A 144,179-nucleotide genomic window follows, 5' to 3' on the forward strand; every position below is an offset into this window, starting at 1 on the left:
CTTCCAGCACCTTGTTGAATCTCTGCCACGAAGAATTGAGGCAGTTCTGAAGGCAAAAGGGGGTCCAACCCCTTACTAGCATGGTGTACCTAATAAAGTGGCCAGTGAGTGTATATGTATTCCATGTGTCTATATCTATTCTTTCATTTCTTTATTAAACCTGTCAGTGTGAGTTTACTGTATCGTGCACTGAATTGCCGGCTTTGCTAAAAGACACCGGGTGCGTATTTCTCGCAGGTCACATGTGTGTTCCGTGTGTAATCCGTATTTTTTGCGCACCCATAGACTTGCATTGGCGTATTACGGGCGTAGTACGCTGACAATCGCAGCATGCTGCGAGTGGCACGGAGCGTAGAATACGGATGAGAAATATACGGCTGGTGCGAGGGACCCCATAGAGAATCATTGGTCCGTGTCTAATGCGTGCTTTTTGCGCCTCTCATTCTCCCGTATTCCTCGCCAGTGTGACCCCGGCCTTATTCCAAAAACAATGTTACCCCCTTTCCATAATTCAACTGATTGCTGCTGGGGTCCATCGCTGGGATATCCATTCAGTGATGGAGGGAACAGGTGAGAGGGTTATTCATCAGCTATGACACTGCTGGACAAAGCCAGCGCTCAGCACAGTCCCATGGAAAAGTAATGGAGTGGAGGTTGAGCCTGCGCACCCCTGATCCATTCAAGATGGGGATCTTTCCAACAGACTAGACCTCAAAAGCGGTGGCTCTTATGAGAACCATACCCAAAAATGGGCATTACCAGGTAATTCCTGAGTATGCGGCGGTATTCTCAGCGTTCCTGAAGGTGGGTTTTACTTATCTTTGAATTTGAATTGTAAATCTTGCCTCCACACTCACCCCTCCACCACTATAGCAGGAGCACATATCACCATTACACTGTGATTAAGTATTATCCTCATAATGTTTCTGAACAAAACACATTATACAAGGAACAATTTTACCAAACAAGGCTCAAATAATCCGGCAACACCATGACCACTAAATAGTGATTTAATAGCCTAGTCACACTGTTACTGAGCAAACACCATTATCAATAATACCGCTATACAACTGCCACCACATAGTAACCAAATAATACCACAATACTGCTAGTAAAAAAATGCATTTTATTTAGAGCAATATCACCACCATACTGTGAAACTATAGAGGAAGATATCAGTTTTACATGTGTGCTATGTACACTGCAAAAGTAAAAGCCATACAGATAAATCCACTGAATCTTTTTTTTATTGCATTATACTATATGGAGGACTATGGGAGTGCATTATACTATATTGAGGACTATGGGGAGTGCATTATACTATATGGAGGACTGAGGAGTGCATTATACTGTACGGAGGACTTTGGGCTTCCTTATACTATATGGAAGACTTGGGTGCACAATACTATATGAAGAATATGGGATGCATTATAATATATTGAGGACTATGGGGAGTGCGTTATACTATATGGAGGACTATTGGGTGTACATTATACTGTATAGAGGACTATGGGGAGTGTACTATACTATATGGTGGTCTATGGGGAGTGTATTATACTATATGGAGTGACTATGAGGCACATTATACTATGTGGAGGACTATGGGGTGTGCATTATACTAGGTGGAGGATTATGAGGAGTACATTATACTATGTGGAAAACTCTAGGGAGTGCATTATGCTACGTGGAGGACTATGGGATGCATTATACTATATGGAGGACTATGGGGAGTACATTATACTATGTGGAAAACTCTAGGGAGTGCATTATACTATGTGGAAGACTATGAGGTACATTATACTATGTGGAGGACTATGGGTTGCATTATACTAAGTGGAGGACTATGGGGTGCATTATACTAAACAGGCAAAATGCTGCCAATTCATTGAGTGATTAGATTGGTTATGCCGAAGCAGAAATCATTCTTCTCAGCAGCATATCGCCTGGTGAAAAATGCAGATGTGCTGCTAATAAGATGATTCTGTATGAGGACAGATTGATCTATTAGCGATCATTCTGTGCCCATCATTCTTCATCAGCCTGTGTAAATATGAAGAGAAACAGGCGTCAAACAACTTCAATATTGTTGATCCCGCTCATCTAACGGCCTCAACTCAGCGCATGAAAATACAACCAAAATGTTTCGGTGTGATGGTGCAATATGTGAGCATTTAGGTCCCCACTTTTGCCCAGGGTCCCACGTTGAATAAAACCGACCCTGGTTATGGGAGCAGCGAGAATAAAATATGAGCAGATACTGTCTGAAGAAGATCACAGCAGAAAAGTCTATGGGGATCCATTAAAAATAAATGGATGCTGGATACATATTTAGCTCCCGAGTAATTTAGATGATTTGAGTTAAATAAGTTAAATTATTATTTTTTACTGATGGGCTATAATCCCCCCCCTTCTTCCTTCCCTTACCCTATATCCCCATACCTATTTTTTCCTTACTCTTACTACTATGTCTTCTCCCTCATGTCTTTCTCTTCTTTTCTCTACTTCCATACTTAAATAATGTTTAATTACTCACATAATGGTAGTTTATGGTCTATTGTATTGTACCCTTTCTTTGTTATTAAAAAAAAACAAAACTTTAATAAATATTTTCTGAAAAAAAAAAAATAAATGGATGAAAATTGGAGGACATGCTTTTTACTTTAGTTTCTCATCCGTATTCTATCATAGAATCATAGAATCGTAGAGTTGGAAGGAACCTCCTGGGTCATCTGGTCCAACCCCCTGCTCAAAGCAAGATTCGCTAAATCATCCCAGACAGATGTCTGTCCAGCCTCTGAAGACTTCCATTGAAGGAGAACTCACCACTTCTCGTGGCAGCCTGTTCCACTCATTGATCACTCTTTAACCGTCAAAAAGTTTTTTCTAATATCTAATCTGTGTCTCCTCCCATTCAGTTTCATCCCATTGCTTCTAGTCTTTCCTTGTGCAAATGAGAATAAAGATGATCCTTCTACAATGTGACAGCCCTTGAGATATTTGTAGACAGCTTTTAAGTCTCCTCTCAGTCTTCTCTTTTGCAAGCTAAATATTCCCAAATCATGCAACCTTTCCTCATAAGACAGGGTTTGCAGACCGGTCACCATTCTGGTCGCTCTTTTCTGAACTTGCTCCAGTTTGTTGATGTCTTTTTTAAAATGTGGCGCCCCAAACTGGGCACAGTATTCCAGATGAGGTCTGACCAATGAGGAGTAGAGGGCAATAATGACTTCACGTGATCTAGACTGTATGCTTCTGTTAATACATCCTAGAATTGCATTTGCCTTTTTTGCTGCTGCATCACACTGTTGACTCATATTCAGTCTGTGATCTATTAGTATACCCAAGTCTTTTTCTTCTGCTATCTCCTTCAGTACTCTGGGGTGTAATTCATCTGGACCTGGAGACTTGAATTAATTTAGGTTAGCTAAGTGTTTTCTATCTTTCTGCTTATAGATATCCTGGATTCTTCTATTCCCTTAATAGGACAGTGAAGAACAGTTGATGTTACATTTCCATTCTGAGAGAAAACAGTTACCGTATTTTTCGGACTATAAGACGCACCGGACCATAAGACGCACCCCTATTTTCAGAAGGAAAATAGGGAAAAAAATAATAATGTGTCAAATGGGGGTCCGTCTTACAGTCCGAATTCAGCTTACCTGGGAAGGGATCCGGCACAGGTGGAGAAGTAGTCACAGGGGTCATTCAGTGGTCCAGGCTCGTGCGGTGGCGGCGTCTCTGTGCTGGGGCAGCTGCACTGGGGCAGCTGTGGCAGGGGCTGCTGTGGCAGGGGCTGCTGTGCTGGGGCAGGGGCAGCTGTGGCAGGAGCAGGTGTGGCAGGGGCAGGTGGGCAGGGGCAGCTGTGCTGGGGCAGGGGCAGCTGTGGCAGGGGCAGCTGTGGCAGGGGCAGAGGCAGCTGTGGCTGGGGCAGGTGGGCAGGGGCAGCTGTGCTGGGGCAGCTGAGGCAGGGTCAGCTGAGGCAGGGTCAGCTGAGGCAGGGGCAGGTGGGCTCTGCGGTGGTGGCAGCGGGCGGCGCTCTGCGGTGCGGTGGTGGCAGCGGGCTGTGCTCCGGTGCAGGGGCGGCGGCTCCGCCGGCGTTTCTTCGCAGCCCGGAGGCCACCGCACACCCCTTGCTGGGCGCCGCCATGTTGCGGTGGCCTCCGGGAGCATGGACGCCGGCAAGATGGCCGCCGGTCCGGGGACGGCGCATGCGCAGCTTCAGATCTCGTGCCGAGATCTCGTTGCCGAGATTTGAATCTTGTCCCCCGAGATCTCGGCATGAGATCTGAAGCTGCGCATGCGCCGTCCCCGGACCGGCGGCCACCTTGCCGGCGTCCATGCTCCCGGAGGCCACCGCAACATGGCGGCGCCCAGCAAGGGGTGTGCGGTGGCCTCCGGGCTGAGAAGAAACGCCGGCGGAGCCGCCGCCCCTGCACCGGAGCACAGCCCGCTGCCACCACCGCACCGCAGAGCGCCGCAGAGCCTCGCCCGCTGCCACCAGCGCACCAGGTACCGTGCATTGCGACCATAAGACGCACCCCCCACTTTCCCCCAAAATCTTAGGGGAAAAAAGTGCGTCTTATGGTCCGAAAAATACGGTAGTTAAAAAAATCAGTTTTTAACTAATCCATTGTTAAAAGTCAATGGATAAAAAAAACTTAAGTTTACCTCCTTCAGATTTTCAAAAGCCGGATGAGGGAAAAAAACTAATGCAACACGGATGTAAAGAAAATTGGATGACACGTGTGAGAAGTACGGTCCTCAAAAATGGAAACGGGTGTGTGAATGTAGCCATATAAGCAGTGCTGCTTAAAGTATATGTCCCAGACTGTTCTTGGCTCCAATCCTTACACTTTCTTGACAAGTTTTTGTGATGTACAATGTCGGCAAGATATGTTTTCTGTTGCAATGTGCTAACAAATCCTCCATCCTAGGACATTGTAAACTGTCAGTAATAGGAATTCCTTCCCCCAGGTTTTATCAACCCTGCCACTTCCTCTGGAAGAGCAGGAATGTTAATTAGCTAGACCATCTTCCTCACACCATTTGGCTTCTCTCAGCTGAAAGAGAAAAAAAGTGCGGGAACTAAACTCTTTGTTTGAAACCAGGAGTTTGAATAAAACAATAAGGGATTGTCCCGCGAAAACCATACCCAGCAGAAATATAAAAATCATATTTCTGCGATCCGAGCAGACCCAGCTTCGCTGTGGTGCCTGTTGCAAAACTCTCGGATGTCCAGAACCTGAGATATGATTTGCGCCCAAAATGGACGGTCATATCGCATAGATGTTTGATGTTTTCTTGATGGGCTCATTACGCTGGGAAACATGATACCACTGATGAGTCCATACCAGCTTCTCCCATAAAGTTATAGCTAATCTAAGTTTTGTAGCCAAAACATAACTTGGATAAGAGAGGTGGGATCAACCCAGAATGCACCTCTCTGTGATGTCACATAGGAAAGTCTATAAGGCATTTCCTGGGCAAACCAGCTCAGAACAGCTCAAGTCGTCGTGCTAGAAAGATCCAGATGAGCGGAGAAGTGCAGCTCCGCCTCCACCCACCATAGCCGCATGGTCTGCCTAAGGAACAATATGGAACTGTGAGTGTAATCTCTTTGTTTTCTCCACTTTTATTTTATACCTGTACTGTACATATTTTATGTCTCAATTTTATAGCAACTTTTATCTGTAATCACTGTCCTCTTTCGGAAAATAAATGAAATAATTATTTAGATCTGTCTCCATGCTCTAAGAATCGAACTATACGCCTTTGATAGATAATCGCTACTAATTCAAGGGGTTTGCCACGGACCCTCTTAATTTAACACTGTGAATTAAGTAACCGTGACTGGTGGCAGCGCGTTGTATACGGCTATAGAGGCTTGCTGGCAGTCTAGAAGGGTCTTATATTGCTGAGTAAGGGGCTTCAGCCACAGCATTGATAATTCCCTTACTGCAGAAGCCTAATTGCCGGTTCACAACAGGCAGCCCGTCCGGCGACTAATTATCCTAGGTGCAGTTCCCTGACTGACCTGAGGGTAAGGGGGGCGCCGGAGAGCTGCGAGTTCCAAAGTGGAACTGAGAAAGTGGGATATACATAAATCCCCGCAGTACTTGGAAGATTGATAGCAGTGGTGGGGCATCCAAATTAAACTCCCCCTGCGGCAAATTGTAGAGCGAGATTAGCTTGCTGGATATTTTTGTCACATGGTGCCGGTGGTGGGATAACTAAGATAAGCCCCAACGGTGCCTGTGATAGCCGTGTGCCGGCATTGTGTCACGTCCCTCCGTCCGCTGATACACCCGGGTCAGTGGTGGGATTGTGACATAGTGGTGACACAGGGTCCGCTGTCCGTCGCGTTTTGGTGGCAGCGGGACCCCCCGTTAGTGTCGCCCGTAAGTAGACGAACGGCGGTGGGCTGTTCGTCACATATTGGTGGCAGCGCGGTGGGATAATCCTAGAGCATTAGTGATTTGGTTTGAGCAATCATTCCTCTCACTAAAAACCTGCACGGTTCCTGCGGGAATCCTGCATCATAGGTTTTGGAGAACAGACTCAGTGGTTACTAGTCCTGAGACATTAGTGTGTACTTGCAAGTATCCCCCTCCCGTTTCTTCGTTTTTCTTTTTCTATCTTTTATTTGGCAACCATGGCGGCAAAAGGAGAACCTTGGTACACCCGGCAGACAAAGGAAGTTCTTGCTGCGTTATGCACGTACCAAGGCCTTGACGCCACGAACAAAAACAGAGCTCAAATGATCGCGGCTCTAGTGCAGCTGGACAACGACCAGAATCCAGCGAGCGCAGAAGTTGGCCCAAGTTGCAATGGGGCTGCAGCAGAGGCTCCACTCCTGAGCGCTGGCCCCACATTCAACCAGAACGGGGTGGACCCCTATCTGCAAATGGCCTTGGACGAACTCCCCGCCGAAGACAGTGATGGGCGGGTGAGGCTGATCCAGCAAGCTCGAGAGAGAGCAGAGCAGCGAGCCGAGCGCCAGGCGGAGAGAGCTGAGCGCCAAGCTGAGGCTGAGAGAGCCGAGCGCCAGGCGCAGAGGGCCCATGAACTGGAGGTACTCCAGCGGGGTGGGAATGCCCTCACAGCCCGAAGCCGTGAGCCCAGCAGCGTCCAGACTCCTAAACCCCGGCCAGAGCATTTTCCCGTGATGGAAAAGGACGGGGACTTGGACACATTTCTGCGAGCCTTTGAGAAAGCCTGCAGACAGTACCAGCTGCCTAGAGACCAATGGGCAAGGTACTTGACCCCAGGGCTAAAAGGCAAAGCCCTGGAGGCATTTGCTTCTCTTCCGCCAGAAGCCGATGATGACTATGACGCCATAAAGCAGGCGCTGATCGCCAAATACCGGCTGAAACCTGAGGTATACCGAAAGAAGTTCCGACACCTCCAACGTGGCCCACACGATAGCTACAGTGATGTGGTGCAAGGACTCAGGACCCACTTTGACCAGTGGATCCATGGACTGTCCGTTGAAACCTTTGAGCAGCTACGGGACCTGATGATCAAAGACCAGTTCCTGCATCTCTGCCCAGCTGAGGTCCGACAGTTCATCCTGGACCGCGAACCAACGAACGCGGACAAAGCGGCGCAGATCGCCGACAACCACGAGGCCAACCGGAAGCCCGAGACGCGGAGGCCAGTCGCCACCAGCTGGAAAGGGGGTAAGCCAGCAACCAACCCCAATGCCCCAGCTAGCCGTCCCTCCGGAGGCCCTGTCCCTGTTGCCAACAACAGGCCGGCTACTGACAGTCGCCTGTGTCACCACTGCCAGCGGCCTGGTCACTTCTTTTACACCTGTCCGAACAGGCCGAAGAACCCCCCAGCCAAGGCCCCCGGGCCCAATGCCTCTGTTCTTTTGGTGGGAGGTGTGGTTGGGAGGGCTGACGACAACGTTCAACCTGTTCAGGTGGGGGCCCGTCTTGCTACAGGCCTCAAGGACACCGGGGCTGAACGAACCCTCATCCGTCCTGGACTGGCGGCCCCTGAAGAGTTTGTTGAGGGGAAAACCCTGACTGTCACCGGGATTGGAGGCACCCGTTGTCCCTTGCCAGTGGCACGAGTTTTTCTTGACTGGGGTGCCGGGAGCGGGTTGAGGGAGGTGGGAGTGTCTGAAAATTTGCCCACTGATGTTTTATTGGGGACTGACTTGGGGAGGATGGTTGCATACTATGTCCCTGACACCCTTCCCCAAACTGATAATAAGGGTAACGTTAACCCTGATGATGTTGATGATGGGAAACTGAATGTGTTACCTGCTAATGCCTTGATGAGTAATGATGCAACTAACAACCATTCTTTCCCCAGGTACGATGCTGATGCTGATGTGAATGTACCAAAGCAAACTGATAACCATTCTTCTCCTAGGAAGGATGATGATGATGTTGATGTATCTGTGCCGACTGAACCCGTTAACCCTTTCTTTGAAGCGGTAGATGTGTCCACAGGTACCGAAGTGCTCAGCCCCGTCACTCTGCGGAGTGAGACGGCTGAGGAACCCCTGGCAGGAGTAAGCAACGGTGCTCAAGGAAATGGGGAGGTGCATGGGGACCATGAGGAAGGTAATGCCATGCAGCTGACCAGTGCCACCGAGGAAGGTAACTGGCCCATAAGTAGCACTGCTCCTGAAGTGTTGGGGGTGGATGGGGAGGTAGAGCCCAGGGCAGCACCAGCTGGTGGGTCTGCAGAAATCCCCAGGGAGACAGCATACATAGCAGCTGTCACACGCAGTCAGAGTGCCCAGATCGCAGGTAACGCACTGTCTTCTGGACCCTCTGCTGCTACAGGAGAGACTGAACCAGAGGTGAACCCAGAGCCGGTTCCAGAGGGTCCCAGTAAAGAGGGGACCCTGACGTCACTTCTGGCAGCCTCCAGCATGGAGTTCCAGGCTGCTCTGCACTCAGATGCCAGCCTGGAGAAATTGAGAGGTCTCGCCGAGACACCCACCTCCAAGTCTGATAAGGAGAGGGTGTTCTGGGAACGAGGAAGGTTGTACCAGGAGACAGTACCCGGAGATCCTAAAAAGGAGTGGTTGAGGGAAAGACAGCTGGTCGTCCCCTATCAGTTCAGAACTGAGTTGTTGCGGATTGCCCATGAGATTCCACTCGCTGGACACTTGGGGATCAGCAAAACAAAGGCACGGCTGTCTCAACACTTCTATTGGCCCAAGATGGGGACAGATGTAACACACTACTGCCGCTCCTGTGCCACCTGTCAAAAAGTGGGTAAGGCGGGGCCTGCTCTTAAGGCTCCCCTTATTCCTTTGCCGGTGATAGAGGAGCCTTTCCAGAGAATCGCGGTGGACATTGTAGGACCGCTGTCCGTCCCCAGCAGCTCCGGAAAGCGATACATTCTCACCGTGGTAGACTACGCTACCCGGTACCCAGAGGCAGTAGCTCTGTCTTCAACCAGGGCAGATAAGGTGGCTGACGCACTGGTGACCATCTTTTCAAGAGTAGGATTTCCCAGGGAGATGCTTACCGATCAAGGGCCCCAATTCATGTCTCGCCTAATGGAGGCTCTCTGTGAGAAAATGCAGGTGACGCAGCTGGTATCGAGTCCGTATCACCCACAGACTAATGGTTTGTGTGAACGTTTCAACGGTACCCTCAAACAGATGCTCCGCATACTGGTTGAGACCCAAGGGCGCGACTGGGAGCGGTACCTCCCACACCTGCTGTTCGCTTACAGAGAAGTTCCGCAGGCCTCGACCGGGTTCTCCCCCTTCGAGCTCCTGTATGGCAGGCGAGTCCGGGGACCCCTTGGGTTGATAAGAGAATCCTGGGAAGATGAGCCAAACCCCACAGAAGTGTCCATCGTGGATTATGTCATGCGCTTCCGTGACAAGATGCAGACCTTGACGCAGTTGGTGCATGACAACATGACGCAGGCTCAGGCTGACCAGAAGCACTGGTACGACCAGAACGCCCGGGAGCGGACCTACCAGGTGGGTCAAAAGGTGTGGGCGCTGGTCCCTGTACCAACGGATAAGCTTCAGGCAGCCTGGGAAGGCCCGTACGTCGTCCACCAACAGCTCAACCCGGTCACCTACGTGGTCACGCTTGACCATGCTCGGGGTAGGCGCAAGGCCTTTCACGTCAACATGCTGAAGGCGCACTACGAACGTGAAGCTTGCATCCTACCGGTCTGCAATCTGCCAGAGGATGGGGAGGAAGATTCCCTCCTGGACATGCTGGCCCAGGCCAAGGCCAATGGGTCCATTGAGGACATGGAGATAAGTGGTTCGCTCACCGTGTCCCAGCGGTTGCAGTTGATGGCCACCCTGGAACTCTTCCGGCCCGTGTTCACCAACCGTCCTGGGAGGACGGAGTTAGCGGTTCATGAGGTGGACACCGGGAATCATGCCCCATTACGGCGAACACCTTATCGGATCTCTGAAACGGTGCAACAAGTCATGCGCCAAGAGGTCGATGAGATGTTAAGGCTGGGAGTGATTCGACGGTCAAAAGGTGCGTGGGCTTCACCTGTAGTCCTCGTTCCTAAAAAGGATCGAACCACCCGGTTCTGCGTGGACTACAGGGGGCTCAACGCCATCACAACCTCTGATGCCCACCCAATGCCGCGCATCGAGGATCTGCTCGAGCGGTTGACAAACGCCAACTACATATCCATCATGGATTTGAGTCGGGGATACTGGCAGATTCCCCTGAGCCCTGAGGCGCAGGAGAAATCCGCCTTTATCACCCCCTTTGGACTGTACGAGTCCACGGTCATGCCCTTCGGCATGAAGAATGCCCCTGCCACTTTCCAGCGGATGGTCAACCACCTGCTTCGGGGACTGGAGGAGTACGCCGTGGCGTACTTAGACGATATTGCCGTCTTCAGTTCCACCTGGGAGGAACACCTTCAGCACCTCCAGGAGGTGCTCAAGCGTCTTCACCAGGCAGGCCTGACCATCAAGCCGGGGAAGTGCCAGATAGGCATGCGCAAGGTTCACTACCTGGGGCACCGGGTAGGCGGGGGTTCCATGAGTCCGGAGCCAGAAAAAGTGGACGCAATCATGTCCTGGCCCACCCCCAGGACCAAGAAACAGGTGAAGTCCTTCTTGGGCACTGCAGGGTACTATAGGCGGTTCGTACAGGACTATAGCGCCCTTGCCAAACCCTTGACTGACCTCACCAAGCAGAGGCTACCCCAAACAGTCAACTGGACAGATGACTGTGAGGCGGCTTTCCAAGCTTTGAAAGCAGCCCTGTGCAACTCTCCAGTGTTGAGAGCAGTCGACAGCAGTCGCCCGTTTCTGGTACAGACCGACGCCAGCGAGTTTGGCCTCGGTGCTGTGCTTAGCCAGGTCGACTCGGGGAACCAAGAGCACCCCGTGTTGTACCTGAGCCGGAAACTTCTGCCGAGGGAAGTGGCATACTCGACCATCGAGAAGGAGTGTCTGGCCATGGTGTGGGCACTGCAACGTTTGCAGCCCTACCTGTACGGGCGCGCCTTCACGGTGGTAACCGACCACAACCCACTGAGCTGGTTGCACACCGTGTCGGGAACCAATGGAAGATTGCTCGGCTGGAGCCTTGCCCTTCAACAGTACGATTTTACTGTAAAACACAGGAAGGGCAGTGAAAACGGCAATGCCGATGGGTTGTCCCGCCGGGGCGAACCCGCTGAGGTGCGCATGGCAGATTACCGAGAGGTAATGCCTCCTTAGCGCCCTCTTAAGGGGGGAGGTGTGATGTACAATGTCGGCAAGAAATGTTTTCTGTTGCAATGTGCTAACAAATCCTCCATCCTAGGACATTGTAAACTGTCAGTAATAGGAATTCCTTCCCCCAGGTTTTATCAACCCTGCCACTTCCTCTGGAAGAGCAGGAATGTTAATTAGCTAGACCATCTTCCTCACACCATTTGGCTTCTCTCAGCTGAAAGAGAAAAAAAGTGCGGGAACTAAACTCTTTGTTTGAAACCAGGAGTTTGAATAAAACAATAAGGGATTGTCCCGCGAAAACCATACCCAGCAGAAATATAAAAATCATATTTCTGCGATCCGAGCAGACCCAGCTTCGCTGTGGTGCCTGTTGCAAAACTCTCGGATGTCCAGAACCTGAGATATGATTTGCGCCCAAAATGGACGGTCATATCGCATAGATGTTTGATGTTTTCTTGATGGGCTCATTACGCTGGGAAACATGATACCACTGATGAGTCCATACCAGCTTCTCCCATAAAGTTATAGCTAATCTAAGTTTTGTAGCCAAAACATAACTTGGATAAGAGAGGTGGGATCAACCCAGAATGCACCTCTCTGTGATGTCACATAGGAAAGTCTATAAGGCATTTCCTGGGCAAACCAGCTCAGAACAGCTCAAGTCGTCGTGCTAGAAAGATCCAGATGAGCGGAGAAGTGCAGCTCCGCCTCCACCCACCATAGCCGCATGGTCTGCCTAAGGAACAATATGGAACTGTGAGTGTAATCTCTTTGTTTTTTCCACTTTTATTTTATACCTGTACTGTACATATTTTATGTCTCAATTTTATAGCAACTTTTATCTGTAATCACTGTCCTCTTTCGGAAAATAAATGAAATAATTATTTAGATCTGTCTCCATGCTCTAAGAATCGAACTATACGCCTTTGATAGATAATCGCTACTAATTCAAGGGGTTTGCCACGGACCCTCTTAATTTAACACTGTGAATTAAGTAACCGTGACTGGTGGCAGCGCGTTGTATACGGCTATAGAGGCTTGCTGGCAGTCTAGAAGGGTCTTATATTGCTGAGTAAGGGGCTTCAGCCACAGCATTGATAATTCCCTTACTGCAGAAGCCTAATTGCCGGTTCACAACAGGCAGCCCGTCTGGCGACTAATTATCCTAGGTGCAGTTCCCTGACTGACCTGAGGGTAAGGGGGGCGCCGGAGAGCTGCGAGTTCCAAAGTGGAACTGAGAAAGTGGGATATACATAAATCCCCGCAGTACTTGGAAGATTGATAGCAGTGGTGGGGCATCCAAATTAAACTCCCCCTGCGGCAAATTGTAGAGCGAGATTAGCTTGCTGGATATTTTTGTCACATGGTGCCGGTGGTGGGATAACTAAGATAAGCCCCAACGGTGCCTGTGATAGCCGTGTGCCGGCATTGTGTCACGTCCCTCCGTCCGCTGATACACCCGGGTCAGTGGTGGGATTGTGACATAGTGGTGACACAGGGTCCGCTGTCCGTCGCGTTTTGGTGGCAGCGGGACCCCCCGTTAGTGTCGCCCGTAAGTAGACGAACGGCGGTGGGCTGTTCGTCACAGTTTTCATGAAAGCTGTAGATATTTTCTTTTTAGGTTTATCAGTACTGACACAACTTTACTTGTCAGGATAGCGGAAGGACCTCCACCTAAGCTCAGTAGAATACACTTAGGGCATGCAGAAACATATCCATACTTTCAGGGGTGAAAATAATTGCGATAGCAATCATGCCTTAAAGGATTAGGATGTGTATCCGTTCTTACCAAATCGATCCACCTGGATAAAGCTAGGACTACAACTACCTGCGTGTCGGGTTCGAAGACCAGGTCATGATCTGTATCAGGTGTCAGGTTATCCTTGAGAACGTGATCTACTAATCGGCCATACTCCTCATCGCTGCATCAAACTATTCAATGCTTCCAGCAGATAAACTATACTCATTACGTAGAAAAAAAAGTTGAAAATATGTTGTCTGTATCAATTTATCTTCATTTTCAAGAACTTTTTTGTTTTCTTCTACAGGTTAAGTGGTCTGAAGCTAAGGGCTCTTTCACAGATGAGTGATTTTTCTTGTACACAAGAGACGATCCAAGGTTCATCAAGTTTCTGATCAGTGTCATTAGTTTGGTCAGCATCAGTTTTTTCACCAATTTTTCTAATGAAGGCCGGGGTCACACTTGCGAGAAACTCGCACGAGTCTCTCGTCTCAATACCCAGTACTGCCACCAGCAGTCGGACAGGAGCACTCAGCTGCATAGAAATACATGCAGCCGTACCCTCCGGTCCCGAGTGCCGGCGGCAGTGCCGGGCATTGAGACGCGAGACTCGTGCGAGTTTTTCGCAAGTGTGACCCCGGCCTAAGTGGGCAGTTTTTCTTTGTCAGTACGATAGTTGCTGAAACTTCCATTCTCTCACATCCTAGCATATATTGCACCTGCCATTGTCTAATAACCTGTCAACTTTGAGCCGTCAGCCCACCTCTCTCCTACATATGTATGTAGTTTGACAAAGCAGGGGAGCAGGTGCAAAGACACAAAGACTTTCCCCTCTTTGAGTAATCCTTTCGGCATCTCTGTTGCTATAGACAGATATCACTTGACAACAGGCAGTGGACAGATGGGTTATACAGAAGGGAGACATTTAGCGGCCAGCATTTTCTCTCATGTAATTTCTCAGGTGTAGAACAACATAACGTTTAAATAAAGTAAATGGCAAATTATTTATCACATTATCTGTGAAATGGGATCAAGTTGCCTTAACGTCCAGCGGCCATTGTGCTGTATATAGCTATGTTATGGATACTGGTATATCCTGTTTTGTAAACAATAGGAAGTATTGAGAGGTAAAGCAAAAGAAAAACATCAGAGATCCCACAAAGTGCAATCTGCTCACTTTATGTAACCCTTTACATACTTGTGACTGCAGTTACCCTAATATACCACTGACCGCCTATCGCACAATGTTCAAAAAATTGAGATTTGCGAAGGGTCTGAGCAGCCAATAAAAAACAAGACACATGGAATTTCCCAAGGGCCCACATTTGAAATAACAGTGAAATTCAGCCGGAACTGAGACTATGGCCGGGGTCACACTTGCAAGTGCAATGCGAGTCTCTCGCATCAATACCCAGCACTGCCACCAGCACTCGGGATCGGAGTGTGAGGCTGCATATCAGGGCATAGCAGGCCTGAGGATTTAACATCTACAGCTTGTCTGTATAGAGGCATTATGCGTGGTAGCCTGGCAGCGCTTAATAGGAATATTATGGACAGACTTAATGCTAGCTACTCTATCTACCACATCTCAGATGTTGCTCTTCTTTCTTTATCACCTGTACAGGGATTTGGACTCACACAGGGTAACCTTGGTTGGTTCCACCGAGTAGCTGCCGAATGGTGAAGCAAACTGTCAGAGAATGATCAGGAAAATATGTCAATACTACAAGATTAGGAGCAGAATAGCATGGCAGAATGATAGTGTAGGGCCGGGATCACACTATTTATTATTATTATTATGCATTTATATAGCGCCATTTATTCCATGGCGCTTTACATGTCAAAAGGGGAATTACCGTGTGTGATGCGAGAAACTCACACGAGTCTCTCGCATCAACACCCAGCACTGCCGCCGGCACTCAGGAACGGAGCTGTGGCTGCATATATTTCTTTGCAGCTGCAGCTCCGGTCCTGAGTGCCGGTGGCAGCGCCGGGTGTTGATGCGAGAGACTCGTGCGAGTTTCTCGCATCACACACGGTAGTGTGATCCTGGCCTAAGGCCGGGATCACACATGCGAGGAATACGGCCGAGTCTCGCAAGTTAATACCCGGCACTGCCGCCTGCACTCGGGAGCAGAGCCTGCAGCCGCATAGCAATATATGGAGCCACAGGCTCCACTCCTGAGTGCCGGCGGCAGTGCCGGGTATTAACATGCGAGACTTGGCCATATTCTTCGTATGTGTGATCCCGGCCTAAACATGAGTCAAGGTCAAAAAAGAAATCAAACAAGTTGGAGAAAAAAAACAACAACCAGAGCTAGTATAAACAATAACCGGCACCTCCCAGCAATAAGCTGGGAGTTTTAGTAGGGTGTGGAACTGTCCCATTGGCCACAGCAGGGATATGATTACTACTTCTGGACAGCACATACACCCATTATGTCAGGCTGAGCAATGCTAGCAGGCACAGCCATACAAGCATTGCTGCATGGACAGAGCCTGTGCTGCCTAGAGCTTCTAATTATCCTGGCCTCTACATCACAAGTGTAAGGGATTGAAGAAGAATATCCCTTTAATGCCCCCTCCTCTGTAAGAGTTCCCATATAGATATATGGTAAATATTGTATAGATATGATTATGCTCCGGTACTGCTACTCTATTGTGTATTACCGCCGTTCTCTCTGGTACTGCCATATTATATGTGTTACCATGCTGTATAGATTGTATTATATTGTACTGTAAGCCATATATTGATGCGTAGATTAGGGTAAGTCAGTGCATCCTTCGGGTTCAATAGTGGAGGGCACTGTTAGAATATAGTTCCACAGACTGGGTAAGCGTAGTTCTGTTGTGGGCCACTAGATGAGGGTCTACTAGTGGGCCTTGTTAGGTATAGTTGATAGGTAGTTCACATAAGGGTTTACTGTAGGAGGAGCTGCTATGGATTAAGCAAACGTAGGTTATAGGAATAGGTCAGAAGGGCGAGCACGCCCGACAAGTCCACAAGGGCTCTAAGCCCAGGACACCATAGCAGCTACGCAACATTTATGAAAAGCAGAAAAGCACGGGCACAGTCAGATGGGTGCTGGATAAGACCGGGGAAATTGCAGTTTATGACAGCAGTAGGAACGGAAAGGAAGAAGTGGTCCAAGAGTTGTGCAGGGAGCAGAGTGTTCACAATGTGGCAGATCTTAAATAGGGCTGAAGCCTGCAAATCTGAGGTGAAGCAGATGAACAGGATCCCCTATATCTTGAGGTCTTGCAGGAGTGATGCTGCGGTACCGCCTAGGGCACTACTACCCCGGAATGTGCATGAGGAATGCTGCGTGAACCGTAAGGTAACTGATGTGTCCGGGACCATTGAAGAAGAAAGTAAAATCGTTGATTTGGCATCAGAACCGGTATCTGTGTCCTTTATTTCAACCCTGAGCACTGAAACCAAGTGTGCAGGAGCTGGGTCGCACTGCTCTGGAATCCCTGATCGTGGACCAGCACCTCGAACAGGTACGCCGGTAGAAGCTGATGGTTTTTCTGGAGGAGGAGGTCAGGACACCAGAGCCCCGGTGTCCTCGGCTATGACTACCGTCCTGGCCCCCTCTTACACCAGTGCCACCCAATGAGTGATTACAGGGTCACTTAATGACTGAGGCAGATATTGCATGAACAGGTGCGGGTGTAGATGTCACACCATCAATTTAAGCTGTGATTTTATTGCCGAGGACGGTCACCTTTTGCAACATAAAGGATGATTTGGGTGGCACACGCACAGTATAATTAATGGCATTTGTGCAGATTTTACAGCTGTGAATTTGCTGCCGATTTTACGCCATAGAAAATATCGTATTTAGACGTACCGTTAGGCTACGCTCAAAGCATTGTATTTTCTGCCTATGAAAAAAAACTGACAGCACTCGTACCAATGTTAATCAAATGGACTGTTCAGATGTGTGGGGTGTTTTTATGAACTGAATGTCCACGTGAAAATAAATCGCAGCATGATGCACTCTTGGTATTTCAGATAAAAATCGCCTAATCATGTCTATAGGTGCAAGCAGTTTCCCCTGTGGTGCGTGTTTCAAATCTGCAACATGTCAATTTCTCTTGCTGGTATGCAGAGTTTTTTCACCGATTTTCCCCATAGACTTGCAATAGAGTAGAAAAAATCCGCAAGTAGAAAATGCATATAAGAAAACGCACAAAAAACATGTAATCCGCATAATAACCACTATCAATAAAGCTTTGTCAAAGCCAAATATCATTTATTTAAAACATGGCATGCCAAAAAAAGACAAAAAAAATGCAGTATCAAAAACGTGATAAGTACAGATATGAAAAAAAATGCAAGTAACCTGCAGAAAATCTGCAACTTCAAGAACTCTTCATGGGAACGTAACCTTAGGCTGCGGTCAGATGATTGTAGAGTCATTTGAGAAAATTATGCAAATGACACTCGGATCAAACTCTGATTAGTGTCCGCATAGTGTGATCCAGTTCTCTCGGATGAGAGTATTGGAGGACACTGGGAGAAGAAGATTGAGAACAAAATCTCCCCAGAAATCGGACTGCACTCAGATGTCATCCAAGCGTAGTACGAAGATTTCCACCCACCCAAAGACTTGAAAGGGCAAGGGGCATCCGATTTCAAAGTGAAGTTACAGCATGCTGCAATTGTTTTTCACTGACAGATTTTGTTGGTGAAAAAACTGATCAGCACTGCCTCATTGAATAACATTGGTCCGAGTGCTGGCCAATAAAACATCAGATTGTACTCATCCATTGTATACACAGCATAAAATAACAGGTTGCATATTCAGAATCCACAGCATAAGTCACTTTGCTTAATATTTTTCTTCCGCAGCATGTGGATGTGATTTCTTAGGGCATGTTTCCACGTGGTGTAGTACATCAGGATTAGCTGCTGGTTGAACGCTGCGTACAGCTGCAGCGTCCAGATGTTACAGCATAGTGGAGGGGATTTTGTGAAATCCCGTCTCCACTATGTGTCCTAATACGTGGGTTACACACCCGCGAAACTGGACATGCGGTGCATTTTTTTAGAACACAGCATGTCTGTTTACCTTGCGGAGACTCTGCAAGTGAAATAGCCTACTCTATGTATACGAAGCGGCGATTCCAGATGTGTTCAATGAGCATATCCGGAATCACCGAAGGGGGCGGCGCTTTGGGCGGAGCGAGATTTCCGCTCCGTCCAAAGCGCCGACAATACGGCCCGTGGAGACTCACCCTTAAAATTTCACATTGCCCCTACTGTAACATCCCACTGACAGAAAATCTGCAGCGTGTATGGTATGTGTCAATATACCCGCTACCCAGAAATTTGCCGTTCAGCACAACAGTCTGACACCTAATTGACCACACTTTTACCTTTTGGCTTAATAAGCCTAAAGCACCCGTCACACACAGTGATCTCACTAGCGAGATCGATGCTGAGTCACAAGTTTTGTGACGCAACAGTGATCTCACCAGCAAAATGGCTGTGTGTGACACTGACCAGCGACCGCCCCCCCTGCCTGGTATCACTGATCGTCCTGGAATGGCCAGGACTTTTTTTGATCATTGGTTTCCTGCTGGCCAGCACGCATTGCTGCATGTGGCAGGCGGGAGACCAGCGATCAGCGAGCTGCCGCTGGTAACTAAGGCAAACGCAGGGTTCTAAGCGGCGCGCCGCACTTAGAAACCCGATGTTTACCTTGGTTACCAGCTCCCTGCACCAGCGCGCTGGTATCTAAGGTACACAGCGACGCGAGCGCTCGGCGTCCCTGGTGCTGATCGCTGGTGAAGCTGCCTGTTTGACAACTCACCAGCGATCATGTAGCGACACACCAGCGATCCTGACAAGTTCATATATTTGTCGGGATCGTTGGTGAGTCGCTATGTGTGACGGGGCCCTAAAAAAAGAGGCAAATCACCTGAGGTGGAAAAGCAAGTTGTCACTTAACAAAGTCATTGAAAGTTTTGTCTTTGGAGACATCTCTAGAAATACTTTTCATTCCAACTGGAGGTTGGTTCTATGAAAAGTCATGTTTTTCTAAGTCGTATTCACACATACTGCGTTTTTTTAGCTGCTTTTTTATATACATATCCGCAAACTAATATGTAAAACCTTCTTATCTGATTATTGCATTTTTTTGTATTTTCCCTTTACGGAATGCTGTTTTTTTTCCTCATTTTTTGCATTTTTTTTTTTTTTTTTTTAACACAAAAGCTGTGATTTTGCAATAAAAACTGCATTTTTTTACATTTGCTTTCTCCGGTGTTACATAGAGAAGAAAAAGCAATTAAAAAAAATCAATGTCTTTAGACTCACAGTGGGTATAGGTTTTCATGGAATCACATCCACTTTGCTTGGACAGCAGAAGATTTTCTGCACAAATAAATGCAGCGTTTATACTACGTGGGAACAAGGCCCTAAAGAAGCAGAGGTGAGTGTATACTGAGATTGTAAGGCCACATTCACACTATATTGGAGCAGTCAATAGTCCTAGAACATAAAATACACCGCTGTGATGCCCATCTGCCATAGTCCATATTGCTCATGTGCCCACGTGTAGAGGGGGTTTATTGAATATTGATACTGCATGGGCCCTATAGTCTGTGTGCTTTCAATTTTATCATGGATTCTCAGACCATATTCTTTATCGGTAAAATGTGCTCCATGGAGACCCCACATACATTGACTGAAATATGTCTTCACATTGCAAACTTATATTGCACGCACCCTGTATGTCTCCATATGCCTCCATAGCTCCTACCTATTAGGCCCAACCTTTCATGGTCGTTTCCAAGGCCTCTCGGCAGAAGCCATGGTAACAAAATTCTGAAGGCTAAGGAGCCATATGAAAATTGATGTAATTAGGTCTCTGGACAATTATCTAGATGCTTAATTGGCCATGAAGGCTGAAAGAACCATTTACACATCTCTGTTACTCCAAAGTAAAGACTAAACCCCTTTATGGCAGACCCTCTTATGACCATTAACCCATAACGGCAGGTTCTTTCCTTGTTTCACAGGGTAAGATCTGTCATCTTTTTAGTTATTAAAATGCTTATTTAGTAGGACTGGCAACACCACCAGTAAGGCCATGTGCACACGCTGAGTATTTGGTGAGTTTTTTTTACCTGATCATTTGTAAGACAACTCCACGAGTGGGTGAAAAATGCAGAAGTGGTGACGTGTCTCTATTATACTTTTCCTCTGATTGTTCCACTGTGAAACACGAACCACAGCATAAAAAAAAAAAAAAAATCCCAGCCACTTTGGCAATGTAGGACATCATGCTCTATGCTTTATCAGGAGAGTCTGCATTTAGACCGGCCAACAATTGGGAATGAATGTTTGTAAGGGAAGAGTCATTGTGTGAACATACTCTTAGGGGCCCGTCACACATAGCGAGATCACTAGCAAGATCGCTGATTTTGTGACGCATCAGCGATCTCACTGTGTGTGACACGCATCAGCGACCGCCCCCCCGCCAGGTATCACTGATCGTGCAGGAATGTCCTGAGCCATGTTTTGATCATTGGTCCCCCGCTGGCCAGCACGCGTGTGGCAGCGGGAGACCAACGATCAGCGAGCTCCCAGCTCTGTAAACAGATGCTGGGAGCTCGTATCCAAGGTAAATATTGGGTAACTAAGCTCACGCTGGGAGCTGGTATCCAATTAAACAGCGGGTAACTAAGTGCCGCACGCATTTAGTTACCTGATATTTACCTTGGATACCAGCGTCCTTGCTGGTCCTGATCGCTGGTGTGTCTGCCTGTTTGGCAGCTCACCAGCGATCATGTAGCGATGCACCAGCGATCCTGACCAGGTCGGATCGTTGTCGGGATCGCTGGTGCATCGTTTGGTGTGACGGGACCCTTAGACAAGAAGCCCAAGATCACCTGGAGTGAGTTGGACCTGCAGGTAAGGGCTCATACTCACATGCGAGAAACTTGGACGAGTCTCGCACGTCAATACCCGGCACTGCCGCTGGCACTCAGGAGCAGAGCGTGTGGCTGAATGTATTTCTATGCAGCTGAACGCGCCGATCCGAGTGTCGGCGGCAGTGCCGGGTATTGACGTGCGAGACTTGTCCGAGTTTCTTGCATGTGAGTATGAGCACTCAGGGTATGTGCACACGCTGCGGATTCTGCTGTGGATCCGCAGCGGATTTGGCCCTGCGGAACTGCAGAAGTTCCGCAGGCAGTGTACAGCATAATGTTATCCTATGGGTTTTCAAATCCACAGTGCACATGCTGCGGATTTTTCTGCACGGAAAAACTGCGGTTTGAAATCTGCAGCATGTCAATTCTTTCTGTGGATTCCGCTGCGGTTTGACACCTATTCCATTGTCCAGGTGTCAAACCGCAGGGCAAAACCGCTGGCCAATCCGCAGGAAAACCGCAGGTCAAATTACCTGCAGTTTTACCTGCGCATCCACACGGAAAAATCCGCAGCTGAATCCACAGCATGTGCACGCAGCCTCATAAGGGATCACTGCAACAACAGAATGAATTTAGCTTTCCTCTGATTTTGGATATAAAGGTGCAGCAGGTTTTGTTAGTTTAGAGGAACTTTCCTGACCCCGCTTGACTAACCTGCCTGTTTAGTCTGCTCAGCAGATACAATGACATTAACTTTAACCTACTTGTGGTAAATATGTGTGCCAAAGTGTGCTGCAATCACAGGTCACCAGAGTTTTCTTAAAGTATGAAACACTGTGTAACTTTTCAATGTGAGGCCGGGGGCGAAGTGACATTAGCCTAAGGCATCTGGGTCGTCCTCCCAGGGCTGTGGGGTACTCGGTACCGGGCCGGTGTCAGGGGAATGTGTCACAGCAGCGATGACCCGGTCCGTGGCCCTGGGCGCCCACGTAATGGGGAGATGTAGTTATTGGTAGAATAGTTCGTGACGCCATCCGTGGTGTTTGGCAAATGTGGTGTTAGGCCAACGCTGCATACAGATCCACTGGGACTGATGGTATGTGCAGCTTAGATGGTAAAGCTCCCCACAGGTGGAGCTGTAGTCCCAGGGCAGTGTAGATGTAGCTGGCACAGGGATGTAGCAGTGCCAAAAGCGTAGGGAACAGACAAGACACAGCGGTTGTAGTTTCTGTACCTTTACTGACTATATGCAGTCCAGAATCCTGATTACAGATGGTATCGGAGCAGGTTAGCCTGGAAGCAGATCATGATTCTCTCTCAGCAGAAGGGCTGTGCAGTCTCCTTCCTAGCGCTTTGTAGTGTGAAGCACTCCAGTACTTAGTTACTCTGAAATACCTCTCTTCAGATGTTCCTAGAATTATACTTGTATGACAGAAAGCTGTAGCCTCTCTCGGGGACTCCTCTCCTGAGTCCTGGCTCTCTATTCAATTGCTGTTGTGTCCCAAGTCTTTGCTGGGAGCAGGGCATTTACAGCCTCCTACTCCTCTGGTATCTGTCGCAGGACCGTCAGTATCCGTACCACCGTGGAGACCAGGTTCCAGTTCTGTGCACTCTCAAGCTGAGGGAGCTCGCCTTCTGCAGCTCAACCTCTCAGCTTCGTTCCTCCCGTCTGCACACTTCACCCTCCGCAGACTATCTGACCCTTCTTCCTCCTGGCCCTCAGAGGACACTCCTCTCCAGAATCCTGGTTCAGAGTTCCCCCTGCTGGCCCCAAGTGGAACTGTGTTGCATGCATTAGGTTAACTGCTGGAGAGACCAATCACTGCTTCCAAGCCTGGCATTACCCTCCCCTGGAGGAATGCAAAGCCAGTGTGGCGACATACTCCTGGGGGGCACCACACATCTGAGGTGAGAGCATCGGATGTGATATGCTAACGACACTCGGCTCCTACTCTGCTGCGAGCGTGCGCCGTGTGTCAGTGCTCTGCCCTCCGATCTTCTCGCATTAGAGAATCTGAGCACAGGTGCGGAGGAGATGGAGAAATTAAAGTCTCCATCTCCCCTGTTGCCGGCATCTTTATCGCATATAAGCAGTCCCTTGCCAGCTTCAAGTCCACGCTCACTACCGCAAAACAAACCTACTTCTCATCTCTCATATCCTCCCTGTCTCACGACCCTAAACAACTCTTCAACACTTTCAACTCTCTTCTCCGTCCCCCAGCACCTCCTCCCTCTCCTCTCATTTCTGCTGAAGACTTTGCCTCCTTCTTCAAGCAGAAGATCGATAATAATAATAATAATAATAATAATAATAATTTTTATTTATATAGCGCCAACATATTCCGCAGCACTTTACAATTAAGCGGGGCCATGTACAGACAATAAATTCAATACAAGGTAAGACAATTCAAACAGTGACATTAGGAGTGAGGTCCCTGCTCGCAAGCTTACAATCTACAAGGAAATGGGGGGACACAGTAGGTGAGAAGTTCTTGTTAATTCAGGTCTGGCAATTATAATAAATAGGGATTTTCAGATAAAGCTGCATGATCCGGTCATCAGCCCGTGTGTTTAAGTGCAATAGACAAGTATCAAGTGCAGTTATCATGTGCATGGAGGGTGTGGAGACAGATGAATAGTAGGGTGCAGATTCAGAATAATATTTGGAAGGAGGGAACAGGGCAAAGTTAGTTTGCTGAGTAGTTGATGTGGTAGGCTTGTTTGAAGAGATGGGTTTTCAAAGCGCGCTTGAATAGGTCAGGGCTAGGTATCAGTCTGATCGTCTGGGGAAGTGCATTCCAGAGAGCTGGAGCAGCACGAGAGAAGTCTTGGAGACGGAGGTGCGAGGTTCGGATTACGGGGGATGTTAGTCTTAGGTCATTTGTAGAATGGAGGGCATGTGTAGGGCGATAGACAGAGATGAGAGAGGAGATATAAGGCGGTGCAGAACAGTGGAGAGCTTTGTGGGTGAGAGAGATGAGTTTATACTGGACCCTGTAACGAATAGGTAGCCAGTGTAATGACTGGCACAAGATGGAGGCATCGGTGAAGCGGCTGGACAGAAATATGACCCTGGCTGCCGCGTTCAAGATGGATTGGAGAGGAGAAAGTTTGGTAAGAGGGAGACCGATCAGAAGAGAGTTGCAGTAGTCCAGACGAGAATGAATAAGAGCGACAGTAAGAGTCTTAGCAGTTTCAAAGGTGAGAAAAGGTCGGATTCTGGAGATGTTTTTAAGATGCAGGTGACAAGAGCGACTGAGTGATCGGATGTAGGGAGTAAAGGAAAGTTCAGTGTCAAATATGCTGCTTGGGAGTTATGGTTGAACCCTCCAGGGTTATTTTGATGTTAGGTAGAGTGAGGTTAGTAGAGGGGAGAAACACAAGAAGTTCAGTTTTGGAGAGAATTAGTTTCAGATAGAGGGAGGACATGATGCTAGAGACAGCAGACAGACAGTCCTTGGTATTTTGAATTAGGGTAGGGGTGATGTCAGGGGAAGAAGTGTATAATTGGGTGTCATCGGCATAGAGATGATACTGGAACCCAAATCTGCTGATTGTTTGTCCAATAGGGGCAGTGTATAAAGAGAAGAGGAGGGGGCCTAGGACTGAGCCCTGCTTGACCCCGATAGTAAGGGGACGAGGAGAGGAAGAGGAGCCGGAAATTAGATACAGTGAAGGAGCGGTCAGAGAGGTAGGAGGAGAACCAGGAGAGGGCTGTGTCCTTGAGGCCTATAGAGCGGAGCATAGTGAGGAGGAGCTGGTGATCCACAGTGTCAAATGCGGCAGAGAGATCCAGGAGAACCAGCAGGGAGCAATGACCTTTCGATTTAGCTGTTATTAGATCATTAGAGACTTTAGTGAGGGTAGTTTCAGTAGAGTGTAAAGAGCGGAAACCAGATTGTAAGGGGTCGAGAAGAGAGTTATCCGAGAGATAGCGGATTAGACGGGAGTGGACCAAGCGTTCCAGGAGTTTAGAGATGAAGGAAAGGTTAGAGACAGGTCTGTAGTTAGCAGTGCAGTTCTGGTCCAGGGATGGCTTTTTAAGTAAAGGGGTTATGATGGCATGTTTAAATGAGGAGGGAAATATACCTGAAGAAAGAGAGAGGTTAAATATTTTAGTCAGGTGAGTGGTGACCACTGGTGAGAGAGACTGCAGGAGCTGTGAAGGAATGGGGTCACTGTTGCAGGTTGTAGGCCGAGCAGAAGCGAGGAGCTTGGAAACTTCTTCTTCTGAAACAGGCTCAAAGATGTCTAGTGAGCTTGAGGTGCGGCAGGGAAGGGGATCCAGGCACTGAGGAGATTGGGCTGAGATATCCTGATGGATGTGGTTGATTTTTTCTAGGAAATAAGTGGCCAGATCCTCACCGCTGAGGTTGGTGATGGGGGCCTGTACTTTAGGTTTCAGGAGGGAGTTTAAGGTTTCAAAAAGTCGTCTTGGGTTGTTGGTTAGTGAGGTGATGAGGGTGGTGAAGTAGGATTGTTTGGCCAGACGAAGGGCAGAGTTATAGGTTTTGAGCATGAACTTATAGTGGGTGAAGTCTTCTGCTAAGAGAGATTTTCTCCACTGCCGCTCTGCACACCTTGAGCAGCGCTGAAGAAAGCGTGTTTGCATTGTGTGCCAAGGCTGCCGTTGTCTGTGTCGGGTCTTTCTGCGTATAGAAGGTGCTGCTTCATCTAGGGCATTCTTCAGTGTATTATTGAAGTGTGACAATGCTATGTCTGGACAGGAGAGGGTGGAGATGGGGGCTAAAGATGTATGGAGATTGTCCATAAGCTGTTGGGTATTAATGGTACGTGTATTCCGATAAGTGTGGTAAGTGGGGGTGTCCCGGGTGAGGAGACAATTCTTGACTGAGAAGGAAAGAAGGTTGTGGTCCGAGAGCGGGAGAGGTGAGTTAGTAAAGTCGTGCAGTGAGCCGGGACGGGAGAAAACCAGGTCCAGAGTATTCCCGTCCTCATGTGTAGGAGAATTAGTAAACTGTGAGAGGCCGAATGAAGAAGTTAGAGAAAGAAGATGAGAGGCAGACTGGGAGAGCGGATCATTGATGGGGATGTTAAAGTCTCCCATGATGAGGGTGGGGATGGCACAGGATAGAAAGTGAGTAAGCCAGGTGGCGAAGTGGTCTAGAAACTGGTGGGAAGAGCCTGGAAGGCGATAAACAACCGCCACTCGTAAGGAGAAGGGCTTAAAGAGTCTGACGGCATGGACTTCAAAGGAAGGAAATGTAAGTGAGGGAACCGGGGGGATGACCTGGAAAGCACACTGTGATGAAAGGAGCAAACCAACACCTCCACCCTGTCTGTTCTCAGGTCTGGTGGTATGTGAAAATTTCAGCCCACCAAACGAGAGAGCGGCAGCAGCGGTGGTGTCTGAATGCTGGATCCAGGTTTCTGCAATAGCCAGAAGGTTAAGGGAATTAGAGAGAAAAAGATTGTGAATGTAAGTCAGTTTGTTACACACAGACCGTGCATTCCAGAGAGAACATTGGAAAGTGATAGGAGAAGGCATGCACTGAATGTTAATAAGATTAGCAGGGTTTCTATATGCAGCTGGAGGAGAGTAACGTATGCTGGTGGAGGGAGGCCCAGGGTTGGGGGAGATGTCACCTGCAACTAGTAAAAGAAGAAAAAAACAGAAAAAGCAGGTGGTGGGATGATTTGTATGAACATTTTGAGTGCTGCATGGAGGTTTTGGATGGTTTGGTGTGGGTAAGAAATGTCAATAGAGCCTCAGAGTTATACATGGGAGAGGGGAAAAGGGAGGGGTGGATATGCAGAGAGTGCACAGAATATGTAAAAGGGCAGGCGAGTTGTTAAAAAGCAGAAGTGAAGACAAATAAGCAGCAGGTTGATATGATCAATGCATATGTAGTATGACTGACCAAGAAGCATGGGTGCATGAAAAATTTATGCACCTTACCTGTCTCCTGCCCTGTCCAACTGCATTGTTTAACTGCAAAACACTTGATCCAGTTGCACTTAATATCTGTTGCACGCGTGAGCCTGCACGCGTGCTATCCCAGCCAGAGCTAAATATATATGAAATGAAATGTCTGCTAGCTTCAGCCACCAAAAGGCCACAATCAGTAATTAACCAATTAGCACAAGGCCAGAGCAGGCATTACTATGCAGGGTAAATAACTAACGCTGGACAAGGCCATCAAACAGAGAAAGGGAAAAAAAACCTTTCTACACTTCAAAGCAGAAACCAAAAATAAAAAATAAAAAAAAAGAAAGACCCACCACAGGAGTGATGGAATTAAATACCATGAAAATATCTTGCAACATATGATGCAGTTCACACTTGTCAGACAGCACACATGGATGATGGAATTAAATACCATGAAAATATCTTGCAACATATGATGCAGATAACATCAGAGAAAGCTTTGACCCACAGTCCCCAATGCCCCTCCTCTTGACTGCTCAGCTTTGTTCTTCCAAAACCAGCTTCTACACCATGACAGTTGATCAGCCCTCCACCTTTCTGTCAAGATCACATCTCACCACTTGCACACTTGACCCGCTTCCGTCCCACCTCATCCCTAACCTCTGTGTCTAGTTTTTGCCCAATATCCCTTCTCCCTTATGCCTCAAAACTACTGGAACATGTCCATCTTGAACTGTCCTCCCACCTCTCCTCCTGCTCCCTCTTTGACCGCTTACAACCTGGCTTCCGACCGCATCACTCAACTGAAACTGCCCTAACTAAAGTCACCAACATCCTACTAACCGCCAAGAGCAAGCGACACTACCCTGTCCTCCTTCTCCTGGACCTGTCTTCTGCCTTCGACACTGTGGACCATTCCCTCCTGTTACAGATTCTCTCATCTCTTGACATCACAGATTTGTCCCTATCCTGGATCTCGTCATACCTAACAGAACGGACATTCAGTGTCTCCCTCTCCCACACCACCTCCTCACCTCGCCCCCCGTCTGTCGGTGTTCCCCAAGACTCAGTTCTAGGACCCCTACTCTTCTCCATCTACACCTTCGGCCTGGGACAGCTCATAGAATCTCACAGTTTACAATGTCATCTATATGCTGATGACACGCAGATCTACCTATCTGGACCTGACCTCACTTCCTTACTGACCAAAATTCCACAATGTCTGTCTGCTATTTCATGTTTCTTTTCTGCTCACTTTCTAAAACTGAACATGGACGAAACAGAATTCATCATCTTTCCCCCACCTCTTTCTACTCCTCCACCCGACCTATCCATCAATGACAATGGCTGCTCACTTGTCCCAGTTCCTCACGCTCGATGCCTCGAGGTGATCCTTGACTCTGCCCTCTCTTTCAAGCCACATATCCAAGCCCTTGCCTCCTCCTGCCGATTCCAGCTTAAAACCATTTCCAGGATCCGTGCATTCCCTGACCATGAAACCACAAAAACACTAGTGCATGCCCTCATCATCTCCCACCTCAACTACTGCAACCTCCTACACTCTGGCCTCCCCTCTAGCACTCTGGCACCACTCCAATCCATCCTAAACTCTGCTGCCCGACTAATCCACCTATCTCCCTGTTATTTCCCAGCCTCTCCTCTCTGCCAGGCCCTTCATTGGCTTCCTATTGCCCAGAGGCTGCAGGTCAAAACCCTAACAATGACATACAAAGCCATTCATAACCTGTCTCCTCCATACATCAGTGACATGGTCTCCCGATACCTACCTACACACAACCTTCGATCCTCTTAAGATCTCCTTCTCTGCTCCCCTCTCATCTCTTCCTCCCACAACTGCATACAAGACTTCTCCCATGCTTCCCCTATACTCTGGAACTCTCTACCCCAACACATCAGGCTCTCTCCTACCATGGAAACCTTCAAAAGGAACCTGAAGACCCACCTCTTCCAACAAGCCTACAACCTGTAGCGATCCTCAGTCTGCTGAACCGCCGCACGACCAACTCTACCTTCTTCTAATGTATCCTCTCCCATCTCCTGTAGACTGTGAGCCCTTGCGGGCAGGGTCCTCTCTCCTTCTGTACTTGTTTGTGCCTTGTTTTGATCATGTTTATTGTACTTGGCTATATTTACACTGTTCACATGTAAAGCGCCATGGAATAAATGGCACTATAAAAATGTATAATAATAATAATCTGCGGGAATCACACTGCACTCGGGTGACACCCATTGACTTGTATGGGTGAGTGCGATCCGAATTTTGCATGCAAACACAGCATACTGCAGTTTTTTCAATCCGATCTCGATCTGATCGGAGTCGAAAAAAAAAAAACAGATGAGCGTAAAATCATAGAATAACATTGATCCAAATGCAATCCGATTTTTTTTTATTGGATTGCATTCGTCCTAGTTATTCGTAAGTGTGAGTGAGCCCTAAGTTCACATGAGGGTATAAATAAAAATCATCCAGGACTCATCTGGAAAAGTGGACGATTTTCTTCTCACTTAACATCCGTATGACATCGATTTTTATATATCAGCAGTTATTAAAATGTGGCTGCTATAAGGTTGCTCTGAATGGGATCTGATTTTTTTTTTGCGCACCCATGGACTTGATAAAGCAAGACTTATCTAACATATATAAGAAATTAGCGCATGTCGCAACTTTGTTTCACAATCAAATTCAGTAATTAGGAAAAAAAACCCTCTTATCTGAATTGCCCAATTGAATAACATTGGTCCAAGCGCTGTCAGGTTTTTCACTGACCTAAAATACGGTCGTGTGAACTTTGCCTTACGGTGCAGTCTGATAGATGAAATGGAAAACACATCGGAAAAGATTGAGCGTTTTATATAGGACAGGTAGAAATGTAAGGCTGGGGTCACACTTGCGAGAAACTCGCACGAGTCTCGTGTCTAAATACCCAGCACTGCCGCGGGGACTCCGGGTATTGAGACGCGAGAGTCGTGTCAGTTTCTCGCAAGTGTGACCCCAACTTAAAAGACAAGTCTGGAAAGACATCCCAGTAACAAAATCATTGCTTATACATCCTACTAAGGGCTCATTTAGACGTCAATGTAAATCGGTCCGAGAATAGACGGCAATGCTGGCCGTAGGGTTCCCAAACTGATTGTGACAGCCACATAAAGTACATGAAGCTGTAAAGCTCCGTTCGAGAGAGCTGAGGCTAGTCCATGAATTGTGGTTGGAGATCCAATTTACAAGGATGTCCATATGAGCCCTAACACTACATACCTAATGAAGACTATCGTAAACTGAACGTTTTTGATAATTTATTTTATCTCAAACATGCAATGAGAAGACTAATCTGGTGAACATATACTGTATGTTAGTTATATTGATTTGCAGTATGATTCCCAGGAACCTATAGAGTGCCGGTATAGATATAGTACTGCTTATTGATAAATAATCAGTAACGTTCTTTTTTTAGAAAGTTCCACGATGCATAGGTAAATTTACATCATGTTTTTAAGGGCCTCTTTTATGGTACAGACAGGTGTATGGAATTGTATGCTTCAGAAACACATTGGAGATTTACCAGGTTCTAAAAGCTACTACAACTTACTACCACCTTGATTCAAACTCGTAGCAGAACACTTCTTTTTATGCATACGAGCTTTCATGATCACCATGGCAGTTTCATTTTTCTCTATAAAGATTTTATCAGAACATAAAGGTTGGCCCAAAGGTAGGTATAATAGGGAACTTATCTGGTCATGTTTAAGCTCTTAAGAGTTTGAATTTTGGAAAAATGTAGACACACAGTACTAATCGGTTCATGTTTAGGCTCCTGGTGTTCAAAATGTCCTCCATAGATCTCGCAACATTACTGTGTGAGGTGAGTGTGATGCTGAGACACTTCTCATAGACAAAACATAAGAAAGGGTAGTCAAGAGGTCTGGGGTCAGATATCAAGAGAGCTAGTCATAAACAAAGGGGTAAAACAAAGGTATAGTCAGGTCTCAGTCCGAGGTCAAATACCGGAAAAGTAGCGGATCAAGACAAAGAAGCTAGGTAAATGGATAGTCAAAGGCAAGGTCCAAGGTCAGGGGGGTAAAGGATCAGAGATTGAGCACTGGATAACAAGGCACATAAACAACCAATCGACGACTGACAATAATCAGATGCTGCCAGCCAGCTAAATAGCTAATCACCCAAAACCAGAGACACCTGGAAGAAACCCAGCATGCCCCTGCCCTGATTGGTGGTTGGACTGTCACTCAGAATACTCACAACTCAGCACGACCCTGATACTATAGGGTGACAGAGCTTTCATTCACTAGTTCCAGGACGTATTGAGTGTTTTAATCATGACAAACTGGAACCTGTCCTGACATTATACAGTTATATAGTTATACAATGCCTGATAAAGAGACCTAAGGAGTCTGGAAATCTTGCTTTGCAACATCATTAATTTTATTTTTGTTAGTTATTAAAAGGTATCATAACTACAAGATTATTATTTCTTTTTTCCCACTGAGGGCAAACATTTTTCAACTGGCTAACACGGTACCAAAGCCGTTTTTTCTTTCAACTGTCCTGACATTGTGACACAAACTGCGGTGAGCACCAAAGTTGTCAAGATGAACTCCTTCAATTTGTCCATTATGTGAACTTTCCTCTGAAAACCCCCTTCCTTTACTACTCTACTCCTTTAACCCCTCCAAAAAAGTCCATAGACGTCAAGGGGGGGAGGTGCCCACCATTCAGTGCTTCCAAAAAGGTCTTGTCAAGGTTAGCTCTGAACCGTCAATGCAAAATGATGCTATTCTCAGTATGGCCGGGGTCAGACTTGCGAGAATCTCGCACGAGTCTTGCATCTTAATATCCAGCACTGCCACCGACACTCGGGACCGGAGTGTGCGGCTGCATGTATTTCTATGTGAGACTCGTGCAAGTTTCTCGCAAGTGTGATTCCTGCCTATGGCTAACTCTTGTACATGGCGTTTTTTTCAGAGTGGTCACAATTGTCAGTGCAGCTCCTATCTTATTCTCCTCTTGGACATCTGAAGATGTCCAGATTTCTGTGCATTAACCACTGAACCTGTTGTATCAAATTTATCACTGATATGATTGACAATAATGAAAATAACTTGGCACTCAACTTCTAGAATTCATGAGATTGGAGAAGAATTTTATTTAGGCAGTCTGCAAAAACGTTTCGGCCAACAACCTGGCCTTCGTCAGTCCGACTGCTTATGATAATTAGGTAAGGCGGTAGTGTAATAAAGGATATGTCAATTCCTTTTGTGAGGATTGTGATGGTGAGCCATCCAGCTCACTATTAAGGTGAGGTTCTATGTAATAGTCTCTTATGAAGAGATATCCAAATCACTGTTTAGGCAAAAAAATCTTTACTTATAATGGAGTTGCCTGTATGATATGCCCATGGAAAGCCAAAATCCTGTTATATGCAAGAGTGTAGAGAGTAGTACAGCTGGCTGTTATAGCGATGAGCACTTTCTTTTACATGGGTAAGTCAGAACAACAGGTCCTATTTAGGCGCTGGTGTGTAGGGATCCAGACGTGGTTTCCACCACTAGTCACGTTGCAATGTGACTAGTGGTGGAAACCACATCTGGATCCCTACACATCAGCGCCTAAATAGGACCTGTTGTACTGACTTACCCATGTAAAAGAAAATGCTCATCGCTATAACAGCCAGCTGTACTACTCTCTACACTCTTGCATATAACAGGATTTTGAAAAGGGTGAGACAGGGCGCTTCCAATGCTTAGGTCTGTATGGAAAGTAGATGAGTGCACAGCAAGTGTTAGGCTCACCTGATAAGGTTGTGAGAGTCACAACACCTATAATCACATAAAACAGCTGCAGCAGTCTGCACGAGGTCCAAGGACTTGGTACAAAGAGAAGGCTGGTAGTGCAATAAGAGACTGCGCTGCTGTGGTAGAATTCAAGATATCTTTATTGCCAACGCGTTTCCTGAGCCAGTCCCAGCTCACTGATGAAGCCCTGATGAAGTGAGCTGGGACTGGCTCAGGAAATGCGTTGGCAATAAAGATATCTTGAATTCTACCACAGCAGCGCAGTCTCTTATTGCACTACCAGCCTTCTATATAACAGGATTTTGGCTTTCCATGGGCATATCATACAGGCAACTCCATTATAAGTAAAGATTTTTTTGCTTAAACAGAGATTTGGATATCTCTTCATAAGAGACTATTACAAAGAACCTCACCTTAATAGTGAGCTGGATGGCTCACCATCACAATCCTCACAAAAGGAATTGACACATCCTTTACTACACTACCGCCTTACCTAATTATCATAAGCAGTCGGACTGACGAAGGCCAGGTTGTTGGCCGAAACGTTTTTGCAGACTGCCTAAATAAAATTCTTCTCCAATCTCATGAATACTAGAAGTTGAGTGCCAAGTTATTTTCATTATTACTTCTCGGTTTGGGTAACCTACTTGTGCACCCTGCAGCAGTGCCACGCTATACTTCACATGATATGATTGACAGACATATTGGTGGAGCAGAGACTTAGACGCCTTGCAATGTTCAGCACAACTTGGCATTTTCAGTTCCCTGTCTTCCAAATTCACTTTCTTTCTTCTTGTCTCCCTGCCATTGTTCTTAATATTTGCAAAATAAAAAGAAATTATAGTGAACAATTAAAATAAAAATATATTGACTCTTACAGTGCTCTATAATTAATTTGGGCACTCCCTGTATAATGTGGGCTGACTGATTCCCATCTGAAATTGCAGTGCAGTCACGATGGGCAGTTCCTCTACTTGGCAACTTTTAGTGATGCTCTCCTGGAAAGTTAGCGTCAGCGGTGAAGCATTTCTGCCACAGCCTCAATAGTTTTTAATCTACACCCCTCCCCACCTCTTTCACACCTTCACATCCCTTGATGGGTATCACCCACAACCATCCATCTGGAAGTGCTTCTTTATAGGAGATTTCAATGGTGCCCAGGAAAACTTAACTCTCTCGGGAGTCTGAGAATCGGCAAGTATAATACAGTATTAAAGGGTTATTTCCAACATTGAAAGCTATAAATTAAAGAACGGTGGGAGTGTCACCACTAGGACCCCCACTGATTCCAAGAATGGGGCGTTGAAGAGCACAATGTGTAAGGAGCGGTGGTTGATCATGTATACTGCTGATCCATTTATTCATATAGGAGTGCCGAAGACCAGTCAAGTTCAACACTCAGGGCTCCCTTTAAGAATAAATTGAGTTGACCATTTGCATGACCAACTATCAATTTATTCATAAGGGCCTGTTCAGTGCCCAAGTTCTCAAGATTAGTGGGGGTCCATGCGATTGAGAAGTTATCCCCTAACCAATAGATAAGGGATAACTTCCAAATGTGAAAAATGTCTTTAATAGAAAGTAATGGCTTCATAAGAAAGTTCAAATGGGATTATCTTTTGCTAGACATCACTGTATATAACTGTGTATCCATCAAAAGATCCTTTGATATTCTGGGGGACGGTCCAACCTGCTTATTGACCCGTTTCCTTGTTAAAGATGACGCCCTCAAAAATAAGAAAAAAAAATCACCTTCAAACATAAGTTTTACAAGTAATATATATTCTTCTTATTATTATTATTAAACGGCATTTAGCTGAATCTCGAGCCATGGCGACTTGATGGAAGAACGCTCTGTATAAAGATCAATCTTGTACAAGCCTAGATAGGTCCACCAGGGTCTTCTCCACTGTTATTTCTCCACTGTTATCTTGGTAATATCAAGTCATCGAGTTGCTGGTCTTCCTCTCCTCACCTTGTTCCTTCTACTTTTCTGACCATGATGTCCTTCTCCGGCGATGGCTCTCTTCTCTCTTCGTATGATGTGTCCAAAGTAGGCAAGGCGCAGCTTGGTGATCTTTGCTTCCAGTGACATGTCTGGCTTTATTTGTTCCCAAACTGATTTGTTTGTTCTTCTTGCCATTTATGGACATTCCATATATTACATTGGTGTCGAAATACTGTAGGTTAATGGGAACCTTTCAGCAAGGATTTTGCTGAATAGCCTACAGACGCTCACAGGTCGGCGTTATACTGATTAAAATGATACCTTGGTTGATGAAATCCATCTTGTGGCTGTTGTTTAATCCTTATTTTCAGTTTTCAATTAATGTGATTTTCATGCTTGGGGGCGGGTCTATGGGCGGCCTGTGGGAGGGTCTTTATGAGGTGCTCTGCTTACATATTCATCTGTATGGCTTAAGACGGGTCCCTGATCTCTCACTGACATGCCCTCTATTTTACATACTTAATATAATATGGTTTAAAAAAAAATCACATTCTGCAGGCAGGCATCGACGGCGGTGCCTGAGCTGTGGCATGATACGGCGGATAACATGCATATTTTCGTTTTATTTACACATATCGTTTTGTTTAAGAAATTATTTGTCAACAAAATGGTGCCAGCGGCCAGCATCCATTTCTTTCCGATAAATTCTACAGTGCAGGCGCCAGTGCCATTTTGGCAGAGAATAAAATTAGGCTTCATCAGGATGGAGCCGGCAGCGCCTGCGCAGTAGCATCTATCGGAACGGGCGCTATCTTGATGGAGCCTAATTTATTTTTCAGTAGCAAATTGGCACCGGCAGCGTGGCCCGTGCATTATATTTGCATGGACACACAGTCTGCAAAAAAACATGGACATGAACAGCCTCTCAGACTATATTGGGTATGCGCTCTACCCATGAAAATCACAGACAGAACACATAATGAAAGTCTGAATAAAGCCTAAAAGATTTGCAGTATAAAGCTTTAGATTTAAAATGCAGACTACAGGTCAATTTCAATAGGGATTTTGCACAATTCTTTATGCAAAGTGTGTATTGGGCATGGTAAAAACTTCTACTATAATGCGCTGCCAATTTTTCACTTGGAGAATCTGGAGAGAAATATTCCAGCATAAACACCCCATGATGACGTATCCTTATCTGCATGTCCCAATACACAAGAATGCTCATCTTGACCAAGCGATACAGTCTTCTCTATCAGAGAGCCGGTACAGACTCCTGTAATGACGAATTATCTCCTGGAGAAGAAAAAAATGGCTGGAAATCAAACGTGCTAGACCCTTCCCCTCGCCAACATCATCTGTGGGGGCCAATCGGGAGAGTCCCATACACATTAGACTGTTGGCAATCTCGCTGATATTTGTGCGTTTGCCTGGTTTTAGTCTAATGTGTATGGGGGCCATAAGAGTGTAGACTTGTTGTCGTTGGATTCTTTTTTTTTTTTAGTTAGCGATATTCTTTTTTTCTTTTTTTTTTCCCCCAAAGGGAAGGGCCACCTAGCTTATCTGATAGCCTCCATCATCATATGGTTCTCTGACACATAAATGACAAACCACAATGCTAATGTGTCAATAATTAGGTGCAGAAATGGCGGCATTAGTAAGGCTGTAAAACTATTAGCAGGGATGACAGATGGTGTGGCAATAGTCAAGCAGGGATAGGGAGGTGCAGAAATACAAGACAGTGGGATAAGAGAGGGGAAAGCCAACTACAAAAGCACCCCGGTCTGTGCAAAGTGCACTGGCACAACATGTAATGCTGGATAAAGGAACTGAGAAATGCAATCACTTACGGCAAAACAAAATCAGGAAACTACATAAATATTGCTTCATAACTAACGTTCATACATCACTATAAACTTCCCCTAAGAAAACACATACGATGTGAGCTAAAAATCTATATACAATGTGACACGACCAAACACATGTTTCAATAAAATCCTGTCTGTCTCGCCAAGCTTACAAACGTCCTTTATATTTTACCTCTGCTTTAAGATCATTACATTCTGAGCTGTGATTTCGGCAGTATATCACTAAAGACTTGAAACTTTTCAACATCCTCTCACCCACCCAAATCGTAGGCAGACCTCTCGTTCTAAAGCTGGCTAGATCGGTGGATGTGGCCAGATTCAGTGGCTTCTCCCATGCTGCAGAGACAAAGCTGTCTGTGCTAGGCTCATGGGAGAGCGTTTAGTTCAGACCAGCGCTGTCACCATTCCGCTGGCCTGAACTGTCAATCTTTAGGAGCGCACCGTTCCCTCCTCCCCCCCCACGACAACCAGTAAGGCCTGTTTCACACATCTGTTTTTGTCCATCAGTCAAAATCCGCCGTTTTGCAAAAAAAAACGGATCTGCCATTTTTTGGGGCCGATCCGTTTTTTTCCAATTGAGCTGCATTACCGGCGGATCTTGACGGATGGCCATCCGTTGGATCCGTTTTTTTGGGGATCCGCCAAAATTTTGACGTCCGCCGACATGCCCGAACAGAGCATGTAAATTTTTTTGGGCGGCAGGATACGCACTTTTCACTGCGCATGCCCGAAAGACTTCACTCCCCCGGAAATTTAACCCTAAACTCTTTTCTGGCGGCTGAAAAGTTCTCTCTCTCTCTTCCTTTAAAATTATTCCTTTCACAGATCCGTTAAAATAACGGTCCGGTGTCAAACGTTGTGGTCAGTTCACCAACGGATCCGCTATCTGCCATTTTAGCGGATTTTGACTGAACACAAAAACTGATGTGTGAAACAGGCCTAAGCCGAGAGGCAGATGAGACAACCCCTTTAAGAAACGTTTGACAATATGCTTAGTTACTTGTAAAATAAGCATAAACTGAGCTCTATTCGCCATCCTCAGGTCCAGCGATGTGTCTCCACTGCTGCCCCTGGTCTCTGTTGCTTGGCTGCAGAAGTGACATCATGTTGACAATGCTGCTATAAATCACTTAAAGGGGTTTTCCCCACAAATAAAAGTACATTTTAATCAATTGATCTTGGAATAATAATTTCCACAATTGGATGTGTTTAAAAATGTTTCTGTGCTGAGATAATCTATAAATGTGCCCCTGCTGTGTACCGTGTAATGGCTGTGTCTGACCGTGCAGGAACATGGTCTGATCATAGCAAATCAGTTGTAAGAGCTGCTCTCAGACATATCGCGGACTGATTGACCTTTGGTGAAGCTACACTTAGATGGTCCACGTACTTTGATAAGACCTGATCTATAACAGCTAATGTACTAGCTAATCTGCAAATCACCTTATTTTTTGCTAAGTATTTCTCTTCTGGCTGCCTGTTGTTAAGTGTAATCCGTCTCTCCCAATAGAAAGACTGAAACAGATTACATGAGAGAAGGAACATCTTTCTCTCTCTTCTCCGGTCTGTCAAACTGAACACTTATATAACAGAGAGTTGTGCTTTCAGTTTGGGACAGACAACCTATTAGTCTGCGACAGGCGCAATGCATTCTGGAAAGAGAGAGAAAAGAAGTTCCTGCACATATAGTCCTGGCAGAATACTTGTTTGGAGTATCTGCTCACTTAAAGGGGAGTGGATGGCAAAGTATGAGATTAAGGACATTTCCTGGGCATATTAGTTTAGCATGTGCATTAAAAGCATTTTTAATGAACAGTATAAGGAGGCAAGCTCATGCGTTTCTACAGGTATTGTATGAAGGGTCAGAAATGCCTTTAAAAAGTTTTCTATAAAAAAAACCAAAACACTTGAACAGCCCAAAATGAATGTATATTTGTAGCGGTGTAGCATGTCTCAATTTTTTTTCTGTGGGATTTGCTGGGGAAAAAATGGGATTTTTAGGGCCCCTTAAGCGCCAGGGCCCAGGTATGACTGCAACACCTACACCTATTATAGTTATACCCCTGAGTGTGAACACTGCAGCCCATTATTACCCACTGACTGGCTGCAGTACATAACAATGTCACGCAAGCCCTGGGAGATCCACCGCCAACATTACTGGAACGGTGCCAGTGTGGGAAGTGAGTATCTGTTATTTTTTCATTATACGCTGTGAAATATAGTATTTAAAGAAGGGTTGTCTGAGTAGTGGACAACCCCTTTAATTAAAGGGTTAGGAAACATTTGGGGTTCAATTGAATTTTCGGGATACTGAGTAATTATAGACTTTTGCTGGAATTGTCTTATATATAAATAGGAAAACTATGCCAGTCTCTACTCTACAAGTCGCACGTTTCAATCTACAGATCATATAAGGGTCACATGGGCTATTGTGTAATACCGTACCCATATACAAGTCTGAGCTAGAATCTGTATCTGAGCTCGTACCATACACTGTAAGTCAAATATTTACTAAGTTCTTACAAGTGTCTGGTTTAGGGTGTGTAGAGGATAAAGCACTGGCAGCTATACAGCTACGGTATGTCAGCTCAGGTTTATGAGAGGCAAGAATGAAAGGATTATTAATGGAGCAAAACAGTTTATGGTGACTGTGATCTCCATGAGGATAAATACTCACACAAAGTTACATATATTGGTATATTCTCTTGGGGGAGATTGTGGATCAAATCAGATTGTAAGGGTAGGTTCACAGGACCGATGTCTCCACATTCCAGAAAAACGGTCAGATTAGTCTGATCAGACTTTCATCAGGGAGGTATCAGTTTTTATCAGACACGGAGAGAAAGAAAAAAGTTTCTCCAACTTCTTCATTCTGTCGATCCATGAAAATCAGACCCATAGCCTTTGCATTGCAGATTTTGATCTGACGTTTGGATCAAATTCAAACATGCCTCTGACGTTTTCTGTGGAAAAAAATCGGACGTGTGTACAGCCCCATAAAATATCATATGTATGAGTGCTAGCCATGGAAACCACGGATTGTACTCGTGTGCACGAGCCCTAATCTGAAATAAACTGAAGACAAGTTAGAAATTAACTTCATGTTATAAATATGTTTAGTGATTGACCGGGTTCACACTAATGCTCAGCGTTCTGTTTTCCTGTTCCAATGTAGGGAAAATGAAAACGCAGGGGCCAAATGCATTTTATTCATTATAATGAAGTCCATTTGGTTTCCATTCAGGGGTCAATCATTTAAACGAAAACATTTAAAAAAAAGCAGATGTAACATACTCATCTCTATTATACGCAGAATTTTTGGAAGTGAGGGTATTCTAAATGGCAAATGTACTTGTGCCAATTCTGGATTATGCCCGGTTCAGATGTTTTCCTCCTTGTTCCTGTATTGCAGGCTGTCTCTGTCCATGCCGAGTTGGTCATTCATGTGTATGGGGTAGTCAGTGTACGGGTTAGTTGGGGGGAGATAGCAGATTATGGTGGCAAGGGAAGTGGCTTTATTATGGAAGCATTGTGGCACCAGATTGAAATCCTTGAAAACTTTACTGGTCCAAAAGGAGATGTTCTTCAGCACCAAAGAAAGGAGTTAAAACTTAGCCTTTAAACATGTAGGATATAATAATAATTTTATGTCCAATGTAGAAGAAAAAATTAGGCACTGCTGCAACCACTTTCCTACAGCACCATAGTTTGGTGCAAATTCACAAACCTGGACTACACGCCAGCTACCCACAGAACGGGTGCTCAATCCAGAAAAAATGACTGTATCATTGAAAAAGAACAAAAAGGACCCGTTGAAGCGCAGGTGCGTGAAACGGCCATTGTCCACAGTCTTTACATCGCTCCCGAGCCTATGCTTTTTATCCCACAATAAAGTACACTACTTCTGAACGGTGAGTGCCATCCTTTTTGTTCTTTTTCTATGATATAATAATAATTTTATGCTCAATCTATTTTATTAAATATTTTACGAACAAAAAAGAACAATAAACATATGGTGAACGCCAGCAAGGTATTCAAGAAAGGAAGTATCCTCTATATTATGCAGAAGAAAGGCATAGGATAAGAAAAAGAGGGAAAGAAAGAAAAAAAAGGGTTATGGATAAAGGGGTCCTTAAGATCATAAATATATTAATGCGCAAATTCTTATGTAACTGTAAAAGTCAGAGGAACAAATTATGGCAATCAGGTGAGTCCTGAAACAAAATCCATCCACTCCAAATCCTTCTAAGGCTGGTTTCACATTTGCGGACGAAGGGCTGCGGACTTCCTCCGTTAAGCCCAGCCCCCATCGTGCCTCCTCCGGTTAGCTCTGCCTATTTCTGAATGCGGCTTCATGCGGCCTGCGTGCTCTATCTTTAACATTGGGTATGCAGGCCATACCGCAGTATGCAGATGCCGCCGCATGCGTTATTTTGACGGTGCGGCAACCCGCATAGAAAGCATCATGTTGGAATTTTATGCAGGCGCCACATCGTCAAAACGACGTGTGCGGCGGTATCCGCATACTGCAGCACGGCCTGCGTACCCAATGTTAAAGATAGGGTATGCAGGCCGCATGAAGCCGCATGCAGAAATAGGCAGAGCTAACCAGAGGAGGCGCAGTGGGGGGCGGAGCTTCAAGGAGGACATCCGCAGCCCTCCGTCCACAAATGTAAAACTAGCCTTAATTTATCATTTGTTCCATTGCAGTCTGTCACCCCTTTTTTGAGATATCATATAATGATATCATTCAATTGTGTGTCACATAAGGATTCTCTTAGTACTTTTGCTTCCCCCTCACCCCGCACCTTTCATGCATAAATACCTTTTTTTATATAGGTTCAGATGTATGTAAACTGCCACGGTCCGATCCGATGGGCGGGGCTTATTCACCTGCTCCCCCCTCCCTGTCTTGCTCTATACAAGAAGAAATGCATAGAGCAAGACAGGGAGGGGGGGAGCAGTTGAATAAGCCCCGCCCAGCAGACCGGACATGGGTAGAAGTCACTAGCATCACATCATCATATTATATAGCACTGTGTACTTACAATTGCTCATTTTGCCTTTCCACCCAGTTAATTCCTCTCTTTTCCATTAGGTCTATGACATCACGTGATTAAAAGCTGACGAGCTGAATCCTTCTAAGCTCTATGTAGAAAGAGGAGGTCAATTTTCCTTGTACGAGTCATAAGTCACTGTAAAAGTCACTGGCAGGGAGGAGGAGAGAGAAGCTGGGTCAGAAGTTGAAGAGGCGGATGATTCATGCAGAGAAAAGAGACTTCTTATTTCTATATAGAGCAATGAAAAGTGAAGAATTATTTGGGTAGAAAGGCAAAATGAGCAATTGTAATTACACAGTACTATATAATATGATGATTGCAATATAATAATAGAATAAAAACTTTGATAGGAGGAGGGCTCTTTAATCCTAGTCCCCATGATTCCATGTGACCTCTGGAAGCTGCAATAAAGCCTGGGGTCTGTGTGCCCACCTGGACTAGAGGCTTAGCGGATCTACCTCAACTAGTGAGCCCTTACATACAGAGCTCAGAAAAAATGCAAAACTACAACAAGTACACCGGCAAGTAATACATTGCTGGAATCAGTGTATCTGCCCTTACACCATGCTGCTCTTAGATGGGGAAGCAAAAACATTTTGAGAGATTCCCTTTAAGGACAGAATTATCTTCATCATGGTGTATGAACGTATTGATGCAGCTAAATAAGACATCTTGTTGATTTGGGATCCAAAAATCACATTTATCATCCAAGTTGCATTACAGAGAACACTCAATTTATCTCAATGACTCTGAAATACTCTTAGATTACCAATTAAACCCTCCTATGCCCCTTATTGCTGCGGTTTTGACGCCGCATATTTATGCAGCGTCAAAACGGTAGCGGCCAGATGTTTCGGCATAGCGGACGGGATTTCTTGAGGGCACATAGCCTATAGGTTTCAAGCCCAGGTGCCTAGCAAACATCTAGATTTGACCCATAGCTTCCCCAATTGAGCAAGTCCAGCACGAACACAAAGCACTTCCATTAAAATGCCCTGTGAATGGAGGCACCGTGTGATATGGAGAATGGTAATCACAAGCAAGTTGAAGTCCAGTACGGCAATAGAAGTACGCAAAAGATAGGAGCTGTGAGATAAGCAAAGTTGGAAGTGAGAATAATCAGAGCCAAGTCCAAAGTCAAGGTCAAAACTAAGGAAAATGTGTTTACTACATATGTAAGTACTACTATAGCGCAAACACTTTACGAGGAATTTGGAACTGAAGACAGGAGCGGGCGGACCGTCATGTCTTGTCTGGAGTCACCCTTTAATCTCGCCTCCTGTGCTGCTTCTGCAGTTGTCTGATAGTCTTATCAACAAGGTAAAGCTAAAAGCATGTAGTATCACCTCTGTTACACTCCAGGACCTCCTAATGACACATAAACAGCTAGAATTGGGAAATATGTCTGTGTGGGGACGAATTTAAAAATGTGTTTTCTCCTTTTTTTTATAAAGTTTACTTGTTTTTTTTTAAAGAACATAGATGGTATTTTACTGCTCCAAGAACGCTGCTGTAAGTTAACACAAAAGCCAAAATGTTTTGCAGTTTCTGTCTATTTGATACAGGCTGTCCTTAGATCCTCAATATTTAAGCCTTCAAGCTCCAATGTGACACCTGGCCATTATTCAGAATAACTGCGACAATTCTGAGTTTTGACTTACGACATCAAGCCGACTCTGCCGGCCAATTCCTATCAACAAAACCATGTCCAGATGTAATAATTGTTCGACTGTGCTGCTAATCTTTTGTTTTTATATATATTGTATTTTTATCGTATTTTACCGTATTTTTTATATTGTATTTGTATTTTTTATTGAAATTTTTTTTTCATTTTTAACAAGATGTAAACATCAGAAGTTGTAACTTAACGATAAAACGTTAAGCCAGTCATACGAGATAATTATATCTGAGAATTAGGCCACTAATCTTTTTGAGAAAAATAGACAAAGTATAGACAGAGTATAAACCCATAGAAAAAAAAAATTAGAGAAATAATAATCCAATGAATCAAAGATGGCAAATTTTATTGAAAACCTATTAAAAGTCCAAGATAATTAAAACTACAACAAGAAATCCAGATGTATGTATGAAAGCAGCCGGGTAAATCATATCTATTTACATACGGAATTAGACTGAGTTAATATGTTCCATTCAATACATATAAAAATACAAAAGAAAAAACGTCTCACGTTTCGAACCTCTAAGTGTTCTTAGTCGTAGTCTGTTTCAAAGTCATAGACAACTGGTTTTATTCCTTTTTCATTATCAAGAAAAGGGAGAAGGACTGAGACGGTCAAAGGAAGTCGAAGAACATGGGAACATTTCGAATAAAGGGAGATGAATGGTGAATTAATAAATCATACATTTCACAATATGATTATACCTAATGTGTCCTCATTAATATAAATTTATTAAATCAATTCTAAAACTTAAATCCGCTGGTGAAAGCAATTCTTTATCAAAGACACGGCGTGCCTCCCTCATTAGTAAGGTACGCTGACAATCACCAACCCTTTATGGCCAATTAACTCTTAGCCTATTAATGGTTCTGCATCCAATTAGTGGCACTGATCTAGGGGAGGACACACCATGGGTGCCGCCTGGGGAGTGGTGCAGGGACCTAAGAAGTGAAGGGGGCCACTTCTACTTCTAAAGCAGGTGGAATTTTGCATTATGATGAACTATTGGACTGCAAAGGGCCCATATAATGTTCTTGCACAGGGGCCCTTTTCTTTCTGTGTCCGACTGAATGTACACTGCACTGGTCAGAGAGAATAGTGGCATCACAGGACTCGGATGGACAAGAAGCAGTAGGTAGCAGTCAGTCTGCGCTATATGCGAGCACATCACTACACTTCTTCCACTGCACTAAGTGTGAGCGCTGCTCACCACATGGGACCGGACAGTTATGGTGCTAATGGTCTGGTAGACGGGATAGGTGGTGACCACAGGCGTCCGGCGGTAACCACAAGCGCTCAATCGTGACCACAGGTGCCCGGCGGTGACCACAAGCAGCTGATGGTGACCGCAGATTATTATTATTATTATTATTATTATTATTATTATTAATATTTATTTATATAGCGCCATTGATTCCATGGTGTTGTACATGAGAAGGGGTTACATACAAATTACAGATATCACTTACAGTAAACAAACTAACAATCACAGACTGATATAAAGGGGAGAGAGGACCCTGCCCTTTCGGGCTTATGTGGCGCCCCTGAGGCTCAGTCGCCACAGAGGTACTGCACCTTCTCCTAAGGTGTAGTGCCCCACCAACTAGGTAAGTTGGGAACTCCTTTCCACACTCCAACACCTGCATCCCACACACAGGATAGTTCAGTAGGTCCGCCTAGCAGCTTCAGGCTGAGGGTAGCAGAGCACCCTTCGTGGAACCCTGCTTCGTAACACGAGATGTGCTGGGAGGTGGGTGGAGTTAGTATAAAAGAAGGGGAAAGTAGAGAATAGGAGGTCTGTTGTGAGTTCATTTTCCCCTTCACCATTGAGGTCTGATGAACTCCCTCTTCTGGTGAAGGAAGGTAGTGAGGCTGATTACCAAGCACCTGAGCTAGATGATGATGACTGGGTGACGGGAATTGCTGACTGGATATAAGGCAGCCGACGCCCTTCTGCCTTGCTGGTGATCTTCTCTGAGGGATTCTAGGAGACCAGTCTGATTCCTTCTCCTCAAAAGCTAAGTTTTCTGCTCTGCTTTTTGCATTTGTGTTTTGGTTTTGTTTTGCCTTGTTTTTCTGGATTTCTGCCATTCCCTGCTGGGGTGAGCTGAATTCCTTTTTGCTCTGTCTTCGGAAAATACCTGAGTACTGATATAGTCTTTTTGAAGCCTAGCGTCTTCAGGGCTTTTTTCCTTATCAGTCTGTTGGCTCTTGTTTTGATAGGGTTTTGGCGGATTGCAGACAGCAGCTTTTCTATCCTGTCCTATTTAGTTAGCTTGGGCCCCATCATTTGCTCAGCCTATCTTTCTATCTGTGTGAGTGTTTTTTCATCTTGCTTCATCATCATTATATGTTGTGGGCTGCCTATTGCTTTGGGGTCTGCTCTGGGGCAGTTTAGATTTCCCTTTCTGTCTATAGGCTATTTAGTTCTCCGGCTGTGATCGAGGGGTCTAGGGCATCGTAGGAACCCCCCACGGCTACTGCTAGTTGTTGTTGATAGGTTCAGGGGTCTGCAAGCTGCCAACTTCTCTTGTTTTCTGGACTTAGCTAGTATTTCTGTTTTTGCCTCCTATGGTGACTCATTCATAACAGAGGTCAGTCTGACAGAAGGTCAATCTGGGGTGGGTCCCAGAGAAGTTCAGTTTGAAGTTCAGTTTTGAGTTCAGTTTGAGTTCAGTTTAGAAAGAGAGTTCTGCAGCTGCCTCAGTGATCTGAGCCAGCTGGCACGGGAAAGAGAAGAGAAAGAGAAGGACGTAGACCTGCAACCTCAGCTTCCATAAGAGAGAGAAGGAACAGCGCGGAACAAAGGAGTCAGAGAACAGAGAGGAGTTGTGGTTTGAGAGAGTACCCTGCCTATAGGTTGTCAGCGCAAGGCCGGGGCCTGGTCCCCGAGGTTGTATGGACACTTATGGTTCTGCAGCAGACACCGGTGGAGTAGTTGGCTGTAAATGCACTACTCCCATCCAAGACTTGGGACACAACAGCAACCGATTTGCGAGCCAGGACTCCGAGAGGAGTCCCCGATAGAGGCTACAGCTATCTGTCATACAAGTAGAGTTGTTAGGAACATCTGACAGGAGGAACTTCAGAGTAACCACGGTACTGGAGCTCTTCACATTAAAAGGCGCAATAGAGGAGTCATTCAGGAAAGGCACATGTTGGCGGAGTGTTGGAGAGGAGAACCCTGACTTGCCCGGGAGGTTGATTGAGTCTCTACCCCGGAGGACACGGCACGGAGGCAGGCACCAGTGGGTACCACGAACTGTGAGTAAAGCTTTGAAACTGCAAGCCCTGGTGTCCTCCATTCATTCGTCGCTAACACCTTCAGCACCGCTACATCTGGGTACCAGCATCTATCCCATTCTGCGCCTCTCCTCATCATTGCGCCCACACTGCCCTGGGACTACAGCTCAACCTGTGGGGAGCTACACCATCTTTGCTGCTCCACACCATCAGTCCCAGTGGATCTGCATGCAGCGTTGGCTCAACATCTTACTTGCCAAACACCACGGGTGGTGTCACAAACTATCCATATAAACTATACTATTAACATCACCGCAATTGATATTGGGTGCCCAGGGCCAGGTGGGGGGGCAAGAGGGAAGGAGAGATTATTACTTGGTTAGAGGGTGCTGGGGTAGCGAAGGAAAGTCAGGAGTAATGGAGGCAAAACCATTAGAGCATATTTCAGCATGGTAAGAGTAAGTGTGGAGCTGGCAGAAAGAAATTTGGTGTATTTAAACAGAGTTTTGGAGTACCTTCTGGTCACTTCTGGCATATTTCAATTATTATCCTTATAATGGCATCCTTGCAATGGCAGACCAGGGTCTAGGCAGACCAATCTCTAAGAATTTATAACAGCTCAAATGCACATCAAACAGGCACAGGTGTGATCAGGAGGGAGGAGCAGCAGGACACTGCTTGCACACACAGGAGGGGATTAACTAAAAGTCAGGAAGGAAGAGAGAAAGAAAAAAAAAACCAAAAGGACAGAGACTATTGATAGCAGACAGATACAGGAGTGATTGGGGGTTCAGGAAAGATGGGTGCTGAAGGTATTGCAGCCACGGGACATACCATTGATAGCAGACAGATACAGGAGTGATTGGGGGTTCAGGAAAGATGGGTGCTGAAGGTATTGCAGCCACGGGACATACCTGAGGATGAAGCAGATAGATTGTCAGATTGATACCAATAGTGAAGAATAGTGACCACAGATGCCCGGCGGTGACCACAGTCACCCGGCAGTGTCCACAGGCACCTGGCGGTGACCATAAGCGCCTGGCGGTGACCACATGCACTTGATAGTGACCACAGGCATCCGGTGGTGTTCACAGGCACCCAGCGGTGTCAGTGCTGTCCAGCTCTAGATACTTTATATTTATAATATTAATGCATTTTTTTAAAGTTGCTTTTGGAATTTATTTAATTTCTTTTATTAAGTTTTTCATGTGAAGGAGACATGTGGGGCGAGGGGTGAACATATGCCTCATCTGTCTAGAGCAGCAAAAACACTTGTCCATGCCCCTTAGTGGCATCGCATAAGGCAAAGAAGAATGTCGAACTGAATTGGACAGATCTTTGTGTCTCCACGTGCAGCCAGTCTTGTGCAACCTCCCACCCCACCAACAACATAAAAGGTTTTTCTGTTTGTGCAGGTATCTTTATCACTTGCCATATACTAACTCCAAATCCTAATCGTTAATTTACTTCTCCACCATGAAATTTAAACTCAGTTTTGATTCCTAAAGATACAAACAAAAGCGCAGAAAAAAAATGAGAAAAAAAAAAGTTGGAAATTGAGACCAAAAGTTGTTTTTGTGTTTTGTGTTCATATGGCTGAAGCGGGCGATCGGTCCTGTACAAATTGCAGTCACTTTGTATGTCGCCTGTGGCTGTAATCACGAAATCAGACTTGTCTTCTTGTCTTCTCAGAATTACAGCTGTTACACTTGTCCTCCCTCTGGCAGGAGTAATTGTGGTTGGAGAAAATGAAAATTATGTCACTGATCATAATAGCTAACCATTGCGTGCCAAGACGTCTCTAGCAGCGAGAGTCAAGATAATCCTCTCTACAAAGGAGAAGATTCTTCTATGTGAATTGCCTGTGGGAGAAATTGAGCCTCTCTACGTTTTTAAATTGTTGTGTAAGCAAAAAAAATAATAATTGTCTGGATCTTATGTAACTAATACACTGTGTAAACACTTTTTATTCATAAAGCTATGGTGCTTGTTACCTACACAACCACCCATTAGGAAAATATCTCAACAGTGCCATGTAGACAGGTTGAAACATGGCATCAACGTGGACCTGGGAGGAAGGACCCAAAAGATTCTCCAAACGAGATCTTTAGTAATTATGGCAAATGTATACTAGCAGTGAACATACCGATAAATACAAGGTCTCCATAGGTAGTATACGGTGGAGAATGGGATACGTGGCTTGGAGGGTGCTTTGGGAGGAGGAAGATCTTGTGATAATCAATCCCGGCTATCCTGCTGGAAGAGCTAATACAGATCTGCATAGGTCAATATCCTTTGCACAGTTGTAGTGAAAAATGTACTCCAACACCCCACACTCTCCGCAAACAGTCAGCTAGGAGTTAGTCCCCTTTTTAAAAAAAAAAACATGCACCTGATGATATAGACAGAAAATTGGATCTCATGGTAGAAGCAACCTCTACTTTACTCCCCATACTGAATCATCCATGAGCTGAAGCTCACATATTATTTATACATCATCAGCTAAAAGTGGAAAAGTAGGGACTGTTTACAGCAAAAAAAAGTTTGCTTTAGGCTATGTGCCCACATTGCGTGTTAAAACGCACACTGAAAACCGGACTCCTTCCCAGAAATTGCGCGTTTTTTTCCCCCACGCAATTTCACCGCGATTTTACCGCGATTCTGTTCGCAATTTTACCGCGATTTTCTCAAGCACTTTCCAAGCGATTTGAAGCATCGCTTGGAAAGTGATTGACAGGTTGGTCACACTCGTCAAACATAGTGTTTGACAAGTGTGAGCAGCTTTTTACTATTGAGGCCGTCTATGCGGCATCAATAATAAAAGATAGGATGCTAAAAATGATTAAAAAAATAAAAAATCGGGGTATATTTACCTTCCGACGTCTCGCGCTGCATTCCCGGCCTAAGCGTTCCCAGTAATGCCTTGCGAGACCTGTGATGACGTTGGTCTCGCGTTACTATAGCGATCTCGCGAGACCGCTAGAGTCACGCGAGACTACGTCATCACAGGACCTTGCCGCAAGGCATTACTGGGAAGTTCGCTTAGGCCGGGAATGCAGCGCGGGACGTCGGAAGGTAAATATACCCCGATTTTTTATTTTTTATTCTTTTTTTTACAGGGATATGGTACCCAGGGCCTGGAGGACAGTCTCCTCTCCTCCACACGGTGGGTACCAACCGCACATGAGACGCTTAACTTCCCGCATGGTGGGCATAGCCACATGCGGGAAGTAAGCGATTCTCATGCATTCCTATGGGTGCGGAATTGCGGCAGTTCTTTGCGATTCCGCACAAAAGAATGAGCATGCTGCGATTTTTTTCCGTGATGCGATTCCGCCACAGAAAAAAGCGCAGCATTAGCACAGCATGTGCGGAATGCCATAGGAATGCATGGGGTGCGTTCTGTACACGATTTTTAAACGTTTTCTCAGCGTTTTCGCACCAAAAATCGCGGCAAAAACGCTTAAAAATCGCATCATGGGCACACAGCCTAAATGACCCCTATATATCCTGTACAGAATAAGCTATTTGTGAGGTCTACTAACAATAGGTACACACAATGCATGAATGTTAGGACCTAGTCCCCCCAATATAGTGTCATCTTTAAGCTGGGACCCCATTCTTACAGTGGTAACTTCAATTTGGGACTTTCCACTACAAGAACCATTAATATACACCATACAGTTTGAGCCATTAGTGGGCTCCCAATTCAACAACCTGAATTCTCACTATGCTTTTCTTCACCCCGAGTGTCTGCATCAGTGGTTCTCCCTCTCTCCTACACACTGAGGTTTTCTTTACTCCTATAATTTTATTTTGCAGTGAGGTTCCCACTGTGTCATCCAGCAGTGGGGTCCACTCTACCCCCGTTGGGTCCTCCAGAAGTGGAATTCATCTGCTCCAGGTGTAGGTGCAGAGAACTGATCAATAGGTTAATAGTTGTACATTCTTGAAAAGTTAGAAACTGGAAAGGGAAGTGAGCGTCTGGATGATTTTGCTGCTGTTGGAATTGTTTTTATCCCATTTTCCCCATTTTTTTTCCTCAGTTCACGGTCTGCAAATATGAATCTGTCTGCACTGCACTAAATGTTGCTCTGCACACCCTCCATACATGCTGACATACTCATTGGTTCAGTGTAGAGACCTTATCCTGTAAATTCTCTGGAAAGTAGCTTTGGTGATGACTTCTCCCTCCCAGGTGTGCCTGCTCTTATCCGCCACAAGGAAAGGGTCATAGAACTATTTCAGTTCTTGCATGGCTTCAGGGGTACATGGAAAGGAGGAGGCTGTCCAGAATCATGTGTTAATCTTTCAATGAAAATTTTTGTAAGGTCCTGGAAAATCCCTTTAATGTGGTCATGGTAAAACTGGGCCCTTTTCTTAGGTTTATTATAGGACTGCATGGCTTCTTTTTATATATTTTTATCACTAATGCCTATGTACATTGGAGACCTACAACTCTAGCACCACCTATTGGAAGTAGCAATCCTAAAAGTGAATATCAAACCTTTAACGATCCTTGAAATATGACTTATGAAAAATCCAAAGCAGTATCTCAATTTGTAGACACAGTGTTTCAGGGTTTACTCCTCGTCAGTGCAAAGTATGAGATCTGATTTGGGTAGGTCAGAGGCTTAAGTGTCACGATGTGATAGTCTGAAGTAAGGGAGAGGGTCCTAAAACTGTCCCTGGAACTGGGACTCTAACTATCCCTGTCCCATGGGTGCTCTTGATGGTAGAGAGGCCTGGGACTCCAACCTTACTATGCTCCTGTTAAACACTAATCTGTCCTCTCCCCCAACCCATGGGGCATGGGACAGAAATTTAAAGGAAACAAGACACAAAGACAGACAGGTATAACTGAGACCCACTATCATACAAAAACACTCACAAAAAATAGGGAGCAGGATAGGAAGAGGGAGGAACAAGCAAACTAAACAGGAATAAGGACGAGGAGATAAACACTCACAGACCACTGCACACAGAAAACTTCAACTACTACTTCAAACTACTCAGTTCAACACTTTCCAGGAAGATTCTTTCACCAGCAAGGAAGAACGACCCAGAGCTAGTATATGTAGAGAGAGTAAATGATTTTAGCTACAGCAGAGAGCAACAACTTTGTATGTTCCCAGACAGCAAGGAAAGAGTCTTTAATCTTTTCAGCACTGGTGGAAAGGAAATGTATTTAAAATAGGACACAAATTAGATGGGAGAGATATTTGGAAAAAGCCTTGACTGATGAAGATTGGGGACTTTTCTTGTCGAGAGCAGCTATATCGGCATCTTGTGTCACATATAAAGAAAACCAGTACAAGATCCTTCATTTCTGGTATCACACACCTGAATTCTTACATAGGCTGGACCCATCTATCTCTCCCCTCTGCTGGAGGTGCAACCTTTCAGGAGGATCGATCTTTCACATATTCTGGGATTGCTCACTGATTTGCCCATATTGGAAGCAGGTGCAGGGATTGATAGGCCAGGTTTTGGATTTGACGTTGCCTCTGGACCCCCAGTTTTTTCTCCTTAACATTTTCCCACCTTCCCTAACAAAAAAAAACTACTAGGCTCCTCTTACACATTTTGACGGCTGCCAGATGTTTGGTGGTGTCCCATTAGAAGCAAACTTCTCCCCCATGTACACTTGACTTATATGCCAGAATTAAAGATGTTAGAAAGTTTGAATACCACGCAGCCCTGCATAATAACATCATTGATAGACTTGATTCTATCTGGTTTCCTTGAGACTCTTTTTGGGCCTCAATAAATAAATGAACCGTATTCTCTAGACTATATAGCCACTCCCGGTCTCCCTTTCTGATTTTCAGATACCCCCACCCTAGTTAATGTCCTGTCTTGTGTCTGTTTGGTTGGTTCTCCATTTTTGAGTATACCGATTCATGTATAAAAATGGTTGAACATTCTGCTGGTATATTATTCGTTATAATGCCACCTACTATAATATTGGCAACATCCTGCTAGCTCATTGATTTGACAATTTGTTGTTTGACACTGTTTTCCTATAATAGAATGTCGATATTCATGTTATCTGTTAATCACTTTGGAAATGTTTATTTTCAATAAAAATTGACAATTATATATAAAAAAAATAGGACACAAATCACACCGTCTGTGACCTTCTAACTCCAGGTCTCCCAGGAGGTTTGACAGCCTTGTGACATTAAGACTAGAATCTAACGGGTACATTTCTTCTTATGGAGAGTGGGAAGTCAGGCCTGGCATGTCAGAGTGAGGAAACTTGTACGCTAAGCATGCTTAAAGGCCCCGTCTCACATAGCGAGATCGCTAATGCGTCACCGATTTTGTGATGCAACAGCGATCTCGCTATACTGTATGTGACACATAGCGCGACCAGTCCCCCGCTGGATATCACTGATCGTGCTCGAATGTCCTGGGCCATTTTTTCATCGGCGGTGTCCCGCTGGCCAGCATGCATCGCTGTGTTTGACGCCGACGAGCGACCTCGTTGGCGACGCAGAACTCAGGGACGCAGGCTGGAATCGTTCAGAATTGCTGCTGTGTGACAATGCACCAGCGATCCCTACCAGGTCGTATCGTTGTCGGGATCGCTGGTGCGTTGCTATGTGAAATGGGACCCTAAGCCTCTCACCTAGCCAAATCAGATCTCATACTTTGCACTGACGAGGGGCAATAACCTGAAACACCATGTCTGCAAACTGAGATTCTGGAATGGTTTTTGTAATAAGTCAAATGGCAAGGCTTGTTAAAGGGTCAACATTGATTTTTAACATCACTAATGTGTGAGAGATTTGTCAAAAGAAATAAACTTGAATAATGCTCTATACACTGTCCACAAATACAGACGTGCTATCTGGGATGTATCGAAAATAACTTGTTGCTGGACTCCCTGACTTTATCTAACTTGACATAAAGTGAGTTATGATAAGAAGGGAAACTGCGAAAAGAATATGAAGCATGGATCACTGGTCGGTCGCAGGAATACAATGCTCAGAGCCAGTGGCTTAGAATAATCAGATCGTTTGTAACGGTTAAGGCCCGCAGCATTTGTTCTGTTCATCATCAGTCACAAAATACTCAATACTGTGTCTTCATTGTAGCGGACAAGATCCAATAAGACAGAATGTAACACAGGGCAAATATTGTAATATTATGCCAAATGCTTATTCTTAAAATTGATTTCTACAGTTCAGTTTCTGAATACAGATTTTTTTAGTTGTTGTTTCCATACATCCAGACTTTCTGGATCAGTTTGCTTTTATCTTCAACTGATAACAAATGATGTCAAAATGGATTCAGCTGTCATCCGGCTTTTTCACCCATTTCTACTGCACACTGGTGATCATAAACCGTAGCCTGCTACTTTTTCTGATCCAATTCTCTGAAGGGTCCAGCAAAACAACTGATGCATCGTTCGGATAAATGTGAATGATCCCCTAGCAAACTGTGAGATCTGTTCTTGCATCAGACGATTATTCTGTATCTCTACAGAACAAGAAGTGTTAAGGCTCATTTACACTGGCCGATCGTAATCTGTTAGATTCTAACACTAACGATTCTTCATTCACGATAATCGTGTAATGTGGATGGGTTGATCGACTGAACAATGTGTCCAAGAATGCCCGTTCATTGAGCATAGAATCGTTTAGGAGAGCGAAAAAATTCTCGTTGAAACCTTTGAAAATTGTGTACTGAAAATGGAGATTGTTCACTCACTCAACGATTTGACTGACAAAAATGAGAAAAGCGGAAATTCAAGTCCTAAAAAATAGGTCTGGCTTTCAGTGATTGTTTGATCATGTTGGGAGGGTATTGTTCAGGAGCATTGGAACCAATATATAGTTGTGATTATTTACATTTTTTTACCATTTCTTTGTACGGAAATGTTTCTATAATACGTCATGAATTCATGTGTTCAAAATAATTAGTATCACTTATGAGATTGGAACGATTAACGCCTACATGGCAGATTACCTGCCGGTGTGAACACAGTTTACGATGCTCGATGTTCTGATGTAGCGATCACTAGTCAACCATTTCATTAACAATCCTTGTCCCAAATAAACACTTGTTTGACATCATTTGCTAGTTTCACGAAGCAATCACTGACCTCAGGGAGACCAGTCAAAGAAAACACTGTGGCAGCCGGCAAAGGCGCTCAATCAGTGAAATCCTAGGTGCAATCCCTGGGAAATATACGAATATGCAAATAAAGTCAGTGGAGCCTCATTTAAGAGTCTCAAACACGGGACTAGCCAGATCTTCCTCCAGGGAAGGACCCAGCCAAAGGAGCCAAGCTCCTTTCGGAAACCACCACTACCACCATATTAAGTGGCCCTTTAAGTCAATATCCAGCTCTTTACGAGTTTACAGATATGACAAGGGAAATACCAAGGCCAGGTATCCATCCACAGACAGCTGTTTCGGGGTGTTGCCCCTCATCAGTGTGGAGTAGTATTCTGGCTAGGTGGGAGAAATGCCTAGTAGACCAACATCACGAAACAATCACTGACCTCAGGGAGACCAGTCAAAGAAAACACTGTGGCAGCCGGCAAAGGCGCTCAATCAGTGAAATCCTAGGTGCAATGCTCCCTGGGAAATACGAATATGCAAATAAAGTCCGTGGAGCCTCATTTAAGAGTCTCAAACACGGGACTAGCCAGATCTTCCTCCAGGGAAGGACGCAGCCAAGGGGTGGCTCCTTTCGGAAACCACCACTACTAGGCATTGCTCCCACCTAGCCAGAATCCTACTCCACACTGATGAGGGGCAACACCCCGAAACAGCTGTCTGTGGATGGATACCTAGCCTTGGTATTTCCCTTGTCATATCTGTAAACTCGTAAAGAGATGAATATTGACTTAAAGGGCCACTTAATATGGTGGTAATGGTGGTTTCCGAAGGGAGCCAACCCTTGGCTGGGTCCTTCCCTGGAGGAAGATCTGGCTAGTCCCATGTTTGAGACTCTTAAATGAGGACTTTATTTGCATATTCGCTGGGACATCATTAGGCTGATCGCTGGTGAGCTGTCACATAGACAGCCCCTCCAGCGATTAGGACCAGCGAGCAAGCCGCGCGGCACTTGGATACCCGCTGTTTACGTTGGAAACCAGCGTCCAGCGTTGCTGATCGCTGGTCTCTCGCTGCCACACGCAGCGATGCGTGCTGGTCAGCGGGAGACCAATGATCAAAAAATGGCCTTGGACGATCCTGCACGATCAGCAATACCCGGCAGGGGGGCCGGTCGCTGATCCCCGTCACACACAGCGATGTCGCTGGAGAGATCGCTGATGCGTCACAATATCAGCGATCTCACTAGCGATCTCGCTTTGTATGGCGGGGCCCTTAAGGGGGCTTCACACATAGCGATATCGCTAGCAATATCGCTAAAGCGTCACCGATTTTGTGACACAGCAGCGATATTGCTAGCGATATCTCTATATGTGACACTTACCTCCAACCGGCTTCCTGCTGGCGCCGACGAGCGACGCGTGGACGCAGGCGGGAGGACGTCTTCATCGCCGCGTCTGACAGGTAAGTAACGACCGCCGACCGCCGCTGCATCGCTAGTGAGATCTGCCTGTTTGGCAGCTCACTAGCGACCATTTAGCGATGCACCAGCGATCCTGACTGGGTCATATCGTGGTCGGGATCGCTGGTGCATCGCTAAATGTAACGGGACCCTTAGGTTCATCGTCTAAACGATTATCTGCTCATGTAAACGCATCCGTTGATTATTTTAAGTTTCAGTGAACAGAGTGAAACCTGCGAGATTTTAGGATTCTTTTAAATACTAGGCATCGTTTCCAAATTCAGTATTTGGTCAGTATTTTACATCAGTGTTTGTAAGCCAAAACCAGGAGAGGAACAATCAGAGGAGAAGTATAATAGAGACACGTCATCACTTCTGTATTTATCACCCACTCCTGGTTTTAGCTTACAGATACTGATGTAAAATACTGACCAAATACTGAACGTGTAAACTAAATAGTGAGATGAAAACGGTTGATAACATTTTGAGCGCATGCAGGACTACAGTAATGTTGCTTCACAGGCTACAATTTGTATATGTTTGATGGATTTTATAATATAGTGATCCAAATTATGCTGTGAATACATCATCATCGACCCTTGAGAGTTAGCTAATCTATGATGTGTCTGATCAGAATTGTAACCCCCTCCCCCCTTCAAATGAACCTTAATCGCTAGCACTACTACCACTACCACTACCCCAAAAATATTTTTAAGCGGAAATATAATTTTACGTTTCTGAGCCCCAATGCAAGATGTTCACAGGACTTCCCACATGCCATGTGTGATTCATGATCCTGGTGTTTTCTTTGTGAGTCCCATCAGGTACTCAGGATTGGGATGCACCTGCAACTTCATCCACCTCAATGGTATACACTGACAGAAGAGGGTCCATCTGCAAGAACAGTATATGGGCCATTGCAGTACAATAATGTGTCTGTGACAAAAGCCACTTGCGGCTGTGGAGGTGGTAGTGGCTCCCTTACCTCTTAGGTCCCGCACCAATGGTGTTTTTGCCTCTGCCAACCCCCTATTGCTACCCCCTAATTATAATTAATAATTGTATAAATGTGTGCAGCTTCTCAGGATAACACTTGGCTATTAAGACCAGAAATAAGTGATCTAGTGAGAGGAGGTGAAATAATACTATAATAAGGGTTGATCTGCCGTTATACGTCTTCTGCTAACCAGTTGGTTTCTTTACTTTAGGGTTGACCGGTCCCCACATTATTATGCATCTTTACCTAGTCTGCAGTAAATACACTTTGTATAGCTGTAATTGGAGTCAGTCCAGCAATGATTTTATTTCTTATCAGTTTGTCAACATCAAGTTGCAGAAAGAATGAAGAGCTGGTTTACCAAGCTAATTATTTACAGACATTGATATGAGGCTAGAAAATATACCCTTAAATCCCATCCATTTACATTACATTTTATTGTAACCTCCAACGTAGAAACCATGATAGAGTTACGTGTGTGCAGTAATCATTATTACACATTTATCACTGAGGATTACCATTTGCAGCAGGAGATCTGAAGCCTCGTTAAACTTGGCGAGTCACAAGACAATTTATCCAGAGACATTTCTGCTATAAAGTAAACCTGTCAGCAAAAATGAAACAGTATTTGCAGCTGACATAATATTATGCTTTGCTTACATAGTGCTATCAGATTCATTACATACATACATACGTATTATGACCTCATTTTCTGCTCCACCAGTTGCGAGTTCTCCTTCCGTTCTCCCTCTGGTGGTGACAGGAGGTAGTGAGGTTGGTTTAAGTGGTAGTGATCTGCCACCTGATGAGGAGGATAACGATTGGATCTCTGGAGTATCAGACTGGATATAAGACAGCCGACGCCCTATCCTGGTGCTGGTGATTCAGTCTACTTCTCAGGTCTTGGACTTCAGCTCTCTTCCAGTCTTCTCAAGTTAAGTTTGTTTTTTGCTAATGTTCACACTTGCGCTTGTTGGTCAATTCAGTTTCTTGTGTGGTCAGCTTGCCCCTGCTGGGGCTATGCTGAACTTCCACTCCTATTTATCTGTATTTGCCAATTTGCCTTTTTGTCCCTTATTAGATTGGCCTCTTTTTGCTCTGTTTCAGAATATTTCAGAGTGCTGATATAGTGGGAGAAGTCTAGTGACTTCAGGGTTAATTTTGCTATCAGACGTGTTGGACATTATGTGTCCAAGATGTGTTTTCATCTTGCTTCACCGTCAATACATGTGTGGGGGCTGTCTATTCCTTTGGGGTCTGCTCTGAGGCAGTTAGTTTTCCCTTTTCTTGTTTTAGGTTTATGTAGTCCTCCGGCGGTGACGAGGCATCTAGGAACATCGTAGGAACGCTCCACTACTACTGTTAGTTGTGTGGTTAAGATCAGGGATCTGCAATCTGCATAGTTACCAACCTCTCTGGTTTTCTGGGACTTAGCTTTTTGTTGTTCCTCCTCGGTGACCCATTCATAACACATACGTACATCACTGTCCCTATTGGGGCTCACAAACTAAATTCTCCATCAGTAGGTCTTTGGAATGAGGGAGGAAACCGAAGAACATGGAGGAAGCCCACGCAAACACAGGGAGAACATACAAACTCCTTGCACATGTTGTCCTTGCTGGGATTTGAACCAAGGATCCCAAAGCTGCAAGAATGCAGTGCTAACCAGTGAGCCACTGTGCTGCCCATAGAGCTAATCTGCAGGTAAATAATGTGTAAACATATGTGGTTTCCTAACTGGAAGTTCAGCTGCAGGGAGAAAATGAAGTTATATTCTTCCTGCAGCCGCTCGCTTCCAATCGGAGCGGTGCCAGGGTCTGTTAAAGTCAGCGCTCGCTACACAGTGAGTGTGTTGTGATCAAGTCCCTGCAACATGATTGACAACCTGCTCTGATGCGTGTGTGCAGTGAGGGTGCTGAGCTGGCTGTCAATCAATGTGAAGTGGAGTGATTTCAGTGACACTTGTGACCCGACTTCTGAGTTTGGGCTCCCTCTGGTGGTTGCTGCGGGTAATGGAGCTGGTCGAGTTGACAGAAGTCAATCACCTGAAGAGGATGACTGGAGGTCAGATGTTACAGACTGGGAAGATTTAAGTGAGCAAGCGTCCCTCAGTTGCTGGTGATTTGGTTTTCTTCCTGTGCATTTTGAAGTCCGCTTGACCCCTGCTTGGTCCTGCATCGTTCAGATAAGCTATTTGTCTGCTGGAATCTTTTTGCATTTGACCCAGTTTTTGCCTTTCTCTGCTTTCTGCTTTGCTGTGTGGGTTCAGCATTGTTCCCTGCTGGGACCTGTGCTGGACTCTGTCCAATATGCCACAGCTCATGTCAGTCTGTTCAGTATTGCTAATCACCTGTTATATCAGTGTCTTTTGTTTTGCTTCCAGTTCACACCAGAATTCTGATCTAGTGGGGAAGAGGTCGTGTGGCCTCAGTATTTTTGCATATCAGACGTGTTGGATTTTTCTTATGGATTTTTGCGTGATTGCAGATAGTATCTTTCCTGTCCTGTTCTATCTAGACAGATTGTGCCCTATCATTTGCTTACTCTATTTTCTGCCTGTGTTTGTGCCTCATCTTGTCTAACCGGCAATATATGTTTGGGGGCTATCTATTCCTTTGGGGTTCTACTCCGGGGCAATTTAGCTTTCCCCTTTCTTGCTTTAGGCTTAGTTAATTCTTTGGCTGTGCCGAGTCGTCTAGGGCATCGTAGGTACGTCCCACGGCTAATTCTAGTTGTGTTGTTAGTTTGACCTAATCATAACAATGCCGCCTATGATGACATGAAGAAAATAACTTCATTTTCTTACTGTATGTGACAGAAATGGGTGTGGACCCAATGCCGGTTTACCCTAGGGGCATAACTAAGTGACTACATGGTCTTCACTAGAGCCTCTGATGGTGAGAATAGGCTTGGGCAGTGCCCAGACCTGCAGTAGCTGACCTACAGGTCAGAAGCACAACATGAAGCACAGAGGGGACAGACAAAGACATGGTCAGACAATCCAATGGTCAGACAATCCAAGGTCAGGGCGGGCAGCACAGGATCAAAATACAAAGTTGGGGTAAGGAGCAGAGAGGTAAGACAAAACAAGTTAACAAGCCAAGTCAGTAGCAGGCGAAGGAAAATGATAATGCACCAAGACAGAATGCTAGTAAGGAACTGCAGCTAGGTACTTAAGTTAAAAGAATGTATGGAGGGAGGAGTTGCCTAATATATCCCCTGCTGACAGGAGATCATAGAATCATAGAATCGTAGAGTTGGAAGGGACCTCCTGGGCCATCTGGTCCAACCCCCTGCTCAGAGCAGGATTCGCTAAATCATCTCCCAGAGGATGAACTCACCACTTCTCGTGGCAGCCTGTTCCACTCTTTGATCACTCTAACTGTCAAAAAGTTTTTTCCAATATATAATCTGTGTCTCCTCCCATTCAGCTTCATCCCATTGCTTCTAGTCTTTGCTTGTGCAAATGAGAATAAAGATGATCCTTCTACAATGTGACAGCCCTTGAGATATTTGTAGACAGCTATTAAGTCTCCTCTCAGTCTTCTCTTTTGCAAGTTAAACATTCCCAAATCATGCAACCTTTCCTCATAAGACAGGGTTTGCAGACCGGTCACCATTCTGGTCGCTCTTTTCTGAACGTGCTCCAGTTTGTTGATGTCTTTTTTAAAATGTGGCGCCGAAAACTGGACACAGTATTCCAGATGAGGTCTGACCAAAGAGGAGTAGAGGGCAATAATGACTTCACGTGATCTAGACTGTATGCTTCTGTTAATATATCCTAGAATTGCATTTGCCTTTTTTGCTGCTGCATCACACTGTTGACTCATATTCAGTCTGTGATCTATTAGTATACCCAAGTCTTTTTCACATGTGCTGTTGCTTAGCTCTATTCCTCCCATTCTGTATATGCTTTTTTCATTTTTATTGCACAGATGTAGTACTTTGCATTTTTCCCTGTTAAAAACCATTCTGTTAGTTGCTGCCCACTGCTCCAGGTTATTTATATCTTTTTGAATCCTCTCTCTCTTCTCTAGTATTAGCTATCCCTCCTAGCTTTGTGTCATCAGCAAATTTAATCAGTTTACCCTCAATTCCTTCATCTAAATCATTGATAAAGATGTTGAACAATACAGGGCCCAGAACAGAGCCCTGTGGTACCCCACCTGAGACATTCTTCCAACTGGATGTGCAGCTATTTATAACCACTCTTTGGGTCCGATCACTAAGCCAGTTGTGAATCCACCTAACAGTTGCCTTGTCCATTCCATACCTAGTCATTTTTTCAATAAGGATTGTGTGAGATACTTTGTCAAATGCTTTGCTGAAGTCAAGATATACTATATCTACAGCTTTTCCCTGATCCACCCAATCAGTGATTCCATCATAGAAGAAAATTAAGTTAGTCTGACATGACTTATTAGTTACAAACCCATGCTGACTATGTTTAATCACTTCATTCTTATCCAGGTACTGACATACATGTTGTTTAATAATTTGTTCAAAGATCTTTCCTGGTATAGAAGTCAGACTCACCAGCCTATAGTTGCCTGGTTCCACCTTCTTCCTCTTTTTGAAGATAGGAACAACATTTGCTCTTCTCCAGTCTTCTGGGACTTCTCCTGTTCTCCAAAAATTTTCAAAGATTATGGAGAGGGGTTCAAAAATTTCTTCTGCTATCTCTTTCAGTACTCTGGGGTGTAATTCATCTGGACCTGGAGACTTGAATTCATTTAGGTTAGCTAAGTGTTTCCTCGCTATCTTTCTGTTTATAGATATCCTGGATTTTTCTATTCCCTTAATAGGACAGTGAAGAACAGTTGATGTTACATTTCCTTTCTGAGAGAAAGGTCAGGGAAGCAAAACTCTGCAGGGTACAGCGGATAAAATTCTTGAACAGTGCCCCCCTATAGCCAGGTGAAGACTCTCCACTAAGGATGCAGCAGTGCTGGGAATGCTGCCAGAGGCAGTCAGTGAGACAACCTGATATTGGAAGGAGCAGAACAGATAACACAATGAGTAGGATGGCGCATAATAAACGTGCGAGTCACAAGCATGACACTGTAGTCGAGCTTCCATTGAGGAGGCCACATATGTTTAAATATGCATTTACGTGCAAATTAGCACTATGGATGCAAGTAAATACAGTTTGGGTTTTTTTGCAGACATGTTTCTTTAATACAAAAGCAAACGTCCTTTAGGCCTCATTCCGATGTCTTGTGTTGCATGTACGTGTTTTTTCAGGGATGGAACCTGTATCCATTACAATCTATGGTGCTATTAATATGTCTGTGTTTTTTCACACACCATGTGTCTGTGCAAAGCTCAAGGAGACATGTCCGTTTTTTTCTGGTATCACAGATCATAGAATCATAGAATCATAGAATCGTAGAGTTGGAAGGGACCTCCTGGGCCATCTGGTCCAAACCCCTGCTCAAAGCAGGATTCGCTAAATCATCCCAGTCAGATGTCTGTCCAGCCTCTGTTTGAAGACTTCCATTGAAGGAGAACTCACCACTTCTCGTGGCAGCCTGTTCCACTCATTGATCACTCTAACTGTCAAAAAGTTTTTTCTAATATCTAATCTGTCTCCTCCCATTCAGTTTCATCCCATTGCTTCTAGTCTTTCCTTGTGCAAATGAGAATAAAGTTGATCCTTCTACAATGTGACAGCCCTTTAGATATTTGTAGACAGCTATTAAGTCTCCTCTCAGTCTTCTCTTTTGCAAACTAAACATTCCCAAATCCTGCAACCTTTCCTCATAAGACAGGGTTTGCAGACCGGTCACCATTCTGGTCGCTCTTTTCTGAACTTGCTCCAGTTTGTTGATGTCTTTTTTAAAATGTGGCGCCCAAAACTGGACACAATATTCCAGATGAGGTCTGACCAAAGAGGAGTAGAGGGAAATAATGACTTCACGTGATCTAGACTGTATGCTTCTGTTAATACATCCTAGAATTGCATTTGCCTTTTTTATATAGAAAGTGCCAATACAATTCTAGGGGTCAGTGAAAAGCAAGGACAGCACACGGATGGCATATGTGTGCCATCAGTGTATGGTATGTGTTTAACATTGCAGTGAATAGGAGAAGAGGTGTCATTCACTTATTTATTGATCAATATGTGAAAATTACTAATGGCACACTAATGGTAAAAACGCACATACCTTGATGGCACACTGATCCAAAATACTTGATGACACCAGCATCATTTTTTCACATATGTGTTTAAACACGGGCGTGTGAATGAGGTCTTAGGCAGGTTTCACACATCCCATTTTCAGTGTCTGAGTATAGAGCGTAATGTCCAGACCAAGAGCTAATTTTTGGACTAAGGCTGGAGTCACACTTAACGTATAAAAATATGGACCGTATTGTACGGTTGTAATATGCAGAAATGTTCCCTGAATAGTGCTCCGTATGTCATCCGCTGTCAAGGTGTGGCCGCGTATTCTGCGCATGTAAGCATCCGTAAGTAATCCGTATTTGATCCGTATAGCGTATTTTTCTCGCAATCTTGCAAAATGGTCATTTAACGGTTTTGAGGCCAGAACATAATTTAAATCATCATCAGCAACCCTATTTATTGCCTCTACAACAGGTGCCAGCCTCCAATCTGCCCACTTTGGTGCTGTGCTTGTGTTGGTGTTTTGGTGGTTGTTTGCAAACATGTCAGACACACTTCAGTTCACCCCAACTGACCGTGTTCTGTACAACTGGGTTATGTCCCGCCGCTTTGGCCAGCCATACCCAGTGATTGTGGATCCGAGGAGGAGGAGACAAATGTGGGTGCATCCGCTTTTGAGACAACGCCTCAATAAAGGCCATTTTCAAAGGCTTTATGCATCTCTGAGGACACATCCCGACAAGTTTTTCCTCTATTGTCGGATGAGCATTTCCACCTTTGATGTTTTGTTGGAGTGCGCCCGGGGATCAATTCCAGGACACCAGGAAGCGCAAAGGTATCTCTGCTGAGGAGCGCCTTCTCCTTACGTTTCGGTATGTATTCCTCAGCTAATTCTCTTAGTCAGTGACCCTTTTTTGCTGAGTTACCTTCTTAATATATCATGAATCTATTGTGTAAGTAAGAATACTATGATGTTTGAGTACAAATTACATAGCCATGTTACATGTGTATATGTACTGTAAGCCTTGCTTCTTAGTTACACACTGTTCGGGTGATCTATATGTAATGTGCAACCTTTTGCATGTTGTAATGTATATTTTTTCTACATTTGTTTAATTGTAGGTTCCTCACAACTGGGCTTTCTTATGCCGCACTCCATCTAGAGTTTTTGATTGGGAGATCGACAATATCTGGCATCGTTCAGGCTACATGTTCACAAATCTGGACCAGACTTCATCAACTGGTCATGCCTGAGCCCAGGATGGGAGACTGGTTGAGGATTGCCAGGGGATTTAAGTAGCACTGCCAATTTCCCAATTGTATTGGAGCCCTGGATGGGAATCACATCCGTGTGCGTAAGCCGCCGAACTCAGGGTCCCAATGCTATAATTATAAGCAATATTTTTCTGTAGTTTTCTTGGCTCTGGTTGACAGTAACTACAGGTATATAACTGTAGAAATTGGGGCTTATGGAAGAACTGTGTCACGTGCCCCGTCCTGTGTGACACGGCCCGCAGGCCGGTAACTAATACAACAAGACACAGGGGATAGGGAAACATTTACAACGGTGGGCCCTGCGATAGGGAACGGGGGACATGGAGACCTCCTGCACTCCCCTGAGTCAGTGTCCCTAACACTCCTAACGTTCCCTATACAGGCTCCTCACCTGTCGCCGATCAGGATACCTGTCACCCTAGCACACCCTACACCTATTCCTTACTAGGGAGCTGGGTGGTGCAGGCATTGGCCCCACCGCTGTACTAACACCAACATGAGGAAAAGTGACAAACAGGGAAACACTTAGCTTTGCTCTTATGCACTTGCTCCAGGCAACAGAGTCCAACACCTGAGTGCATCTTCCTCCCACCTTGTCCAACACCTGGGTGCAGCTTTACAGCAACAGCGTCCAGCACCCGAGTGCCGCCTTGGAGCAACAGAGTCCAGCACCTGAGTGCAGCTTCCAGCAACAGAATCCAGCAACTGAGTGCAGCTCTACACCATAGCTGCCACTCCACCAAGCCATGCAAGAATTCTTCACTGACACCATAGCTGCCACTCCACCATGCTTTACACGAACTCCTCGCTGACACCATAGCTGCCACTCCAGGACTCTGACTGAGCTGCCCTGGACCCTCCTCAGCTCCCTCCTTCACTCAGGATGGTTGGAAAAGACAAACAATATCACCCACCTCAGTGAGCACAACTGACACCTTTATTGAGTAAGCACACCTGTTAGTGATTCCCGTGCAATTACACTTACCACCACCGGTGGCAAAACTATCTCTAAAAACACCAGTGCAATGACCATACTGGCCACCGGGGGCAAAACTATCTCTAAGCACACCAGTGCAATGACCATACTGGCCACCGGGGCAAAACTATCTCTCAGGACAAAGCTAGAGAGAGGAAAAAAAAAAGGTTACCAGTGCTCTTATGACAAACTGGAGACTCTAGAGTCTTCAATTCTTCCATTATGGGTCGGCGGCTGTGCAATAACCAGTTGGATCTTCCACGACCATGTCAGCTTCCAGGCTCCTATCAAGAAGCGGTGCCTTATGTCCTAATGGGGGATGAGGCATTTCAATTGACCAGGCATGTAATGAGGCCATACCCGCGCAGAAACCTTGACCACCGGCACAGGATATTTAACTTGCGCCTATCACGTGCCCGACGACTGGTGGAGTGCGCCTTCGGCATTCTTTGTGCCAAGTGGCGGGTCCTCCAGTCTGAGATTCAGATGAGTGAAGCCAACATCAATGAGGTCATCAAAGCTTGTGTGGTCCTCCATAAATTCACTATACTGTATGATTGTTCCTCATCTGATGATGCTGAAGGTGTGGTGGACAATGGGTCTAGGCCTAGGCCACATGTGCTCCCTTTACGTCATCCTCTCTCAGGACTCAAAGTCTGTGATGTGTTCACGCAGTATTTTGTTTCACTTCAGGGTGCTACTACCTGGCAAGAACAGGCTGTATCTATGTTGTGATGTTCTTATGTGTGTCTATATAAATATTATTTTTGCCTGTAATATGGCTTGCGTGTTCTGTTAATTTGGCTTAAAGATGTGTAAATTATTAGATTTCTTAAAATAATGAAAGAAGAGTCAAAACGTTGCATTTTCATAATTTTTATGAATGCAAAAGGTAACTTGTGATAGTGGTTACCATATTTTTGTCATATGGCATATATTGCCCTTAAAATTTGGGCATTTCTGTATTAAACATTATTTGGACATCCAAATAGATAACCAAAAACAAACATTTGCTAACGCAAACAAATAAATAACTTATTTTTTTTATAATTGCTGGTATGTTGGTGAAGGTGAGGGTGGGAGGGCTTCATCTTTGTTGGTGGGTGGGGTTCCCGGCTTGACCATCACCCTGTTGGGGTGGATAATCTTGGCCCTGTGGTAATATGTGGCCAGGGGACATGTTGCTGTGCGACGAAGTGGCCATATGGAAAATGGAGATTATACTCCTGTGGCTGATTGTAGGCCCATCCATCATTCCCCCAATATGACCATGTTGAGCAAATCCAGGTTGGGGCCAGCCTCCAACACCGGGTCTGTACAAGAGGCCATATTGGTTATAGACCGCAATTTGGGCCTGTTGTGGCCAAGGTTGGTTTTGGGGGGAAATGTGTTGAGGTGTAGGTGCACGTGCAGGAGGAACTTCAGATCCTAATTGAGCATGCACATCTGGGTGTGGGGTAAGGCGGAGACGGTTACTGGGTGAGAGCTGCCACCTCTCAAGAAACTCAAACACCTCATATGGGGTATTGGGGTGTGTGCATACATCAATTAGTATCTGAATGGATCCTCGCACGCGTAGCCTCACCTCATGGGGTAGGGGACGGAGGTACCGGGCCAGGCTTCGGGAATAAGCCTCTTCACCCTCATCCAGGGCAGTCCTGGACAGGTAATTGAGGACACCTGTGTCAACATGCCTCCGGGTATCAGAGGCAGTGTTCTCTAGCCTATGTCTCCCACGGCGGGATACAGCTGCTGGCTGGGGGGAGCCCTCAAGACAGACAGTAGGGCTGCTGCTGTTGCCGGGTTCATCAAGGATACTGGGTGCTGGTGCAGCTGCTGGTTCTGGACCAGGTAAAGGAACAGATGCTGGTCCTGGTGCTGGTGGAGCTTGGGGGGTTGCAGCTGGAAGGCTCAGAAGATGGGCCAGCCACCTCTACACCTCCCCCAACCGGGTCTATAATGGCCTCAGAATCCGACCTTGTCTCCCTCTCTGTGAGGTTGGACTGAGTTCTGTTAGGAAATGTAAGCAAAATAAAAAAAGGTTGAAGATCTAACCCTAAACAGCATATGTGTAATGTGGTGTGATGTCTGGACTTACAGTCTGAGATCCATAATAGGAGCCAAAAAAGCCAGGGGGTCAAAATATATGTATGTGCTGTGAGAATCATGTGGGAATAGTGGATGAGGGCAGGTATATCTCGCCCAGATTCCTTTCCTATATGGCCTAGTCTGGTCAGTATCGCACCTGCTTGCTAATGAATAATGGGAGGTGGATATAAAAGGATGCCAGGTGGTTGTGTGAGTCTCTAAGCCTGGGAACACAGAGAGCCTGTCTGTGTGAGAGACACAACCTGTCAACAAGAAGCAGGTGCAAGCCTTCCTGGGGATCGCCGGTTATTATCGCCGGTTCATACCCAATTTTGCAGCCATCGCTACCCCCCTGACGGATCTTACAAAAGGGAAAGACTCCGTCATGATTAAATGGAGTTTAGCGGCTGAAGAAGCCTTCCATAGCCTAAAATGGGCACTTTGCTCTCAGCCCGTACTGGTGACTTCGGACTTCCGCAGTGAGTTTGTGGTACAAACGGATGCCTCTGATACCGGTATTGGGGCCGTACTCTCACAAGTGAGGGACGGAGTGGAACACCCAGTCCTCTATCTCAGCAGGAAGCTGAATAAACACGAGCAAAGGTATGCAGTCGTAGAAAAAGAGTGCCTCGCCATTAAGTGGGCTCTAGAGGCCCTCAAATATTACCTGGTGGGCCGAAAGTTCAGGCTGATCACTGACCATGCCCCTCTCAAGTGGATGCACTTGAACAAGGAACGGAATAGCCGGGTGACCCGGTGGTTCCTTGCCCTGCAGGCCTACACTTTTACGGTGGAGCACCGCCCAGGGGTACAGATGGGAAATGCAGATGCCCTGTCCTGAGTGCACTGTTTGGTGGGTGTCATTGCTCGACCAGAGTGGTCTGAGCAGAAGGGGGGGATATGTGAGAATCATGTGGGAATAGTGGATGAGGGCAGGTATATCTCGCCCAGATTCCTTTCCTATGTGGCCTAGTCTGGTCAGTATCGCACCTGCTTACTAATGGATAATGGGAGGTGGATATAAAAGGATGCCAGGTGGTTGTGTGAGTCTCTCAGCCTGGGAACACAGAGAGCCTGTCTGTGTGAGAGACACACGTGAGTGGAAGCAGTGCCCACTGCAACTGTGGTTTGGCTGGACGGGAGAAGCCCGCCAGTTGGTAGTTAGGTTGTCCATTGTTTAGTTAGTGCCGGACAGGCAAGGATTTGTTTTATGTTTTATTTCCTTTTGCATTGCTTTCACCCTTAATAAACCTGACCCAGGGTCAGTTACACCCGAATCCCAGCTCTGCGCCTGAGTTTCATGCTGAATGCACGTGACCTTTGACCCCAGCAAAGGCGATCCCGGAGTGTTTTATCACATTGTGGTGGAGAACGCGGGCATCACGTTGCAAGCATGAGCATGAAGGACGTGGTGAAAGCGCTGGTACAGTCCACCGCCGTCCAGCAAGAAGCTAATCGGGTGATGATGGCCCAGCTGAAGGAGTTAGTGGACATGACAGTTACCGATCGTTCGCTTCTCCAGCAGGTGGCGCAGCGCTTGGCAAGCTTACCTGAGGTTAACCTGGAAGTCGAGTCGAGAGTGATTCACATGAGTCGGTACTGGCAGAAGATGACGACAGAAGATGACGTCGAGGCATACCTGACTACGTTTGAACGGACGGCGTTGCGAGAAAAATGGCCGAAGGCAAGATGGGCCGGCCTGATTGCCCCGTTTCTTTCTGGTGAGGCCCAAAAGGCTTATTATGACTTAGAGCCTGAAGCTGCGCAGGACTTTGACAAACTGAAAGCCGAGATCTTGGCCCGGCTGGGAGTGACGACCGCTGTCCGTGCACAGAGAGTGCATCAATGGACTTATCAGCCGGATAAACCACCGCGGTCACAGATGTTCGACCTGATCCACGTGACGAAGAAGTGGCTACAACCCGAGGTGCTGACAGCGCCAGAGATAATCCAGAGAGTCGTCATGGACAAGTACCTGAGAGCTCTACCGCCAGCCCTGAGGAAGTGGGTAAGCCATGGAAATCCTACGACGGCTGATCAACTGGTGGATCTGGTTGAACGTTACTCCGTGGCGGAAGGACTCCGAGACGACGCTACCCCACCTCGTTCTTCAACATCTCCACGTGGAACCGGTAAGACTGTTCCAGGGAGTAGGGGAGATGGAAAAATCCCTAAGACAGTGGGGGAGGAAAACGGGACTGCCCACACTGCGAGGCCGAGAGTAACGAACTATGGTCTAAGCAAGGGGCCCGTTAGGTGTTTCCGCTGCCAAGAGATGGGACATATTGCTGCGAACTGTCCGGTCACTACTGAACCCATGCAGTGCGACGTCACAGACTCTAAAAACCGCATGTCTATGGTTGCACGGGTAGTGAGTGTGAATGCCGGTCAAAAGGATGTGGAAAAACACTTGTGTGATTTAACTGTTGATGGCAAAAATGTGGTGGCATTGTTAGACTCGGGAAGTGTGGTGACTCTGGTGAAGGCCAGTCTGGTGTCAGCCCCGACTGGACCATCAGACAAATTTTCTGTAACGTGTGTGCATGGAGACACCTGTTCGCACCTCACCACGGTCATATGCATTACAACTTCCTATGGGTCTGTGCAACATAAAGTGGGACTCGTCCCGGCGTTATTGCATGATGTTATCCTGGGCCGGGATTTTCCCCACTTCTGGCAATTGTGGGAGAATCAGTTGATGCCTTTGGGTAATAGTGTACATGATTCTTCTCCCAGGGCGCGTGTGGGTCCCGAACCCCGGGAAGAGGTCTCCCCGGAAGACTCGGGGGAAGAGTCTGCGGGAAATGACCTGCAGTTCCCGTTTTCAGTCATGGCGGGTGATACGGAGGAGACCGGGGAAGAGGAGGACGCTGACAGCCGTCCACCTCCCCGTTTGCCGGATTTAGAAGTTCAGAAAGATGACTTCCAAAGCGAGCAAATAAAGGATCCTACCCTTTCTCAGGCTAGGACAAATGTAAAAGTGATAAATGGGGTACCCGTATGTTACACCGCTCCGCCATACTCAGTCGCCCTCCGCTCCCACGCCGCAGCCTCTCTCCACCCGACGGCCGCGGCGGTCACCTGAGACAGGTCCGCGACCGATGCCTTCCCTGCATGCTATGCGCATGCGCCATAGGCCGCGGCCGCGCCTCCTTCCTGCTTCTTATGCTCCGGCTGTGCCCTAACCCGGAAGCACCTGTGGACCAATGGCTGACCAGACGGGGCCATATCAGGCCGCTTCCCCCTGAGGGAGGCGCCTGATCATTGTGTTTCCTGACACTCTGGCCTCGCTCCTTCGTGCACACACGGCTGCTGCAGTTCCTGTCTCGGCTGCTCCTCACAGCAGCTTCTCAGTCCCGCTACCTGTGTTGCTGCCGACCTACTCCAGTCCTGCCTTGTGTTCCTGTCGTCCTACTCCAGTCCTGCCTTCAGTGTTCCTGTCGTCCTACTCCAGTCCTGCCTTGTGTTCCTGCCGACCTACTCCAGTCCTGCCTTCAGTGTTCCTGTCGTCCTACTCCAGCCCTGCCTTGTGTTCCTGCCGTCCTACTCCAGTCCTGCCTTGTGTTCCTGCCGACCTACTCCAGTCCTGCCTTGTGTTCCAGCCGACCTACTCCACTCCTGCCTTCAGTGTTCCTGTCGTCCTACTCCAGTCCTGCCTTGTGTTCCTGCCGACCTACTCCAGTCCTGCCTTCAGTGTTCCTGTCGTCCTACTCCAGCCCTGCCTTGTGTTCCTGCCGTCCTACTCCAGTCCTGTCTTCAGTGCTCCTGCAGTCCAACTCCAGTCTCAGTCTTACTCCGGTCCATCCTGAGCCGCCCCTCTCGGTACCGGCTACCGTGGTACTCGAACCCCTGGGCCTGCTCCTAACGGTCCCTGTATAGGGGTCGGTTCCACCTGGCAGCTCGCCCGGGGCCCCTCGGTGCCACGGTCCAGAGGGTCCACTCTCGGAGTTCCCGCTCCTGACCACCCGCGCTAACAGTACGACCAGGCCATGGACTCCGCCGGTACTACGGCTGCTACCCAGAAAGAGTTGCTATTCCTACGGGAGAATCAGGGGCGCATTATGTCAATCATGAAGTTGATGGACACCCGTTTGTCGGCCTTACAGGTGGCCGATCCTGGAAATGCCACTCAGCTGGCCAGTCTCCAACAGGAGCTGGGTCAGCAGCAAGATACTCAAACCCACATTTTGTCCTACATGGCCTCCTTTGATAGTCGCTTGTCGGCCCTCCAGGCTGCCGCTGCAGTGCCGACACCTCCCCCTGCGTCTACTGCTCCTCCGACGCCCCGCCTCGCCAAGCCGCCTCGTTTCACTGGGGATCCCAAGCTCTGTAGGGGGTTCTTAAATCAGTGTAGTCTCCACTTTGAATGGCTGCCGCAGCAATACCCCTCGGACCGGGCCAAAGTGGCCTTCATCATGTCCCATCTGGAGGGAGAGGCCCTTTCTTGGGTAAACCCGCTCTGGGAACGTGACGACCCGGTCGTTTCGAGTCTCCCGGTTTTCCTGGATACGTTTCGTAAGGTTTTCGATGAGCCGGGCCGGTTAGCCTCTCTCACTGAGTCACTCTTTAACTTACACCAGGGCTCTCTCACGGTCGGACAGTACGCTATTCGCTTTCGCACTATTTCCTCCGAGCTCGGCTGGAATAACGCAGCTTTGGTGGGGGCATTCTGGCGCGGTCTTTCTAGTAAAATAAAGGATGAACTCGCAGGTCGAGATACCCCGTCCACCTTAGAGGACCTTATCTCGCTGGCTACCCGCATTGACCTGCGCTTCCTGGAGCGCGCTCGGGAGTCAGTGAGAGACAGGCGCTCCTCCAGGTCAGTTTCTCCTCTCACTCAGTCGGCCAGCTCACGTTCAGTCGGATCTTCTTCCCTCTCTTCGGGTGAGCCCATGCAGATAGATCATCTCAGGTTGGCCAAGTTACGTCAGAGAGAGAGACGGGCACAAGGTCTGTGCCTCTATTGCGGTCATTCGTCACACTATATACGCACCTGTCCTAAGAGACAGGGAAACGACTCCACCTAGGTCAGGTAAGAGAGGCCTTCCTAGGTGATGATGATGATTCCTCTCAACCCCTTACGATTTCTGTGCTTTTGGTTTCAGGAGGGAGGCGTGGTTCCGAGGTGGCCTACGTGGATTCGGGCTCAGCGGGTAACTTCATTCGGCCGGAGGAGGTAGACAAATACCGAATTCCTGTAGTCACTCTACCTAACCCAATTCAGATTGCCACCGTGGATGGCAAACCGCTACAGGTGTCCATCACCTTAGTCACTGAAGAGGTGGAATTGCAAATCGGAGCCTTACATCGAGAGAAGATAGCCTTTTACGTTTTACCTAAGCTCTCTCACGCCATTCTACTCGGTCTTCCATGGTTAAGGACTCATCAGCCTGTTCTCGACTGGTCTTCTGGGGAGATACTCCGCTGGGGGCACCCGTGCCAAGCTCGCTGTCTGATTCCTGTCCGCCTGGCGGCCGCTCCACGGTCACCTCCAAACCTCACGGGTCTTCCTCCAGCTTACAGCTCCTACGCCGATGTTTTTGATAAGAAGGAAACGGAGGCCCTCCCTCCACACCGGCCGTTTGACTGCCCAATTGAACTTGTTTCTGGTTCAACCCCCCAAGGGGCAGAATCTACCCTCTGTCTCCCGTGGAGACCACCGCCATGTCTGAGTACGTCCGAGAGAACCTCGCCAAAGGCTTTATACGGAAATCCTCTTCGCCCGCAGGAGCCGGGTTCTTCTTCGTCAAAAAGAATGACGGGACTCTTCGGCCTTGCATCGACTATAGAGGCTTGAATGAGATTACCATCAAGAACAGGTACCCTCTTCCACTCATTCCAGAACTGTTTGACCGTCTCAGAGGGGCTCGGGTCTTTACCAAGCTGGACCTCAGAGGAGCCTACAATCTGGTCCGTATCCGTGCAGGTGACGAGTGGAAGACCGCTTTCAACACTCGAGATGGCCATTACGAGTACCTGGTCATGCCCTTCAGTCTTTGCAATGCTCCTGCAGTCTTTCAAGAGTTCGTCAACGAGATCTTCCGGGATCTCTTGTACTCCTGTGTGGTCGTGTACTTAGACGACATCCTCGTCTTCTCGCCGGACCTCTCGTCCCACAGAAAGAGTGTCCGCCTGGTGCTTCAGCGGCTTCGGGAGAACCGTCTGTATGCAAAGATCGAGAAATGTCTCTTCGAACAGACCTCTCTGCCATTTCTGGGATACATTATCTCCGACGCTGGTCTAAGGATGGACCCCGAGAAGTTGTCTGCCATCCTCAAATGGCCTCGCCCCATCGGATTAAAGGCGATACAACGATTCCTCGGGTTCGCCAACTATTACCGGCAATTTGTCTCCCACTTCTCCGCGATCACAAGACCCATTTCTGTGCTCACCCGTAAAGGGTCTACTTCCAAGGATTGGTCTCCTGAGGCAGAGCAGGCCTTTCTGACCCTAAAACGGGCTTTCTCCACGGCTCCGGTCCTGCATCGCCCTGAGAGCGATCGACCTTTTGTACTCGAGGTGGACGCTTCCTCGACTGGTGCCGGGGCGGTGTTGTCCCAGAGAACCGTCTCCGGTCGCCTGCACCCTTGTGGCTTCTTCTCGAAGGCCTTTTCTCCATCCGAGTGTAACTACTCGATCGGTGACCGGGAACTTTTGGCTATCAAGTTGGCCTTGGAGGAATGGCGCCACCTCCTGGAAGGAGCTGTACATCCTTTTGTCATCTTCTCGGACCACAAGAATCTGGCCTATCTCCAGTCTGCCCAGAGACTAAACCCTCGCCAGGCCAGATGGTCTTTATTTTTTGCCCGATTTGATTTCGAGCTCCGATTCCGTCCCGGCAACAAGAATTCCAAAGCCGACGCCCTGTCCAGGGTCTTCCAACCACACGAATCCATGGAGGAACCGTCACATATCATTGATCCCACTAGGATCATCACCGTGGCTCCAGTGAACTGGCTTACTCCTCAGCCTGGCAAGACGCTTGTGCCAGAGAATCTCAAGCAAAAGGTTCTTCTATGGGGGCACTCCTCCAAACTGGCCGGCCATGCCGGAACTAAGAAGACTCTTGACCTTATCAAACGTCACTACTGGTGGCCCTCACTTCGCCAAGATGTACTCGACTTTGTGGCTTCTTGTTCATCCTGTGCAAAAAACAAGGTGCCACGGAGATCTCCGTCCGGCTTGTTGCTTCCGTTGCCTGTCCCTACGGTTCCTTGGGAGAACATCGCCATGGATTTCATCACCGATCTACCCTGCTCTGCGGGCTGCACAGTCATCCTGGTGGTGGTGGATCGTTTTTCCAAGATGGCTCACTTCATCCCTCTGCCGGGCCTTCCCTCAGCGCCAGAGCTGGCCAAAATCTTCATTCATCAAGTCTTCAGGCTTCATGGTCTACCTCGACGCATTGTGTCTGACCGAGGGGTTCAGTTTACCTCCAAGTTCTGGCGTTCGCTTTGTAAGCTCATGAACGTTTCCCTCGACTTCTCCTCGGCCTACCATCCACAGTCCAACGGACAAGTAGAGCGTACCAACCAGACGCTTACGGGATACTTACGCCACTTCTCTAACGCCCACCAGAACGATTGGGTCAACTTACTCCCCTGGGCAGAGTTCGCTTATAACAACCATGCTGGTGAGTCTTCGGCCAAGTCTCCGTTTTTCATTGTTTTTGGCAGACATCCTGGTGTTCCTCTTCCGATAACCCCTGCCTCTGAGGTACCCGCGGCCAATGCCTTGTCCTTGGAATTTTCTAAGATTTGGGCTGAGACCAACACATCACTCAAGAGATCCGCTGATCAGATGAAGAACTATGCTGACAAAAAGAGGTTGGATTCTCCTCCGTATCGTGTTGGCGACAAGGTCTGTCTCTCCTCCAAATTCGTCCGACTAAAACTGCCCTCTTACAAGTTGGGCCCACGCTACATTGGTCCGTTTGAAATTCTGGGACGTATTAACGAAGTTGCCTACAAATTGAGGTTGCCTGCTTCGCTCCGGATCCCGAACACCTTTCACGTCTCTCTCCTGAAGCCTGTGGTGCTGAATCGTTTCCACTCATCGCTTGATCTTGGTCCTCAGCCGGTGGGGGCCGACAACATTTTTGAAGTACAGGACATCCTCGCTGTGAAAAGGGTTAGAGGTAGGACTTTCTTTCTCGTTGATTGGAAGGGCTTTGGTCCTGAGGAGAGATCCTGGGAGCCTCGGGAGAATATTAATGCTCCCCGTATCCTCAAGAGGTTTCTTGTTAACCTCCGGGGGGGGCGGCTTAGGGGAGGGGGTACTGTTACACCGCTCCGCCATACTCAGTCGCCCTCCGCTCCCACGCCGCAGCCTCTCTCCACCCGACGGCCGCGGCGGTCACCTGAGACAGGTCCGCGACCGATGCCTTCCCTGCATGCTATGTGCATGCGCCATAGGCCGCGGCCGCGCCTCCTTCCTGCTTCTTATGCTCCGGCTGTGCCCTAACCCGGAAGCACCTGTGGACCAATGGCTGACCAGACGGGGCCATATCAGGCCGCTTCCCCCTGAGGGAGGCGCCTGATCGTTGTGTTTCCTGACACTCTGGCCTCGCTCCTTCGTGCACACACGGCTGCTGCAGTTCCTGTCTCGGCTGCTCCTCACAGCAGCTTCTCATTCCCGCTACCTGTGTTCCTGCCGACCTACTCCAGTCCTGCCTTGTGTTCCTGTCGTCCTACTCCAGTCCTGCCTTCAGTGTTCCTGTCGTCCTACTCCAGTCCTGCCTTGTGTTCCTGCCGACCTACTCCAGTCCTGCCTTCAGTGTTCCTGTCGTCCTACTCCAGCCCTGCCTTGTGTTCCTGCCGTCCTACTCCAGTCTTGCCTTGTGTTCCTGCCGACCTACTCCAGTCCTGCCTTGTGTTCCAGCCGACCTACTCCACTCCTGCCTTCAGTGTTCCTGTCGTCCTACTCCAGTCCTGCCTTGTGTTCCTGCCGACCTACTCCAGTCCTGCCTTCAGTGTTCCTGTCGTCCTACTCCAGCCCTGCCTTGTGTTCCTGCCGTCCTACTCCAGTCCTGTCTTCAGTGCTCCTGCCGTCCAACTCCAGTCTCAGTCTTACTCCGGTCCATCCTGAGCCGCCCCTCTCGGTACCGGCTACCGTGGTACTCGAACCCCTGGGCCTGCTCCTAACGGTCCCTGTATAGGGGTCGGTTCCACCTGGCAGCTCGCCCGGGGCCCCTCGGTGCCACGGTCCAGAGGGTCCACTCTCGGAGTTCCCGCTCCTGACCACCCGCGCTAACACCGTAGAACCTGGCTCTAGGCTGGCATATCCTTACATGGTTCTGGAGAATGATTTACTCTATCAGATAGAGAAAAAGGGGGAAGATACGGTGCAACTATTAGTCGTGCCAAAACCCTACCGGCGGCAGGTGCTGGACCTGGCCCACGGACATGTGATGGGAGGTCACCTGGGAGTCCAGAAAACCACCGAAAGGATATTACACTGTTTTGTTTGGCCAGGCATGCATCACGATATCCGTGTATATTGTGAGTCTTGTCCTGACTGCCAAGTCTCTGCACCTAAGCCCCGGTTCTATAGCCCTTTGGTACCCCTACCTATTATTGAAGTCCCGTTTGAGAGGATTGGGATGGATTTAGTTGGGCCCCTTCCACGGTCTGCACGTGGACACCAACATATCCTGGTCATCTTGGATTATGCCACTCGTTACCCGGAGGCCATCCCTTTGCGTAACACGGCCACCAAGACGATTGCCAAGGAACTGGTGCATGTGTTTAGTCGGGTCGGTATACCAAAACAGATACTCACTGACCAGGGGACCCCCTTTATGTCCAGGGTAATGAAGGAGCTCTGCCGATTGTTACAAATCGAACCGTTACGCACATCCGTGTATCACCCTCAAACAGACGGGTTGGTCGAACGGTTCAATAAAACTCTGAAGCAGATGCTGAGAAAGGTGATAGACAAGGATGGGAAGAACTGGGACTATTTACTTCCGTATTTGCTTTTTGCCATCAGGGAAGTACCCCAGTCTTCCACGGGATTCTCGCCTTTCGAGTTATTGTACGCCCGACGTCCTCGCGGACTGTTAGACGTTGCAAAAGAAACCTGGGAGGGTCAGGTCACTCCGTTTAAAACAGTGATAGATCACGTCACACAAATGCAGGATCGTATTGCGGCTGTTATGCCTATCGTCAAAGAACACATGATACAGGCTCAAGGAGCCCAAAAAAGAATCTATGATAGGGGCGCCAAGATCCGTACGTTTGCACCTGGAGATAGGGTGTTGATCCTGGTCCCCACGGTGGACAGTAAGTTCCTGGCAAAGTGGCAGGGCCCCTTTGAGATCAAGGAAAGAGTTGGTGAAGTATACTACAAAGTATACCAGGCAGGTAAACGGAAACCTGAACAGATTTATCATGTAAATCTGATAAAGCCCTGGAAGGATCGGTCTGCCTTGTCAGCGGAGCTGGCCCGTCCTGTCTGCTCGCATACCGTACCGGAGGTACGGGTTGCAGAGACTCTCTCGGAGCGGCAAAAGACTGAGGTCAGGCAGTTTCTACTTCACAACCAAAAGTTTTTCTCAGAAAAACCCGGGCAGACTACGCTAATAAAACATGACATCGTAACGGAACCTGGTGTCACAGTTCACGTAAAGCCCTACCGAATCCCGGAAGCGCGCCGTGAAGCCATTTCCCGAGAAGTGAAGGCAATGTTAGAGTTAGGTGTCATTGAGGAATCGCACAGTGCTTGGTCCAGCCCGATTGTGCTAATTCCTAAACCGGACGGCACCATCTGGTTCTGCAATGACTTCAGGAAACTGAATGCGGTCTCAAAATTTGATGCCTACCCCATGCCCCGGGTCGACGAGTTGATACATCGGTTAGGAAAAGCCCGGTATATTACGACCCTAGACCTAACAAAGGGGTATTGGCAGATCCCTCTGGTGGAGGCTGCCAGAGAAAAGACAGCATTTGCTACCACAGAAGGTCTATTTCAGTATGTGTATATGCCGTTTGGTCTGCACGGAGCACCGGCGACCTTCCAGAGACTGATGGATCGAGTCCTGAGGCCACATAGGCGGTACGCTTCGGCCTATTTGGACGACATTGTCATTTACAGCTTGGACTGGGAGACTCATCTCCAGAAAGTACAAGCTGTGATTGACAACCTGTGGGAGGCAGGTCTAACCGCGAACCCCAAGAAATGTCACATCGGGCTAGAAGAAGCCCGGTATTTGGGGTATGTAATTGGGAGGGGTGTTGTTAAACCCCAGGTTGATAAGATTCAGGCGGTTCAGGACTGGCCACAACCTGTCAACAAGAAGCAGGTGCAAGCCTTCCTGGGGATCGCCGGTTATTATCGCCGGTTCATACCCAATTTTGCAGCCATCGCTACCCCCCTGACGGATCTTACAAAAGGGAAAGACTCCGTCATGATTAAATGGAGTTTAGCGGCTGAAGAAGCCTTCCATAGCCTAAAACGGGCACTTTGCTCTCAGCCCGTACTGGTGACTTCGGACTTCCGCAGTGAGTTTGTGGTACAAACGGATGCCTCTGATACCGGTATTGGGGCCGTACTCTCACAAGTGAGGGACGGAGTGGAACACCCAGTCCTCTATCTCAGCAGGAAGCTGAATAAACACGAGCAAAGGTATGCAGTCGTAGAAAAAGAGTGCCTCGCCATTAAGTGGGCTCTAGAGGCCCTCAAATATTACCTGGTGGGCCGAAAGTTCAGGCTGATCACTGACCATGCCCCTCTCAAGTGGATGCACTTGAACAAGGAACGGAATAGCCGGGTGACCCGGTGGTTCCTTGCCCTGCAGGCCTACACTTTTACGGTGGAGCACCGCCCAGGGGTACAGATGGGAAATGCAGATGCCCTGTCCTGAGTGCACTGTTTGGTGGGTGTCATTGCTCGACCGGAGTGGTCTGAGCAGAAGGGGGGGATATGTGAGAATCATGTGGGAATAGTGGATGAGGGCAGGTATATCTCGCCCAGATTCCTTTCCTATGTGGCCTAGTCTGGTCAGTATCGCACCTGCTTACTAATGGATAATGGGAGGTGGATATAAAAGGATGCCAGGTGGTTGTGTGAGTCTCTCAGCCTGGGAACACAGAGAGCCTGTCTGTGTGAGAGACACACGTGAGTGGAAGCAGTGCCCACTGCAACTGTGGTTTGGCTGGACGGGAGAAGCCCGCCAGTTGGTAGTTAGGTTGTCCATTGTTTAGTTAGTGCCGGACAGGCAAGGATTTGTTTTATGTTTTATTTCCTTTTGCATTCCTTTCACCCTTAATAAACCTGACCCAGGGTCAGTTACACCCGAATCCCAGCTCTGCACCTGAGTTTCATGCTGAATGCATGTGACCTTTGACCCCAGCAAAGGCGATCCCGGAGTGTTTTATCACAGTGCACTTGGTCAGTGCTGCAGCCCCACTCCTGGCCCACTGCTGCCATTCCCGCTGGTACTGGTCGCGGATGCTGCGCCAGTGTCTCATCAAATTGTCAACTGCAATGTGAACAAAAATTTTAAAATTACATTGGTGAAATGTGAAAAGCAACTTTCCAAACATTTCACATAGTCATGTGACCTAGTAGGCTGTGATTTAATGAACAGATTTGCGCTTACAAACAATGATAGCTACATACACAGTATAGGATTTTAGGGGCTACTTTGGAAAAATTTTAGTTCTGGCATTTAAGATGATTGTTAACCCCTTCACCCCAAGGGTGGTTTGCACGTTCATGACCGGGCTAATTTTTACAATTCTGACCACTGAGGTAATAACTCTGAAACGCTTCCATGGATCACGGTGATTCTGACAATGTTTTCTCGTGACATATTGTACTTCATGTTAGTGGTAAAATTTCATTCATATAACTTGCGTTTATTTGTGAAAAAACGGAAATTTGGCGAAAATTTTTAAAATTTCGCAATTTTCCAACTTTGAATTTTTATGCCCTTAAATCACAGAGATACGGCACACAAAAAACTTAATAAGTAACATTTCCCACATGTTTACTTTACATCAGCACAATTTTGGAACCAAAATTTTTTTTTGTTAGGAAGTTATAAGGGTTAAAAGTTGACCAGCGATTTCTCATTTTTACAACACCATTTTATTTTTATGGACCACATCACATTTGAAGCCACTTTGAGGGGTCTATATGATAGAAAATACCCAAAAGTGACACCATTCTAAAAACTGCACCCCTCAAGGTGCTCAAAACAACATTCAAGAAGTTTATTAACCCTTCAGGTGCTTCACAGGAATTTTTTGAATACTTAAAAAAAAACGAGCATTTAACTTTTTTTCACAAAAAAAATATTTCAGGTTCAATTTTTTTTATTTTACCAAGGGTAAAAGGAGAAATTGGACTGGAAAAGTTATTGTGCAATTTGTCCTGCATACGCTGATACCTGATATGTGGTGGGGAACCACTGTTTCGGCGCATGGCAGAGCTCAGAAGGGAAGGAGCGCCGTTTGACTTTTTCAATGCAAAATTGGCTGGAATTCTGATCGGACGCCATGTCACCTTTGGAGAGCCCCTGATGTACCTAAACAGTGGAAACCCCCCACAAGTGACCCCATTTTGGAAACTAGACCCCCCAAGGAACTTATCTAGATATGTGGTGAGAACTTTGAACCCACAAGGGCTTCACAGAAGTTTATAACGTACAGCCATACAATTATAAAATCATATTTTTTCCACAAAAATGATCTTTTCACCCTCAATTCTTACTTTCCCAAGGGTAACAGGACCCTAAAAGTTATTGTGCAATTTGTCCTGAGTACGCAGATACCCCATATGTGGGGGTAAACCACTATTTGGGCGCATAGCAGAGCTCGGAAGGGAAGCAGCGCCATTTGACTTTTTTGGCTGGAATTGAGATCGGACACCATGTCGCGTTTGGAAAGTCCCTGATGTACCTAAACAGTGGAATCCCCCCACAAGTGACCCCATTTTGGAAACTAGACCCCCTAAGGAACTTATCTAGATGTGTGGTGAGCACTTTAAACTCCCCCAGTGCTTCACAGAAGTTTATAACGCCCGGGCGTGAAAATAAAAAAATCGTATTTTTTCCACAAACATGATCATTTAGTCCCCATTTTTTTATTTTCCCAAGGGTACCAGGAGAAAATGGACCCCAAAAGTTGTTGACCAATTTGTCCTGAGTACGCTGATACCCCATATGTGGGAGAAAACTACTGTATGGGCACACGTCGGGACTCGGAAGGGAAGTAGTGACGTTTTGGAATGCAGACTTTGATGGAATGGTCTGCGGGTGTCATGTTGCCTTTGGAGAGCCCCTGATGTACCTAAACAGTGGAAACCCTCCACAAATGACACCATTTTGGAAACTAGACTACCTAAGGAACTTATCTAGGTGTGTGGTGAGCACTTTGAACCCCCCAGTGCTTCACAGAAGTTTATAACACCCGGGCGTGAAAATAAAAAAATTGTATTTTTTCCACAAACATGATCATTTAGTCCCCATTTTTTAATTTTTCCAAGGGTACCAGGAGAAAATGGACTCTAAAAGTTGTTGACCAATTTGTCCTGAGTACACTGATACCCCATATGTGGGAGAAAACTACTGTATGAGCACACGTCGGGACTCGGAAGGGAGGTAGTGACGTTTCGGAATGCAGACTTTGATGGAATGGTCTGCGGGTGTCATGTTGCCTTTGGAGAGCCCCTGATGTGCCTAAACAGTGGAAACCTCCCACAAATGACACCATTTTGGAAACTAGACCCCCTAAGGAACTTATCTAGATGTGTGGTGAGCACTTTGAACCCCCAAGGGCTTCACAGAAGTTTATAATGCCCGGGCGTGAAAATAAAAATCTTATTTTTTCCACAAACATGATCATTTAGTCCCCAATTTTTTTATTTTCCCAAGGGTACCAGGAGAAAATGGACCACAAAAGTTGTTGTCTAATTTGTCCTGAGTACCTTGATACCCCATATGTGGGAGAAAACTACTGTATGGGCCCACGTCGGGGCTCGGAAGGGAAGTAGTGACGTTTTGGAATGCAGACTTTGATGGAATGCTCTGCGGGTGTTATGTTGCCTTTGGAGAGCCCCGAATGTACCTAAACAGTGGAAACTCCCCACAAATGACACCATTTTGGAAACTAGACCCCCTAAGGAACTTACCTAGATGTGTGGTGAGCACTTTGAACCCCCAAGGGCTTCACAGAAGTTTATAACGCCCAAGCGTGAAAATAAAAAAATCATATTTTTTTCCCACACAAATTTTCCTAAGGGCAACAGGAGAAATAGGACCGCAAAAGTTGTTTTGCAATTTGTCCTGAGTAGGCTGATACCCCATATGTGGGGGTAAAACACTGTTTGGGCGCATGGCAGAGCTTGGAAGGGAAGGAGCATCATTTGACTTTTTCAATGCAGAATTGGCTGGAATTGAGATCAGACGCCATGTTGCGTTTGGAGAGCACCTGATGTGCCCAAACAGTGGAAACCCCCCCAATTCTAACTCCAACCCTAACCCCAACACACCCCTAACCCTAATCTCAGCCCTAGCCCTAACCCTAGCCCTAACCCTAGCGCTAACTCTACCCCGAACCCTAGCCCTAACCCTAACCCTAATGGGAAAATGGAAATAAATACATTTTTTAATTTTATTATTTTTCCCTAACTAAGGGGGTGATAACGGGGGGGTTTGATTTACTATTTATGGCGGTTTTTAGTTTTGGCAGCTGTCACGCTAGAAGATGCATTTTATTGTAAAAATAGTTTTTGTATCACCACATATTAAGAGCTATAATTTTTCCGTATTTTGACCCACTGAGTCATCTGAGGTCTTATTTTTTGCGGGACGAGTTGACGTTTTTATTGGTATCATGTTCGGGCACGTGACATTTTTTCATCGCTTTTTATTCCGATTTTTGGGACGCAGAATGAACAAAAACCAGCGTTTCCTGAATTTCTTTTGGGGGGTGCGTTTACACCGTTCCGCGTGCGGTAAAATTGATAAAGCGGTTTTATTCTTTGGGTCAGTATGGTTACAGCGATACCTCATTTCTGTCATTTTTTTATGTTTTGGCACTTTTATGCAATAAAAACAATTTTATATAAAAAATAATTATTTTTGCATCGCTTTATTCTGTGAGCTATAACTTTTTATTTTTTCTCTGATGATGCTGTGTGGCAGCTTGTTTTTTGCGGGACAAGATGACGTTTTCAGCGGTACCATGGATATTTATATTCGTCTTTTTGATCGCGCGTTATTGCACTTTTTGTTCGGCGGTATGATAATAAATCATTATTTTTTGCTTTGTTTTTTACTTTTATTTTTTAAGGGGTTTGATAAAGGGTTAACTAGTGGGACAGTTTTATAGGGCGGGTCGTTACGGACGCGGCGATACCAAATATGTGTACTGTTATTGTTTTTTTTATTATTTCCAAAAAATGAATTTATTAGGGAATATTTTTTTTTTTAATTTATTTAGCGATTTTTTAAAAATTATTTTTACACTTTTTTTAACTTTATTAGGTTGTCCCAGGGGGGACATCACTGTCCTGTGACAGATCGCTGATCTATCACATCACAGATCACTGTGACAGATCAGCAATCTGTCACAGGCAGTGTGCAGGTTTCTTCCTTGCCTGCGCTTTGCAGGCACTGAGGAAGCCAGCTCCCTACAGGCCCCCGAAGGTCCCAGTCGCCATCTTGGATCCGGGGACCTGCAGGGAAAGAGCCTCCCGCAGCAGCGCTGCACATTGCGCTGCTGTGGGGGGCTCAGGGAAGCACAGAGGGAGCCCCCTCCCTTCCGATGCTTCCCTTTAACCCCCGGTACACCGCGATCATGTTTGATCGCGGTGTGCAAGGGGTTAACGTGTCGGGGCGGTCCGTGACCACCTCTGACACATTGTGCCGGGTGTCAGCTGTGATAATCAGCTGACACCCGGCCGCGATCAGCGGAGCTCACCACGTGGGCGCCGCTGATCGCGCTAGACGTACTATCCCGTCCATGGGCATAGGGGCCCGGGTCCCATGGACAGGATAGTACGTCTGATGTCAGAAAGGGGTTAAAAAAGACGCAATCTTACTCATTTGTTGCTGCTTCTCAAGTGGACGTTTCCCAAATTCAGTAAACATCTGCCCACAGATGCGCCACCATGCCGCCTCTTTTCTGGTCCGGTCGGAATAATGTGCATCCCTTTGGTCCCAAATTTCGGGCCTTTCCTGGACCAAAATGATTAACATCTCCACATTGATGTGTGGAGACATGCTACTGGACTCCGTGGAGGCATTCTTCCGGGATGTCTGGAGCGCTTTTGAGCTAATTAGCATGTCTAAGCTTCCTGATAATGGATTGGCCCTTTTCCTGTCACCTGGAGAAGTCTTGCGTATTTCTCGCAAGTCACACGTGTGGTCCGTGTGTAATGAGTAGTTTTTGCGCACCGATAGACTTGCATTGGCCGGAAATATATGCGTGTTGGGAGCTGCCCCATAGAGAATCATTGGTCCGTGTGCAATGCGTGGTTTTTTAGCGCCTCTCACTCGTCCGTATTTCTCTCTAGTGTGACGCTGGCCTAAAGCTGATGTATGCTGTAGGGATTCACTTTCAGGGAGGCATTAAGTACCATTCACACAGGTCATGTGGTTTGGTCCACACAGGTACAATTTTATTGCGTTCATAAAACTCCAAGGGATTCAAAGCCAAAAACAGCCTCTTCTTGCCACAAAGGTATCACAGCAAATAAACAGTTAATTTAGCAGGGCACACATGTCAGTGCGGCTCACTTGAACAGATTACAGTCCTTTTTCCTAGAGAAAACCTCATACACAGAAGAGGCACAATCCTATCAGTTTTGGTATCACATTCAGTCCAAGCTGCAGCAGCTTCCAGCGCCAAACAGAAGTGTTCAACTCCAGGCAAAGTTCACAATGAACAGTCTGCAACTCCAACACATAGACTGCTCAGCTTTCCTAGCTGACCCATGCAGTCTCCATTCAGAGAGAAACCCCGGTATGACATTATTCAAGCTATAGCTCACATTTAGGTTGGTTACTCACCAGCAGCACACTCGACTCTGCTCAACATCCAGCAGACTGACACTCCAAGTTGAACACATTATTAAATTCTGGGATTGCGTAAAGCAAACAATGTGGTGTAATTTTCAGTTTATATGATAGGTTTATGTTGCCAAAAGTATTCTTGATCAAAGAAAGATTACAAAATATATACAGAGAAAATTTTATAAATTGGAATGAATTCTATCAATTCTTTAAAATCATGGCAGCCAAATAAATCTGCATTTTTACAAACAAATTCTCTGCCAAAAAGCAATGTCATTACTTTATCTGAAGGCTTCAGTCCTGTGCCAGTCTTTGGCTACAGGACAAGATTAGGTTTCAATACAATAATGTCGGCATTAGCACAACACTCTTACGTCTGTAAGATTGATATCTCTTATTGCATTCAGAACAATTCCCTGATATATCACTATTACCTTTGTACAAGTGGGAGCAATTCACGTAATAAGGGAAAAAAAGAGAGGAGATATAAAGTATCTAAAAGCTGCTCTCATCTCCACCATCAACAGCTTCTCTCCCGGGAAAGGGAGCAAAATGAGCATTATATAATAATAATAATAATAATAAATTTTATTTTTATAGCGCCGACATATTCCGCAGCACTTTACATTTCAGAGGGGATTTGTACAGACAATAGACATTACAGCATAACAATAATCACATACAGTAGATTATAACACATACCAAGAGGAAAGAGGGCCCTGCTCGCAAGCTTACAGTCTATGAGGAAAGAGGGAGACACGAAAGGTGGGTGGTAACAGTTACCCTGAATTGTATGGACCAGTCATAATGTTAAGTGTGTAACAGTACAGACACAGAGGGCTAATGGAGGCATAAAGCATGTGGGAACATGATGCGGGGAACCTGGTTATGGTAAAACTTTTGGCTCTGCCACACAGGGATAGATTAGGTTAATGTGTTGGGGTGGTAGGCCAGTCTGAATAAATGCGTTTTCAGGACACGCTTAAAATTGTGGGGATTGGGGACTAATCGTATTGACCTGGGAAGTGCATTCCAAAGAATTGGTGCGGCACGTGTAAAGTCTTGGAGACGGGAGTGGGAGGTTCTGACTATTGAGGATGCTAATCTCAGGTCATCAGCAGAACGGAGGGCGCGGGTAGGGTGGTATACTGAAACAAGGGAGGAGATGTAGGGTGGTGCTGAGCCATGGAGGGCTTTGTGAGTGAGGGTAATAAGTTTTTACTGAATTCTGGAGTGGATGGGTAGCCAGTGTAATGACTGGCACAAGGTAGAGGCATCAGTGTAACGATTGGTGAGGAATAAGATCCTGGCTGCAGCATTCAAGACAGATTGGAGGGGGGAGAGTTTGGTTAGAGGGAGACCGATTAGAAGAGAGTTACAATAGTCGAGACGAGAATGAATAAGAGAAACAGTAAGAGTTTTTGCAGAGTCAAAGGTAAGAAAAGGTCGAATTCTAGAAATGTTTTTGAGGTGCAGATGACAAGAGCGAGCCAGTGATCGAATGTGGGGGGCAAAGGAAAGCTCGGAATCAAGTATGACCCCAAGACAGCGGGCCTGTTGCTGGGGAGTAATAGTGGAACCACACACAGAAATGGCAATGTCGGGTATAGGTACATTAGTAGAGGGAGGAAACACCAGGAGTTCAGTCTTTGACAGGTTCAGTTTCAGATATAGTGAGGACATGATATTAGACACAGCGTTTAGACAATCGCCGGTGTTTTCTAGAAAGGCTGGCGTGATGTCAGGAGAAGAAGCGTATAATTGGGTGTCATCAGCATAGAGATGATACTGGAAACCAAATCTACTGATTGTTTGACCAATAGGGGCAGTGTACAAGGAGAAGAGGAGGGGACCTAGAACCGATCCTTGGGGGACCCCAACAGTAAGGGGAAAATGAGAGGAGGAGGAACCGGCAAAAGATACAGTAAAGGAGCGGTCGGAGAGATAGGAGGAGAACCAGGAGAGAACGGTATCCTTGAGGCCAATGGAACGGAGCATAGTGAGGAGGAGCTGATGATCCACAGTGTCGAATGCTGCAGAGAGATCCAAGAGAATTAGCATGGAGTAATGACCATTTGATTTAGCTGTTAGCAGATCATTAGAGACTTTAGTGAGGGCAGTTTCAGTGGAGTGTAAAGAGCGGAAACCGGATTGGAGAGGGTCGAGAAGAGAGTTTTCTGAGAGATAGCGGATAAGATGGGAGTGGACCAGGCGTTCCAGGAGTTTAGAGATGAAGGGAAGATTAGAGACAGGTCTATAGTTAGCGGCACAGTTTTGGTCGAGGGATGGTTTTTTAAGTAGTGGATGTATGATGGCATGCATAAATGAGAAGGGAAAACTACCAGAAGAGAGAGAGAGGTTAAATATTTTAGTTAGGTGAGGGGTGACAGCAGGGGAAAGGGACTGAAGGAGCTGTGACGGAAATGGGTCACTGGTGCAAGTAGTTGGGTGAGAAGATGCAAGGAGCCTGCTTACTTCTTCTTCTGTGACTGGTTCAAAATCAGAGAGTGAGTTAGATGCAGTGGGGGAGGGAGGACGGTGCATGGTATGAGGGGATTTGGAGATAATTTCCTGTCGGATCTGGTCAATTTTTTCTTTGAAGTAATTGGCCAGATCGTCAGCTCGGAGCTCCATGGTTGGGGTCTGTACTCTTGGATTGAGTAGAGAATGAAAAGTGTCAAAGAGACGTTTCGGGTTATTGGACAGTGAGGTGATGAGGGTGTTGAAATAGGTTTGTTTGGAGAGGTGAAGGGCAGTGTTGTATGTTCTAAGCATAAACTTAAAATGGATGAAATCTTCGGGTAGATTGGATTTTCTCCACAGACGTTCGGCGCACCTGGAGCACCGCTGCAGGAAACGTGTTTGCACCGTGTGCCAGGGTTGTCGCCGTCTGCGTTGTGGTGTTCTATTTATAGGGGGTGCAAATTCATCCAGGGCACTTTGAAGTGTTTCATTGTAATGCTTCAATGCAGAATCAGGACATGAGAGGGAGGAGATAGGGGCCAATGAAGACTGCAAGTTCTTCATAAGTTTCTGGGTGTTAATGGCCTGTATGTTTCTATAAGTATGGACAGTGGGGGTGACCTGAGCAGCCTGGCAGTTCTTGATAGAGAATGAAAGAAGATTGTGGTCAGAGAGCGGGAGAGGGGAGTTTGCAAAATCATCCACTGCACAAAGCCGAGAGAAGACCAAATCGAGGGAGTTTCCGTCTTCATGCGTTGGAGAATTAGTAAGCTGCGAAAGGCCAAATGAGGAGGTTAGAGATAAAAGGTGAGTAGCAGATGGGGAGAGGGGAAGAGCAATGGGGATGTTGAAATCACCCATGATGAGGGTAGGGATGTCACAGGAGAGAAAATGTGGAAGCCAAGCATTAAGTATATGTAATTCCTATACATGATACAAAGCTTAGTTTAATGGGAGACTAAGTAAATATACACTCACTGGCCACTTTATTAGGTACACCATGCTAGTAACGGGTTGGACCCCCTTTTGCCTTCAGAACTGCCTCAATTCTTCGTGGCAGAGATTCAACAAGGTGCTGGAAGCATTCCTCAGAGATTTTGGACCATATTGACATGATGGCATCACACAGTTGGCGCAGATTTGTCGGCTGCACATCCCTGATGCGAATCTCCCGTTCCACCACATCCCAAAGATGCTCTATTGGATTGAGATCTGGTGACTGAGGAGGCCATTTGAGTACAGTGAACTCATTGTCATGTTCAAGAAACCAATCTGAGATGATTCGAGCTTTATGACATGGCGCATTATCCTGCTGAAAGTAGCCATCAGATGTTGGGTACATTGTGGTCATAAAGGGATGGACATGGTCAGCAACAATACTCAGGTAGGCTGTGGCGTTGCAACGATGCTCAATTGGTACCAAGGGGCCCAAAGAGTGCCAAGAAAAAATTCCCCACACCATGACACCACCACCACCAGCCTGAACCGTTGATACAAGGCTGGATGGATCCATGCTTTCATGTTGTTTACGCCAAATTCTGACCCTACCATCCGAATGTCGCAGCAGAAATCGAGACTCATCAGACCAGGCAACGTTTTTCCAATCTTCTACTGTCCAATTTCGATGAGCTTGTGCAAATTGTAGCCTCAGTTTCCTGTTCTTAGCTGAGAGGAGTGGTACCCAGTGTGGTCTTCTGCTGCTGTAGCCCATCTGCCTCAAAGTTCGACGCACTGTGCGTTCAGAGATGCTCTTCTGCCTACCTTGGTTGTAACGGGTAGCAATTTGAGTCACTGTTGCCTTTCTATCAGCTCGAACCAGTATGCCCATTCTCCTCTGACCTCTGGCATCAACAAGGCATTTCCGGCCACAGAACTGCCGCTCACTGGATTTTTTTTCTTTTTGGGACCATTCTCTGTAAACCCTAGAGATGGTTGTGCGTGAAAATCCCAGTAGATCAGCAGTTTCTGAAATACTCAGACCAGCCCTTCTGGCACCAACAATCATGCCACGTTCAAAGGCACTCAAATCACCTTTCTTCCCCATACTGATGCTCGGTTTGAACTGCAGGAGATTGTCTTGACCATGTCTACATGCCTAAATGCACTGAGTTGCCGCCATGTGATTGGCTGATTAGAAATTAAGTCTTAACACACAGTTGGACAGGTGTACCTAATAAAGTGGCCAGTGAGTGTATATTGTGCAGGATTTACATTATACTGTCAATATGCTTGTATAGTATCATCAAGAAGCGCTGAATAAAATGACCATTTAGTGAAAAAGTAATCTACAGTGCCCATATGAGACCACAAAGCAATAAAGTTGGCAGATTATTATTATTATTTTTCAGAGCATCGTTGATTTCATGGTGCTGTAGACGAGAAAGGTTTAAATGCATAATACAAAAATAAATTAAAATAACTAAACTAACAATGACAGACTGGTACAGAAAGGAGAGGGCCTTGTCCTTGCGGGCTTACATTCTACAAGATAATGGGGAAGGAGACAGTAGGTTGGGGGCTTGCAGCAGTTCAGGTGGTGGTGAGATAGTAGTGGGAATAACAAAAGACTGACTGGCACTTCCAAGCTTGTGTGAATAGGTGCATACTAGGAGCAGCCACCTCCATATACAATATACAAAAAAGTTGTACTCTATTGTGCTCAAGCATGTCAATGTGAAATATCTGAAATATGAATAGCAATACTGCTTCTGGATACAAGGAAAACATTAGACTCTTAGCACATAATTTGGTCAATTCATGCATACCCATCAACCAATGCCAAGGTGGTCTCAAAACTGATGGGACCCTACGTGTCTAGTGTGAATACCTCTCTTAGTGTAAAGTCTGAATTCCTGGGTGAATGTGGATACCTCTCTCAATAGACTGTATTTATAGGTAGGTATTATCCTGCTGTAATTAAAACCACCACTTGTTGAAGGGCAGAATGCTCGGTCAGAGAGCTAACAGAAATTACAAAAGACAGACTGGCACATCCAAGCTATTGTGAATAGTCGCATAATAGGAGCAGCCACCTCCATATACAATATGCAAGAGAAGATGCACTCTGTGATGCTAAAGCATGTAGACGTGGGGTCCCTCTATAATTAATAACCCGCAAAGGCTATGCCCACAGCTGCAGGCTGACATTAATAGTCTAGGAAGGGGCCATGGATACCGGACCTCCCAGGTTAAAAACATCAGCTCTCAGCCACCCTAGAAAAGGCGCATATCTAAGATGCACCAATTCTGACACTTAGCCTCGCTCTTCCCACTTGACCTGTAGCGGTGGCAAGTGGGGTGACAATTAGGGGGGATTGATGTCACCTTTTCATTGTCAGATGACATCAAGCCCCAAGGTTAGTAATGGAGAGGCATCAATAAGAAGCCCCCATTACTAACCCCATAGTCACATTGTATAAAAGCACACAGATCAAGAATAAAGTCCTTTAATTGAAAAAATGACACAGACTCCTTTATTAATCTTAGTTAAACCATACTTACGACCTTGCCTAATTCCACCGAAGCCATCGTTCTCCTGTAATAAACCAAAAATAAAAAAACAACAATATTCCTCACCTCTCCGTCGTTCTGTCCCATGCCGTAATCCATGTCTGGGGGATAATTAGTTTTCAAGCTGGACGGTGCCAAGATGCGACCGCCCAGGCTGAGAATCACTGGTGTATGAGCTGCTGTGAGTGCTGCCTCAGTGACTAGCGGAGACGTCACTGAGGCTGCGCTCCCAGCTGGGCTGAACTGCAGTGACCTCAGTGGGATCCGCGCTAGCACCGTGAGAAAGTCGCACGGTGCAGAGGCGCGTTCACTGGGAGAATTTCACTGTGGTGAACGCAGCTTCAGTAACCTCGATGATGTCACCGATGGTCACTGAGGCTGAGCTCGCAGCAGCTCATTTACCAGGGGTTCTCAGCCTGGATGGTCGCATCTTGGCACCGTCCAGGTTGAAAATGAATTATCCCCAGATATGGATTATGAAGTGGGACCGAAAGACGGACAGGTGAGGGATATTGTTGTTTTATTATTTTTGGTTTATTGCAGGAGACAAGGGATTCAGTGGAATTAGGTGTTATTTGAGTATAATTGTGTTTGATATCTATATATATAAAACTGAGTGTATCTGTGTGTATGTTTATCAAGCCACGCCCACTCCACATAACCTCACTGATTATGTCATAATCATTTGATGATATCACAATCAATTGATGATGTCATACTCAACTGATGTTGTCACAATTATTCAATGATTTCATATCATTTGATGATGTCTGTCATGCTCGCCATGTCTGTCATGTCCGCCATGTCTGCCTTGTCTGTTTTGCCTCAAGAGCCCCTGGAGCGGTGTGCACTCGCATCTCATGTCTGCTGTCCTGCATGTTCCCTAGAGCAGTGTGCACACTCACCTCATGTCTGTTGAGCTGCAGGATGCCTGCGTTTCTGCTCTGCCTTCTGTGATCATCTCGTCATGTCTAGAATCCCTGATCATGTGTCCTTCCTATGTTCTAGCATAGGCTGGTTCTGCATTCGTCTCTGCATGTCTGAAACCCTGATCATGTGACCTTTCCTAGGATCCTGCACTGTCCGGTTCTGCAATTGTTTCTGCATGTCTGAATCCCTGATCATGTGACCTTTCCTAGGATCCTGCACTGTCTGGTTCTGCAATCGTCTCTGCAGGTCTGAAGCCCTGATCATGTGACCACGCTCTGTGATCCTAGAGGATCTGAACTGAAAGCTCTTCCCTGGTCCTGACCTGGAAGTGGTGGTGCAATGCCCTATATCAGACCGCCCCTTCCTATGCTCAGGGCCTGAGTATTGTGGTGCTTCTCTGCATGGCTGCTTGGTCTGTGGGGTTGCTTTCTCTATTCTGTGCCCTTGCACTTTGCTCTGTCGTGCCTCTCTGCACACGCTCCATGCTCGTATTCCGTCTCTTGTCTTGTGCTTTGTCTCGTGTTGTCCTCCGTGCTCGTATTCCGTCTCTTGTCTTGTGCTTTGTCTCGTGTTGTCCTCCGTGCTCTGTTTGTCCTTGCTATGTTTCCTTGTTATGTTTTGCCCTGTCCCTGACGTGCCTCTTTACACGTGCAGGCCTTGCTCTGTACCCTGTCCCTGGTGTGTCTCCTACACGTGCAGGCTCCGTTCTGTGCCCTGTCCCTGGCGTGTCTCTTTACACGTGCAGGCCTCGCTCTGTACCCTGTCCCTGGCGTGTCTCGACACGTGCAGGCCTCGCTCTGTGTCTGTCCCTGGCATGTCTCCTACACGTGCAGGCCTCGCTCTGTGTCTGTCCCTGGCGTGTCTCCTACATGTCCAGGCTTCGCTCTGTACCCTGTCTAGTCCCAAGGCTCTCCCTTGGCCCGGCTCTGGGCTTCGGCCTACGCTCCGCTGCTAGACTCTGTCCCTGGCGTGTCTCTACACGTGCAGGTCTCGTCTTGTACTTTGCATGCGCAGGGCTCTTCCTCGTATCCTATGTCTTGTCTCTGCTGCTTGTGCGCCCTTGCACTTTTTGTACTAGGCTTTGCCATGCGGTATTGCACGCGTCTCTGTCCTGTACCTTTGCCTAGCCCTGCCTTGTGGCTCCGTGCCTCCCTGCACGTGCCTGGTCACCTGTGCCTGCCTGGTGTGCCTCAGCTGTGCCGCCTCTAGCCGTGCTAGCCTGTGTGCCTCAGCCGTGCCTCCCTCCAGTGCTATAGTGGTCTCCGGCTGCGTGGCCACAGCAGTGCCGCCTCTAGTCGTGCCTGCTTGCTTATGCCATCGTCGGTACCACCTGCCGGAGCCCCCAGCTGTGGTGTCCGTGCTCCCTTGCACGCACGCTGGTTCTCGCACTGTGGCTTTTCGTGCTACTCTTGCACAAAGTCTTTTGCGCTCTTTGCTCTGCTCTAAACCCTAGTTTGCCTGCTGGATTCCGTAACCTGCCGACCACTGCCAGAGGTCGGGACCTAGATGACTGGGCCTGATGTCCGGAGCTGATGTCCGTAGCCTGCTTCCTGGACCCTGTCGGTCGATGCCAGCTCCCCGGATTCTGATGCCATTGAACCCGTCCCTGGTGTGCCCTCGCACGCGCAGGTCTCCGTCCTTGTACCCGTCCCTGACATGCCCCTTGGCATGCGCAGGCCTCCATCCTGTGAACCCGAACCTTGCGTGTCCGTTGACACGCATCATGTCGTTAACCCTGTCTTGTTTCCTTGCATGGAACCCTGGCTGACTTTCGGATGTCCGGATCCTGATGATTGCCTACAGAGCTTCAGAACCTGATGTCCCGGTTGATCTTCGCTTGCTGTCCGGAGTCTGATGTCATCGTGCCTCCGCCTACCATCTGCACATACCATGCTTGGACTTTGGCGTGCCCTTGCACGCACTTTGCTATGTTGTCCCTGTTCTGGTCATGTTTGTACCTGATGTTATCCCTGAAGCCTTCCTTAAATGAAGTTTCTTTGAACTAACTTCTCGTCTCGCCTTGTCTTGTTTCCCTTAGCCGGCTGTTTGGTCCAGCTGCGGTGGTGGCTCACCTCCTTGGTCTTACCCCTGACACTCCCTGTATAGGGGGTGGTTCTCACTAGGTTAGCTCACCCTAGGTGGGTGGGTGCCACGGTCCAGAGGGTCCACTCATTCAAAGAAGAAACGACTCAGCGTAAGCTGACGCTCGTCATAATGTCATAATCCACTGATGATGTCATTATCAATCAATAAGGTCTTGATCTTTTGATGATGTCATAATCAACTGATGATGTCATAATCAATCGATGAGGTCATAATTATTTGGTGATGTCATAATCATTTGATGTAATAATTATTCAATGAGGTCATGATCATTTGATGATGTCATAATCAACTGATGTCATAATGAACTGATGATGTCCCCACGATGAGTAGCAGGCGGGGCTATATGGAGTGGGTGTGGCTTGATACACATACACACACATACATCTATGGGATGGAGGATGTGTGATGGGTATATGGGCACGGGACTATGGGATGGAGGATATGTGTGATGGGTATATGGGCACTGGACTATGGGATGGAGGATATGTATGATGGGTTTATGGGCATGGGACTATGGGATGGAGGATATGTATGATGGGTATATGGGCACTGGACTATAGGATGGAGTGTTAGGCATCGGGTTTCTGCATCTGCTCTGCAGGAATCCAGAGCCTCACATTCTGTGGTCTCCTGCTGTCTATCTACCTCAGAGGAGATTACTTTGCAGCAGATCAAAGGAGGACAGTTTGCAACTACAGACAGATTTGAGTATATTGGAGAATTGGGCTGAAAAATGGCAAATGAGGTTTAACACAGACAAGTGTAAGGTTATGCACATGGGAAGGAGAAACAGATGCTACAATTACTTACTAAATGGGAAACTGCTGGGGAAATCAGACATGGAAAAAGACTTAGGCATTTTAGTCAATAAGAAGCTAAATTGGAGTGCCCAGTGTCAGGCAGCTGCCACCAAAGCAAATAGGGTCATGGGATGCATTAGAAGAGGTCTGGGGACGCAAGATGAAAACATAATTCTCCCTCTGCACAAATCACTCCGTCAGACCACACTTGGAGTATTGTGTGCAATTTTGGACGCCGGTGCTCAAGAAGGACATTACTGAACTTGAAAGAGTTCAAAGGCGGGCTACTAAAATGATAAATGAAGTTGGTTTACTACAATACCCAGAAAGGTTATCAAAATTAGGTCTATTTACTCTAGAAAAGAGAAGACTTAGGGGAGACTTAATATATGTACAAGTGTATCAGAGGGCGATACAGAGATCTCTCCAATGAACTGTTTGTACCAAGGACTGTGACAAGAACAAGGGGGCATTCTCTTCATTTGGAGGAAAGACAATTTCTGCACCAGCATAGAAGAGGGTTCTTCACGGTAAGAGCAGTGAGGCTCTGGAATTCTCTTCCTGAGGAAGTGGTGATGGCCAACTCACTGAATGAATTTAAGAAAGTAATGGATTCTTTTCTTGTGAGTAACAGTATAGAAGGTTATGAATAACATAATATTATAGGTAGATGGTTGGCCCAGCTAAGGGGAAGGAATTTTTTTTCCCTATTGAGAAAATTGGCTTCTACTCTGTGGGTTTTTTGCCTTCCTCAGGATCAACAATGCAGAACAGCTGCACTAAAAATAGGCTGAATTAGATTGGCATAAGGTCTTCCTTCAGCCTTCAAAACTATGTTACTATGTTAGATCGCTCCAGAGACTAAGTTCCTCTGTTCTCCTACTGGGCATGCTCATGAGACGATCTCCCATTGGAGATCGGGAGTCATGTGCCCAGGTCCTTCTCCAGAGATCTGGAAGCTTCCGGAAGGTCCCGGCTATAAAAAGCGCGCATGACCGTTCGGCCATGCGCTAGTATAGTCTCTAGTTGATACTTAGTGAATGATGATGGATGTATGAACCTGCGAATGACTCATTAAGATCCCCTCCCTCTGATATTATGAATGTGTACAGGGACTAAGATTAGAGTCAGCGCCAGCGCGTGGCAAGCCTCTAACCACTACAGCATCATCCACAGTGCTAGCGTCCGACATTGCACCTGCTTCCTTGCTTTGTCAACTAGCGGCAGTGTCCTACGCCGCGCTGCAGTTGCAGCCCTCTTTGGCGTCCGCAGTAGCGACGCCGCATGCACGGTAGGTCTAGACGGACGCAGCTCCTCTGTCTTGGGTCATGCTCCTGTGACCAGATACCGTGTGTGCATTTACCTGAGACCTGTGACACTAACAGGCTTAGCCTTTTGTGTTTACCTCTGCTGACATCTCTGTGAGCAAACAGAGATTGCTTAGCGCACTTGGGTGACATTCAACCCACGTGCGCATTTCCGCCATATTGCTCGTCTTTCACTACTTAGCAGCAGTGTTTACACCTACTGCACGGTGGACCCCGAGCGGCGAACGCGCTTTTTTATTTTTATTTAGTGCATTCCGCAGTTCCTAACATGGAGGATGTGTATGATGGTTATATGGGCACTAGACTATGGGATGGAGGATGTGTATGATGGGTATATGGGCATGGGACTATGGGATGGTGGATGTGTGAAGGGTATATGGGCACTGGACTATGGGAAGGAGGATGTGTGATGGGTATATGGGCACTTGACTATGGGATGGCACCAACAAAATAGAGCTCTGCCAGTCCTGTAGGACTGCCACCAGTTTTTTGCTATATATAAGCCTGGTCTGTTAATGGGCTTATATCAAGCCAGAAACCAGACCCGGTACCTGGAAATTTAAACCGAGAGCATGGACTTGTGGATTCAAGGATCGGTAGAAAAGAGAAACCAAAGGTTAAAATATATATTTAATCACCTTAAGGGCACACTAGACAATACACTGTATACACAATAGTTATACATATTCAGATATGCAAATACAAATAGTGGTAGTACAAAAGATATAAGCAGATGGATCATGTCAATGACCAGTTTGATGTTTGACCCTGTGTGTGCTGGGCCACAGGGGGCATGGGCTGCCAGCTGGCTCCTAGTTCCTTTGCATCACATTACTCAACCTGGCTACCACTTTTGCCTCGAGCAGCGAAAAACTCCAAAATCTAAGATGGGTCCTAACTCCTTAATGGATGGTCCTAGGGAGGCGGTTTTGGCACCATCGAATCCAGTCAGGCCCCTGAGTTGAGACCAAACACAGCTTTGCTACCTGGTCCTACTAGCCATTCTACATATCTCCTCACCCTGTGGTGCTAGAACGGATCAAGATCCTGAAAGGCGTTCGATCTATGCCAGGGATCTTGAAAAACGAACCAGTGTGTGGCCAGGACGTACGATAAGTCCATATTCTCCTTATGATATCAAAGCTGCGTCAACAAAGCAGTTAGGGTCCCGTTACACTAAACGATGCACCAGCGATCCCGACAACGATACGACCTGGTCAGGATTGCTGGTGCGTCGCTACATGATTGCTGGTGAGCTGCCAAACAGGCAGACTCACCAGCGATCAAGACCAGCGAGGACGCTGGTAACCAAGGTAAATAGCGGTTAACTAAGCGTGTGCGTTGCTTAGTTACCCGCTGTTTACCCTGGATACCAGCGTTCTCTCTTGGGAGCTGGTATCCAAGGTAAACAGCGGGTAACTAAGCTTACAGCGCTGGGAGCTCGCTGATCGTTGGTCTCCCGCTGCCACACGCAGCGATGCATGCTGGTCAGCGGGAGACCAACGATCAAAAAATGGCCCAGGACATTCCTGCACGATCATCGATACCCGGCAGGGGGGCCGGTCGCTGATGCGTGCCACGCACAGCAAGATCGCTGATGCATCACAAAATCGGTGACGCTTCAGCAATCTCGGTAGCAATCTCGCTGTAAAGTACCCCTTAAGCCCCCGTTACAGATAGCGATATCGGTAGCAATATCGCTGTAACGTCACCGACTTTGTTATATCTCTATGTCTGATACTTACCTCCGTCCGGCTCCCCCGCTGCTCATCGCTGGTCGCGCGAGAAAGTCCTGGACCATTTCTCGTCGGGCGTTTCCTGCTGGGCTTCCTGTGGCGCCAACGAGCGATGCGTGGACGCGGGCGGGAGGACGTCAGGATCGCCGCGTCTGACAGGTAAGTAGCGACCCCCGACCCCAGCGATGTCGCTGGTGAGATCTGCCTGTGTGGCAGCTCACTAGCGACCACTTAGCGATGCACCAGCGATCCATATCGTTGTCGGGATCGCTGGTGCATCGCTAAGTGTAACGGTACCCTTAGACTGTATGGTATATACAGAGGTCTTCCTGTCGGAACTTGATACTAGCCAGCTGGTGGGGTGTGAATTTTTTCTCTAAAGCTGAGAAGGCTGGGCCCCCTGCTAAGCAAAGTGTTCTGTTACAAATGCAGAAAAGAAAGGGCATTTATAATCCAATGCCAAATTGAATACAAAAGAATGACATGAAATTATATCTCCAGTATTCTTCACAGGAGTTATAATTGAAGAATCTATGTAAGCTATTTACATCCCAGCAGCCAGAAAAGAAGCATATAGCTATGGGCAGTTAACCATATTGCATAGAGGACACATACCCACTGACAGGAGCACATCTGACGCTCGTTTTGCCTAAGCTTCATCCAGAGCGAAACGTAGCTCAAGCTACTTGTCAAAATTTGCTCCATCAATTTCATTGTTTAGTAACCTTATTTAGATACTGTACCTGCAAAGTTTACTAACAATACAAGCTATCAGAATCCATCCCACTACTGGGCTTACATCTCCAGAAAGTAAACATCTCCCCTAATTTGTAACCAATTCCAGGTAAAAAACTAGACAAAAGTTTACTCCATAATCCAAACTAAATGGAAAAATTTGAAAGTACAGTTCCGAGCTTGTTTCCATATTTATGCAAATATAACTGTTAGCACTGTAGTATATACAGTATATAGCAAAGACAGCACCAAAAGTCACCAGCGTCAAAATTACCATAATTAACTCATTTTTTTCTTCACGATCTACAGTAAAAATAAAATTCCTAGAATAAATTTGAAATGAGAGCACTTTAATCATTCAGACTAATAATTAAACAGGTAAAGATCAGCTTTTATTATGGACTCGGGAATGTTTAATCAGTTAACTCAGAGCTCGTCCTTGGTCAATTGGCAGAATGTAACATCTACTACGTTCCAATGCAGGCAGTATCAGAAAACTGCATCAACAAATAACCAAGCAAGTCAATAATTAAACTTGACCCTTTTATTAATTCAGAATAGTTAAACTGTAATCTAGCCGTTAGACAATTATTATAAAATAATGATCACAATATAAAACACACAAGATCATCATTAAAAAAAAAGTTTAGTTTTTGCCTTGTCAAGGGGTCTTACACTGCAAACTGAGCTAAAGGAGGGGGATCCTCTTCAAAGAACTCTAATTCCAACATGGGGCCAAGAAAAACATCTAGTTTTCCATTGAAAGGATTAGAAAATGATTAGTTGCAACATAAAATAGTCAACGGTTACATATCCTTTATTTGACCTGAAAGTATTCAGTTGTAGCAGAAGTTTCTTGATAGTAAACAATTGTCTTTGAATTTTACCAAGTTTGCAGGAAGTTCAGCGCCAAAATTAACACTTAATTGCCCCTAGGCTTTATATACACTACTCAACATTGAAATTGCAACATCAAGTACTAAAAGTCATAGAATTGTGGATGTGGAAATTACAGGGATAATAGACTTTTTAACCTCCTGCCATCACAGCCAGATTTGGTCTTTATGCCAGACCCTTTTGTTCTTCACTTTTCTATTGTCACATTCCAGTAGCCATAACTTTTTTAGGTTTTTGATGACATATACATATGAGGGCTTTTTTTAGGGCAATGGAAGGGCGGAGAAAAGAGATGTACAGTGGCAACCAAAAGTTTTACGTGTGTGATTACTTCTGTCTAGTTGTTGTGACGCCATTTTCCTGGTGATGAATTGAAAGTGCATGAAGTTGTCATCATGCAAGACCTTAATATTAACCAAAATGCTTTAGAATAGAGGTATGTTCATTTAATTAAAGAAAACTGACTGCCAAAAGTTTTGCATCCATTATTTATTGGTCACAACATAGAGAGTAATTCATTATTACTGCCCCACACTGACGGGCATTGAAGCCACTCGGGTATTCAAGACATCCTGTGGGATTTTGCTCCATTCCATTTGCAAATCAACAATTTATCTTTATTGCTATGGGTACAGGCCCCAGCTCGTCGCCCTAAGTCATCCCAAAGGTGCTCTATAAGAATTAAATCAGGTGATTGGTATGGCTATTGTCAGGCAAACATTTTTCTTTGCTAACCAATTTTTTACTAAATAGGATGTGTATTTAGAATAATCATCTTGCAGGAATTTCCAACCCCTGCCTACTTTAGTTTTACCATGTGGCAGCGTTACATTCTCCAGTAGATCCTTGTATATGGTAGCATTCATATTTCCATAAATTCTATGCAAAGGGCCAATGGCAGATGCAGAAAATCAGCCCCAAACCATGACAATGCCTCCACCATGTTTCACTGTAGGTGTTTGGTACCTTACATCATTACGTTTTCCAATTGGGCGGTGTATATAGTGCTTGCCATCACTACCAAACAGATTGAACTTGGATTCATCTGAACAAAACACCTTAGAACAATCTTTCTCTTTTTATTGGCTGTGTTCTTGGCAAACTCAAGCCGGACCTTCCAGTTCTTGCAGAGATGAAAGGCTTCTTGACTGGAACTCATGCATTCAACCCTATTGCTCCTAGTCGTTGCACCACAGTTTGTCGTCTCACTTTGACCCAATATTTGTTATGGTGTTACAGGTGCTAAAGCGGAAAATAAAGATTTTACCCGAGAGTGGACGCTCTGGGTCACGACTCCAGAGCCCCCGGGGGGCGAGTGCCCAGGTGAGGACCACCCCCTATACAGGGAGTGTTAGGGACAGACCTCCAGGGGATGGAGCCGCAACAACCGGAACCAAAGGGATGACTGGGGCAATAGAGGGTAAGAAGGCACAGACGTTTCCGATAAGCAGGGCACTGGGCAACACGGAGACCAAGTGGTGTACAGGACCGGAGAGCTGGAGGAGAACAGGACTAGAGGCTGTAAAGGAAAAGTAGCACGATGAGGTACTAGGCGTAGGGAGGCAACAACGGGGAAGGAGTCGGAGACCGGAGAGCAGGAGGCAGGACAGAGGAGGGAAGGCACAAGGGAAACAGGGAGTGCAAAGTACAGGAGAGGCTGACCGAGATGAAGCAGGCAATGGACAAGGGAGAACCAAGAGGCACAAAACACAGCACGGACAACGGACAGGAGGGGGCCTGAGAACACAGTGGACGCTGCACCAGACAGCGTCACCGCCTAAGATAACCAGGTGTCTTATCAGAGCAGGCGCCGAGCATAAGTAGCGGTGGGCGCCGCTATGTTGGGGGCGGGGCCAGCGCATCACATTACCAGGAGGCTGTGCGTTGAGTGCACGTACCCGACGCCGAGGGAGCCGGAGGCCGGGCGCGGGGACGTACCGAGCAGCAAAAGCGTGCCGGGCAGAGCACGCAGGAAGGTGAGCAGGAGCCATGACAATATTCTTCATTCATATTGTGTGAAATCTACCCAACACTTTTATGAACATCAGTTACTGACTTTTTCTTAATAATGTGATCAACTTTAGAGGAAGTTTTCTGTGGTCGTCCATTTCTAGGTTTGTCATCTGTTCCTTAACCTTTTTCTTTCTTTCTTATACGTCACAGTTGACTCTGAGAGCAGTTGAATTCCATAGCTACTTCTTTTTGACTTTTGCTCAGAATAACAACCAGACAGAAATAATTACACTTTTAAAAAAATATGCTAAACTTTTGGTCTCTACTGTATTTATCAGTGGTAACATTTTGGGGTAACTATAACTTATTAACAAACTTTTAATAACTCTTTTTGAGAAGAAATATATGAAAAACATTTCTTACACTTTTTTTCTTTTTTTGCTATTTGCTATACTGCACAAATAAAGTGCTAGTGTGGCAGATATATAATGTATATAGTGTCATTTCTTTTCCATTTATTTTTATTCAGAGAGCCATAAATTTCACAATCGCATTTTAGCAGAGCTGAATGAAGGATTATATTTTGTTTGCCAAGCTGTAGCTTTTATTGGTGCTATTTTTTTTGTAAACGTGACTTTTTGAGAACTCTTTTTTAACTCTTTGGTAGGCATAGAGAACAATAAATATTTATTCTATATTTTATTTATTTATAGAACACCGTTCAATATAATTGTCATGTTACTTTAATTTCTGTATGTTGATACCAGTTTCGCTTCTTTCGGACAAAAAAGAATTTAAAACTATATATGTACCGTATATATATTTATTTTTGGCCATCATATTCCTACACTCCGAACTTTTTTATTTTTCCATAGATCAGCTGCATATAGGCTTCATTTTAGCAGGACAAGCTATAGTTTTTACAGTGGGTGTGTGAGCAGGTTGCGGGATGCAGTGACGGACAGGAGACAGAGCAAGGGTTAACAATTTTAATTAACACTGAGATACTCCGCCTTCTGGTGGCAGTGGTTGGTCTCCAGTACCTTCCGCTGAGCCTCTAGTCCATATGCTAATATGGCTGGAGGAGTGTGGGCCACGGCACTGTCTGAACCCGACGTGGCCCAGTGGATATACACTGGTGAATCAGGGCGCAGATGGCAGTACTGCACCCGGTGTCTCTCTGGCACCACGCGCGCAGTACTCACTAGTCCGGGACGTTCAACACCTCGCTTTGTGGTGACCAACGGGCGCACTGCACATCTCTCCTCACAGTCCCACGGGCCCACTCACTAATTCCAAGATTGTAGACACCTGTGATGCTAATCAGTGGACACACCTTGATTTTACGTCCCTTTTGTCACTTTATTTTCAGGGGTACCATCATTTCTGTCCAGGCCTATTTCCTGAGTTTTATTTATTTTTTTAATTCTGTGGAAGCATGGTTGAAAAGCAATGTCTGACTTTCATTCGTTCATTTTCATAGATTTCTTATTTATTAATACTTTTACCAGATTCAAGATTTTTTCTGTGACCATTGTGGGTTTTTACCAACAATTTTGACCACGTATGTAGGAGAGGTTGGTCTCTCGCATCAAGTCTCGAAGCCGTTTCATGCCTTATTGTAAAGAAAAGGTGCTACAAAAACTTTGGTGTCCACGTAGTACAGATGCAATACTTACAGTTAAGTCCAGAAATATTTTTGGACAGTGACTGAATCTTTGGGATGCCAGTATTTTTTACTTAAAATGAGACAACTGAGATGGAATTGAAGTGTAGACTTTTAGGTTTAATTAAAAAGGTTTAACAAAAATATCCAGTGAAACATTTAGGAGTTGCAGCCTAAGTATCCTAATTTAAGGGTCTCAAAGGTAATTGGACAAATTAATTTTATCATAAATAAAATGTTAATTTTTAACACTTTGTAGATAATGCTTTGCATGCAATGGCAACCTGAAGTCTGGAAGCCATGGATGTCACCATGGTGGTTAGCTTGGTCATTGCAGAATATTACACTTTTTGCCTTAAAAAAAACTCCTGGGTTGCTTTTGCAGTATGTTTTGGGTCAATGTCCATCTGTCCTGTGAAGCTCCGTCCAATGAACCTTGGATCACCCTGTACACTTCAGGATTCATCCGGCTGCTTCTTTCTTCAGTCATATTATTGACCCAGTACCATCGGAAGCCATGCATGCCCACGCCATCACACTGCCTCCATAATGTGTTACAGAGGATGTGCTGTGCTTTGGATTATTAGCCGTTTCAAGCCTTCTCCATACTTTCTTCTTACCATCATTCTGGAACAGGTTGATCTTAGTTTTGCTTTTCCAGGATTGGCCTGGCTTCTTTAGATATTTTCTTTGGCTAAGTCTAATCTGGTCTTTCTATGTTTAAGGCTGATTAAAGGTTTGCACCTTGTGGTGATCCCTCTGTATCTGCTGTCATGAAGTTTTCTCTTTATGGTAGAGTTAGATACTAAAACACCTCCTAAACGTTACGTCTCATTGACAAGCCATGAGGCAGAGGAGTTATGAGGTCCGGGGTCAAATGCCAAGAGAGTTTGTCATAAAGAGAAATGCAAGACAAAGGAGTAAACAGGTCACAGTCAAAAGTCAGAATTCCAGGGAGTTAGTGGATTGAGACAAAAGGACTAGGCAAACCGATATTCAAAGGCCAATTTTAACTTTTCTGCTATATCTCTGATGGATATCTTCATTTTTTCAGCCTAATGATTGTCTGTTTCTCTTCCATTCAGAGATTATTTGATTGCATGCTGTGGGTTCACAGCAACAGTTTTCAAAAGCAAATGCCACACCTGGAATCATCTCCAAACCTTTTACCTGCTTAGTCGATAATGGATTAATGAAGGAATAGCCCATGCAGCCCATTCAGGACCTTTTGAGATTTCTGTCCAATTACTTTTGGACTCTTTAAAAAAGGCAGCAATATATTAATGAGCTGTATTTCCCAAACCCTTACTCCGATTAGGATGTGAATACCTTCAAATTAAAGCCAAGAGTCTGCACTTTAAGCCCATATTGATTGTATAACTGTATCTTGAACATGTTTTGGTAAACAGGTCAAATGCCAAAACTTGTCTCGCTGTCCACATATTTCTGGACTTAACTGTATATGCAATTCCGATGATGTGCAGGGCAGGCGATAATATTCTTTCAGCTAAAAACATAGATAATCGTCACTTCACTGTCGATATTTGTTGCCTTATGTTTGTAAAATTTGTGGGTCCCCGTCACTTAAAATTTAATGTACTGGATTTCTATATCTCTGAAGAAACATGCCATGCAAAGCAAATGAAAGGATAACATGCAGCATTTTTATGCTGATGGGCGTAGGCTCAATCAATGTCATTAGTGAAATTTGACCTTGCATTGAACGGAATGGTATTCTGAGCCCAGCTTTCTCCGTGGATAGACACACCTAGAGCTTTATACAAATAATGATTATCTGTTTGGCAAGGAACGTGCAGCACCCACCTCACTTGCTAAGCTTTACTCTGCCTGGAAAAATGCGAGCCAGCTCTTTCCATTGTGCCATCTGTATGATGTCAAAAATTTTACTGTTCGCAGTCTCAGGAAAAGGTTATTTCAGGTGATTTTTATTATAGTAGCTGTTTTGTCTTTCTATTTGTGCAATAGTAAAATAATACATACTAGTATAATATATAGCAAATATTACTTTGACATTTGAATACATAATACATGTTACATATCTTATTGGTGTAAAGTGACATCTTTATCACTTTCCAGTAGACTGTAGAAACCATTTGTTCACATACAGGATATCTGTAAATGTTGCAGCTGCAGTATCTTTCTGTGACTGAGTCTGTATGCTGTGAGAGGGGAATGGGGGTGACAGAAGAAGGACGTTTGATTAGAGATGAGCGGATCTGCCGAGAAGCAAATTTGCCTAGGCGCATGGATTTTCCAGGAAGATTAAATTATTCCCCGTGAATTTAAAGATTCTTATTATTTTCTCGAGTCTGGAGAAATAAGAAATGAACAATGTATAAAAAAAATGTATACTCCCCTCACCACTCATCTATCCCACTGTTTCCACAGCCTGTCATGCACTCTTCTGTACCTCTTCTTTTTTTCTTCCCTGCTTTTGCATATTTTATTTAGCCTTATTCAGTCTGAGCAGAGACTTCCATCTTGACTAGGCCTCTGATGTCACTACGCTCTGTGCTGTTGTAAGGAAGTGGAGATGCTGTCATAACCCTCCTTGAAGAAATATGTGTTATGATATAATGCATTGCACTGTTTTATGATTATGTCTGTTGAGTAATCTGCATGCACTTAGTTGGGAATAGATAGAGTTAATAGTTGGGACTAGCCCAGGATGGAAAAGGCTATGTGAGAAAACTGAAGATGACTTCCTGATAGTGAGTTAGTTAGAGGCGAGTGTTCAGCAAAGTGTTCAGCGCTGCACCTTGACCCATGCGGCTCTCTCAGTGTTAAATAAGTCTCCCATAATAGTTTGCTGGATTGCCATGAGATGCAACAAAAAAGTAAGAGAAAAGTAAGAGAAATACAGTGTTATTAATTGTAACCGAGAAGTGCCAATGTCTGCTTAAAGCAAGAGAAACATTTGTGAAGAAACATGCCTATTATTTTATGTACTAGATTTGTGCCCGATGCTATCGCATCGGGAAAGCAGTAACATCACAATGGGGCAGCTTTGTGGCCCTGGGGGTGGCGGCCCACCCACTTCCATGCAGTCACAACCGTCAGGAAAGACAGTGTTTTGCGGCCTGTGCTGGAGAGGGTGTACGGCGCCACCAGAGGGTGGCCGCACCCAATCTCCAGCACAGGCCTCAAGCTGCGGTCTTTCCTGCCGGCTGTGATTGCACGGAGGTGGGTTTGCAGGCAGCGGCAGGATTCGGCGCGTGTAGTCAGGCGGTGGGTCCTGGCGGGGTCCGGCGGCATCCCTCTCATTACTCCCCCCTCATTACACCCTCTCGTTACACTCCTCTCATAGCCGGCAGGAAAGACAGTGTTTTGCAGCCTGTGCTGGAGATGGTGTGCGGCGCCACCAGAGAGTGGCTGCACCCAATCTCCAGCACAGGCCTCAAGCCGCGGTCTTTCTTGCCGGCTGTGACTGCACGGAGGTGGGTGGGCAGGCAGCGGCGGGATCCGGCACGCGTAATCAGGCGGTGGGTCCCGGCTGGGGTCTGGCGGCGGCATCAATCTCATTACACCCCCTCATTACACCCTCTCAGTATACCCCCTCGTTACACCCCTTTCACAGCCTCGTCATCACAGCGGTGGCCTGGATCCGAGCGGCAGATGGGATCTGAGCGGCGGATGGGATCCAAGCAGCGATCGGGATCGCAGCGACGTTCGGGATCGCAGCGGCAGCCTGGATCCGAGCAGCAGCTGGGATCCCAGCGGCGGTTGGGATTGCAGCAGCATTCGGGATCTCAGCAGCGTTCAGGATCGCAGCAGCATCCTGGATCCAAGCAGCATCACTTGGGTGCTCCAAAATGGCGGTCGGCGTACTTCCGGTGCGGCGCAGTGGATTGTGGGATTCGGGGAGATCCAAACGGAAGTGAATGACAGACAATTTAAGGCAATTATATATATATATATATATAGATGTAAGGGGGTGTACAGAGGCTGCCATGTTAGCATGGAATATGAGCTGCTTCTTAGAGTTTCATGAACGTTAATGTATTTGTTTACAGTTATTATAATGTCTATGTGCTTTACATCTATTTTGTACAAAATTAGGGAAAGATATAGAATAGGAAGGTAGTCGTTAAATAGTACAAGATTGGGTATAGATTAGTAGGGCACCATAGAGATAGGGAATGAGAGTGTCAGCATAAGCATATTTAAAAGAAGGGGTTTTCCAGGTTGGGAGGAGTTAGAGATGGGTGTAGTGCAGAGCAGTAAGATATAGTGGAGAGACTTCCTGATTAGATTGGACATGAAGTGATGTAGCAACAAAAGGAGGAAGACAGATAGCCTGGGGTCCCTCATTGCTTCAGCAATCTCCAGCTCCAGGGCTAAGTATCGTGCAAGTGGTCACCAATGTATGAACATGGAGTCTGGAATTGTTTGTGTGAACCTTGAATCTGGAGCTGAGATTACAGAATTGGAAAGAACCCTGGAGCCAAATGTGAGTGTTCTACTTTACACACAACAGGTGGGACATTTTGTTTCCTTTGTGGGGTGCCAGGTTGTGGGAATGCTACAGCTCCTCACCACGACTACCACCCTGGCCACCTCACAAAATTGGCGTAGTCGGCAGGATTGCGGTTCCTCATGTCTCATGTGCAGAGAGCGGAGGAACCAGGAAAACGGCAAAGATGACGGCCATTAGAGACTTAAAGATGGCGGATGATTGCGCAAAAGATGGAAATGGTACCATCGTGGGCGTCTTAAACCGAAAAGGGTGCGAAGACTAGCTTGGCAGAAGCAATGGCCTGAGCCTAGGCAATGTCCCCTGGTGATTGATGCCCACCTGAGATGGGCGTGGTGAAGGAAGAAGCCCCGACCCCTGCAGCAGATTCCTGAGGAATGGGAGGAGTCTGAAGCCGAACGTCCGGAGCAGCCAGAAGTGTCTCTACCCACAAACGGGTGGAGTCCGTAAGAGAAAGACATCGTCTCAAAAAGAGAGACACCATGGCAGAGCAAGTTGCCTTCCCTCATGCAGCGGTGTGGCATGTCCTTCCAAGGAGGTATCGAGTGGCAAGACTGGGAGAGGTCTTTGTTGCATGCAAAATTGGACTTCAGGCCTGGAGGCTTGTGGACAGCGGAAGAGGATGAAGCGGAATCCTGAAAGGGTCGGTTGCCACTCCCGGAGATTGGTTCCTGTTCAGCCGGCCGGAAAAGAAGAATGATGGGGGTAGAAGCACCTTAAAAGATGAGAGTCTGGAGCCGCAGTAGCTGGAGAAAACGGGCGGGACACCCGGAACGAGCGGCTGTGGAGCGGTCGCAGCTGTGGTCCCTAATGCGCTCTGCCAAAGTGGAGGATCATCCCGGGCGGATACAGCCACCGCTGTGAGTTTGACACCCACCCTTGCCTCGGCCTTCGCATCAATCCCTACCCGTCTCAGCACCCGCTTCCTTTATTGAACCTCTATACATCGGCTACCCGGGTGAACACCAGGCCCCCACGGCGGAAGTAACTCGGTGGGGGGCAGTGGTAATAGAGGAGAAGAAGTGGCGGGAACTCCGGATTCAAGAGGAGCTGCGGCGCCCCGGGAGAGGAACCATGTTCGATCGGATGACACGCATGTTTCCTTTGTGGGATGCCAGGGTGTGGGAACGCAACAGCTCCTCGCCATGACTACCACCCTGGCCACCTCACATGTACATAGTTCATGTTCAGTAAAAACCGGATTACTTACCGGTAATACTCTTTTGTAGAGCCTCGACAGCACCCGTTGAGAGAGGGGATCCACCCCTAGGAACAGGAAACCTACAGAGAGATAAAAGGGCTGTCCCCCTCGCTCCCTCAGTTGGATTACAGAGAACAAGAGGAACCGCCACATATGCTTTAGTTAATTTGTTCTGTAAGCGATTCTAGCATATATATATATATATATATATATATATACACACACACAAGAAGAAGAAAGTTCGTTCAGCACACCGGCATAAAGGAAAAAAAACTTTATTAGGCTAATATGCCATATTAAAATGCAAAAAACACCTGACGCGTTTCCGGTGCACAAAGGCACCCTTAGTCATAGGTAAATAAAAACAAAATGCATAGAAAGATATATACAGGTTACAAACCAATCACAAAGCTTGCAATTAATTACAAAAAGTGGCAACACATGAAAGGAAGAGTGAGCAGTTCCTTGCAATGATACAGATCACTCCAGGATTGAAATTCCCAAGGAAAAAAAAAAAAGGTACAATAATACAAATGGATATATCTAAAAGTAATTAAATAACTCCAAAATGATCTTCCAATGGAGAATGGATTTTCTGCGCAGAAATAAATGATTCCATGCGAAAGGTGTGAATGAGTGCCTACGGACAATATATAGAGTTAGTCAGAATCAAAAGGAATTTTTTACACCTCAAAAATAATTTATAGATGCGCAGGAATGAGTGGTTCCATGCAAAACGTGTGAATAGGTACCTGCAAACAATATATGGAATTAATAACAATCAAATGGAGTTTTTTGCACGTGTAATAAAATATTTCATGCAAAGAGTATGAATGAGTGCTTGCGAACAATATAAAGAATTAGTCAACAAAAAAAAAAAAAAAAAGTTTTTTTTGGACTTGAAAAATAAGTTATAGATACGCAGGAATAAAAATTTTGGGTGCCCCTATGGGGTTAAATTTCTCACCTTCCTTAGCCATATTATATATGGCTTGGTGGGAAGAGCAATTCCTTTTTATGATCTCAACCCATTCTTGACATTTTTTGGTTTGGTAGATATGTGGACGATCTGATGTTTGTTTGGAAGGGTAATTCCACAGACTTGTCCCTTTTTCATTCTTATCTCAATTCTAACAATCTAAATTTAATATTCACTATTAGTGGCACAGGGAATCAAGTTTCCTTTTTGGATTTATTGCTCACAGGTGATTCTATCAATGGCAAAGTTCACACTACCATTTATAGAAAGGAAACTGCAGGTAATTCACTTTTAGGCTGGAGTCACACTAACCTGCGCAAAATACGCTCCGTATCTTACATGCGTAATACGGATGACAGACCCCTAAATAGTGCTCCGTATGTCATCCGTAATCAAGGTGTGGTCGCGTATTTTGCGCATGTCAGCATCCGTATGTAATCCGTATGGCGAGATTTTCTCGCAGGCTTGCAAAATGGACATATAATGGAGCCCTATGACAGGGTTTCTAACAGAAACGAAAAAATAGATATAGACACATAGAATGTATATATGTATATATATATATATATATATATATATATATGTATTCTATGTGTCTATATCTATTCTTTGGTTTCTTTATTAAACCTGTCAGTATGAGTTTACTGTATCGTGCACTGAATTGCCGGCTTTGCTAAAAGACACCTGGTGCGTATTTCTCGCAAGTCACATGTGTGGTCCGTGTGTAATCTGTATTTTTTGCGCACCCATAGACTTGCATTGGCGTACTACGGCCGTAGTACGCTGACAATCGCAGCATGCTGCGAGTGGGACGGAACGTAGGATACGGATGAGAAATATACGCCTGGTGCGAGTGACCCCATAGAGAATCATTTGTCCGTGTCTAATGCGTGCTTTTAGCGCCTCTCACTCTCCCGTATTCCTCGCCAGTGTGACCCCGGCCTTACTTTCTTCTTCATGTCATCCCCAACATACCATCCATTCCATCCCTTATGGGGAATTCAATAGGGCTAAACGCTTATGTTCAGACAATGCCTTGTTTTTACAAGAAAGTAAAGTCGTAAAAAAACGTCTTTTTGATCGAGGTTACAATAATCAAATTGTCAGCAATGCATTCCACAAGGTGATGAACAAATCAAGATTTACCAGTTTAAAGGAAAAATCCTCAGCTTGTGCTGATCATATGGTGACTTTTTCAACACCATTCAGCCCCCAATTCAATCAAATTAAAGAAATTGTAAAAAAATATCTGCCCGTCACAAACCAAGACACTAAATTAAGACGAACCATACAATCTGGCTGCCGTTATGTTGCCCGAAGGGGAACCAGTTTGGCGAATTATCTTTCTCCCAGTCTTTTAAAATCACCAGAAAAAATTCGGACTTGGATTACTTCCACTGGATTTTACAAATGTGCTGGTTCCAGGTGCAATGTTTGCACACATGCAATAGACAAATCTAAATTTATTTTTTCATACCAAGGTTTTTCTCAACAAATTACATCTTTTATTAACTGTGACAGTCAGTTTGTCGTTTATTGCATTTGTTGCACAGAGTGTAAGATTCAGTATATCGGCTGTACTATACTCAAACTAAAAAAAAGAATAGCTGAACATATCAGAAATATAGAACAAAGAAACGCTTCCTATTCAGGAGCGGAAAACACTTCGTTCATGCTCATCATAGCAATATGGATTCATTTGCCTTCTATGGTCTAGAAAAGGTTAAAACTCCTGCACGAGGTGATGATAGACACAAGCTGTTAAATATACGTGAAGCTTTTTGGATATTAAAATTAGACACTAAATCTCCAAACGGTATGAATTTCAGGAACGATTTGTTCTATATTTATTAATGAAATTTATGTACTTATTAGTTTTTCTGTCAAAAATAATTTTATAGTGATTCGTATTTAGTTTATTTTGCGTTTTTTTTTGTTTTTTTTTTGTTTTTTTGTTATACTAGGAAAGCATAGAATTTATCCCATAGCTCCTATTTTATTCATATGTTTATCAGGCATTCTGCAATAGTTCCACCATTGATTGCTACGTGTTTATAACTTATTTTTCATTTTTTATGTGATAAAAATTCCATTTGATTGTCACCAAGTTTATATATTGTTTGTAGGTACTCATTCACACATCTTGCATGGAACTTTTTATTCCTGCGTATCTATAACTTATTTTTCAAGTCCAAAAAAAACTTTTTTTTTTTTTGTTGACTAATTTTTTATATTGTTCGCAAGCACTCATTCATACTCTTTGCATGAAATATTTTATTACACGTGCAAAAAACTCCATTTGATTATTAATTCCATATATTGTTTGTAGGTACCTATTCACACCTTTTGCATGGAACCACTCATTCCATCTATAAATTATTTTTGAGGTGTAAAAAATTCCTTTTGATTCTGACTAACTCTATATATTGTCCGTAGGCACTCATTCACACCTTTCGCATGGAATCATTTATTTCTGCGCAGAAAATCCATTCTCCATTGGAAGATCATTTTGGAGTTATTTAATTACTTTTAGATATATCCATTTATATTATTGTACCTTTTTTTTTTCCTTGGGAATTTCAATCCTGGAGTGATCTGTATCATTGCAAGGAACCGCTCACTCTTCCTTTCATGTGTTGCCACTTTTTGTAATTAATTGCAAGCTTTGTGATTGGTTTGTAACCTGTATATATCTTTCTATGCATTTTGTTTTTATTTACCTATGACTAAGGGTGCCTTTGTGCACCGGAAACGCGTCAGGTGTTTTTTGCATTTTAATATGGCATATTAGCCTAATAAAGTTTTTTTTCATTTATGCCGGTGTGCTGAACGAACTTTCTTCTTCTTGTGTGTATATATATATATATATATATATATATATATATATATATATGCTAGAATCGCTTACAGAACAAATTAACTAAAGCATGTGTGGCGGTTCCTCTTGTTCTCTGTAATCCAACTGAGGGAGCGAGGGGGACAGCCCTTTTATCTCTCTGTAGGTTTCCTGTTCCTAGGGGTGGATCCCCTCTCTCAGCGGGTGCTGTCGAGGCTGTTTTTTCATTTTAATATGGCATATTAGCCTAATAAAGTTTTTTTTCATTTATGCCGGTGTGCTGAACGAACTTTCCTCTTCTTGTGGACATCTGCTGTGCTCACCAGCGTATTCATGCACCCACCTGTGGATCAATGAACTCAGCCCAAAGTGGTTTTCATTTGGATGCGATGCAAGCTCCCAGTCCTCCCTCTCCTATATATATATATATATATATATATATATATACTTATATCTTTTGCTGTATACATTTCACATATTTATATACAGCCTCTATCCTTCACCCACCAGAGTGAACCACGTGTACATATTCTAAGGGAGGGAAGTGAGCGGGTGCTGTCGTGGCTCTACAAAACAGTATTACCGGTAAGTAATCCGTTTTTTTCTCTTCGCCACGACAGCACCCACTGAGAGATTTTCAGAGATAATCACCTGGGAGGGCCCACCGTGTCAAGGATAGATCTACCAAAGGCTAAGTTATTGGAATAAGATAAATCTAGCCTGTAGGGACTATAAAAGGTGGAAGGAGAAGACCAGGTTGCGGCCTTACATGTTAGCTCAATTGGGACATCCGTCCTTTCGGCCCAGGAAGAAGATATGGCTCGTACAGAATGTGTCCTCATGCCCTGTGGCGGGCCTTCTCCTGTTTGCAGAATATGCCAATGCAATTGCGTTTCTGATTCACACTTCTTGTTACCCTGGAAATAGACAAAAAGAGAGAAAAAGAGCCCTGCTCTGCCTCCAGTGCTTAGAGTTATCTATATAGACTAAGGCTACTTTCACACATCAGGTTTTCGGCGTCAGGCGCGATCCGGCGTCGTGCCGGAACGCCGGATCCGGCAAATGTTTCGTAAAACCGGATGTGACGGATCTGGTTTTCTGGCGGATCCGTCTTTTTCTGGACAGACAAAACCGGATCCGTCTCATCCGGTTCATCCGTTTTTCTATCCGTTTTTCGACAGATTACGCCGGATCCGGTTTTTAAAATTGACCCTTGTGGCCTTCCGAACGGGATTGGCTACTGGAAAACTATATATAGCATGTTCCTACAGCCCTTCTTTGACAGGTTGTAGAGGAGAAAGTGCAGGTTGGAGAGAAGAGCAAGTTACTGGCGAAGATGGATGTTGTCATTGGAAATATTTTGAAGAATTTGGCGGATTTTACAGCGGAGGCGAATCGTTTGAGGGTGATTGTTCTGGAGAAGGAGAGAGCGAGACAGCAGAGCATCAGGCATCGTAGACGACGTTTGTGGATCCACCCCATCACAGCCAAGAGAATGACGCGTGGGGTCTATTCTACACTATGCATGGACCTTCGACGAAACCCGGATAAATTTTTTGGATATGTTAGGATGAAAATGGAGAATTTTGATTACTTGGTGGAGCGCATTGCACACCTCATAAGAAAAGCGGACACCTATTGCCGCTTCTCTGTTTCACCCGCAGAGCGTCTGATGGTGACTTTAAGGTAAGCCACATTTATTGGATATGATCGCATCAGAGCACACTTTCACTGCAATCTTGTTGGTGGTAATTTGTATCTCCAAGTGTTATAGGTCAGTTTTGGTATGTAATGCTGTGATTTAAAACTAATTTATTGTTTTTTAATTCCCCACAGATTTCTTGCAACTGGAGAATCCCTTTCGTCACTGCATTTCCAGTACAGACTCGGGATTTCCACCATATCTGGAATTGTGAAGTACACATGCCGTGCACTGTGGGACTCCTTAGCTGAAGAGTTTTTACCAGAGCCCACAACAGAGAGGTGGATTGAAATTGCTGACAAGTTTCAACAGATATGTCAGTTTCCAAACTGCTTGGGCGCTGTGGACGGGAAACATATCCGCATTGTAAAGCCAGCTGGATCGGGATCGGAATATTTCAATTACAAGAAATATTTTTCAATTGTCCTCATGGCCATCGCTGACGCGGAATACAAATTTATTGCGGTTGATATTGGGGCCTATGGCCGCTCCAATGACTCTCAAGTTTTCAAACTGTCTGCCATGGGGCGTAAACTGTATGGAAACACTTTCCAGTTCCCACCACCTAGACCGCTGCCGCAAACATCTGGTCCACCTATGCCATTTGTCTGTGTAGGGGATGAAGCCTTCCAGCTGTCAGAACACCTTTTGAAACCGTACTCTAGCAGAGGATTGACAAGACCAAAACGCATTTTTAATTACCGCCTCACAAGAGCAAGAAGAATGGTTGAATGTACCTTTGGTATTCTGACAGCCAAATGGCGGGTCCTATTGACTGCGATCAACCTCAAGACAGAAACTGTGGACGAGGTGATCAAAGCGTGCGTGGTACTCCACAATTTTGTTATCTGCAAGGAACCCATTTCCATTGAGGACACCTCTGAAGAAACCACCTTGCAAGATTACCATGACATTACCACTAGAAGTTCTGTGACGGTTTCAGTAATGAGGGACAATTTTGCACTATACTTTATGTCACCTCAAGGCAGAGTACACTGGCAGGATGACAGAGTGTGAAAGATTTGTGCCCTAACCAAACTTGTGTACCTTCTGTACCAACAGTATATACCTTTGCCAATCAAAGTTGGCTATCTTGTCATGGTCTCTATTTTTAGCTTTAGGCCACAGGTGTGTACCTGGTTGTGTTTTATGCAAAGTATTTCACCTTTTAACAAAAGTTGTGTACATTGTTAGGAAATCACCAACAATAAACACAACTTTTTAGGTGAAATACTTTGCTTCAAACACAACCAGGAACACAACTGTGGCAAAAAGCTAAAATTTACCCACAGTTATATACCTAGTTTTGAATACCATTTCACCTTTTAAATACCCTGTATTTAACCTTTTTCGCCGCAGAAAGAAATGACAGACAACCAGTGTAAAATAATTTAACTTTTATTGAAAAATGTTTTTTTTAGTAAACTTTTTTAAAATTTTAATAAACTTGTTTAATAAAACTTTGAAACTATAAAACTGAAACCATAAAACTGGTCATTTTTATTTAAATACACACATTATAATTCTGTGTAGTGTGTGGTGGAAATACTGCTGTAGGGGCTGCGGGACACTTCGACCCTGGGAGTGTGGAGAGAGGACTGGGATCGTGGGGGGGAAGGAACAGTTAGAGGTGAAGGTGTGGAAAAAACTACAGAATGGGTGGACATGTGGGAAGCAGAAGAGGTGGTGGGTGGTGGATTGGAGGGTTGGGCAGGGACTGTAGGAGCAGATGATGTTGATGGCAAGTTGTATGGGGAAGGAGTTTGGTACGGGGCAGGTTGCTGGAAGTGGGGAGATGTCTGGTATGGGGCAGGTTGCTGGAAGTGGGGAGATGTCTGGTACGGGGCAGGTTGCTGGAAGTGGGGAGATGTCTGGTACGGGGCAGGTTGCTGGAAGTGGGGAGATGTCTGGTACTGGGGAGGTTGCTGGTACTGGGGAGTTTGCAGGTACTGTGGAGGTTGCTGGTACTGGTGAGGTTGCTGGTGCTGGGGAGGTTGCTGGTGCTGGGGAGGTGGATGGTGCTGGGGAGGTGGATGGTGCTGGGGAGGTGGATGGTGCTGGGGAGGTGGATGGTATGTAATAGGAGGGGGAGGATGGAAAGTGGCTGGAGGTGGATGGTATGTAATAGGAGGGGGAGGATGGAAAGTGGCTGGAGGGGGTGTAGATGTAATAGGAGGGGGAGGATGGAAAGTGGCTGGAGGGGGTGTAGATGTAATAGGAGGGGGAGGATCGAAAGTGGCTGGAGGGGGTGCAGGTGGAGGAACTACTGTGGTGGGAGGAGGAGGAGGTTGGGAGGTAACTTGCTGGAGAGCAGCGTGGCATGAATGCATTACATGCATCTGCTGGGCAGGAGAGAGCGTTTCCATGCGCTCCACAACAGACCTGAAAAAGGTGTGGTTTGGCGAAGATCTTGCTTCTGAATGCATGGTTTGCAGAAGTGTCTTCACCTCCAGAATGCTGGAGTTGATCTGCTGATAGCCTGCTGAGATTTGCTCTGACAAGACTTTTAGACAGTTCTGGAAAGATGCATTCAGATGCAAGAACTCTGGCGCATAAGTCTTTTCCTGACCCCTCTGCCGCTGCCGCCCAGTACCCGCAGGTGTACTAGAGGTGGCAGGGGCAGAAGGGTGGGGTAAAGGGAAAGCGATCTCCTCACCAGCAGCTTCATGTAATGTAGGCGGCCACGATGCTCCTGTGCTGGTGGATGGGACAGATGGGTCGAATGTGTGGGAAGGCTGGGAAGGTGCAGATGTACCGGGGCGGTCGAAGTGTCCCTCGGTGCCGGTCTCCTCAGGGATCGCCTCAGAAGGGTCCAATCGTGCCGGCTCCCGAGTGCTGCTCACCGTGCTGTGGAATAAAGAGAAAAAAAAACAATTAAAATACTGACATGGTATGGCCCTGGCTGAAAAAAAAATTTACATATAACATTTTTTTTCACATGTGGTGTGTAATATTTACCTTCTGGTGACCATTGTTTCCCGGAGGAACGACAGGGCTTCTGCGTACTTGTACTTGCTCCTGCGTCCTCCAGATCCACTCGGGGCCCGCATCTCTTTATTGAACTCCTTCTTGAAACGATCTCTCACAGACCGCCACCGATTCACAATTCTGTTCCCTGAAACGAGAAAGGAGTGGTTAGTATACAACATCAGTGTTTCCCAAACTCCAGTCCTCATGGTCCCCAGGGGTCATGTTTACAGGATTTCCATAGTAAATAGAAATCCTGAACACATGATCCGTGGGGACCACGAGGACTGGAGTTCGGGAAACACTGGTTTACATCAAGCAACCGGTACTGTATATACTTACGCTCTTTAATCTGGGCCCGAGCTTCGAGGTCCTCCCAGCGGCCCACAAGGAGCGAACAGATTTCCTCCCAGAGTCGTCGGGTAACGATCAGGTCAGCGTGGCGGCGGTCAGCCATATTCCAGAGCGGCTCCCTTTCTCTGACGAGATCGATGAGGCGGTCCACATCAATCCCTCCATCCTCACCGTCAGAGTCGGGAGCACGCTGTGAAGGCTGTTAAAGAAAAAGACAAAAATAACATAATTAGCCTCCACAAAAGAAATGAAATAAAAAGTGCAAAAAAACAAAGCAAAAATATTTATACTTACACGCTGGTGACCGCCGCGTTGCTGTCGCCGACGACCCTGGGAGGCACTGCGAGGACCTCTTGGCCAAGCACCAGATTGGGAAGACTAGAGAAGAAAACAAAAAATGTTATGTCTTTGGATGTAGGCATTTGTTTGCTGTGTGTGGTCTGCAGAACATTGTTTTCTATGTGTTGTGTGTAGTGTGATGTTGTGTTTCTGCGTTTGATGCAAAAAACTTACCAATTGTGAGCCCACTCCAGGTGTCTGTCCACCCCTTCCTTCTTCTTCTGGGAGCTCCTCTTCATCTTGTGATTCCTGTTTTGAAATAAAAGGCAATGAATAGACATATATTACAGAGAAGATGGATTTTGGAAATAAAAACTTACCGTCAAATGCTGACGATGCGAGGGAGGGCTCCCAGAAGATGATGTGCTGTCTTCCTGGTGGCCACACTCCATGCCTGTGGGTGGTGTTCCAGCTGCTGCCATTGCTGCTGCTGCTGCTGCTGCATCTATTGGGCGGCTGTTGAATAAAGAGAAACAAAGGGCCAATGAATATCTTGATATTCAATAGCCCTAGTTTGGAGGAATGGGTTATTTGATAATTACCGTCTCTCATCTGCTGCTGGCCTCCCCTCCTCAGCATGTTCTATTTGCTGCTCCATTTGGGGTGGTGGTGGTGCGGATGGTGCTGCAGTGGTCTCCTGCCTTCTCCTGCGCCTGGTTGCTGTCTTGGGTGGCATGTTGGGTGTGGCTGTGGGTCCCACTGTCTTGCTTTTATATATGTCTTGTGGGCAGAGCTACTGAGCATGCTCAGACCAAAAAACCGGATCCGGCCGCCGGATCCGGCGCATTGCGGCACTCATAGGCTTTCATTGTGTGAAAAAGCCGGACGCGCCGGATCCGGCGTGTCCGGCTTTTTCGCCGGAGACAAAAAACGTTACAGTCACCGTTTTTTCCAGACGCCGGATCGCGACACATTGCCGGATCCGGCGAAAACCGGATGAAACGCATGGCCATCCGGCGCGATCCGGCGCAAATGCAAGTCAATGGGGGGGAAACCGGATCCGGCATTGCATTTCGCCGGATCCGGTTTCTGTCAAAAGCGCCGGATCGCGCCTGACGGCGAAAACCTGATGTGTGAAAGAGGCCTAAGATGGCCCCCCTATACGTCTAGGCAATACTATCTTTCCTTCTCTGGTATTGCCGGGCAATCATAAAAAAGAGGGAAGGTAGATTTCTTGGATCTATGAAATCTAGCAGCCCCTCTAGGGAGGTAGGACGGGTCCGTCTTTGACACTTTTCTGTCCTGAAATATTGTCAGGCAGGAGGATCTAATGACAGGGCCTGGAGATCATGCATTCTCCTTGCTAATACTAAAGCTACCAATAAGGCGGCCTTCAATGAAACGCACTTTATTGAGGCCCAGTGAATGGGCCCTGTGTGAAAGCATCTAGGACTAAGCTAAGGTCCCAAGGCGGTTTTTGAAGAATATGAACCGGGTTTGCTTGCTGGCAAGCAGAGATAAATCGAGCTACCCCTTCGTTGCCCGAACGTCATAATTATACGAGGCCTCCAGAGCTGAAACTTGGACTTTTAGGGTGTTAACCGCAAGTCCGCACTCGTGTCCTTTCTGCAGGAGCTCAACTATGGCAGGGATAAGATCCTCCCCGGAAAGGTCTGCTGAAAGGAAATTTAAAGCTTTTCCTGCAAGAGGGTGCCAATTAAGTCATCTGAGAAACCCCTTAGCTTCAGTAACTGCCTCTCAAATTCCGTGCCGTGAGGCGTAGACCTTTGACCTGAGGGTGGTAACAGGGTCTTTGCGAGCATAGGTCCCGATCCAGAGGGAGAACCCATGACATGGCTCTCAGCCATGAAACCCATGGCTTTTTGGCTCAAACGGGCTATTAAGATGACTCTCGCTCCTTATTGCCTTATCATCCTGGTAACAGTTGGTGACAGTAACATCGGAGTGGGTCGCCCTCCCAGGGCTGTGGGGTACTCGGTACCGGGCCGGTGTCAGGGGGATGTGTCACAGCAACGGTGACCCGGACCGTGGCCCTGGGCGCCCAAGTAATGGGGGAATGTAATGTAGATTAAGTGGAATGGAATAGTTCGTGACGCCACCTGTGGTGCTCGGCAAGGGAGGTGTTAAGCCGACGCTGCAGACAGGTCCTCTGGGACAGATGGTGTGGTGCAGCAGTGATGGTATAGCCCTCCACAGTCAGGGCTGATGTCCCAGGGCAGTGTAGTTGTGATGGTTGTGGAAAGGTGCAGGCAGTGTAAAAGATGGTACCCAGATGTAACGGTGCTGAGTGGGTTGGCACAAGAATGAATGGAGGACACCGAGGCTTGCAGTTGCAAAGCTTTACTCACAGTCTGTGGTACACAAGGGTGCCTGCCTCCGGGCCGTGTCCTCCGGGTCAGAGACTCAGCCAACCTCCAGGCCAGATGGAAAGCTCCTCTCCAACACTCCGCCAACATGTACCTTTCCTGAACGACTCCTCTATTGCGCCTTAAGGTGTGAAGATCTCCAGTACCGTGATACTCTGGTACTCTGGAGTTCCTCCTGTCAGATGTTCCTAACAACTCTACTCGTATGGCAGACAGCTGTAGCCTCTCTCGGGGACCCCTTTCTCCGGAGTCCTGGCTCTCTATTCAATTGCTGTTGTGCCCCAAGTCTTAGTTGGGAGTAGTGCATTTACAGCCAACTACTCCACCGGTGTCTGCTGCATAACCATAAGTGTCCATACAGCCTCGGTGACCGGGCCCCGGCCATGCGCTGAGAACCTATATGCAGGGTTCCTCTTCCTACCCACGTCTCCTCTCTGTTCTCCTACTCCTTCGTTCCGTACTGATCCTTCTCTCTCTTATGGAAGCTTAGGTTGCAGTTCTACGTCTTTCTCCTTCTGTTCCTTTCCCGTGCCAGCTGGCTCAGATCACTGAGGCAGCTGCAGCACTCCTTCCTCCATCCCTTCTTCCAGGGATCCCCACTCCTCCCGAGTGGCTTCCTTCCTCGCTGACCTTCTGTCAGACTGAACCCCTAATCCTACACTTTCCCACTCTTTTATGTATCTAAACTCCACCCACCTCCCAGCACATCCAGTGTTCCATGCAGGGAACCACCAGAGGTGCTCTGCTACTCTCTAAGCACAGAGCCGCAATGTGGGTGTGCAGAACTACCCTGTTGTGTGGGGTGCGAGTGTTGGAGCGTGGAAAGGAGTTCCCACCTTACCTGGATGGTGGGGCACTACACCTTAGGAGAAGGTGCAGTACCTCTGTGGCGACTGAGCCTCAGGGGAGCCACAGGAGCGTCTGGTGAACCGTCCAAGGGGTTTGAAGGGTGTCGAATACATCCGAACTGTCTGTTCTGTACAGTGGAGCGAACCTTTCGACCCGCCTATTGGCCCTTGTAGCAAACAGGTCTATCTCCGGCATGCCCCATATAGCCGCCATCATCCTGAAGATGCGCCGGCTGAGCACCCATTCCCCTTGATGCAGGGTAGGGTGGCTGAGGAGGTGTGCTCAGGAGTTGTCCACTCCTCTGACATGGAGAGCAAACAGGGACAGGCTTTGAAGTTTTTTATTACCCTGACCAGGAGGGTCAATAGGGACAACAGGTGTGTTTTGGCTCTCTGCAGGATTCTTTCTGCGGTAGATATCAGAGTTCTTGACCGTATTCCTCCTCATACTATGAAGGTACCATACCATGAAGCATCATGAAGTAATATGAGGCCATATGAAGTACCATGAAGCACTAAGTACCATGAAGCACCATGAAGTACCATGAAGCACCCTGAAGTATTATGAAGCCATGTGAAGTACCATGAAGTACTATGAAGCACTCTGAAGTACCATGATGCAATATGAAGCACTATGAAGGTACTATAAAGTACTATGAAGTAATATGAATCACTATGAAGTACTATGAAGAAATCTGAAGTACTATGATGCAATATGAAGTACTATGATGCAATACTAAGTATGATGTAGCACTATGAAGTACCATGAAGTAATATGAAGTATTATGAAGCAAAATGATGCACTATGAAGTACTATGATGAAATATGAAGTACTATGATGCAATACTAAGTATGACGTAGTACTATGAAGTACCATGCACTATGCAATACTATAATGCCATCTGAAGTACTATGATGCAATACTAAACATGATGAAGTACTATGAAGTACCCTGAAGCAATATGAAGTACTATGACTTACTATGATGCAAACAAGAAGCACAATGAAGTCCTATGACATACGATGGCGTACTAAGACATATCATGAAGTACCATGGAGTACCATGAAGTACCATGAAGTATCATGAAGCAATATGATGCGCTGTTGCATACTATGATGCACTACGATGCAACAAGAAGTACTACGAAGTACTATGACATACAATGACGTACTATGACATATCATGAAGCAATATGATGCACTATGGCACACTATGATACACTATGATGCCACCAGAAGTACTAAGAAGTACTATGAGATATAATGACATACTATGACGTATCATGAAGTACCATGGAGTACCCTGAAGTACCATGAAGCAATATGATGCGCTATGGCATACTATGATGCAACCAGAAGTACTATGAAGTACTATGACATACCACGAAGTACCATGAAGCAATATGATGCTCTATGGCACATTCTGATACACTATGATGCAACCAGAAGTACTATGACGTACTATGACATATCATGAAGTACCATAACGTACCATGAAGTACCATGAAGCAATATGACGTACAATGAATTATATCATTGGCTGTGTGTGCTTCACTATTTGCGCCTTTTTCTGTTTCCTTTTGATTAATCTTTGGCGCATGTTTGCACCGGGCCGTAGTATTTGGTAGTTTATACAGTGGTGTCCACCTTTCACTGCATATCTTTCGTACTATGAAGCACCATGAAGTACTATGAAGTACCATGAAGTATTCTATGATGCAGTATGATTCATAGAGGCGCTATGATGTAATACGATGTATCCAGACTCTATTATACCATATGATATACATAGGCCCCATGGGGTACAGATAGACTTACGGCCCCGCTTGAAGGTGCCAAACAAGAGACCAGGCCCACAGTTATATTCAAGGGGGCACCCTCTCAGAGTTCCAGATAACCTCCACTCTGAATGGTACATCTCAATTGTCAGAGTGACCTCACCCGAAGGAGCCAATTAACGAGCTGCAGCTGGCAATCATCATGGAGACAAGGTGCTGGATCGTGCCCTTTATGGGTGGAGTAGTTAAGTTGCAAGAAAAGGTCTAAACTATAAAATCGAACCATACGCTTCACAGAGTCATTCTGAAGCCCCTCATAAGGCTCTGTGCAGACAAACATTCAATTAACTGAAGTCAGATTAAAAGATGTAGCCTTACCAAGGCGTGGAAGCCCATCTCTGTAAGCATACCTCAGCTCTTGTGTGTGTGTGCCCCTAGGACTGCTACCAGTATGCTGCTGTCTACCAAGATCTATGACTGGTATTCCATTCTGGTACTTGCCTGGCTTCCAGCTACTTAGCTGCTGCCATCTAACGAGAGCAGTCACATTCGGACTGGAATGGCTGCCGACCCTCGGAGAGCAGGAGGAAGAGTGAGTGAACTCCTGCAGACTGCTTCACTGACCCCTGCCGGGTGCTGTAGCCACCAATTGCAAGCTGAGGGTCCAGGTATACTGAGCTTCCCCTTCAGGGAGCAGGGTGAGGTTAGACCTTCGGCCTGTGCACTCTTTGTTTTTTTCTTTTTTCACACATCAACCAGATCAGGGATCTTCAGCTGGTCTCCCACTCTGGTAATTGCTCGGCCTTCATCTGCTCAGCAGCCACCTAAAGAGAGCAGCCGCGCGTTTCCTTGATGATTAACACATGGTACCGGCTGTGGAAACTCAGCCTAAGACGTGGTCTGTTTCACCCAAACCACAAAAAAGAGTACAAAGACCTGTATAGAATGTCAAAAAGTACCAAATTTTATTAATATTACATCATAAAAAATGTTATTAGGACAACACATTGTTCAAAAATAACACATTATTCAAAAATAAAAAAAATATAAAAGGACATGAACAGTGGCAATGTGGTATATATAGCTCATATAGGGACTGGGTATAGAAAAATCCAAATTAGATTGTCTATAAATATTGCACAAAATTTTGTCCCAGTTCATATATGGCCACTGAAAATAGGATCACCTATAAATAGACTAATTAGCTCCAAATAATTAAGGTGCCATAATACGATCATAAAGGAAAGTTACTACCCAAATGAGTCCAAATATACCACACGCAAAGCAGCCCCAACGCGCGTTTCGCGTGGGCTTCCTCAGGGGGCTGTCTGCTTCACCGTCTACCACCTCTTTCCGTGGAACCACTCTGTCTAGAGCGTCCACTCTTTCTGCTGCTCTACGGTAGCACCTCCACCACTTCATGTGGGTGTACCTTGCACCGCCATATGAGGCGTTCTGAGACGTGGTTCGCTTTCCCGTCTACCACTTTTATCCGTGGCCATACGAGGCCTTCAACTGCAGACCATCTGCGTAAACGCGCGCCGGTTCCACTCCAGCCATATCGTGCTGTATCCGTGAGTGAGGACGGCCACACCCGGACCCCTGCCTCACGCAGTCATTATCAGCCGAGGGGGGAGACAATCTGCCGCGGCTCTCATCGTCCCTCTGGGACTCAGGCCCACCATGCCAAGCCCCCGGCTGCTGGCCTTCTCCGTGCTGCGCCTCTCATACGCGCCAGGACGTCCTCTCTCGGTCTACGCTGTCGGACTGGAGCCAGTTCCACTCTAGCCATATCGTGCTGCATCACCATGCCAAGCCCCCGGCTGCTGGCCTTCTCCATCCTGCACCTCTCATACGCGCCAGAACGGCCTCTCCCGGTCTACGCTGTCAGACTGGACCATAACTCTGACCATCTGCAAGGAGTCAGGTATGGAATCAGAGTTCAGCATCTTACCTCGTCCTTTGCGAGCTCGGTGCTCCATTCCCGGCCTCGCATCATACCTGGAGGTGGCGGTAGCCTTGACGCTGAGTCGCGCTCTCACCCTGAGCCAGGACGCTCTGGTCTGTAATGCGTTCTCCAAGGGGAGTCTCCATAGGTGCCGGCTCCTGCCGCTCTATGCACCGTACATGAGCCAGGCACACCGTTACCAGGCCTCACGCTGCATTACCAGCTGAGGGGGGAATTGAATATCAGATTTCCCCCCGACGCTGCTTCCAGCTCTGGGGCCCCTGCAGCTCATATGGATGCTGTACAGGCGGCAACCTGGCCAGGTATCCTCTTCTCTCTATGGGTTCCTTCAAGGAACAGGAAATCAACTGAGGGAGCGAGGGGGACCGCCCCTTTTATCTCTCTGTAGGTTTCCTGTTCCTAGGGGCGGATCCCCTCTCTCAGCAGGTGCTGGCGTGGTGAAGAGAAAAACTAAGTTCTATAGTGGACTTTGGTCTCCCTCAATTGGTTCTTTAACATCTTGTCCTGGCCTGCCTTATCTAGCGGCACCATGCAGTCTGCAGAGGCGTATCGCCCAGTTAGCAGGAGCGCACTTATGCCAGGACCCTCATTTTCATGTATCCTGCGAGGGCATTGAAGACAAGAACCTCGCCCACGGCTATTGCCCTGTGCGACGTTATGGTGTACACTGTGGAGTCAAGATATAACATCGTGCACACCCGATGCCTAGTCAACATCAGACATTAGAGGCCTGGTAAAGCCAGAAATCCCGAGCCAGTGAGAAGATGGCGGAAGAAGATGGGAAGGTGAAAAGAAGAGTCATGAAGAGGCATGAAGGACTGAACAATGGGCAAAATGGTGGCCACAGTTAACCATAATAAATTCTCCTGTCTCTGTTAGTCTAAGTTAAGTTTAGATGGTGGCTGAATATATTGGACCAGTCATGTCCACAAACTACAGACACGACCGGCTTTGATTGCAGCAAAATTTGCCCATCTACATGGGGAAGCAGTGCAGGAGCTGCCTGCTATTTGTATGCATTAGATTGGTCTGTAAATCAGACCACACTAAAGCATGCTGTGGTTTTTTTTTAACACAGACCCTTGTGAAGACGCACATTGGCTAACATAGCATCTGTGTGCTGTCCATTCTTCACAAGGACTGAGGATATATTTGTGTGAATGTACGATTAAACTGCGTGGCAAAATTTAGACAGATATTTTGCGTTGAAAAACTGCCAAACGCCAGTAATAAAACTGGGGCATCTTACTTCTCCACATAGGGTTTAGCAAGGAGACATCTTTTTGGTGCAAAAAAATGATAAATGTCTATCAAAATTGTTTGCACCAGAATTCAACAAACTCAATTCAATTAATTTAGAACTAACTTACAGCTAACAGAATTTTGATGCAACAGTGATAGTAAAAGTGCATATTCACTACTATGTTGATTTGCTTCACTATGCAACTGTATCACATATGGGTGCATACATTTATTGTGTACAGATGAGTTTACAGGGAATAACCATCTGACATAGTAAAGGCTTAGTAGATGACAGCCCCATTTGAAAGTGACTTTAAAACAAATCAATAGCCTTTTTGGTCTATTTCTTATGTAAGGAAATGTCCTGTGTTTTTGCAAAGTGGCAACAAAGCGGTTTAGTTTAATCAATTTGTTTTCACTCTCTTGTGACCAAATGGTTGCAGCAACAAAAAAATTGATTAAGGGCCGTTAATGGACTTAAAATGTGTAGGCCAAGAGTTTATTTTCTGTCAGATTTTAGAGTGATTTATTAAGGAAGTGTTATGCACAATCGCAGAGAGAACCAGCAAGACTGACACCAAACCAGCAAAAGTGCAGCCACAGACACACTTAGCGCAAGATGACCCATCTAAGTGGGCCTTGAAGGGCCGGGTACTCTCCATCTAGCTGCCAGTAAATGAGAGGGGCACTTTAGACTTTAGCAGAGCCCTTCCCAGGCCCACTGTCGCTGGGCAGCTGGCGTTTGGTGATGCGGTCGGAGTCTAGTCGAGAAAATTCCTCTTTGAGAAACCCTGGAAGTGTAGCACAAAGAGAAAAGGAAGCAAGTCCTAAGACCAACCCTGAAAGAGATCAACCAATACTACATGCACCACTCACCAGAACACATAGAAACAGCAAATATTATTGCATTGATTAATTATTAAAATCTGAAACACGTTTGCTCCTAACTGTGACTCCATGTTTATAGTTGTGACTTTTATTACCTATGGATTTTAAAATTATACAATAAAGTTCCTAATTTTACCTTTTGATTTTTGGCTTATAGGCAGGGGTTACAGTTATGAAAAAACATGCATCTTCTTCCCCGATTCTTTCTGAAGCTGAAAATGTATGTCCCATCACTATTGGATCTATACCAGCCCCGATATTCATAATTTTCTTTTGGAGATACCAAGTCTGGACTGGCTATTATAGTTATAACATATCCCTTGGGCAGGGGGTCAAAGCTTCTCAGGATGTACTTTCTGAAAAGACAATAGGTATCCTGTCTTAATTATTTGTCCAATCTACAACTCTTTATCCACGCACAACAGATACCCCCTTTTTCACTGCAGGGGTCCTTTGTCCTAAAAGGAACTGCCTGCCTTTTAATTATGATTGTTAACTAGCCAGCTACACCTAATTTCCTCTATGTCATTATACAAGTCTATTTAAAAGGCAGCTCTTGTTTCTTTACAGGAAATCTGTGGGAGAGGAGAAGAGGGAGGGGGTGAATATTTTCTATGACAATAATAAATAAATGTATTTTTAAAATTGGCAAACATTTTTACATACCACAATCTGTATTTAAATTAAAAAATAGAAATGTTTGCAAATTTTCACACTGGCCATTGGGTTTATTTTAGACCCTGCCTTTCCGTTGTTTCAGGGTATCCACACGTACATTAGCAACAATGGTCAGAAGAATAACAATGCTGTAATGGTGATTTAAGGGTAGCTGCACACGTTGCGGAATTGTTGCGGATCCGCAGCGGATTTTCCGTTCGGAATTGCTGCATATCTGCAAGTGTTTGACCATACAATGTTAAGCAATGTGTGGTGCAGTGACCGCTGTGTCCGCTAGGGGGCGCTGTGTGGGTGTCCCAGGACAGCCGTATAAACATTTCCATTGCCCTGATAGGTGTAGGATACTGAAAGATCATAATGATCAGCAGAGGTACTGCTGACTAGTACGTTCTGTTACAATGTGTCAGAGAAGCCTGTGTGTGGTTGTCTGCAATAGGACCTTGGGTGAGGTCATAGCCATGTGATCACCTGTGGGTGTGGTTATGGACCATATAAGGTACCTGAGGTCTGGTCACATGGGGGTGAATGCTGGGACCTGATTGGTCCAGTTTGGAAGGTCCCGTGAGGAGAAGGATCTCCTCACTAACAGCACGTGTGGACGCTGTGACTAATGGCGATGTGTGCCTGACCGTTCCCAGGGAGAGGGAATGAACATTAGCAGTGTAAAGCAGCATGCAAGGTAACCCAGAGACGGGACTGCTACTGAGAGACTGTATAGCCTGCTGGCTAGATGAAGCACAGCCTGTGTGACTAGGAGGGCTATGGGGGAGCAGAGCTCCAGTGTGAAGATACCCTGCTGTCTGCTATAAGACTGTTGCATGTTACTGCTGGAGGTTTATGAAGGATGAATAAACCTCATGGACTATGATTTGTTGGAAAATCCTGTGCCGGATGTGTTTTTTATCGCTGCAAGTGAGTGTCCCCCAACCCTGAATGACAGCGCTACCTCACAAATGGAAAAAGAAAATGCTGAGCACATGCTGCGGAAAATTCCGCACGGAATCCGCAGCAGTTTATTTTCTGCAGCATGTCAATTCTTTGTGCGGATTCCGCTGCGTTTCTATACCCATTTCATTATAGGAATCCGCAGCCCGAAAAACGCATGACAATCTGCATTAAATCCGCACAAAAAACGTATAAAAAAGCGCGGATTTTGACCTGCGAATTCTGCCAAGAGATGCAGAATCCGCTCAGAAAATTCCTGAGCCCAATCCGCAACGTGTGCACATGCCCTAACACAGATTAGATCCATACCTTTGGTGAAGAAATGTATTTTGTGTTTTTTCTTCAATAACCATTTGAAGTTTTCTGCTAATAAGATTTTGGTCCGGACTGTACACTGGGTCTTCTCCTCCCTGTCTGTGATTCCCGAACCATCCACCAGCCTCCGGTCTGGGAATAACAGGTCATTGCTGAGATTTCAAATAGAGGAGACATGTCATTCACAGGCTGGAGGCAGGTGGAGGGGCCAAGGATTAACTGACCAGAGGAAGGCAAGGGGTGGAGGTGGGGGCATGGAATCACTGCCCGGAGGCAGTGGTGGGGCCGGGGAATCACAGAGACAAGGAGGATAAAACCCAATGCACAGTCCGGCCCCTGTGCACCGAAATATAATTAGCAGAAAACTTCAAATGGTGATTAGAGAAGAACCACAAAGCGGATTTCTTCACCAAGGTAAAGAACAGTATAGAAGGTTACGAATAACATAATATTATAGGTAGATGGTTGACCCAGCTTAGGGGAAGGAATTTTTTTCCCTATGGAGAAAATTGGCTTCTACTCTGTGGGTTTTTTGCCTTCCCCAGGATCAACAATGCAGAACAGCTGCACTAAAAATAGCCTGAACTAGATGGACATAAGGTCTTCCTTCAGCCTTCAAAACTATGTTACTAGGTATCAATGTAATCAGTATTACAGCGCCATTACAGCAATTTTTTAGTTTACATTACAAAATCATGCGGACAGGTTCCCTTTAAGACAGTCACAAACTCTAACCAAGGTCTGACTTGTGACACATTAAAAAGTTCAAAATCACAATTCGGAAGCTACTCCCTTGTAAGGACCCTCAGCTTCAAACAAGTTTCAAAACTCAAATGCATCTTTTTTTTAGAATTTATGACATCGGTACATTTACCTCATTTGGTCACAGATTTACAATAATGGACAACTACGACCAGTGGGGTCAGAGCTCATTCTTTCATAATATTTGCATTATAACTGCCTTTATAGGTTATATTTTCACATACATAAATTGACTGGACGCTTACATAATGAACAAAACATGTGTGTAACGAAATAGCTCAGTCGCCACCTTTCAGCTTGATAGGATTTTGAAGGAGACTATATTTCCCACTGTTTTCTTGATATCTTTTAACTGTAAGCATAAAATAAGACACCTCCTACAAGAAAATATAAAAACCTTCGAACCTGTAAATTTATGAATTGGCCGTTCTGAGTTTTTCTAGGGGAGGCTGTATTTACGCACCATAAATTGTGTCCAACGGCTTAACATCCTTTGAAGAGAAGTTGATCGACCTTCGTGCCCCACCAACCGATTAGTGTTTGTATGTAGAATAATATTTCATGTGACACTGAATCAAAAGACCACATCTACAAGGAATTGTTCACTTTTTTTTTCTTCTTATTTCACAAGATCAGATTTCAGTCTGAATTGTTACTTTGATATGGACACCAGGCAACACATATGGCCCCTTTTTGGAAACACATTCCACAGCTTGAAATGGTCACCGTCTTTTCAGATAACTTGATCTTATATAAAAGATGTCAATAATTATTAAGAAAAAATAATGACTGCAAACTGCTCACTATTAAGGTGATTCCTTTCTCTCCAACTTGTTGTTCACTGCCTGTTGTCAAGTGTAATCCACCTCTAGCAGCAAAGATGCAGATGCAGGTTACAGGAAAAAGAGCCAGTCTGTCTTTCTTTCTGCTCCTGGTCTTGTGTAAAATTTCATACTGCCATGACAGAGAGGAGGACTTCAAAGGAAACCTGTCAATGGCTTTTCCCAATAGAAACTAAAGTCACCACCTTTAACTGCTCAATTACCACAGTCCATCAACCTGTATCTAAGCTCCGAACTGTCTCTACATATGGAAAAAAATGCCATATACTGTATACTTTAGGCATGCGGCTCGGTTCGTTTTGATGGGCATTTTTTTTACTCAATTCCTGCACCTGGCGTCCTCCTGGCTTGATTGATCGATTACCTCCCTATTCCATACTAGTGCATTCTAAATAGTGATACTGACACCTCCCTGTCTTTACATCACCAGGAAAAATTAATTCATAGGAGATATGTTTTTCCTATTGTCTCCTGTTTAAACCTGGGGTACGTGTTTTAGTAAGACGTGTTCTATAGTCCAAAAGCTATGGCATACCAAGAAATAACAAACAAGGTGGGATGGATTTTGCACTTTTTTCATCAAAAACAGTGCTACCAAGTACCTTATGATATTTACATTTACTATTACTTTTTACTTACTGCAGGGTTTTTGTTTATTTTGATTCTATATTAGTCTTTTTCTGATTAATGGTCAGTGTGAACATGCTCCTATATGTTGCATGCATGCCAGCTTGTATTCCTGCTCTTTTTTTTGTTTTGCATCAGGTTCTTGTACTTAGTACAAACAAAGGTGTATCCTCCCTTTATTTGAGCTGGGCATTGCATACATATAACTTCCCATGGCCAGATGTCCACAGTCGGGCTCTTGTCCTGCTCTGCCCTCATTCACATTGAGGCCGTTATTGACAAATGTAAGGTTTCAATATTAGAGATAGCATAGGACCGTTCCGATTTGGGTACACCTTGTCATGGTGGGATGGCTTTTACACTTTTTTTTCCATCGAAAACAGTGCTTTCTAAATACCCTATGTTATATAAATATATGCACTATTACTCTTTACTTATAGCAGGGCTTTTGCCTATTTTGCTTCTATCTTAGATTTTTTTTAAGGCGTAGTATAAGTTGCTAAGGTAGGGTGATTCATCCAGTAGGTAAAGAAAACAAATCAATTGCTGCCAAGCCAACATACAATGCCAGAACATTAAAAATCTGTAGCACAAAATGTAACAAAGAAATTACAAAAAAGAAAATAAGATTGGGGAGGGGGGGTGAAGAAATAAAGGAAAAGTTGGTGCTTGTCTTGTGATTCATTCCAGCTCTGTATTATAGAGTGGGTCATGATCGGATGTGAGCAGTGGATCAGTGTGTGTGTATGGTGGGGATGGGTGATTGCTTTGGCACCTATGTTTATGGAGGGGCAAAACTTTGCAACCCCACCTAAAATACACTGCCGAAATTATCAAAGCCTGCAAGTGCTGCTCCTCCTGAGTGCTCGCCTGGCGATGCTTATTCCAAGACCAGCAGGCAAAATGAGTTTGTTATCAGCATCTCTACTCTGCATAGGCAGCAGCCGAAGAGATGCATAATTTCTATTTGTTTACTAGGCGTGTAACCTGTAGGATTGGGGAGAAACTGTGGGAATATAAAATGGAGTAAGAGTTGGTGAGATATACCCCTAGATATTTGTCACATGAGGATTGCCATGTATAGTGAAAGTTCTGCTGCAAGGGAAGGGGGTATATTACTACATCGATCGTCTCTATATGATGTATTCACTTTATATCATGACAGGCAGCTGAAGGTACTGATCAAAGCCTGCAAGTTAGGCAATCATGTGAAAGTGAGATTTAAATCTCTCTCTCCGGGATCACAACCCATTGAATGTCAGGTGAGTTATGAATTGCAGCCACTAGTGCTTCAACATTTAGGGCAGATATTAAAAAAGGGGGAAACCCTGGCTTGTGCCATTTTGTATAGGAAAGGGTGAGGAAGTTGCATGGGGAATTTATAGTTTGATAGTGGGGTGGGAATTCAATCCTCCCATAGCACTAACAAACTACCCTCAGAAGTCAAAAACTGACAAAAGTAGCAGACGCCCCCTGATGAAGGTAGATACCATAACGTACGTCGGGGTGGGTGCATCATCGTGTATCCCTTGACTTTGGATTGCCACCTAGGTATATAGATACTTTCTATCACATCTATAACATTTATCTACATTGCTGACCATTCAGCTACAATATATATCATGAGTCTATTTTCCCTTTCTCTCCAGGCATCTATGCACTAGCACTTTACTTACCTCTTAGGAGATAGAGACCCTTTCAAATACCCTATCTCATGGTGTAGATGTGTCCAGACGTTCTATACATGCTACTAAATACTATGTGATCGCTGGATATCTATTAATGATGACATATCTAAGCATTGTCTATCTAATATATATAGTAGTGTTCAAAATAATAGCAGTCCAATATGACTAACCAGACTAATCACTCTTTTTTGTATAAATTATATTACTACATGTCACATAATTTACCAGTTGGTGCAGTAGATTCTAAGAAAACCAACAGACTCCACATTCATGATCTGCAGGTTTTTGAGTCTGTGTATTAGAATAATTAATTGAAAGGGGGTGTGTTCAAAATAATAGCAGTGTGAAATACAATTAGTGAGGTCAATCATTCTGTGAAGAAACAGGTGTGAATCAGGTGGCCCTTATTTAAAGGTGAAGGCAGGACATGTTGTACATGCATTTCTCCTTGAAAGCCTGGGAAATATCGGTCGTTTGAGACATTGTTCAGAAGAACAGCGTACTTTGATTAAAAAGTTGATTGGAGAGGGTAAAACTTATAAAGAAGTGCAGACACTGATAGGCTGTTCAGCTAAAATGATCTCCAATGCTTTAAAATGGAAAACCAAACCAGAGACGTGGAAGAAAACGGAAGAATATCATTCAAATGGATGGAAGAATAGCCAGAATGGCAAATGCTCAGCCAATGATCGGCTCATAAATGATCAAAGACAGTGTGACGTTACCTGTAAGTACCGTATATACTCGTGTATAAGTCGACCCGTGTATAAGTCGACCCCCCTAATAAAAAAACTGGGGAAAATGTATTGACTCGCGTATAAGTCGAGGGTGGGAAATGCAGCCTTAGTGGGAGACAGCAGGAGGCTGAGAGAGACAGCGGGAGGCGGAGAGAGAGAGAGGCAACTTATGACAGGCTAACAAGCCTTTCATTTTATTGTTTTTCCAATACAGTATTTCATAACCTCATAGCAGGCTCCGTATGGGCCGTGCTAGAGGAAAATCCAGCCACCCACCTCACCTCCGCTCTTTTCAGCACGCAGCTGCGTATGAGAATCAGAGCAGGGAGGAGGTGGGGGTGGGAATGCAGGACAGAGGAATTGAAAGTTAGAGCTGCAGAGCCGGAGGGGGAGGCGGGCCAGAGCGGCCAATTACATTTCTCCTAAGTTCTCTGACTGGGGATTCACCAGTCAGAGAGAATGCTTCAGCGCTGCAGAGCTGGAGGGGGAGGCGGGCCAGAGCGGCCAATTACATTTCTCCTAAGTTCTCTGACTGGGGATTCACCAGTCAGAGAGAAAGCTTCAGCGCTGCAGAGCTGGAGGGGGAGGCGGCCCAGAGCGGCCAATTACATTTCTCCTAAGTTCTCTGACTGGTGATTCACCAGTCAGAGAGAAAACTACAGCTCTGCAGAGCCGGCGGGGAGGCGGGCCGAACCGCGGCTACTCATAAAGAAGACATGGTGCCGGAGCAACGCGGAGGACATCGCCGTGTGCTGGCAGTGTGCTGGCCGGACTGCCGCGTCCCTGCAACACCTCCCGAAAAGTAAGTTTGAAAGTAAGTTTGACTTAAAAACTTGCTTGACTCGCATATAAGTCAAGGGGGGTCTTTTTCAGCCCATTTTTTGGGCTGAAAAACTCGACTTATACGCGAGTATATACGGTACTGGGATAGTTAGAAGATGCCTGTGTGAAGTTAATCTCTTAGCAAGAAGTCCCCGCAAAGTCCCACTGTTAAAAAAAAAAAAAGACAAGTACTGAAGCGGATACAATTTGCCACAGAGCACATTAACTGGCCTAAAGAGAAATGGAGAAACATTTTGTAGACTGATGAAAGTAAAATTGCTCTTTTTGGGTCCAGGGGACGCAGACAGTTCATCAGACAACCCCCGAACTCTGCATTCAAGTCACAGTGCACTCTGAACACAGTGAAGCATGGTGGTGCAAGCATCATGATATGGGCATGCTTCTCTTACTATGGTGCACGACCTATTTACCACCTACCAGGGATCAAGGACCAGTTTGCATATACTAAAATACTTGAAGAGGTCATGTTGCCTTACGCTGAAGAGGATATGCCCTTGAAATGGGTGTTTCAACAAGACAACGACGCTAAACACACCAGTAAATGAGCAAAATCTTGGTTTCAGTCCAACAAAATTGATGCTATAGAGTACCAGCCCAATCCCCGGACCTTAATCCAATAGAACAATTGTGAGGTGACATCAAAAATCCCGTTTCTGAGGCAAAGCCAACAAATGCCAAAAAATTGTGGGATGTGGTCAAAGCATCCTGGGCTGGAATAACAGTTGACAGGAGCCAGAAGTTGGATAACTCTATACAACATAGATATGAAGCAGTTCAAAAAAACTGTGGGTAACAACTAAATATTAGGCTAGTGATTCACATGAACGCTAAATAGTCATAAAAAATACATATTGTGAGTTACTAAAGACAAATGTAGACACTGCTATTTTTTAGAACAGCCCAATGTTGAGTTTTTGTTATTTTCTGTAAAGTAATTAAAAATTATCTACACTTTTCTTCATGTTTTGAATTAGAAAACAGTGTGCAATGTTCCCAATGCTGGAAATAAAAACTAGTAGAAAGATTTTGTGATTAACTCATGTTTTTCAACGCACTGATATTATTTTGAACACTATGTTATATACATATGTATTTTGTTATGCCTTGGATTGATTTTGACATAGAATGTTGATTTTATATGTATCTGTATATGGTGTAAGGTAGCGCTGTCATTCTGATAGGGGATTCTCGCTTGGCACCCAAATAATCACATCCGGCACAGGCCTTCCATAAAGCAATCTCAGTCCATGCGGTTTATTCATGCATCATAAACCATCAAAGCAATAGAAAACAGCATAGCGTCCATAACAGAGCTTCACTCTGTCGAGCCTGTGGTCACACAGGTTATGCAATGTTCCATACACAGGCTCTTCAGCCTCACAGTTAGCTCACCCATCAGGGTTCCCTCATGGTTCTTTCTCCATGCTGCAGACGTCCATTCCCTCCAGGGAATTACCAGGAACGTGCAGCCATTACACACAGCGTTCACTTGCTGTCAGAAGGCAGCCCCATCTCTCTCAGACGGGACCTTCCAAAACGGACCAACCAGGTCCCTGCATTCACTCCATGTGACCTACCCTGGCCACCTTATATGGTCCGTAGCCACGCCCACCAGGTCACATGGCTATGACCTCATCACAGGTCCTTCAACCACTCATGCACACTTTATAATAGCGTTTTTAAACACACCCCCTGGGTTGGTTTGTAGGTAACTAGTCCCGCTTATATCACCAGTTACCTGGAGACTTCCCAAACACATTGAAACAGCAACTCAGCAGTATCACTGCTGATCAACAGACACACAAGGATGGATCCCAAGGCCACCCACCGTGAGATACATAATGGTCATTCAGTATTCTGCCACTCATCCTCTCTCCTGGGACATCCACACAGCTCCCCCTAGCGGACACAGTGTTCACTACACCACAATGGGTACACACTTTAGCGTTCTCTTCCTGGTTGTCCCCCCCATCTTGATTTAATAAAGTTTGGTACATATTTTTTGTCATTATTTGGCCTTTTTTTCGTTTGATTCTTTTATTGGTTCTTGTGTTTCAGCTGTTGATAGGTCATCATATCATACACATGTACTTATATGAGGATATATATATATATATATGTATATATATATATGAACAACGACAAAGCAAAGTCCAGCAATAACGTGAGCAATCCAGGATGCTGTTAAAAATTTTTTTCTTTTTATTCATAAATCCATTAAAATGCAATGGTCCAAGCAGTTCAAAACAGCAATAACGCAGGAAAGTCGTGCAGATAGGACTACGCGTTTCAGCAATAGAACCCGCCTTCTTCATGGTCCAGAATCAGATTCTGGACCGTGAAGAAGGCGGGTTCTACCGCTGAAACGCGTAGTCCTATCTGCACGACTTTCCTGCGTTATTGCTGTTTTGAACTGCTTGGACCATTGCATTTTAATGGATTTATGAATAAAAAGAAAAAATTTTTTAACAGCATCCTGGATTGCTCACGTTATTTCTGGGCTTTGCTTTGTCATTGTTCACATTTGTATGGATGGACTCCTACATCCAGATCCGGGCACAACGGAGTTAACCAGGTCAGCTGAGGTTCCAGGTGGTTCACAGGAGTGAGCTGGTCTACATTGTTGGACTTATATATATATATATATATATATATATATATATATATATATATATATATATATATATAAACTTTATTTCTACAGCGCCGACATATTCCACAGCACTTTACATTTCAGAGGGGACTTGTACAGATGATAGACATTACAGCATAACAATAATCACATAGATCATAACAGATACCAAGAGGAATGAGGGCCCTGCTCGCAAGCTTACAATCTACGAGGAAAAAAGGTAGACACGAAAGGTGGGTGGTAACAATTGCCCTGATTGTATGGACCAGCCATAATGTTAAGTGTGTATCAGTACAGACACAGAGGGCTGATAGATGCATAAAGCATGTGGGAACATCATGCGGGGAACCTGGTTATGGTAAAACTTTTGGCTGTGCCACACAGGGATAGATTAGGTTAATGTGTTGAGGCGATAGGCCAGTCTGAATAAATGCGTTTTCAGGGCACGCTTAAATTGTAGGGATTGGGGACTAATCGCATTGACCTGGGAAGTGCATTCCAAAGAATTGGCGCAGCACGTGTATAGTCTTGGAGACGGGAGTGGGAAGTTCTGATTTTATATATATGTATATATATATTGTAAGGCAGTGGTAGCACCGTACACAGTGATGAGGCAGTGATCCTCAAAGTTCAAACATAAAATTCTCTTTAATGTGTTATTGTCACACAGAAAAGGTTCCAATCCACACAAATGTAAATAACTTCAGTGCATATTATCATTGTTCACTTCACACCAGTTCATAGCACTATATAGTACCCAGCATCCTTTAGATTGCAGTCACTAAACACGCTAGTCCTCCACTGACTAGTTCCCGTGGGTGTCCTGCACCGCTGTATCACAGTCTCTACTCACAGCCGAACCCAGTCCTCAATATCTTCCGGGTCGCAGCCGTTAAACATGCTAATCCTTTGTTCGGGCACAGAATATCCGCCTCCGGTTCCAGTCACCGTGGATGGCAGCACCACTCTGTATGTTGTGGGAGCCAGGCATATTGGCTCCGCTCTGTCCTGTGCTCTGCACAGCAACAAGCACCACCTCACTCGGGCCCTGACATGCTTGAGACTCCTCAGACTTACTCAGCACACACTAACTCTTTCCTGCAGGGCTTTTATCACAAACCTGGGTCTGGAATGGAACAGACTGCACAAACTACTATCCTGCAGTCTGCTCCACACACAACTTCCATAGCAGGTTTTCCGTACCTCTGTCTTGGACACTAATATGTCCAAGACTAACACTTACTTTTATTATCAGTCTGCATTGCAGTCACAGCTACGCCAGTGACTGCCATGCACACCTATGGCCTTCATACGCTTCCATGCACATCCTGGGGAGAACACAAAGCCCCCCCTAGCTGTAACAGGGGTCACTGCCTCACAATATATATATATATATATATATTATTTTTTAAGTACACATTTTACTTTTTCTCCTATAACGTAATTCTATCAACATTATCTATACATGCGTATTAGCATTATTTTTTGATTTTTTTTTAGTTTGCTTAAGCGTTCAGGTATGCAGAGGGGGGATGGATATTGATTAAACGATCATTTGACTGACAGCTGTCTTGGGTGCATGGCCACCTTCACAAATTATGGCTGCAAAAAGCAATCTACAGCTTTCCTAGAAGACATGTCCTACATTTGGTGTCATGTGAATAATGCCTTCATCCAGTGTACTAATGAAGTCAACGGCATTTGGTTACTGTACCAACAGTAAGTTGATAGCTGCTCTGCCCACGTACCGTGCATGCTTCTTTCATTTCATAGATGTATCTAGCAGTAAGTCTTGTCTGATAGAACATGGCATCCAGAAATATCTACATGAATCAAAGCAGCACGTGATATAGTCAGCAGATGTTCGCTCCTGCATGGAAAACTACAAAGAAACAAAGTTCATTAGGCCAGTAACGCACGTCTATTATTATCTACATTTCTATGTCAGATATCTGATGTTTCACATGTATTATAGAAGTATTGGAAAGTTGTGAACTACACTAAACTACAGCTCGTCATCATCATCATCACAGACATTTTCATACTTGTTATTTATGGAGCTATTGAATATCCCATTAACAGAAAATTAGAGGGAATGTTAATAGGTAATTCTTATGTTATGAAATTGGTATAGTTATTTAGACAGCATGAAAATAAGCAAGTTGGCAATTGACTTGCTTTTTCTATCTGCTAAAATTCTCCTTTTGTGAGAGTTTATGCCTTAGATTATTTACAGTTTATTGACCAAGAGACCAACCGTCTAGATCAGGGTTCCCCAACTCCAGTCCTCAAGGCCCACCAACAGGTCATGTTTTCAGGATTTCCTTAGTATTGCCCAGGTGATAATTGCATCACCTGTACAATACAAGGGAAATCCTGAAAACATGACCTGTTGGTGGGCCTTGAGGACTGGAGTTGGGGAACCTTGGTGTAGATCATGGCTGAACATGTGCAGTAGCTACAAATTTTGGTAGTTGTGCTCGTTTCTGACTGTGCCTTGCTTCATGGTCCCACCTTTTTTTTTTGGAAGGGAATTGGGGAGTCCGCCCAATTACGACTTTTGTTATGGGGCCCCATGATTTGTATGTAAATATAGACAGAACAGTATAGACTTTAGAACAACCACAGTATCAGACCTGAAAGTGTCACAGAAGCACATTCAGATCTGAAGAAGGATGATGCTGCTGAACCAAAACCGTCACTCAAGGAGCACCTGACCCCATTCAACAAGGAAATGAGGAGGTCGGGGAGCTGTCTACTCCTGAAGACACATGTTGAGACCAAACCTTATATTTTGACCTAAATGTTGTTAACAAGCATAAAGTATAGCAGGAGCATAGCTGAGGAGAGCTGGCAACGCATCTGTGGAGAGCTGGTCAGGTATCTGCTTTATGTATTTAGTGCTGAGGGATGAGTCTATTGTCACCAACCAATTTTTACTCATCTCTCCAGGATCCAGCACTGGGTGCAGGGTCCTCTTCATGTTGCCGTCCTTCTCTGTTTCTTAGCGCATTCAGATGCTCTGGCAACCTGGCATGCATCACTCAGATAATTTTTTCAGGAATTTTAGGTCATTTTAAGTGCAGTTCACATTCTAAGTATTCAGGTAGTCGGCATCCACGTCACTACTGTGGACTGATTCACTGAGCCAAGCTCAAAACTAGCCATTTAACAAACCCACCTCTAGAATACTGAACTCTGTAACAAACACAGCTTTACTATACCACTGACAAGCTCTGCTATACTGGACCCTTTGACAAACCCAACTCCTCTGCTTTGCTGACCAGCTTTTCTATACTGAACTCTGAGAGAAACTACTGTTTCGCTGGGTCAACTCTGATGGTCCACTGCCAGCTATTAATTGGACTTTGTGACAAACTCAACTCTGCTATATAAGTGACTTAAAGAGATATTCCCATCTGTAAGATCTTATCCCAATATGTATTAGGTGTAATAATAATAATATTAGCAAATACCTCTAATTAGAAATGTAGTATAGTTTTCTGATTTGCTATGTCTCATTTCTCATGTGCAGTCATTGCAGGACCTTATGTATCCATGGTTACAACCAGTAGCAACTAGCTAACTGTGACTATATCAGTGGTCGTAATCATGGATACCTAAGGTATAGAAAAACTATACTACATTTCTAATTGGAGGTATTTGCTAATATTATTATTATTACACCTACTACATATTGGGATAGGATCTTGGAGATGGGAATACTCCTTTAACTACTACACGATAGGTTTTATGGTAAGACTGGACCTCTTGTGTAGGCTAAACCAATTCCTCATCGCTGAATCTCTTCTGCTTCCTTGAGGTATACAATTCTGTCGTGCCTGTTGCCATTTTCTCAACTGTGCTTCATCTGATCCCATTTCCTACTCCTGTTACCTTTCAGCTGCCACAATTTCCATTGATCTGGATCTTTCTGCTGCACCAACATCTGTCCGTGATACATAACAACCAGGGGCGTAACTACCATGGTCCCAGTGGTTGCCACTGCAACCAGACCCGGTGGGTCAGGGGCCCGGCAGGTCAGAGGCACACCAACACCAGCAAAAGCTTTAACTGTATGTGAGCACACCACAATCCATGCTGCTGGCCAGGGCCGCCATCAGGGCATTACTGTCCTTACTGGCATATGTGGCCCGATGAGCAGAGGGGGCCTGCAGCTGGCCCCCTCTGTTCTGCTCACCGGGCCCACAGCGCATGTCGCTGACGTATGACGTCACTGTCATACGCCGGAACGACGCTGCGCGCCTCAGCCGAATTGTGGGTGAGGACATCGGGTGGTGCCGATCCATGGAGAGCTTTGTGGGTGAGGGTAATAAGTTTGTACTGGATTCTGGAGTGAATGGGAAGCCAGTGTAATGACTGGCACAAGGTAGAGGCATCGGTGTAACGATTGGCGAGGAATATGATCCTGGCTGCAGCATTCAGGATAGATTGGAGGGGGGAGAGTTTGGTAAGAGGGAGCCCAATTAGAAGAGAGTTACAATAGTCCAGACGGGAATGAATAAGAGAAACAGTAAGAGTTTTTGCGGACTCAAAAGTAAAGAAAGGTTGAATTCTAGAAATGTTTTTGAGGTGCAGATAACAAGAGCGAGCCAGTGATCGGATGTGGGGGGCGAATGAAAGTTCGGAGTCAAGTACGACCCCAAGACAGCGGGCATGTTGCTGGGGAGTAATAGTGGAACCACTTACGGAAATGGCAATGTTGGGTATAGGTACATATGTAGAGGGAGGAAACACAAGGAGTTCAGTCTTTTGACAGGTTCAGTTTCAGATATAGTGAGGACATGATGTTAGACACAGCATTTAGACAATCGCTGGTGTTTTCTAACAAGGCAGGCGTGATATCAGGAGAAGTGTATAATTGTGTATCATCAGCATAGAGATGGTACTGGAAACCAAATCTACTGATTGTTTGACCAATAGGGGCAGTGCTATGAATGGGTCACCGAGGAGGATGGCAGGAACAGACTAAGCCACCAGAAGACCAGAGAGGTTGGTAACTAAGCAGATTGCAGACCCCTGATCCTATCCACACAACTAGCAGTAGCCGTGGAGCATTTCTACGATGCCCTAGATGCTTCGTCACAGCTGGAGGACTAACTAAGCCTAAAGACAGAAAGATGAAATCTAAGCTGCCCCAGAGCAGATCCCCAAAGGAATAGACAGCCCCTAAATACACTGTGTTCCAAATTATTATGCAAATGATATTTTTCTCTGATTTTCCTAAATAGTCTGTACAAATGATAGTCAGTCTAATAAAAGTCATCACCGGTTAGAGTATACATCAAATTTTATTGAAGAAACCTCCCAATAATAACAGTATAATCTCCAAAATGAATAAAAGCTCAAATTGCACTGTTCCAAATTATTAGGCACAGTAGAATTTCTAAACATTTGATATGTTTTAAAGAACTGAAAATGCTCATTTGTGGAATTTGTAGCATTAGGAGGTCACATTCACTGAACAAAAAGGATATTTTGGAGTTAAATAGCTTAACAGGCCAAGTTACATGCTATCATAGGAACCCTTCTGTGACATCACCTTCACAATTCTTGCATCCATTGAAATTGTGAGTTTTTGGAGAGTTTCTGCTTGTATTCCTTTGCATGAAGTCAGAATAGCCTCCCAGAGCTGCTGTTTTGATGTGAGCTGCCTCCCACCCTCATAGATCTTTTGCTTGATGATGCTCCAAAGGTTTTCTATAGGGTTGAGGTCAGGGGAAGATGGTGGCCACACCATGAGTTTCTCGATTTATGCCTATAGCAGTCAATGACTCAGAGGTATTCTTTGCAGCATGAGATGGTGCATTGTCATGCATGAAAATGATTTTGCTCCTGAAGGCACGTTTCTGCTTTTTATACCATGGAAAACAGCTGTCAGTCAGAAACTCTATATACTTTGCAGAGGTCATTTTCACACCTTCAGGAACCTTAAAGAGCCCTACCAGCTGTTTCCCCATGATTCCGGCCCAAAACATGACTCCTCCACCTCCTTGCTGATGTCGCAGCCTTGTTGGGACATAGTGGCCATCCACCCACCATCCACTACTCCATCCATCTGGACCATCCAGGGTTGCTCGACACTCATCAGTAAACAAGACTGTTTGAAAATTAGTCTTCATGTATGTCTGGGCCCACTGCAACCATTTCTGCTTGTGAACACTGTTTAGGGGTGGCCGAATAGTAGAT

Source organism: Dendrobates tinctorius, unplaced genomic scaffold, assembly GCF_039654945.1.
Source record: "Dendrobates tinctorius isolate UK_male_01 unplaced genomic scaffold, ASM3965494v1 ptg000056l, whole genome shotgun sequence".
Lineage (NCBI taxonomy): Eukaryota > Metazoa > Chordata > Amphibia > Anura > Dendrobatidae > Dendrobates > Dendrobates tinctorius.